At 46.9% G+C, this 144,179-nt stretch overlaps 2 protein-coding genes across 14 annotated transcripts; one reads left to right on the top strand and one right to left on the bottom strand.

Annotated features, from left to right (window-relative positions):
* Positions 1 to 42,943: 42,943 nt before the first annotated feature.
* On the bottom strand, positions 42,944 to 77,295 carry LOC149359700 (uncharacterized). 13 transcript variants are annotated; one of them, XM_089571819.1, is made up of 28 exons: positions 77,056 to 77,295; positions 76,356 to 76,591; positions 74,615 to 74,712; positions 73,316 to 73,468; positions 73,066 to 73,111; positions 72,882 to 72,969; positions 71,668 to 71,819; positions 69,227 to 69,355; positions 67,745 to 67,861; positions 66,621 to 66,675; positions 66,480 to 66,528; positions 65,447 to 65,525; positions 65,188 to 65,303; positions 63,229 to 63,305; positions 62,341 to 62,379; positions 62,214 to 62,261; positions 61,221 to 61,265; positions 58,649 to 58,693; positions 55,663 to 55,719; positions 55,040 to 55,069; positions 53,223 to 53,280; positions 52,065 to 52,126; positions 51,032 to 51,194; positions 50,132 to 50,258; positions 49,215 to 49,271; positions 47,692 to 47,768; positions 45,904 to 46,030; positions 42,944 to 43,135 (listed from the first exon to the last, which is right to left on the bottom strand). In XM_089571819.1, the coding sequence occupies exons 2-28, from the start codon at positions 76,581 to 76,583 to the stop codon at positions 43,094 to 43,096; spliced, it is 2,364 nt and encodes a 787-aa protein (XP_089427945.1). In that variant the 5' UTR covers positions 76,584 to 76,591; positions 77,056 to 77,295; the 3' UTR covers positions 42,944 to 43,093. The 13 variants fall into 13 exon arrangements, 12 of the variants coding, with proteins under 12 accessions (XP_089427945.1, XP_089427946.1, XP_089427947.1 ...); XM_089571820.1 differs by having other exon boundaries at positions 61,221 to 61,262; XM_089571821.1 differs by lacking the exon at positions 55,040 to 55,069.
* Positions 77,296 to 77,576: 281 nt separating this feature from the next.
* LOC149359699 (uncharacterized) lies at positions 77,577 to 136,417 on the top strand. Its single transcript, XM_089569117.1, has 11 exons — positions 77,577 to 77,615; positions 84,761 to 84,849; positions 92,595 to 92,643; positions 96,786 to 96,883; positions 103,100 to 103,180; positions 110,800 to 110,929; positions 118,505 to 118,680; positions 120,556 to 120,681; positions 124,858 to 125,106; positions 129,804 to 130,001; positions 136,298 to 136,417. Exons 2-11 carry the CDS (start codon positions 84,763 to 84,765, stop codon positions 136,406 to 136,408), a joined length of 1,305 nt encoding a protein of 434 aa, XP_089425243.1. The 5' UTR covers positions 77,577 to 77,615; positions 84,761 to 84,762; the 3' UTR covers positions 136,409 to 136,417.
* Positions 136,418 to 144,179: the final 7,762 nt, after the last annotated feature.

Below are 144,179 nucleotides of genomic sequence, written 5' to 3'. Positions count from 1 at the left end.
ATGGCGGGCTCGTATTAAGCAGCCCGGTAACTTGAGACGCGAACCAGTTTGATTGAAGTTTTCCCCCTTTTTACGGAAGTTCTTCCATGCAATAAAGAAAAAAAAAGCTGGGATGGTGGAGTGGTTAGCGTGCTCGTCTCGCACTTCGGAGACCTTGGTTTGATTCCCCGACTCGACCAATTTCCTACTCGGTGTTATTTTTTTATGTGGTCTGATTAGAAATTAGGCTAACTGCTTAACCGATATCATTCGAATGCCATCGATGCAAGGCGAAAGCGTTTGCTGGTGCACTGTTTTTTTTCATATTTTACTTTGTTTCTGTTGCATTTTTATTTTTGTTACGTTTCTTATTATTTTCTTATTTTTTATTTCTTTTATTCTATTTATGAGACCCATGCATTCACTAGATGAGCCTTTATTCATGCTCAAACCCTGAGCCTTCGTGGCGGAGTGGTAGCATCTGCCTTGAAATGCCAAAGGCAATGGTTCGATTCCCAGCCTCGACACAGTTTTCTGTTAACAAAGCAATCACACGAAAACAGCGCAAACTTCACAAAGGACGCAGGAAGGGGAGAAGGGGAACAGAGCAAACTGCTCGGCGCCGCTGCCGCGCGGTGCGCGGCTGGAGCAACGCTGTTCAAGGTCAACGCCGGGAGCTACGCAACGGCTCGAAACCTGGCGCAGTATTGCTTCCGCAATAAAACTTGCACCAATAGAACGAGGGCTGAGGCACCTGCATCGTCGCCGTACTTCCATGCCAACTCAAGGTTTGGCACCTTTCAATTTTCGTTGAGTCTAGGCCTGTAACATGTTTCTGACCACAAAAATATGGCATGTGCAGCAGGTACTGCAATGCCACGCTACATCCAAGTTTTGCACCGAACATTTGCGACGTTCGTGCAGCCCTCCAAATCCGAGCCGACGCGGTGGCCTTGTGGTGCAGCAACCGCCTCGCATTCGGGAGGTGCTGGGTTCGATCCCCAGTGCCGCCGGGTACCCACCGGTTTTTTTAATGGGTACAAGATTCCGCCCGGCCTGGTGCTCGGTTCTGGGGTGAGATGCTTGGGAAAAGGGTCTTCGACCAAAGCGCTGCTTTGGCGGGTCACTGATTCGTTCCGTATCGATGCTGTTGCCGCCTCCACTGTGTCGCTCTTTCAACTCCGTCTTAAGGGGCATAATGTGTTAACGCTGTAGGAACGAATTGCGCACAAAAGACATACACAGGAAAACACGAGTCTTTTGTGCGTAATTCGTTCCTACAACAGTATGCACCAACTCGCCCAACAAGAAGTTCTTCTTAACTACATGTGTTAACGCGGGTGCGTAAAATGCCGATTTCGCCTTGCACTAAAATCTTTTGTTTTAAACTGTACACTGAAGCTCTACCTTTTAAGAGATGGCTCTGAAGAAAAAATATTTGTCTCTTCTATAAATTGTCACCTGTGCGATGCATCGAAAACTATCGACCACTGCTTTATTGACCCCAAAGATGCAATTTGTTTTGGGGCGTTCTAAAATGAACACTCTACTGTTATGGAAATAATGAAGACAATGGGCCGTTCTTCCTATGCATAGCAAAATATTTCTTTAAAGTTTGTCCATCGCTCGCATGCGTCGAGTAGTTAAAGACTGCCATTAAAACCAATGGTTAAAACCAATGCATTAAAAAAATGCAATCCATGACGAGGGAAGATCTGCGGATATATTCATGGTTATAGTGGAATCCTGCGATTCATTTAAAAATTGCGAGGACACTTTGGCAACTAAAGTGTTGAGAGGCGAAAGCCGAGGACACTATGCCGTGACGACTCCGGTGGATGTGACGTCACACCGTTCCCGTGTCTATATCGATACCGAAATTATAGATCTTTCGGGGATCTTAAATGTTAATTACGCTTAATTACACATTTTTCCATCTAATTTCACACAAATCCGACGTTTTTCCGACAATTCTGTGACAATTTTCACTATGCCATTTCGACACTTTTGCCTATAATTAATTAACTAATTAATCTACAGTCATCAAACTTGGCTTCTAGTTTAATTTTTTCCTCCTCTATCTGAAGAATCCATTCGTTTTCTCCTATCTTTTTAGCTCCCGAGTGAACACGTTGCGAAAGGTGTGACACCCTCTGCTAACGTACGACAGACAGAAGATTTAACAACCGTCGCCGTAGCTCAGAGGTAGAGCACCGGACGCGTAATTCGGAGGTCGTGGGTTCGGATCCCACCGGCGGCACGTGGTTGTTTTTTCTTCTGCTTTTCTAATCAATTAGCTTTAAGCGATAACATATTCAGTAATATTCTAAATTGATCAACACCACAAAATAAATACATTAATTTAAAAAAAATCCGCTATGCCCCTTGGTTTCTGTGGCTGTTGGCTTCTTTCATATTTATAACGAGCTCCTCATTCCCCTTCCCTTGTTTGCTTAATTGCTTAGCGAGGGCCTCGGTTCCGGCAGACTTGACGCCATAGGAAGCATAAGAGGGTTCTCACGCAGCTTCCACCCTCTCCGTTCGATGACGTTCTACGTCACACCTGCGGTAACTCAGGACGTTCCACGTCCGCCGCTTATGAACGTGGGTGGCGCTGATGAACACTCTCAAGGTTAGGTTACTTGTAAACATAAATACCCCCGAAAAGCAGAAGATTTAACAACCGTCGCCGTAGCTCAGAGGTAGAGCACCGGACGCGTAATTCGGAGGTCGTGGGTTCGGATCCCACCGGCAGCACGTGGTTGTTTTTTCTTCTGCTTTTCTAATCAATTAGCTTTAAGCGATAATATATTCAGTAATATTCTAAATTGATCAACACCACAAAATAAATACATTAATTAAAAAAAAAATCCCCTATGCCCCTTGGTTTCTGTGGCTGTTGGCTTCTTTCAGACAGACAGTATGAGCCATTTAAAGGCTTTCGCGTTAAAAATTGCGTTCATAAGTAATATACCGGCGAAAAATTCGCTTGTAGAGAATTCTTGAGTATGTCTAAATGGTAAAAAGAGCTACAAAGCTTTGCGGTTGTGATAAAACCTTTCGTTGTCGATCCCTGACGGAAGTTTTAGGAGCCAACTTCATTGCGACAATTTAAACGAGCCGTTAACAATACGCGAAGGGTCACACAAGGAGAGAAAGAGCGTTTTCAGCGACGTGATTACATTCCTTGAATTTATAAATCAGAGCAAATAAAGGCAGTTTTATCACGCTGGTAACTTTGATAGAAGAGCCATCGACCGCCGGAAAAGCAATAAACGTGGAAAATGTCTCAAGGATGTCATCGACCGCTACGAGGGACCCAGCTGCACATATGTTAGAAGGTCATCAGGATAATCTACATCTCTCTCACTCCTCGGCCAACAAACAACATTGTTTATGCACTTCCTTCATGTCAATAGCCTTTGAATGTCACCAAATCTTGCCGCAGATCTTTAATGTATGCTCTGTTTATATAGGCGAAATCATCTAAGGTATACCTGCGTGTACATTCAAACGAAAGTTCGGTACAAAATTAAGTAAAAATTAAGCCCCGACCACTGGACGACTATTATTTAATGTCTATCCACGGAAAACGCTGAACAACCTCCATAGGCGTGTCTTGTTTCGCATTATGACAAAGCTGTTTCAGGCGACAGTAGCTCATTTCAGAGCAAATTCCTCGTCGCTCGGCAATTCTGTTGGTACTGAATCACGCACTACTCTTTTGTTTCGCTTCATATCTGCTAAACACGAAGACAGCGATGGTTCTCCACTATTCCTAAGCCTCTTTAGTTAGTCATGCTTTCTTAAGCGTAACAAGGCGCATATTAATGCGCGTGTCATGCATTAACATGTCATCGAAACGTGTCTGCAAAACGTGCCCGCAGCGGTTGTGACGTCCTCAGAAGAGGTAGCATCAAAAGAGTGTTTGTAATCGAAAGAGGATGCTGCGCAATAAAAATTATGCCGATAGGATGATTAGTTAATTAATTACGGCCAAAATGCGAAATAAGTCGAAATAGCGCTGACGTCGATATTGCCACGTATTATTGTAGTGTCCGTTCGCGCAAGGCCGCAGGAAAGGGCTGTTAACATTTTTGTTCGTGACGCGAGAAGCGACCGGACTAATCTCGATTGATCACAGCCATGAAGAAGTGCATCTACGTTTTTCCAGATTACTGTAGACGATCCTGACCTGTTATCTCGAAGTTTCCTTGCCGGCTTTAAATTGAGCGATGCAGCGAGCGGCGGGCATTCGTAGTTTGATGACTGACAAGCACGTTTGTTGCTTACGCCCCTGCCGTGCTGTTTAGTTCTTTTCTGAGGCACACACTACGTCCCTGAGTTGTAGAACAGAAGCTTGCAATTCGTCATTTCATTGGTGCTGTTCATAGTTCACCTGTGCAGTTACAGTGTGAAGCCCGACAAGGATCAATTTTATCGCCTCTTTTCAATCTCTACATGAATGAATTAGGTTCTGTGGTAAAGAATTGTCACGACAAAATTGCGGAGCGCCGTCAAAGGTTTGAGCGCGAGAGCGGCAGGCCACCAACTTCTACTTCTTCTAATGCGCGCATCACTCCGACTTATACTAATGCATGTATCGCTATTCTGATGAAGTGTTGTTGACATGAAGACATTCAAACTACTCCGATGAACTTTCTAATCTTCAAGCGGATACGACACGACTCTGTGCATGGTTCGAAACAAATATAGCAAAAGTTAATGCTTCAAAAGCCGAGGTTATTTGCTTTCCCACAAAATTTGCCGACTGTCTGTTATGCTTCTAAATCTATCTATATGTCAATATTGAGTCTGTCACCAGTTCCTTACCTAAAATATATTTGCATTCACACTGATTACGATTTGTCCTCGAACACTCACGTGACAATAACTAGCAAAAAGCTTCGAAGTGTTGCATGCCTCCTATACAGAATAAGAACATTCTTACCCTTATCAGTTAGGAAGTTGGTTGCATGTAGCTTGGGTTATAGTGCCCTCAGATACAGAATGTGTTGCTTTGTAACGTTACCATATGGAAAAACAAAACTAATCGTGTAATGTACAACATGGCAAGAACTGTGCCATGTGCTACACAAAGTTTTACTGCTACAAGCGCTTTAAAAAAGGCCGGATTACCTTCGTTTGACAATTTATTTATTGTAACTGTTGCATCTAGAGTAGCGAATTAAAAGTCGCAAATTTAAAACCCATTTCTCTGAGACATACGCCGCGCTATTTTGTCTCGTGGGTGCGTACAAAGTTTCGAAAAGCTGCAAGATACTGTTACATTCCGTCCATATTTAACGAATTCACAGATGAAGTGTCTTCTTGCTGCACTCGCAGAAACCTGCGCTTTGCTGTGAGATCTACAGAAAACGTCTAAGAACTTGTTTTATTTATTTTTTTAATCATATAGTCTCTAAGAAATTGATTTATATTTGTTGATGTGGTATTCTTATGCTATGTCTCAATGCGTATAAGTTGTGCACAAATTTATTGTTCCTTCTGCTGGTCATCGCCAAGCCCGCCTGTGGCTTTTGGCGCGTCTGTAATTCAAAACTGTATCTGCACTGAGAAATTATTATTATTACTTTTATTATTGAACGGTTGATAGCTAAGTAGGTCACAAGGGTCACTGCTGGATGAACACCGAAAGTCTAACTGCAATTTTGTATAGATATGCTTAAACACTGCAAAAAAAAAAAAAAGCCCGAGAAACCAAGCACTGCGACTAGAACACATTTCGGCAAGAAATAGGGTTGTCTCCCTTCTTCGTGCCCAAAAAGCGTTACTTTATTCATAAATTCCAGCAATCTTCAAATAATGCATGCATAACATAGTCTTTGGTAAACTATATATACCTTAGAGGAGTCAGTTCCAGTAAACGTTCTATTTTCGATCCTTTTCGTGAGCCTCCGCAAGCTGTGGCAGATGCTCTCAACAGGCACTTTCTAAGAACATCCCAAACTGCTGTTTCTCCATCCACAAACACTCGGTCCTTAACGCAATCCATACTTGCGTCAGCTTTTCTTTCTAGAATTTCGACGTGCGAACTATAAGGAATTATTTTCAGTTTCCGCCCGAACAAGCCCCCGGTATATATCATGGAATGTCATTACACATCCTCCGAAGCAATTTCAATGCTCTGTCAGATACTATCTTTTGCATAGAGAATGCTTTTTTTTTTTGGAGGGGGAGCAAATTCCTGAACGCTTAAAAACTATGATTTTACCGCTATGCAAATCAAGGAAGAAAGATAAGATCAAAAACTTCCTACCAAATTTTATCTTACCTGTGATTGGTCAGGCCTTAGATAAATTTTTTTTCCACATTGTCTTCGTTTCTTAACAAATTTTCTATCCAGACAGATCGCCACTTTGGCGTTATTTCTGGGTGTGGTACTATTACACTCTTTGAATCGGTTTCGGATGAATTGCTCTCGGCATTCGAGCAGAATCTTTTGACGTGTTGTGACGTTCCGTGCGTGAGCTACCAGGGCCCATACCTTCGGCGGAATTTTCTCTGTGCTCAACCGTGAACAATCAACAAGGCCGACAACCTCGCGACGACCATGGGAAGTGGGATGCTTGGAATGCCCCTCCGAGCCTCAGCGGATTAGTGTAGCAGGAATGTCTAGGGCCATTGTCAGCAGTAACCCCAGCGAAATTCCTTGAGCGGAGGTGACCACTATAGCGGCGAAGGCCGGGGACGCGCCGGAGGTATTGTCCGAGCGACCACAGCAAAGGCGCCGGCGGGAGGGAAAGCCAGCCCAATTAGGCATGCCTGGCCGTACAAGGACAAGAGAAAAAAAGCTGCCGGCGGGAGACAAACGACATTCCAACGAGGGATGTCGGGGATGCCGCAGGGCGCCGCCGTTGAAAGGAGGAAGAAAGAAACATTCCAGTCGGGAAGACAGGAGATCGGGCGTGGCCGGCGGAGCAGATATAGCTGGCGAGTGCGGACGAAAGGCACGGGGAGGGCGAGATCGTTCACGAAAAAGGGCCCTTCAGCGCCGAAGCCGGACGGCGCGCAGCTTCTGCCAGCCACCGACGGATCGCAACTCCGGAGACCATCCATCGCCCCCATGACGGCGTCGCCACGTAAGCTCGGACACCCCAGCCTCTGATGTACCATGTATAATTATTGATTACACCATTTTGTTTAAACTGAGCCATACGGTGTCTTCTTGCCTCTCCGTCCCGTGTGGACCTGCGCATTATGTGGGGTCGTCACACTGGTGTCAGAAGTGGGGTCTAAAAAGCAAATGTCCTCTGAATGCTGCGACATTCATGACTTCAAAATTGTAATGAAAGGGGAATCACGGGACTGATTGTGGGACTTTGACCCCCATTTGAGAGGCTTGAGGCACCGGAGGGCTGGAGCGAAAAAAATGTCTGTAATTGACGGAGCTCCCACTCCACAGCCGTCGCTCGGAGCAAGCATGCTGGCATTAGGAAGCGTCATTCCGACGTTTACGGGGGATAAGACAGGGATTCCAATCGGCGATTTCTTTTCCATGCTAGAAGAGATTGGGAAAATGGGGGGATGGTCCGATGCTCAAATGCTGGGAATGGCGAGGTGTAAGATGGCAGGAGCTGCTCATGATTTTGCTTGGCGAGACGAAAAAGTAAAATCCACAAAATCATTTGCGGAATTTAAGAAGCTCGCGTTCGAGCATTTCGACACTGAACCACGTCATGTGCGGGTACAGAGGTTCCGTGACGCCGGACAGATGGTAGGGGAGGACGTGCGAACGTTTGCGTCGCGGCTTCAGCGCCTAGCGCGCGATACGCTGAGTAGGGAGGACGAAGGAGACCAGCTAAAGAAGAAATACGCGGAGGAACTAGTTAAAGAGGAAATGACCGCTTTGTTTGTGGCTGGTCTGCAAGACCCCGTGCGCCGGTTCGTGCTCTCGCGCAAGCCGAGCAATTTCGACCAAGCCGTGGCGGCCGCATTGGATGAGGAACGAAATGAGGCGCTAACGGCGGCCGCAGCGAGAGTTCGCGTCATAGAGAGAGCGGTGCCCAACCCTGAGGTTGCTCTCTTGACAGAGCGGTTAGATCGCTTAGAGCAGCTGCTATTTCAGCAGGTGGAACGCCAGGTTGAAGCGGGCGCTCAACGGCGCCCATTCGCTGGAAACCGGAGACCGCCACAAAGCTACAGGCGCGGTATGCGAGATTTCGAAGAAATCGCGTGCTTCGCGTGCCAGGGTCGCGGACACATCGCAAGGTTCTGCCCAAACGTGCGCCGTGGGGAGCCACAAAGAGAAGCAGGCGAGACACGCCCTAAGCAAGCCTACAGCGAGGCTCCAGATACAGGGACAAAAAACTAGGTTGTCCTCCCCATCCTGATGAGTGTGGGGAGGGAGCAGTGGGTAATGAGGTGGTGGTGGTTTGTGTGGCCGACGAGGCATGCCCTGTTGTGCGTTGCAAGTTAAATGGTTGTTGCATGGAATTGTTGATAGACACGGGGTCAAAGGTGACCTTGCTTAAGGAAAGCAGCTTTAACACGCTTCGAAGGAAAGGGGATCGCGAGGTGTTGGAAGCGTCTGGTGGTATGGCAACCAAATTTGTAGGCATAACGGGGGATCCTCTTGGCATAAGTGGGCTCTACCGGTTACACTTCACTCTCGGCGGAATTGCATTGGAGCACCCCTGCTACGTATGCCCGGACACGGTGTCTCTGCCAAACGGAGTGTCAGGTATATTAGGGCTGGATTTTTTGAGAAAAGGGAAGGTAGTAGTCTCATTCTCTGAGGAAGAAGTTAATGCGGGGGGCTCAAAAGTTCCGTTTTTGAACAGGAGCAGGGCTGAGATTCGCAGTACCGATATTGACACCCGTCAAACATTGGGATCATTAGAGAAGGTATATTCGCGGGTTGCCGTAAAGCTGGTCGATGAGGCGGTCGTCCTTCCGTGGTCGGAGCACATTTTGTACGCTTATGTGCCTGCAGATGTAGAGAGCGGCGCCGTGGGAGTGCTTGAACCGGTCGACTCTCTTAGTAATGGCCTGAAGGCGGCCGCGTGCCTCGTGACTGTTAATGACGCCCACAGAGTGCCCCTACGGGTGGTTAACTGTAGCCAGCAGCCGCTGAGCCTTCCCAGGAACAAAACATTGGCTTTCTTCACCTCTGCGATAGAGAACCATGAGCCCACCGATACGGTACTCGCAACTGTAGAGCATGCTAGTCCTTCGACTCCTCCAAATGCGTTGTTCGATCTTTCCCACGTAAAATCCAGGGAGAAGGAGGCTCTGGCAGGTTTGCTGAACGACTACTCAGAGGTATTCGCCGCGTCCAACCTGGATTTGGGCTGCTGTGGCGTTATAAAGCACATGATAGAAACCGGCACTTCATCGCCCGTTTACCAACGTGCGTACAGGATTCCTTACTCCCAACGTGAGGAGATGGAGCGGCAGGTGCAGGACCTTATTGATCGCGGCATTGTCGAACACTCAAAGTCACCATGGGGAGCACCGGCACTATTGGTGGAAAAGCCAGATGGCTCGTATCGATTGGTGGTGGACTACCGCAAACTAAATGCCGTAACTCGCATCGATCCATACCCCATTCCCAATATACAGGAGACGCTTTCTCAGCTGGGCTCTGCCAGGTACTTCACGGTAGTGGACATGGCGGCGGGATTCTGGCAGATAGCAATGGATCCGGCAGATGCTGAGAAAACGGCATTCAACACGCCCTCAGGGCACTATGAATGGAAAAGAATGCCGATGGGTCTGGTCAACAGCCCTGCTGTCTGGCAGAGAACCGCTGATGTTATCCTGGCGGGTCTTCTGGGGAAGCTGTGCTTCGTGTATATGGATGACATAATCATATACAGTGACAGTTTTGAGAAACACTTGCGCGATATTGAGCAGGTTTTGGTGCGACTAAGAGGAGCTGGTCTCAAGCTGAAGCCTTCTAAGTGCCAATTCCTCAAAAACGAGGTGAAATACCTCGGGCACGTTGTTTCAGCTGACGGCGTGCGACCGGACCCTGAGAAACTAAGGTGTGTCTCGGATTTTCCATCCCCGACTAGTGTCCGCCAGGTCCGGCAGTTTCTCGGCCTGATCGGTTACTACCGAAGGCACATAGAGGAGTTCGCCAAGCTTGCTAAGCCGCTCACTGCCTTAACAGCCAAAAATGTCGCCTTTCGCTGGTGCAAAAACGAGGAGGATGCTTTTGGGGCCCTGAAGAGGAAGCTAATGAGTGCACCGCTGTTGCGCCACCCGGATTTTAATTTGCCCTTCGTTTTGGCCACAGATGCGTCAAAGTTCGCAGTTGGTGCTGTGTTATCTCAGGTTATCGAGGGCAAAGAACATCCCGTGGCTTTTGCTAGCCGACAGCTGAGCCCCACAGAGCAGAAGTACGGAGCTACAGAAAGGGAGTGCCTCGCCGTTGTCTGGGCAGTAAAGCACTTCAGATGCTACCTTTACGGCCGCCAATTCAAGCTAGTCACAGACTGCCATCCTCTGAAATGGGTGATGAGTGTCAGGGACCCTAGCTCGCGACTCGCTAGATGGAATCTACAGCTGCAGGAATACTGCTTTGAGGTGGAGCACAAGTCAGGAAAGACACATCTGAATGCTGATGCGCTCAGCCGTACAGCTGCCGTGTCAGCTATAGATGAGTTTGTCCCCGTAGTCGACCCCGCCGAATTACGCACAGAGCAGTGCAAAGATCCTGACCTGAAGCGAATAATCGAAAGCTTAGAGGGCGCACCATCTCACCCCGAACAGCTAGGTTATTTCATTGGCAAAGACGGCACCCTGTGTCGGCGCACGAGGCCAACCAGGAAAGGGAGACCAGAGAAAACCGCTTGGGAGAGAGTCGTCATACCTCGGTCGTGGACAGAAAGGGTTCTTCGCGCGTTCCACGATGCGCCGTGCGCCGGTCATTTTGGCGTAGCGAAGACACGCAGGCGCGTCGAGCGTTTGTACTTTTGGAGTGGCATGCGACAGGATGTTAGAGACTACTGTGCGAAGTGTCATTCCTGTCTGGAAAGAAAAAATTACCGACGATTACGTTACTTCCTAATGCGAAATTTGAGCGCAGCAAATAAGCTGTTTCACCTTTTCGATAGATTGAGGCAAAGAAATCGAGCAACACATGTATGCGCTATCACAGAATTTTTATTATTATTTTTCACACGTATTCCTTTAACAAAGACTCCACTAACAGTTCTTGACAGTCATGAAGGAAGCTTTGTGGTCGGAGAAATAGAGTGATATATGTTCGAATTGGTACACCAATGCTTGATTCTCAAAGACGAGATCTATACAAGTGCCTCGCGAGGTTGTCACAGCCGTGGGACGCGTTACGAGCGAGAGGAACGGGATGTTCTCCCGCATAAGTGTTAGGAAATTGCTGTTTGTCTTTATGCCAACATTAAAGTCCCCCACTACTAACATCGGTGTGGATCGATGGACGGTTAATGCGAGTTGCAGGAAGTGCACGACGTCTTTCGTGAGTGCGGTAGGGGCGAAGTAGGCAGCTACTACCAGCAAGCCGTTGGGCAACTTTGCGGCTCACAGTTCGCCAACTTCATGTGACGTGCCAAACATTTCGACTGGTATTGCAGAGAGACCTGTGCGCAAGTAGATAGCGACTCCCGCCGCTTTGTTGTGGTCTCTGCGAGCACCACAGCAGTATAGGAAATCTATGATTTCGAGAGGCTCTTCGGGATCCATCCAGGTTTCAGCAAAGCAAAGTACAGAGGAATGGCGCAGAATGTGATCGTGGTGTACGTCCTTGGCATGTGCGGCAAGGGAGCGTACGTTAAGAATGTGGTTGTGAATGATGAATCAAGTGCTGCCAGCGAATGACGCGTCCATTGGCTGTCTGCGTGTGTTTCTGATGTGTGGTTAACATGTTAAAGTTCGCCTGTAAGAGTGGAACGCGACAGCGTCTTGCAACGCTGCCAGGGAGTCCACAGAACGCCATCGCCAATTCGGCTGTACGCCTTGCTGGACGGTAAATTTATTTTTTGAGGAAAGGAAATGTATCTCTCTCGCATATCTGGGTGGACACCTGCACCTCGCCGTAAGAGAAAGGGGGAAGATGGGAGTGAACGAAGACGCCGTATTAGCTAGACGCGCCTTTGTTCATTCCAAACCATTCAGCTGGCATTACGGAGTGGCTAGCGTGCTCGTATCGCACTCCGGAGATCCTGGTTCGATTCCCCAACTCGACCAATTTCGTTCTCGGTTTTATTGATTTACGCGGTCTAACTAGAAAGGTTAATTAGGCTATTTCATATTTATATTCTTGTATTTCTATCCATCGTGTTCTGTCATTAACCTGTCAATTGTTGGAACTGTCTAGGATGTTCGACACAACGTATATGAAACGAGCAACGTCTTACTGAGTGGGGAAGTGCGTGGTGGTGGAGGGAACGCGGCTTCGTACTTATCTTTTTTTTCAGCAGCGTCTCCTTCCGCGGACGCTGTTGTCGCTGCGGCGCGCGTCTTTCTTTTCTTTTCTTTTCTTCTGATCTCTTCATTCTCCTCTATATTAATTAGGCTAATTGATTAATTAAGCAATTAACTAAACTCAGTCCAACTTAGTTGCAGCATCACTATACGATCCCTTTGATTGGTTGCATGGTTACTAGCCAAAGTACAATTGGCCCCATTTGAAATTCGCGCACTGTGACGTCACGAGCATTTCGACCAATTGAAAAGCGTGAAATTGGGGGCGGAGCTGGTTACGAGGCCGACGCCGACGCCGACGCGAAACCCAGGAACGGACGCCAAAGAGCTGCGCTCTAAAACACCCAAGGGACGCAGGCCAGCACCAATTCAGCCGTTCCCTGAGGTTTCGGCTCATTTCGAGCGGACAGGTATGGATATAATGGGCCCATTGCCCACGACCACTTCTGGAAACAGGTACATTTTAGTATTTGTCAATCACCTTTCAAAATACGCTGAAGCGGTAGCACTCCCAGATCAGAAAGCAGACACGGTTGCAAGAGCATTTGTCGAACAGATCGTGCTCCGACATGGATCTCCGAGGCAACTCTTGACAGATCGGGGAACAAACTTCGTGTCGCAGCTAATGAGGAAAGTTTGCGAGCTGCTTAAGATCACTAAGAAGCAGACAACACCGTACCATCCGGCTTGCAACGGCGCGGTGGAGCGACTGAGCCAAACCGTGGCCGGGTTCCTGTCGCATTTTGTTTCGCGCGACCAGCGGGACTGGGACTTGTGGCTCCCGTATGCAATGTTTGCCTACAATTCCGCAGCACACGAGAGCACGGGCGAATCGCCATTCTTTCTTCTCTACGGCCGAGACCCGGACCAGCCTAGTGAAGTGCCAGAGGGCCCCCGTCGTGTCCCATACGCTTCACTGGACGACTATAAGGTTGAGCTATAATCGCGCTTGCAAGTGGCGAGGGACATCGCAAAGGAGGCCTTAAAGAAAGCGGCGAAGCGCAGGAAGGAGGTGCACGATCGCGGTGCTAGAGACGCGCCGTTTGATGTGGGGGACAGCGTGTATATCGAAAACTGCCAAAGACAGATTGGGTTGGCTCGTAAGTTCCAGACGAAGTGGAGAGGACCGTGCGAGGTTGTCGAGAAGCTTTCTCCGGTAAACTTCAGGGTCCGAGACGTGAACCGCCGCTTGATAAGGATACACGCAAATCGCCTCAAGTCGGCACCGGTTCAGTATTCACGAAATGAGGAGGGGGAAAGCGCAGATTTTGATGGGGACCGAAGTGAAGCGGAGCGCGCAGATTGTTCGCAAGAAACGCCCTCTCCTGCATTTGTTCGGCAAGCGCCAGAGGTTACGGCAGGAATGCCACCGGATTTACTTCATGCATTGCTGGAGGAAGGAGCGCGCGAGGTTGCCGCGCAGATAACGCCAAGAGAGGCTCCTGCCACGAGCCCTCGCGAGTCTCAAAGCAGACAAGGGGTCACAGAATTACTTGGTACGACTCATGAACGCCGATATCCACTTCGAAATCGGAAAGCTAAGTCGGACTAATGGCGTAAACAGAGCGGAGTTGGGGACTGGTTAAGACTGTGTAATGCTGCAGCTCATAACATTGCTATGTGCTTATGTGTTAAAATATCGGAGTTGCTAGTTAAGCCTTTCTGTCATTAAGTAACACTTTTACACAGGATGCAGAACATGCCCGACTTCCTTTTATATATTTTTTTGTCTGTGCCGTGATTGTGCTGGAAGTGGGAGCTCCTTTGTAACTGTGGTAAATTTATTTCGTCCAGTTTGGACTAGCAAGGAGAGGCTTGGGTGCTGAGTTTCATGTTTGTCTGTGAAAGAAGATCAGTGCTGCCCCTGGAGACGCCAGTTATGACAGCTGCGGCATATGGTGCAGTGCAGTGGTGTTGTGTGCAGCGAAAAGTGTTTTGTCGGACGGAATGTGCGAGGCGATTCAGAAAAAGAAGGGGAGCTGCCTGGACTCAAATGTTCGGAGAACATTCTTCTGGAGGGTGAGCGAGTGTGACGTTCCGTGCGTGAGCTACCAGGGCCCATACCTTCGGCGGAATTTTCTCTGTGCTCAACCGTGAACAATCAACAAGGCCGACAACCTCGCGACGACCATGGGAAGTGGGATGCTTGGAATGCCCCTCCGAGCCTCAGCGGATTAGTGTAGCAGGAATGTCTAGGGCCATTGTCAGCAGTAACCCCAGCGAAATTCCTTGAGCGGAGGTGACCACTATAGCGGCGAAGGCCGGGGACGCGCCGGAGGTATTGTCCGAGCGACCACAGCAAAGGCGCCGGCGGGAGGGAAAGCCAGCCCAATTAGGCATGCCTGGCCGTACAAGGACAAGAGAAAAAAAGCTGCCGGCGGGAGACAAACGACATTCCAACGAGGGATGTCGGGGATGCCGCAGGGCGCCGCCGTTGAAAGGAGGAAGAAAGAAACATTCCAGTCGGGAAGACAGGAGATCGGGCGTGGCCGGCGGAGCAGATATAGCTGGCGAGTGCGGACGAAAGGCACGGGGAGGACGAGATCGTTCACGAAAAAGGGGCCTTCAGCGCCGAAGCCGGACGGCGCGCAGCTTCTGCCAGCCACCGACGGATCGCAACTCCGGAGACCATCCATCGCCCCCATGACGGCGTCGCCACGTAAGCTCGGACACCCCAGCCTCTGATGTACCATGTATAATTATTGATTACATCATTTTGTTTAAACTGAGCCATACGGTGTCTTCTTGCCTCTCCGTCCCGTGTGGACCTGCGCATTATGTGGGGTCGTCACAGTGTGCTTTTGACAGCATTCTAGAAAACTACTTGAGCAATCGATTTAAGTCGTCGCTGCCGATGATATAGGGCCGTTTTCAGTTGTAAGCTATCGCTGATCGCTCGTGTGCCACTGCTGTTTAATGGTTTGGTATGGTTTATGGGAGTTTAACGTCCCAAAGCGACTCAGGTTATGAGGGACGTCGTAATGAAGGGCTCTGGAAATTTCGACCACCTGGAGTTCTTTTGTGCACTGACATCGCACAGTGCATGGGCCTCTAGAATTTCGCCTCCATTGAAATTCGAGCGCCGCGGCCGGGATCGAACCCACGTCTTCCGGGTGAGCAGCCGAGCACCATAACCACTGAGCCACCGCGGCGGCCTTGTTGTTTAATATTTTCGTTAAAGACTTCCCTTTGGCAATTCCCAAATGTACAGCGTTCCAGTATGCTGACGACACTGTGTTACTGGCAAACATTTTTCTTACAAAATGGCAGCGGATATGCTGCGAAATGACATATGCAATGCAAAACGTTGAGTAACTAATAACGGAAAAATTGTCAACACCCAAAAACCTTTCTTTGTTTCCGCTGTGCGCTCAAGACTACGGTAATTAATATACGTCTCTAATTACTTAAGTCGGACTGTATTTCTTGTAAATGTGCGCCTATGGTACACGTGCCCCCCCCCCCCCCCCCCCTGTGCGCGAAGTGATCAGGAGCCGTAGCGGGCGCGATAGAACCGGTTGCGAGTGCTATTTTTTGTAATAATTAACTAAAATTTGTTACTTAACTTTTTGTTATTTCTGTTAGATTCTGTTGGCAACAATTAACTGAACTTGTTAACGTTTTAGTTATTGCAGTTATATGTCCGTTGGAAATTGTATAGGATCATCAGTCAATCCGTTATCCGTCGACGTTAGATTTACGAAAATGTAACTGCGCGCAGAACAAAGCGCTCAGAATCTCCGCGCTACGCGCGCGACGGCACCCGTGCAGCAGCTTAGCGCCGCGAAGTCACGCCCCCGTGTTGACGTCACTCACAGTTCAACACGTCACACGCACGCTGCTCTTTATCTTCGGCCCTAACAGCGGCTAGTGGCGTTGTGTTCATCATCTGCTGGAGCCTGCTCGCCCGCCCAAATGTGGCTTTTCACGAGCGCCGAGTGCGACCGCGACCTGCGATCCCGCGAATGCATTTCCCGTTGCGAAATAGTTTTGCTTTGCGATACCACCGAGGTCGCTTTTCAAAAGCTTTTTACGGCTTCTGCGCTCCGGAATTTAAGTATCGATTTCGAAAAACACAGCCAGACATACAGTACGGTCGCAGTCATGAAACATTTCTGTAGGAACGCTCAGGGGCTCGGAGCAAATGCTCAAAATGGTGGCCTTGCATGCGAATACTTACAACTGCTCAGGTCTCCACGAGGTTCACGCGTGCCGAGTTGCCCACGCGCTGGCCCTCAACAAGGTCTTGTACTTTGCACCCTACGCTTCCTTCACTCAGACTCAACTTAACGCTCTCGAGACTGCCCTTGTGGGCCTCTACAAGGCAGCATTCAACCTCCCTATCACTACCTTTACCACTAAGCTCTTTGCCACAGGCCTCTTCCATCCTCTTCGTTCTCTTCTCAGTCTCCATCGTGACTCGCAGCTTGCCCGGCTTTCCCTTACCCGTCAGGGTCAGTGGTTATTGACTCAAGCGGGTATCTCGCCCATTCCAGTCTCCCCGTTTACCACTCCTATTCCCACCCCCGCCCCCAATCTTCGTATCCTTCCCCTCCCGACCAACATGTCCCCCGTCCTGCACGCCGGACGTCGTCATGCGGCCGCACAGCACCATTCCCCTCTCTTTGATACCCAGGGTGTAGCTTACACGGATGCCTCCTTCGTGGCTCCTCGAGGTTCCTGCGGCTACGCCCTGTACCATCCACACCTCCCTGCTCCTGAAACCCACACCAGCGGGCCGTATCTACACCCTCCAGACGCATTGTCCCTCGAGGTCCTAGCCATTGCGCATGCCCTCCAGTCATTTTCCCTCCTTCCCTCTCTCCAAGAGTACACAGTCTATTCGGACTCACAAGCCGCTATACACCACATACAGAAACGCACCCTGACCACTTCTCTCCAACCGGAGGTCGAACGAGCGGTCTCCGCACTGCAGCCTTCCATCGTTTTCCTCCGCTGGGTCCCTGGGCATTCAGGGATTGACGGCAATGAGCTGGCCCATCAGCTCGCCCGCGACACACTTTTCCGGGCACCGTTGATCCCCTGGCCCAAGCCCTCGGAGGACGGTGGGAGACTCACCCTTCGCCGCACCATAAAAGAGGTCTACCTTGAGCACCGCCTCGACAAACGCCTTTACCCTCCCCCTCATCCATCACTCACGGTGCCGGAGTCTCGCCTTCTTCGGCACATTCAGATGAATGCAGTTATCACCCCGTCCCGCCTCTTCCTCTATCGCTATCGATCGGACCCTTCCTGTCCCAACTGCCCCTGTATCTATGCGGACCTGGCCCATTGCCTCTTCTATTGCCCGGCTGCTCAGCAGTCGGGTTCCTTCCCCCCACCCTCTCTATCCATCACCACCTGGCTCGACTGGCTTGGCGCTGAAGGGGAAGAAGAACAGCGGCTTCTGGTCGCCCAGGCGGTCAAATGCTCGGCCTGTAAATTATGGTCGATTAAAAGTCTTTTACTACTACTACTACTTATAACTGCGCGCGATATCTTTCACTGGACGTACAGAGCGCACAGTCGTGTCCTCTGGAATGTTGGCCAGCGCTTTGGTGATTCTGCCCTTGAGATCCCGGAGGCTTTTTGGAGCTGTTTGATACACTTCGTTTTTTACATGCCCCCAAAGAAAAAAGTCCAATGGGGTCAAATCTGCTGGGTTGGGGTCAAATGGGCCCGCCGCGCCCAATCGATTGCGAGGGAAAGTTCACATCAAGGAAAAGCACAGCACGAGAAGACGAATGTGGTGGCGCTCCATCGTGTTGGTATCACACCGCAAGCACAACGCTGAGTGAAAGTTCCGATCGATACGAAGTCCGTGCAACCACATCCTTTAGAATGCAGTCTGCGTGACGCTTGGCTCTCATGTTTCCTTCAACAAAGTATGGCCCAAAGATGCGGCCGCGAAAAATCCCAGACCACACGTTCAGAGAAAACTGCCATTGGTGCCTGTATTCTCGCAGCCAGTGTGGACTGCGATAGTGCGTGTTGTGTAACTCCCGCATCTCTATCGAAGTGTGCCTCGTCGTTCCGAAGTACGTCATTTAGAAAATTTTCATCTCGGTCACACTAGATGAGGCACAAGTTGCAGCAGACCAGCCTCCGCTGGAAGTCGCTGTCCGTGAGTCCCTGATGTAGAGATAGGTGATGCGGGTATAATTGATGCTTAGAAAACACTCTCCAAACTGAAGCGACATTGCTTTGGCATGCATCAACGACTTCTCTCACGCTCGCCTATGGCATCCAGTTAACGCATGCCAGGAGGCCTGTCTGAAAATCTTCGCTTAGGACATGGGGCCGCCTACTTCTTTGAGGATGCACCGCTCCGGTGGTGCGAAAACGGTTGAACGCCATTTTGAACGAAAGAAGTGATGGCACGCGACGACCTGGGTGTCGTGCAGTATACAGACGTGCGGGGTTTCCCTCCGCGTTCAAGTACGCATTCACCATCTCTGCACTCTCAGCCGTCGAAAAATGACCATACGCAGCTGCAGCCGTGTTGAGTGCCGGAAAGAATAAAACAGTTGATGCTAACGCGCCCTAGTAGCACAAAATGTAATGTCGCCAATGCTTTATAATGTTGTGCAACACACTCCAACGTTGCAGCACTATCTGCTAACATTGCATACCATCTGCCATCATTGGAACAACATCGAGAAGCAACGTTGAGGCAAGACAGCCTGGTGAACGTTATTATAATGTTTGAATCATAACAATCAAGCAACATTACCCATATACTTCAAGTATACAGGGTTCCAGAACTTTTCCGACAGTTGCTACGGAAAACATCTTTTTTTTTTCCAATTAGCCGTACTTTGCACTAAACCTCTTTTGTTGCGCCTGCCACAGACTGCATTCACAGCTCCATTAATATGTCGCAAAGCTTTGTTTATTACCTATTCACCACTATCACCCTTGGGACACCCTTCAGGGACGGCTATATAAGCTTGACTCTATGTTATCCGCTCAGAGGTGAGTGTATGAGTTGCATGTTGTACAGCATTGTGGAGCTGAAGTGTCGGTCGCTCTTGTTGGTCCTTGCAAAGCGTTATAATATGTTGTGAAGCTTACCGATTATTGGCAGGCCTGCATGCTTGTGCAGGGTTGCTTAACTTTTCAAGAATGTTACATTAATATTATGAAACACTGTGGCAATGCTACAGCAATGTTGTACATATTGTTGCGAGGAACGGGCTGTGGACTCGATGAAGGCTGGGAAGTGGGTCTTTATTAAAAGAATTTGACCCAAAAGAAAAGAGGGCCCCAGGCCCTTGGAAGGTACAGGCTGGCTCCCCGAGCAGCTGCTCTCTTTCCGCTGCTGGAGGACGACTCTCCTCGTTGTCTCCCGTGCGTTCACTGCTTCTCCCTCGAACGCCGTGCCCACGTGACCCAGCTGGGCGTTCTCGGGAGGAAGCGTTCCTGGGCGCTGACGGTCGCGTTCTCGAACGCCGTGTTCACGTGTTCGCGTCCCTCGGCTTTTACGTTCGCGTTTTCGAACGCCGAACATGAGCCCCGCGTCCGCGACGAGGCCGGCATTCTGCGACGCCGAGTATGGATCGGAACGCTCGCGACACAGTTTCCGGAGCTCGCGGGCCCACAGGCCAGCAGTTTTTTGCAACGCAACAGTATGTGGACACAACATCGCGGAAAATGCTGCAGCGATGTTTTTTACGTATGTTGTCTTGATATGGCCTAAGGAGGACACTAGCCACGTTAATGCAACCTAAAAAGGTAATATTGCTGCCATGTTCCAGCAGCAATCTGTGCTACTAGGGAGGATTTGATATTGCGGGTTCCTTGACTACACATTTCTAACTTTTATTTTTCCGGAAGTCACGGCCGCACGCGCTGGACTTAATGACAAGTCACACTTGGCGGGCGAGAAAGCTGCATGCAGATGGCGGCCACGGCGAGCCATTTTCTGTTTGTGCCGCAGATAAAGCGCGGCGTGCGTGTGACGTGCCCAGCATCAGTGAGTGAGTGACATCAACACGGGGGCATGACTTAGCGGTGCTCACCTGCCGCACGGAGCCCGTCGCGCGCGTCTGCAGAGCGGAGATTTTGCGCGCAATTTTATTTTCGTAAATCTACCGGCAGATATCGGGTTGACTGATGATCATCTACAATTTCCTAATTACAAACATACCTAACTGCAATAACTAAAAAAGTTAAGTAACAAATTTTAGTTAATTATTTCCTTAAATAGCACTTGGAACCCGTTTTATAGCGCCTGATACGGCCTCTGATTACTTCGAGCAAGAAAAACAATTTTACCTCCGAAAGCCTATTTTTTAAAATAGGCTTAATTCTTACTTAAGTATATGCCAACTTCCGCCAATTGTATAAAACTTTTGCCAATGGAAGGACACCCACTGCCTGCTGTGAAAGAAAATATTAGTTTCATGAACTCGCGCACAAAGAATATCAAATAAGAAAACTGATGTTTCCAGCCACAGCGCACAGCAAAAGCGCTTGCAACAGCGATAGTGGTCTAGTAGGTCGTGGACACTATACCCCTTGGTATCGATCGCAAATAAGGGCATAGAAAAAGCTAGTGGTTTCATAGGCGCACTCAAAGGAAAGCTAAATGGTATTAGCGTTCAGGACCATCGACATACTGAGATTATGGACTTTTAGGATAGGATGGGAGAAAGCTGAGAAAAAAGACGATAACCACGTGTATCGAATGTAAATATGCTGAATCTAATTTAGGCAATGCTTAGGAGGCCTATACACCCTTTTTTCGGAGTCGAATCAGTTCTGCACTAATTTACCGTCTTGTGCGGGGCCACTCGTTGTGGGGATAGCGACACGAATGGTTCCGCTTTATCTGGTAATACAGTTTACGGAAATGGAGTCATGCACCTGAAAAAGCGTTCTACTTGGTGAACTTCGCACTTCGTCTAAGACATTCATATTGAAATTATTACATCAGTGTAAGGTACATTTTATTAACAGACTTTGGCATGAGTACCATCATAATCCTAGAAACGAGAGCGTTACTGGGCTAATGCGCGCTGCCCACACCCTGTCTGGAGAAAGTCTATGGAGCATTTGAACCCGCTCCAGCTTGACCTTCAGACTAAATTAACCGGCTAGTATAATGGATCCTTTTCAGATCAAGATACTGATATTTACTTTTGAAAATGTCGCTCGTCTTAAGACGAACAAACATTAATTTCTATTAGAAATCAATGGTCGTATATAATCCATTAAAAGACAACAATAAAGAAATATAACTGAACAATGCTCCCGATACATAAACAATAAAATAACATTAGAAGATTGAAGTTAGGCACGATGAAGTATTTGTCCTTGCTGGCTTTGGCGGTACCTAGAGAGATTACGTGAAATAGAGGACTTATATATTCACATTGAACGTGATTAAAACTCATCTGAGAAGCAAAACACTGCTTATGAGGTATTTTCTGAGATCATGCCAATACGTTAACTGAAATGCGACAACATGCACTCAGTTCGAAGACAAATTCATGAGCGTAGATCATTTTGAAAGACAGTATCCAGTTTGACAACTGAACGAAAGAGGACGCGAATCTTTGTACTCTTTGTTTGTTCGTTCTTCAAAGCTGCCAGTACGTGGCTTTATCGCTTTGTTTGTGATGCAAGACGCGACCAGATTTACCTCGATTGATTTCATCAAGGCGGAACCGAGTCTATTTTGTTCCAGACTATTGTAACTTTTCACGCCTTATCTCGAAAGTTCCCTATCATCTTTACATGAGCCCAACTGAGAGCGGCGGATATTCTTGTCGACGACCGCCGAGCACGCTTGTTGCTTTCGACGCCGCCGAGTCATTCAGTCCACTGTGGGCACAGGTCTGCCCAATAAACAGTTTTCTTTTAGAAGAACTTTTCGCTATCTTCCTCACTGACTTGACTACCGTCAAAGCTACGTGGCATCTGGTGTAGATGCCGACCGAGTCAAAAAAAAAAACACCTTTGGAACCAATTGAATTTCCAAATGGGTCCAATTGGACTGGATGAGTTTCCAACTGGTTCCAATTGGATGGCCCAAATGGACTATCCAATTGAACCAGTTGGGTTTCCAATTGGTGGGCCCAATTAGTCTTACCCATTGCATCCAATTGGACCTCCCAACTGCACCTAATTTTTCCAATGAATGCTTGCATTTTTGACAAACAAGGTAGAACCAATATGGTTAATAAGAGCTGTCAGCAGCTTAACCTACTAAACTGTACTCATCATCTGCATCACCACTGCAGCTGAAATTAAATTAAATAACTGCACTCAGTGGGCAAGCACCACTGGCCCCAGCATGAGAGCCTCACAAATGGGGTATATAAGTTTGAGCATAAGTATGTTCTCTGGATGTACATATTGAGCTAATATATGCTACCAGTGCCTGAATATGCAGTGTTGCTTGTGAGTGATGTATGTGTGCCTGTTGGCTTTGATTTCCATGAAAACATGTTAATTTCAATTTCAATGTTGATTGGCACTAGGCACAGCATCTTCCTGCAGTCCTCATCAATAAGTTTTCCTTTTGCACATTCTAGTATGTTAAGTTGTAGAAATATTTATCCAAGATTCTAAAGCATATTATTCATAAACATTTAGCTACCTCTCTCAATGAACATAACATATTTTGTGAATATTTTCTGGGTGAAATAACTGCCTGGCCTAATGGGTCCAATTGGCTAGTCCAGTTGGGTCCGATTGGTCCGGGGCTAAAAACACAACTGGAACCAATTGGTTCCAATTGGGAAATCCAATTGGAACTAATTGGAATGTCCAATTAGTTTCATTTGGAATGTCCAATTGGTTCCAATGGTTTCTTTTTTACTGGGGGGGACCGTGGACCTGTAACGCTCCTGAAGATGGAAGGTAACGCTGCACACCAGCCACGTGATCCTGGTCTACCCCAGGAAGACACCGAGGAATGGTTGGACCAGTTTGAGCATGAGGCGACTTTCAAAGGTTGGGACGACCAAGAAAAACTACGGTACGTATTTTTCGTTCTGAATGGCCCTGCTAAAACCTTGTACGACAAGCACAAGGCTTACCTGCGAACGTGGAAGGAATTTAGGAAAGCACTCGTGAAAACATTCACAAGCGTTTTCCGCAAAGCAAAGGCCGAATTACTGCTCGAGACGCGCATACTGCTGCCAAGATAGACCGTTCTTGCGCACTTCGAAGAGATGTGCCGTCTGTTCCAACGCTCTGGCCCTCGCATAAGAGAAGATGTGCTTTAGATTCATGTAAGGGTTGTAAGTTCAAACGGTCATAAATAAACAAGACTCTAAAAGTAAGTCCTTCATTGACAAAGGGTGATAACTGCAGGGATGCTGATGACCGACGACGTCACGATTACGGCAACGTGCGACGCGAGGAAGCCACCTTACCGATTTATGGAAGGGATTGATCGGCACCATTCGTGCAAACTTTCAGTCAAAAGGTAAAGCAACAGTATTAAGAAACTTTTGCAGCAACCCAAGAATACCAGCTCCCGAACACTTTTTTTTTTTTCAGGGTTGCAGCAATCACTCGCAACTTGCACATACGGTGTCGCCGCCACGCGGCCGCCTCCAGAACCGCCCGAGAGATGACACTGTCTGAAGGTGTCCAGCTTGGCCTGGCTTCTGCCGCCGAACTTCTGTACAGTTAGTTCTGTCGCCTAGCGCGCACTACAGCGTTTTGAGTTTCGTTTAGCAAGCAGCCACTGCAACATAACATAATAATATCCATGTGCGCGTGTAAAGCACACAATATGGGCAGCAAACATAAAAACAATCGCGTTTTCTGTCTACTGCAGTGCTCGAACTGTGCAATCAAAGCCGACATTAACTTGCATGCGTTTGCACTAGCTTCTGAGATCAAGAATGAATGGTTATAATCATTAATTAAAATCTCAGTGAGCGCAAGTCAGGTACTAATCATGAAAATTTGAAGAGGCGCGATAAACTGGGGACGGAAAAACACACAAACGACATCACTAGCGCTGTAGCTGTTATGTTTTAGAGCGATAGCTCTATTCTCGGGGTACAACTTCCGATTTCGATGTGGATGAGACAATGACCTTCAGTGCCTCACAAGGTCAAATCGAACTTCGTGATGGTATGGCCAAAGCTATGGTATCATATGATCATGTGATCATATGACAATGACCATTGGGCACCTGACCTTGACCTTTGACTTTAAAAATTGATTTGAAACAGTGGGAACCACATCGACAATGACCTTAAATGCCTCACAAGGTCAAACCGAACTTAACTGCGTGGTGGTATAGCGCAAGCTATGGTAGTATGGCCACTTGACCATGTGACTGTGACCATTACGTACCTGACCTTTGGCCTTGACATTTAATTTGAGACAGTGGAGACCATGGTTAACCGAGCTTTCACTCGTATAACTATACGCTCAAGCCATGTTGAACCCCAGCCGTTTTTCTTCATGTTTCTTCATCATCCTTGTTTTTCCGCGCTGCTTTAAATTTGAAACATAATCAAGCCTCGCAATGGAAAGCCTGCAACTAAAAATACGATAGTTCGTAGTGCGAATTTCTGTCTCAATGGTTTAGCACCACTAATTGACTGGCGTAAAACGTGAACCACCCTTGATGGCAACATTTTTCAGCAGCGACCACTTCACTGAACGGTCGCCTCGCGAGGCATAGAAAACATGTTTCCTGCTTGATTCAACGTATGCAATGTTTGCAACAGTAGTCGCCGGACACGCACTATATTCGGAGTGTTTTGTGAAACTGAAGTTTACGCAGAAGTGCACATCTGCAGCCGGTAGTACGATTTGTATCTAATCTCAACATCTGGCTTTGCGAGCTCTGAGGGGAGTTATTTTCTATGCATTTTGCGAGACGGCGAGAAAGAGCGAACAACAAGAAAACTATGTTTAGTGTGTTTTGGTGACCAATAAATGAATTCAGCGACCTTTTCTCTCCTTTCCAGCGAGGTGTCCACGTCAAAGTTAATGTCATTGCTTTTCACTGTGACCTTCTGCTGGCCTACGCGAAAAATTTTTTAATACGGCATTTTATAATAACATCCTGATATTTTAAGTGCCTAAAACACTTTAGGCCTTTAATCCTAATTTTTTTCAGATGTAGCTTAAACGGTATATTCTCCTGAGAGCTGGAGAGTATACAGGGTGATTTTTTTAACCGGTTACAAATTTTTATTCGGAAATTGTGAGATACGACCGTGCGGCCTGTTCAGGTTGACTGTATAGCAAGACGGGCATTATGTGCGTGATAGAGCTCAATAATTAGACGTTTAAGACCGCAGCTGTTCCCTGCCTGGTGCTTGGTTTCTTTAGGGTGAAATGCTAGGGAAATGGGTATTCTGTGCCCACCTTGAGTAGAAGCAAAAAATCTTCTGCCATAGCGCTCTTTGGCTACAGATGCCATTGTGCCATGAAACTTCATCATCCATAATTAGACGTTTAATTACTTAATCAATCTTCTATTTTTTTTTACTTTAGGGGGCAACCGTGCGAAATTTAAGTCCCTAAATACTGAAGGTAAGCACAGTTCTTAAATTTTCTTTGTCAGCAAGTGGTTCGAAATACCGAACGGCAAAATTACGCATTTCAAAGCTCGTTGCTTCCCCGCATTGCCTATTTACAAATTACGTCACTAAATACGCAAACATCTTCATATTCTACATTAGAAATGTGAGCGGCACCATTTTATAAACGTGGAACGCGGAAAAAGCCAACTCAACGAGGCCGCCGCGGTGGCTCAGTGGTTACGGTGCTCGGCTGCTGGCCCGAAAGACGTCGGTTCGATCCCGGCCGCGGCGGCCAAATTACGACGGAGGCGAAATTCTGGAGGCCCGTGTGCTGTGCGGTGTCAGTGCACGTTAAAGAACCCCAGGTGGTCGAAATTTCCGGAGGCCTTCGCTGCAGCGTCCCTCATATATAGCCCGAGTCGCTTTGGGACGTTAGACCCCAATAAACAAAAAAAAAAAAAAACTCAAAGGAATATGATTGGTCACGCGTCCCTGAGAAAAGTGAGCACTGACGTAGAGCGCTACACAAAGCCGACAAGGGCGAAAATATGGGCGAGTTGTTGTGTGTCCGGAAGGGTGAAAAAAAAAAAAAAGTAGACACGACAATGCTGGACTATAACTGGAATAAAGTCAAGTCATTAGCATGGGTCATTCTAGTGTTTTCCTGTCTATTACTTTGTTACTTCGCTAGCCTCACTTATTGAAAACCAGCGTCACTTAATTTGGTGCTGAAGAACATTTTGCACATCAAAGCACATGCCTCTGTATAGCAATTCGTTTTTGAGGAAAGTAAATGGCGCAGTATCTGTCTCAGATCTCGGTGGACACGTGAGTGAATAAACTTTATAGCCGTAATTGCAATTAATTAGGCCTAGTGTGGCGGCGTGGCCCCCAGGTGGGGGACGACTGCTTGGGCCCACGACGTGAGAGCCACTTGAGATTTGTCTGTAGTTGTCAGCAGTCAGGGTGTCGAACCGGAATTTTTTCGGGTTCGGTTCGGGTTCGGGTTCGCGCCTTTCGGGTTCAGTTCCGGGTTCGGCTCCAGAAGGACATTTCGTTCCGGTTCGAACCGGTTCGGACGGTATCGAACCGGTTCAAACGGGTTCAAACGGGTTCAGGACAAAAAAAAATTAGAATGCAGTTGGGTTTCAATCAACCTTGCTATGCTGTTAACTTTTTTCTGGCTCATCGATATACAAAATAAAAAAGGCAGAACACTTTGGTTTTGAGAACGAAAAACTGGGCTAGTTGGTAAGGGTTCATGCTTAAGCAGCACAGGAACAGGACAAAAGGAAGACGATACGAGCACTGACTAACCACTGGTTATTTTATTCTGGGAAAAGTGTATAAAGGCGGAGGACACAGTGACAACCCAAAAAAAGAGAAGAACAAAGATTAAAACCTAAAAATCATACGGCGCATGCACATCATAGTCAAATAATGACATCTTTTTCAATGAAATTCGCCTATCTTCCATAGTAAACGGCACTCCCCTATCACCTGGACCGCACAGAGTTGCCAAAAAAGCCTAACTCTTCTGCCAAACTGATAGATGGTGAAAAAACACTTCCTTCGTAGTCATAAAGGCCTCCACCAGCTCCCAACAATTCGTTCAGGGTGATTAAACACGGCACTTCTCCTTAGTGGAGGAAGCAATGAGCATTTGTTCGAACATCGCAGATGGGTGAATAAAGGAGCGGGGTCGTAAACGCTTTGCATTGCAGAGAGTGCAACGATTCCTCCCCCCCCCCCCCCCCCCCCCCTCAGATACTACAAGTGTCTTGTTTAATCACCCTGATCGAATCTGTCCCGGGTCCCTATGGCTCAGTATCTTCAAAAACGCAGCTAATCGTGGCTTCTCGCTAGTGCAGTGAGAAATTACGACGCAATTGGCTTATTATTATGACCACAACCTCTTTTCTTCAGATAAAAAAGTATGATAAAAAAACAGGCTTGAATGGATTGAGAACGTTTCATCTGTGCACGGACACAAACAGGCAGCATCGTTGCGACGTTGCGCTGCAACGTTCTTGCAAGTGCAACATTGTACAAGGAAGAAGATATACTTGCACTACATAAAACTTTTGTCACTTTTCCTGGGGCGCTATCAAAGGCAGCGTTTGCGCCCTTGATAGAGAGTGGTTAATCTGGTGTGCACCATTTGTCCAACAAAGTCTAAAAGCACTTCCTGCTGGGCTAGTTGGTTCTGGTTCATATTTGAATAGGTTTTAGGCGCAAAAAACAGACGAGACACATAGGAAGGTAACAGGACGAAGGCGCTTCGTCCTGTTACTTTTCCTATGTGGCTCGTCTGTTTTTTGCGCCTAAAACCTATTCAAATTGTCCAACAACTTGTTTCAAGCATTTATTTTGAAAAATACAAACAACGACTTTCTGGCAGCTGTGCTTAATAGGGTACTAAGTGCTCGCCTGTATTTTCTGGATATTTTCTCGTGAAAACTTTGTGCTGATTCATTCGATTTTCTCACTTCTCGATTTTTCTCGGGAAACCTGTACGGCCTCTCCACAAGGCAGATGACAAATGTTGCGATCGGTCATTACTTCCTCTACTCATACATCTGCAGCACCACCTGGACTTTCTTGATACCAGTGTATTAAAGTGAATTCCGCGGATGTACAGTCGAGCCCACTTTAACGGCCGCAGATATAACGAACGCTCGTTTATTACGAGCGGGTGCGGTGCTACCGTCAAAATATGCATATGGGCAATGGAAATTTGTCGCAGATACAACGAACAAGTCTGGCCGCACCACTCGGCTATAGCGAACGAGGAGTCGCGGTAAACTACCCTCAGAGTTGAAGAGGTCGTGCTTCCACTAAGCACGCAGATGTAAGAGCGCCTCTCAACCTTCACGACACCACCCCGGAAAGAACATGTCGACCCAGTAGTGCAATTAAAAGGCGGCACTGCCGTGCGCAGCGCTAACCGGAAACTCCGGCGTCTGGTAGCACTGTAAACGGTAAAGTGAACACGGTAACTATATGCTAACCGTATTGAAACCGTAAGTAACCGCCGGCCAAGCCACCGTCGATGGCCTACGAGGGCAATCATTGCCTACGTGTTCGCCGGCTGGCCACAGCATTCCAAATGGAAGAAGCGCGGTGCGCGCGAGACAGGGGCATCGTCGAAGGCGAAGCTACTGACCACGGCCGTGGATGAACTAACCGCAGGGATTTGAGAATTTTGAAATCCTTGCTGGCTATGCTAGTCACGTGGTATAAATAGCCTACCCAGACGGCTTTGCGCGGCTACCACGTGCAGGCATCGTCATACAGCGGACTGTGCAAATGATGCACTCTGCGCCACAAGCGCAGCGCTACCTTCGTCGCTGCATCAGCCCAGGAACGACAGAAGCAGCTCGAAAACGCACGTGACCAGACGCATGTAGATTTCTGGCAACGCTTCGTTAATCCATAGCTGGCAGATGTTTCCTCGGGTAACTACTTTCCTGCGGACCACAAAATCTCAGAAGCACCTTCTCTGACGGAGACGTTGAACACCAAGTGCGAGCTCTCCCTACTGCCAGAAGTCTCATTTATGTGGCCGACCTGCACCAGTTGCCATGCACACTTCATCCATGATTAGTTATACCCCTTCCCTAAATTCGATAGTTGGCAGCAAGGGCCTCGACGAGGATTAAATGACCGCCCTAAATAGCCTGGAAAGAGCCGCGGCAGGCTCTGATTTGCACAAGTAGGCGCGCGTAACGCAGTTTTATAAGATATAAACGCCACTTTCAGCGGCCTTAGTATGTTTGGCTGTTGTACGAAGATTGGTTTATTAGTTTATTGGGGTTTAACGTCCCAAAGCGACTCAGGCTATGAGGGGCGTCGTAGTGAAGAGCTCCAGAAATTTCGACTACCTGGAGTTCTTTAACGTGCACTGACATCGCACAGTGTACGGGCCTCTAGAATTTTGCCTCCATCGAAATTCGGCCGCCGCGGCCGCGATCTTGTTCCGCGAAGAATCCACTTGCAACTAACATGAGATATAGCGAATGGAACCCGCGTGACCGTCAGGTTCGTTATAAGTGGACTCGACTGCAGTTTCAATCAGCCACAAAAACCTTTTTCACTCTTCAGGCATGGACCTTACGCGTTAGGACGTACCTTCGCGCCAAGGGGACGCTTGTGCCGTGGTCAATGATTTCCTGCCTGTGCGAGCAACGAGAAATCATTGAGCAAAAAAATATTTTTGTCGTGATGCTTTGTTCTTTTGGGACACACTTAAGCAGTTTCTTGAAAAACCCATTGACATCATGCATCTCATTATAACATTTATGTCTGCTATGAAAGAATCCGGAATTCCGTGCGAACTCTTCGTGTTCATAGGACCGTTTAGCGTGTGGAAAGCCCGCATGATGGATGAACACACCGAACCGCCGCTTTCAACGAGGTCACTGTTCAGACAACAGTGTACTTTAACACAGGAGGAATATGCGGCGCAAGTTCAACCTCCTGACTGGTTCCCTTTCTTGACGTGTACAACGTCTGGAATTTTCATTTGCGGGCGGAGAAAGGGAGCTATGGTGGCGTGAGGCCTTATGCCGAGATCGCTAATTTCAATGCGGTCAAGTAAAGCACGAGGAGGGTCAAAGAGGTTCTAATATTCCATGCAACAACCACAAAAAGAAGCCTCGAAAATGGCCGAGTAGCCTAAAGCATCTCTAAACGCAGCTTTTCTGTCGCGCCGCCACTGGAACGAATCCCACTCGGAGTTAGGGGTTAGAGTATGCATACTCTTTTAGTTGTTCTCTTTACTGCGTTAGCAGTATAGCCTCCTTTCCCAAAAATAACCGTGCTCTGTATGTGTGGGCGATGTGTGTGTGTGTGGGTGGGAGGGGGGTGCGTGCGTGCAGCGTCCACCCTTGATACACACTCCGGTGGGTGCGCATCCGGGCACACAATGGTAAAAATAAACCTCCAACTTTCATCCATCTCCCCACCTCCCATCACCCACCTGTACCCGATATAGCCGAGGCGGATCGTTGTGAAGGCTAAACGTGTTCTGTCGCCCAAGCGTCCTTCGAAAAAACGCCAAAAATCATAAGCCTGTCGCGCCAGACACCAAGAACCGGAAGCATGACAGCGAGCAGTAGATATAAGCCGCCCGACAGAGAATTCATGATCGAACAGTCAGAGAACAGCTGATGAAACCGCCCGCTGGCGACTGACATCAATTTTTTTTTATAAGCAGAACGATTTCAGCGAATCGCCAAAACGAAATAATTTCTCGCAGCTATAGTTCATCGCAGTAGCATCTTTCTGGGCGTAATCACTATCACATGCAAGCGAGCGCATGCTTTTCAGCTAATCGGTATTTACTTTTTTTCTGATATCTCCACCGCTGGCAAGACTTTCGTTGCTTATTTCCGTCGTGCGCCAACAAAAATATGCGGATTCTAAAAAAAAAAAAGCTGCACGAACATCCTTCTTTTGGCAATACTAGTAGTAATATCTCGGGTTTAACGTGCCGAGTAGACATTGTGGCCTTTATAGGATAGACGGTGTAGTGGAGGGATCCAGATTAACGGAAACCAGGTGGGGTTTTCAACATGTGGCAGAGCACGCACATTTTGTAATTTCGCGGCCATCAAATGTGGCCCTCGAGGCCAGGATTGAACCCACAACTATGGAATAAGCAGCCGAGCTCCCCACCCATTAAGCCATTAAAGTAAATGTTGCACTACCCACTGTGGTGGCTCAGTGTTTAGGGCGCTCGGCTACTTATTCAGTGTACCCGGGTTTGAACCCGGCCCCGGAGGCCGCGTTTCGATGGAGGCGAAACGCAAAAGGCACCCGTGTGCTGCGCGATGTCAGTGCACGTTAAGGCTCCCCAGCTGTTAGAAATTATTCCGGAGCCCTCCACTACGGCATCTGTTTCTCTCTTTCTTCATTCACTCCCACCTTCCTCCCTCTCCTTACGGCGCCGTTGAGGTGTCCATCGGGAAGTGAGACAGTTACTGCGCCATTTCCTTTCCTCGAAAACCACCATCACAACGTTTTTGGGTGCTCGCGCTAATATTTCATATATTTGTGGTAAATGACGCAAAGAAAGGGAAGGTATTCTCAATCGGTGCTTAAAGGACTATAGACACTCAGTTTTATTGCGTGTTTTCTTCTTTCAAATGGCGTCCCAGATATTAGAATACATGGATCACCGTGTGGTATTCACCTACTGCCGCTAAATAATTTATAAATGAAGGTATTCTCCAATGCTGTTTCAGTTTCATCAACAGAATGATGGCTGATGACATTAGGTCACATGAGGCGAGGAAAAACTAATACAAACGCTGATATGTTGTATTGACTTACTATAGCACTCCAATCAGCCTGATTCAAGATCTAGAATTACAATGAACAGCGTATCAGGAGCTATATTGCCGATTTTGTTGCGCCTCACGTGACCTAAATTCCACTACATGTCATAGCCATCATTCTGTTGATGATACCAGAACAGGGTCAAGAAGAAATTCAAATATAGATTATTTATTATGCGTAGGCGAATACTACGGGGTGCTTTATGTACACCAATGTCTAACGCATCGTTTGAAAGAAGAAAGCACGCAAGCAAAAATTTGGTGTCTATAGTCCTTGTGGGAATCTGGCTTTCCGCCGTCGCCTTTGCGCGGCTAGCCGGCCTCCCGCGTTGTTTCTCCTCTTTCCCTTGCCCCCGCCTCAGGCGGTGGAGAGGCGGCTGGGTGACTAATCACTGTCATTTAGCCACAGCTCCGCCCCGGCTCCCCAAGGGCCTTTGCCATTGGCGCCTTTTGGCGGGAATTCGGGACCCCGCTTTGGGCGGCCGCGCGCCGCGCGACCGTCCGAGCGGGGCCCAGAGAGAGAGAGATCCCTCCGAGACAGCGTAAGGTGCGTACGTTACTGTTTGTCCGTGCCGGCCTTTGCCGTTCGGACCAGTGCTTACTCGAGCTCGCCCGCACGTGTCCTCTGACCTGCAGCGGCTCGAGCCTGTCTGGTCGCCACTCGCGTACCTGCTGGAGGATCCCCTTACAGGGAAAACCAGCCGTGCCCACATCGCAGACCTGAAGGCCTACGCGTCACGGTCTGACGAGCTTGCGCCGGTACCCATTGGTATCAAAGGCAAGCGCAAAGGCACAACTGGTGCTGCGGAACGCAAGCGTACGGAGCACCGGTACAATCTGAGGCGACGGTCACCGGTGTGATTGATGCCGGACGGCGGACTTTTCCGCAACCGAAGGCACGCAGCCTCAGCTAGCTGGCGAGCTTTCTCGTCGGGCCCTACCCAGGCGAAGCACGGTGTGTTATTTTTTTTTTGTTGTTTTTGCAGCATGCTCAGTTCCAGTCTTGTGTGTTTATCAGTTTATTTATTTGTTTTGTTTGAGTCAGTTTCTAGCCACTTTCGTTTCCCGCTTGCTCGTCTGTTTTTGTCTAACGTACCGAGATGTACATAGGCAAACTTCAGCCCGCTCGTGCTTGCTCTTATCTTCTAGAAGGAATAGATTGGATTAGGTGTCGTTTGTACAGCGAGCCTTTTCTCATTTCCGGCCCGACTGTGGGTGGTTGGCTCGTTAAGGAGCCGTGTGTCGCGGTGCGAGTTTTGTGCGGCCCGTATGGAGGGGAAGTTGGCGGGGCGTTTGGGGCGATGGGGGGGGCGGAAAGTGCACCCTTTGACCCTCGCCGCGGTGCCTCTGGACGCTTCTGATGGTGGGGTCGTTGTCGCCGACCAGCGTCCGCGCACGTGGCGGTGTATGCGTGTTTGTGGCTGTGGCTGTGTGCGCGCGTAACCATGAACCAAGGCGACGCCTGTGAGTTGTGCCGTTGTGTCCTTCTGCGTGAGCGCGAGGATGAGAAGGACCCCTCGTTGTGGCCAAGGTTACACATCAGGACGCCGCCGAACGTCCTCGCCCGTTTCAGCCGGCGTGAAGGGGGGTGTACTAACTGTCTTGTGCCCGAACGTGATGTCGTGTCCAAGGGCGCGAGGTCAGTGCTCTGCCGCGGCCCCGTCGTCATCAACGCACCCTACATCAACGGAAAGAAGACCGCCATCAGTCGTCGGCCCTCCCAACCCGTTCAACTTGAAGTCTGCGAGCGGTGAGTCGCCGACCGGCCCATTGGGCCGCGCCACCGAACTTTGGCACGGACTGCCTAACGTGCTGTGGCATGCACCGCGCATTGTACCGTGTATATAATCTGCGTGCTGTTTAGTGTTATTGATGCGTACGCAAGTGTTGTTTTGCCTTGTTTTCCGTTGTTGGTGTGTTTAGTTTTTCTGGCTGGAACTGAAGAGGAGCTAGTTTTTTTTGTGTGTATTCATTTCTTTAGTTTTGGAACTGAAGTGTAGCTAATTTTTTTTGTGTATTGATTTTTCTTTATTTGGCCGCGTGCTTTGCCGATGGGTAGGAGGGCATTTAAGGAGAGGGGGATGTGGGAATCTGGCTTTCCGCCGTCGCCTTTGCGCGGCTAGCCGGCCTCCCGCGTTGTTTCTCCTCTTTCCCTTGCCCCCGCCTCAGGCGGTGGAGAGGCGGCTGGGTGACTAATCACTGTCATTTAGCCACAGCTCCGCCCCGGCTCCCCAAGGGCCTTTGCCATTGGCGCCTTTTGGCGGGAATTCGGGACCCCGCTTTGGGCGGCCGCGCGCCGCGCGACCGTCCGAGCGGGGCCCAGAGAGAGAGAGATCCCTCCGAGACAGCGTAAGGTGCGTACGTTACTGTTTGTCCGTGCCGGCCTTTGCCGTTCGGACCAGTGCTTACTCGAGCTCGCCCGCACGTGTCCTCTGACCTGCAGCGGCTCGAGCCTGTCCAGCGGGGTCCAGCGACCTCTGACAGGCGTACCTTGCGTTGAATGCCCACTCTCTCTCGCAACCGGCCCAACGGTCGACACGAGAGAGAGATCACAGCACTGCCGCGGGGACATTCTCCTGCAGCGGCGTGCTAGCGGTGCGCATTACTCGAGTCGCTTCGTGCGCGCAGCGGAGCCTTGCTCCTCGCGCGCCCCCGGGACGGGGTGACTATTGAGTGTGTGTGTACTGCTGAAGGACGACGTGAATAAACGTCTCCTTTGTGAACTTGGAGGCCTATTTCTTTGCGGCGAATCGCTCTCCTCCCAGCGGAGGTTGAGTGCGCCGCATCGGTGTCCCAGTGGTGTGTGGTGACGGCTGATCGGGGCCCTTGGCTCGCGCGAAGCTCGAACCCGCGGTGGGTGGTGGCCTGTGTCCACTTAGAAACCCACATCCTTTACTGAGTTGGAGCAGTCCTAACAATTTGATTAAAACATTACGCAAATATGTAAAAAGGGAGGAGTAATAACTCAAGATTTCACATAAACCTAACGTGCAAGTCTTTAGAATTGGCGGTGGTACATTACAGAATCGTCAATTAGGCTTCTTCCCATGCACCAGACCTCATATAAGTTTGTTGTCGAATATACTGGGTGCCATTTTCGCACTTTCCAGCGCAGACACCTAAAGGATGATAAATCTACACTCTATAGTAGGATACAACTTAAAAAAACAGCAGTTGCTAACATTGGGCCGCGGTCCGCGGCATCCTGTATTACTCCGCTGGCCAATCGAAAAAGTAAACGAAACCAGTTTTTTAATGTTTGACTATATCAAACACTGCACGTAACAAAATTCTAGTGCTCATAACTTTTTTCTTGTGCTAAGCTTCTTGTTTACGTAACAAGAAACTCTTAAGCAGTGCACTATTTTTTCGTCGTGGAGGAATTCTGTGCGCGGAGGCTGATTGTGGGCGGAGCTTCACTGCAGACTTAAGTTGTATCCGACTATAGATCATCTCGTTTTGTTCGAAAAACAAAAAAATATGCCGGAATGCAAAACAAAGTGGGGCTGAAGAGAGTCCCGAACCGGTTCGGAACGGTTCCTTTGAATCGTTCCGGTTCGGGTTCAGTTCCAAGATGGCGAAAAAAATATGGGTTCGGTTCAGTTCCGGTTCCGGGCAAAAATTCGGGTTCGGTTCCGGTTTGGGGTTCGGGTTCGGTTCCGGTTCGACACCCTGTCAGCAGTCCATTCCATCCCTCTTCCGTGGGAGCTGGCAGTAGAGCATGTGGGGGTTGTTTCGCGCATCCCCATAAGACGTGAGCATGTGTTTCGGGGGGTACCATTGTCACAATTTGGGCAAGAAGGGTCCGATTCGCCGTCTGTGATAAGCGTCAAACGGGAGTGACTGAGAAGTGAATGAGTTTGTAATCGACGCAGCAGGGTGGCTTGTGCGTCGATTTCGGGGGGGGGGGGGGGGGGGGGGGGGGGGTATTCGGCGTTGTTCTCTTTATAAGTTGCTAGTTTCAGCGTAGGTTGGGGGAGTCTCCGTGAGGGCGTCCGGGGAGGAGGGCGCGTCGGCCACCCGGTTCCTAAAACCTCGGGTTAAGTGGTCGACTCCCTAGCAGCTTGGGAACCCAGACTAGGCTGATCGTCGCGGACGGAGGCATGTTTGAGGATGCGTGCCGCGGTAGGGCAAACGGAGTTGTTCGCTCGCCTGAAAGCGCCGCAGCCTTAACACTGCCACACAAGGCGGGCGCGATATTTCTTTTAGAGCGGAAAAAGGTCGAGCTAGAGAACAACGCCTCGATGTATGTTTAAACCATGATCCTGTGGAGATAGTGGATTCTGTCAAAATCCTTGGTGTCATGTTTTCAAAACACTTGACTTGGAATGATCATGTGGATTATATCAGATCCAAAATATCTTCAGCTGTCGGAGTTATGTCGCGCCTTCGCACCATTCTTCCTGTCAAAATTAGGCTGTTGGTGTATAACTCCTTAATTCTATCTCTCTTACAATACTGCATTATCGTTTGGGGTACCACTGGTATCACGAACATGACCAAGTTACATCTTCTCCAAAAAAGAGCTGTGAGATGCATTGCTGGTGTTCCGTATTGTTTCCCTACGAGTGACCTCTTTTTAAAATATGAAATCCTGCCAGTCTTAGCTTTACACGAACACAGACTTTTAACGAGTTTCAAAAGTGCTTCGCGGTGCAATGAAAATTATGTTGGTAATTTGGCAGAACTTGCAAAAAACACCCATATTCCACAAACCAGAAATAAATAAATGTGGCTAGTTCCTCCTCCTAGAGCATATTACTCACAACAATCTATCTCGTATACGCTGCCAGTGCTATTAAATAACTTAAACAAAGAAATGCTTGACCCTTTCCAGCATTCAAATACTGTTATAAAGAAATTTTTTCTGAACAAGTTTGTGTCATGACGCTGCATGTATTTTTGTGTTGGTACTTTTTGCTTTTTTTTTCCAGGTGTGTTATTTCTTTTGTGCTATAATGTATAGCGCAGAATATATTGCTGCTTGTCTGTTGCAATGCCAGCGTGAAAAAAGGGGGCAGAACCTCTGTCAAGCTTCCGAGCTTTTAGCCCTGTCTTCTTCTCTAATATAGAGAAAATAAAAGGTTGATTGATTGATTGATTGATTGATTGATTGATTGATTGATTGATTGATTGATTGATTGATGCAAATTTCTTCGTCCAGTGAAAATCGAGTGAACCAAGATTTTTTTTCTGAAACTCTTCAAATGAAGAAGAGAAACAAGCAAGCTGCGTCAGCAGGAGGGAAGACGGAAAATAAAAGAGAAAAAGCGAGACCTCGAAAAAATGGCGCTTGATTCCGCCGCGAACATGGCGAAAGCCGGAAGGAAAACAAAGCCCTCCATGCAAGCGTAACCTTTCTCTCGTAAGCCCAGGAAAACGAAAAAAACCTATATGCGCGCGCGCGCACGCATGCACGCACGCATCTACAGATACCAAACATCTTGAAGAATGAGAGAATGAAGGAGCATGAAAACTTGAAAAATGTAAAATACTGATGAAAGACAGAACTTCTGCTCTAGTTCAGGAGGGCAAGGTTAATTATCCCAGAGTGCCACACGAATGTTGTTTAATTTCATATGCATTACATTTTGTGCGGCAGTTAAAAAACTTGCTCTCCTTTTTCATATTTTTGATGTAGCTTACAACCCTGAGCGTTAATAATGCTGATCGCTTCACTGCAGTCTCAAGTGGATAAAAATATTGCAACCTTTCCTGCTTTTTCTTTCTTTTAATGATACCTAACTGCCTGCACATGGAGAAATGTATACTGTCAGCAACTACATACAGCTCCCTTGCAGAGCCCTCAAATGGGAAGAGCGAACCCAGGTAGCACATGACAGCAGGCCAAAATTCGAATACAGTTGGCAAAGCATGACCCTAAGTAGGTCCAGAGTTCCCAATGAGTATGAGATATTAGCTGAATCCCTCACCACTGTATCCAATGATGGCCCTGGTTGTTCACTATTTTTCCAGTACTGGCTGCGCCATCACAAAATCCTGACAATCATGGGCCAGGTTAGCCAGAATTTTCCCACTCTTTGGCATTGTCTGTTATGCCATCTTAAAATCATGGCTAACACGGGCCATGTTAGCCAGAGTTCCCCCATTGTTTGCCAGAACTGGCTGTGCCATTCAAGAAAGCTGTCTTTATTGGCCTACCACTGCCATCACTCATAGAGTGTTAAAAGTATACTGGCAAACAGCGGTCAACCTTGTGCCACCTGCTAAAACGACATGGCAACGTTCAATATGGCTACAACAAAGGGCGACAGTTTATATAATTTTTCGAACTCATAAAAAGTGACTTGCAAGTGAGCGGTCGCCGCTTAGTTCGCCGGGGTGCAAAATGAAAAAAATAAAAAAGGCACCACCTTGAAATGCGTGACTTCACTGCTTTCCTTTCACTTTGTTTCGTTTGGGTGATGCCTCAGTAAAAGCTCAGTCTCAAATGGCTCTCTGTGACCTGCATAGCATTTATCACAGATCACGCCGCGCGCTTTCCATGTTCCGGAAGACTTCACTGTGTTTAAGTCTATGCTGAGAGCGGCACTGCAACTTGAGACAGAGCACGCACACATATCGGTCATTCAGAACGCGCTTGGCAGTGGCGTAAGTGTGCAATCATGTGGTCTTTTTTTTTTTCATATTTCGCGGGCTTTTTTAAATGCTTAAAGAAAAGACCACTTCGAAGATACGTTGCTACAAAAAACCGGATCGGTTCTTTCGTAACCCCCTCTACAACTTAAGGGAATGCACATGTCCCTAAAGTGAATATCAACAGTTTTGCATAGTCATCTTAGCTAACTACTAATTAAGCCGAATTTAAAAAGTGCTCTGAGGAGCGCCACACGACGAAAAACAATACGTCGTTGCTTTCACCCAGCTAGGGCGCTGCATAATTTTTTAACATCTGGTTAATTTTAAGTGAAACACTCATTTCCGTAGAATAGAGGGTGTGATTAAGGCATGATTGAGCTCTTATCGCAAACGAACGACAGCGGAGTTGACATTTGCTGTACACTGACTGCTTGAAGTGGCATGGGAAAAGAAAGAAAAGAGGTATAGCTTATATTTAAAAAACAAAGTGCATCTGCATGCCTTCTCAAGCCGTGAAGCTAACATGGCTAACTTTTTTATGGTTACGAATTGTTTTTGTTATTTTACTATGCTCTCCAGTATTGTGGAGTTACGGCTCTTGCATATGTCTTTGCTTATAAACATCGCCTTCATTTAAAAAAAGCATCGGAAGTTGTTGCCAATCGCAACTGCACTCGCTTCTTGCTTTTTCTGTGTGCGAAGCTTTAAGTACGGAATTCCTGCACTCCTGAGTAGCGGGCCGCATCATTTCGAGCTAGCTCAAATACGACTGCAGGCAGGCCACATGACTATGGCTCAGGCCGACCTGTCTACTTTATCATGCATAAAACGTACAGGATTCTTCGCTCTGCCAGCGAATCATTGTATTGATAAATTGTGTTGCTTGGACATGTATTATGCTTTGTTTGCCTCATGTATCATATACGGAACATTCGATGAATACGTATTTTGCATGCTAATTTCAGCTATTGTTCCAAATTTTTGTATTTTCATAGCAACATTTTTCTTGAACCAAAGAGGCTACGGCCACGACCCCTTTTTTTGGCAGAATCGATGACCAAGCTGCAGGCACCGGCGTGTACAGGTAACATATTCTTTGGCAGAGGTTTGACCACCAGGCGACTGTAGAACCGCGCCGTAAGGGAAGAGAGGAAGGTGGGAGTGAGAGAAGAAAGACGTGTTGTACTGGAGGGCAGCGGAATAAATTAGACCACCTGATCTTTATCCTGCACTGACATCGCACAGCACATCGGCGCCTTTTGCGTTTCACCTCCATCGAAACGCGGCCGCCGCGGCCGGGTTCGAACCCGGGTACTGGCTCAGTAGCTGAGCGCCCTAACCACTGAGCCTCCGCGGCAGGTAATCCCAAATCAATATTTACGGACTTCCAGGATGGTGCAAAATGACGAAACATGGAAATGATGTTCCCGCGCTCCTCTCGCACTGACTGTACAGAAATAGCTTCAAGTGAATGAATGTTGCGTGTGCCTTTCATTTAAATCCCATGCTTTCCTTCTTTTGCACTGTACAAAATCAGAGCCAGTTTTTAGTAACGCTGTTTTTATTGTTGCACAAAGTACAAGTTATTACATAAGCAAGTGCCGATGCTTCTTTGACCTCCATGCCAGATGACAGGGGGTATATCTGTTGCTGCAGCATTGCTTGTGCAAACACAGCTGCTGCGATGCGCCTATTCTTTCCATCTTTTTTTTTTTTTGTCTTGGCGTGTATATTGCTCCAGCATTCCCTTGGGAAGATGAGGTTACTGTGACGCACCTACTCTTTTGATCACATCTATTTTTTTCAACTCCCTTCTGTCTGCACGCGCCAGTGATAATGACCAAGTTGGAAACAGTTGGCGATCGAAGCAGGAGGTCCCGTTGTGAAGCTTTCACTTCCAAAATCACTGGAAAGGCCTCAACTTTCGTGTGCGACTGTGGGTTTTCTTCTGCGTGTACAAGCGTATTTGGCTCAGGTGGTCATGACAACACAACATAGTGATTGAGCAAGTAATACTCTCCTCAGGTGTTTCAGGGCCTCTTTAATAAAGCAAGCATTTCATCCTCATTGATTACTAAGATTTCACAATAGGTGTGAAAGTCCACGGCAATAATATCGCAGTGTTGAGGGACAGAACTCTGTAGCTCGTAACATTTGTGACAAAAAAACACCTAACGTGCATAAACAACACCATTTTGCCACTTCCCGCGCCATATGTGAAGCTAAATTGAAGAACAGTCAGTGTCATCAAAGACCTTTTCTTTCATTGTTGCACAAAAAAAAAATCTTCGTAGAATTGCACGCGGCAATCTGAAATTACTGAGTGACTTCGCATGGCAACCCGGGCTTCCGTAGTAGTCACTTTTCCTTCCCACAGGTGCCCGTGGTAAAAGTGCTACCGCTGCAGTGGCGAACAGCCGTCACCATTCGCTTCACTTTCTGATTTTTCAAGTTTCGATTCTGGTCATGCTATATCACAGCAGTGCAACCAAACGTGTCATCCAATGTGCCACGTCGCAACACTGCTGAGGCGAACATGAGGAGGGCACAAGCAGGGAGCGTGCCACCTTGCTGGACATCAAGACGACACCCACACCACCAGAACAAAAGTGAGAGAAAAAGCATAGGCCAATCTCCCATCAAATAAACAGAAACGGACTGCATTTCATCAGCTGCCCTTACAGCAGCTTTGAACGGCACAGATATGCAGTGACCACACTCCCAGAAACCCCCCCACGTGTTAGCGACAGCTTGTCTTGAGGCAGCTTTGCGCAATTTAGCAAAAAAGCCCGTTTGCAGCAGCATGCAGCGTTACTGATAGGGCGCAGGTTTACCACCACTGTGACAGTGCATAAAATTACTGCCACGTAATACGGTATACTGCCTTGCATACGCTGACCTTTTGCAAAAATGACCGTCTGAAATTGATGGGATCTGCCTCCATGCAGAGCTGATCTTCTAGCAGGGCCTGTGGTACATATCGTGGGTATATTACGCGCCTTGTGCCAGTACCCATTGCCGTCACGATGCCTAGAGCTCCATTCGTCGAAAAAAAAATGTACAAATCACTTCCACTAATGATAATTCAAACTGCGCGCCAATCATATGGCTCACTCACACCGGCGGCCGCTTTCCAGGATGAGTGGCATGCTAGCGAGAGCAAAGTTCTGATAACCAGCGAGGGGTGCATTGCACTAGAACCCTAATCTATAGGACTGTTGGCACTTGGCAGTTGCAACTCAATCAGCCAGGCCTCACGCGAGTGGATTGTATGGAAGTCGCACAGTTTTATTGCCCTTGATTGCCACTTGCCTCCAACTGCTTGTCTTAATTACGATTGCATAGTTACACAACTGCTGCTTTGAGCTGTGCGAGCGCTGCCATTCCTTAAGAAGTACGTTGTCAAAGTGCGTAGGAGGAGTTTTTGATTGTGCAAGTCGATAAAGTGATGGTGAGCAAGAGTGCAGACCCAAAGAATACCCCTGAAAGCAGAAGATTTGACAGCCGTCGCCGTAGCTCAGAGGTAGAGCACCGGACGCGTAATTCGGAGATCGTGGGTTCGGATCCCACCGGCGGCATGTGGTTGTTTTTTCTTCTGCTTTTCTAATCAATTAGCTTTAAGTGATAACATATTCAGTAATATTCTAAATTTATCAACACCACAAAATAAATAAATTAAAAAAGAAAAAAATCACCTGTGTCCCTTGGTTTCTGTGGCTGTTGGCTTCTCTCACATTTATAACGAGCCCCTCATTCCCCTTGCTTTGTTTGCTTAATTACGTATCAAAGAGTACACTGCAGGTATACATTCTTCCCAAAAGACAATGATAAGCGTTACACTGCTTACCTGCAGCCTGCACATTACAAAGCACACGGCATGCAAATAGTCCAGCACAGGAGGTAGCTAGACTTCACAGGAAATAAGAATGGTAAAACGCATTTCCTTTCAGTTTTCAGTTGCAGAGCAAGTGCAAAACGATGCATGCAAATGCATGCAGTCGCCTTACAATTCCGTCGCCTTACCCAAGCCAGTTTTCATTTCTCAGTAGGAGGACTAAAGTAGCAGCACTGCACAAGTTGTCCTTGCAGTGAGTTTAATGAGGCATTCGGGTGTCTTGTACAGTGTTTGTGCACAATTTTTTTTGTTTTCTTTCCAGAGCTAGTATCACAGTCTTGGTTGCTTGTCTATACATTACACAGGTGCTCATTGGAAGAAACAGGAGAGCATGACGATCACTTCTTTGTGTGGGCATCACCCATGAGCTTCTCATAATGCTGAAAAAGTTGAAAAAGAATATCACAAGTTGTAGAGTTTCTTATAACAGGTTGCCAAAGGCAAGTGAGGAAGTTTTTAGCGCTTGCCATTTACAGCTGCACATGCTTCTTTATGCCAGCTATAAACACTTACCGTATTTTCCGGTGTATAAGACGCGTTTTTTTTTCAAAAATCTTGCTGGTGCGTCCTATACAAGGGTGCGTCTTATATGCGAATTTTGCGGTTTTTTTTGCGAGTTCAGAAATTACTTAGGTTCATGGTCAAGCTTTTTTCACCGAAAAAATATTACTACCAATAACGCGGTTGTAACATGGTTAATACTTCAATAGGGAGACCACTGTGCGCAACTTTTTTAGGTGAACTTTATCATGAAATGGCGGGGTTGACCACTACCGGGATCTTAAACACACGGCCGTTTCGGAGGCCCCAAGCAAAGGTAATGTGAAATGCCAAAAGATGGGGACAGTCGCGCTTCTCGCCATTGTCAAGACAAGCCAAGAGAAGCCGATGTTTTTTTTTAGTCTCCCTTTGCAAGTACGTAGTGCGAAGAGAATGCTTCAGACGTGTTGCCTTTTCGACAGCGCATCCGAAGATGAAGACTTTGAAGGTTTTATGTAAAAATAAATTGTTATGGACATAAAGAGAGTTCTTTCGCTTTTTTTTCTTTTGTGCTAAAACGTGGGATGGTATGGCGTGCATATTGCCTTTTTCGATCACTTAGCGTTGCTTAAGAACTTCCCACACATACGGTGCATTTTGCGATGGTCGCATAAGCATGTTTGATTAAGCCTCACTAGCCTAACTGGGTAAATTGGGGGGCGTCTTATATACCAATTTTTTCAATGACGGCCTGCATATATGGCGGGTGCGTCTTATACAAGGGCGCGTCTTGTACACCGGAAAATACGGTATAGGCCAACACTACAAGCACATCCTATGCTTACCACAACAGCAAAGTAAAGGAGAAATAGGCATGACACATTAGCACAAATGGATGGCAGTAACTGCACCAGCAAATTATGAATGAGAGCACCATTAATGAGGAATTATCATTCTGAGCCATTGTAACAGCAGTGCACAGGAAAGACATGTTGCTTCCTGTATTGAGACTCGACTGTCAACAGCACTTTAAATGCTGGGAATTTAACGGTAAAGAATTTGCAAGGCCCTTGAGACATTAGCAGCTTTAGCTTTGCCAGAAGAAAATGTGAGGCAAGCAGTCATTTTATAAAATTAATACAACTGTTCCTTTGCAAGTGATGAATAACACTGCTACTGTCCCAGGCAACACAATTTACTATCTTCGCATGGCAAGTAAGCTCCACTGCCTGCTTACTTTTTGCTTAACTGTTTTTGCAGTTGGTCGAAACTAGGAACGTGCAATCAGTATTTCGAATCCAAATCAAATGAGTAGTGCAGCTCTGCAGCCAAATCGAATGTGAAAAATGGTGAAAAAAAGTCAACAGAATATGAATCGAATAGTGAGAGCACCAAATTGAGTACAAATTGAATATTCTTATGAATATTTGCTACCAATGTGCATATTCGTACAACATGAATAATCACACAAAACAGCAAAGTGCTAGCAGAAGTGCTGTGATGCAGTGCTATAAACCATGGACTTATGGCTATAGCTGTGAAAAGACATAACATCGACCTCTACTAGAGGATACACAACATGAACTCAGCATGTTAAATTTTTTAACTATTCACCTTCATCTGATGTGTGCATAAAATATACCTTTTGCAACTCACGACGACAGCGAATAATCTAGAGACACATCTCGGCAGGTGAGACGGACGAGAACTACGTATCTGAAATGGCTTCCGAGACTGGGCGTCGAAGCGGGGTTTGCTGAGACTGACTGAGCCCTGACACGTCACCCAAACTTGAAGGCCATGCATGAGCATTATAAATGGACTGCATCTCGGTGCTCAATCCTCCATCCTGTGCAGACTGATCGAGGCTGTATGGTGAACAAGCCCTACTCTTGAAACAGCCCTCAGTGAAAACTTTGAATTGCTTATGTGAACTTTGTGCCAGCTATTCGAAAAATATTCAGTAACTTCAGAATATATTTGATTTGTTCGACGGATCAAATAGGAGGATATCTGATTTGCTGCTAGAAAATTCTGAATATTCACCCAGCTCTAGTCGAAACTAACAGCAAAGGGTAGGAAAATACGGCACAAATCGAAATCTACTTTCAGTGAGGTCTCTTCAATGTGTTAAACAAGCAAATTTGATATGAATTCCATTTCTCTATACAGAAAAAAAAAAGAAAGTTTTGAAAGTCTAAGTTTGAAGAAAACAACCTCAAGAATGAATATAACAGACTGTAGCTCATGAGACAAGAACATGAAGTTTGGAGCTCGCAAGCCAGAAAAACAAACTGCTATGCAAACTGCTATGGACACAGGCAGGAACAGCTTTAGATAAACAAAAAGAACGTATTAGTATGCCCCTTAATAGAAACCTCTGCACTCAATCACTTCAAGCCTATAAAATTCTCAGCCAAGAAACCTGCACCAGGTGTAAGTTTATGTAGGCTGAAAACATGCCCATACAAAAAAAAGTCTACCCAGCAGACAGTAGAGGGCAGTAAGAGACAAATATGTACATATACTACACAATATTTTAGTTTGCCTATAGACAAGAAAAGTAGCAAATTAGCCACCATTTATCTACTTGCCTTAGCGATTTCCCTTCTTATTTTGCTCACGCAACACGAACTAAGCAGCAATGGTTACTCAATGTCCCTCTAACCTTGAGTATGGCCAGGTCGCAGTTTGTGAGCTGCTTCTGCTTGGCGAATGCCTTGGATTCCGTTTTCCGGGCATTGGCAGTCAGCAGGACCCATGTGTGAGCCACGTACTCAATATCCGCAAACACACTGCATTAAGGAAATAAACTGTTTGAATTTTCACATGGCAAAGCTACACCAAATTGATGAGACGCATCACATTGGAGGGATAGGACTCAGCGTTCACCACTTGGGAATCATTACCACGAACTAAAATGCCAGTACACATGCATATGGCATTTCAGCTTGATTACAATGCAGCTGCCACAGCTCGAATTTATCTTGCGCACTTCCAATCAGCAGCACAATGCCGCAGCCAATGAGCTACTGCAGAGACAGATAAACCACATGCCACAAGAGGACAATATTGTATTTACACAGATATAACGCGAGGGGGAGCTTGCAACATCACAAAATGAAAAAAAAAATTATTGCAATTAAAACTCAATTTCAACCTGTTCTAGTCAAGTGTAGACGAGGGCTCAGAAAAAAGAAATGGACTTGGCAAGCAAAAAGTACAGAAGCAACGGACATGTAGATATTATTTGAGATGTAACAATTCAGAAATACACACAACACCACTAAGTGCAATAAGGCCTCCGATGCGTTAACAAAGGCAGCCTCCTGTTCAGCAGCAGACGCTGTCACAGTCACGCAAACACTGTTTTGTGTTTTGGACTGCCCAGCCCTGTGCCTTGTACCCTTTCTAGGATCAACCAACCCCTTGATCATCTTGTGGTTGTGTGGCACACACGGTGGTACGGGCTGTAGAGAAAGAGGCACCGAAAGGGTTGAGTAGAGTAGGGCAGTACGAAACACGCTGCGTGTAGAGGGGTGCAAGTTGGGTACTCGAACTACAGGAAGCAACATATGGTATATATTACGTGTTACGACATTTTTAGTTTTTTTTTTTTTTTCAGAACATGTTGGCGAAATCTGCGCATAATTTGAGCACCCCCCCCCCCCCCCCCCCCCCCCTTTTTTGAAGCCTTAATTTAGAGAAAAAAAAAAGTGCGCAGATTATGCGAGGAAATATGATGTGCGGAGCTCTTAAGGCTGGCATGCGCCCAATGCAATGTAGCCACGCCTAGCATATAAAAAGAAAAGATGAGATTACGATCATTAGTAAAGATAAGTGTTGCTGCCCTTTACACAGAAATGAAAAGAGGTTTTCCATTTTATTGATATAGGATCTATGTACTTCAAGGGCTGCTACTGCTGTGACCTGGCAAATCGCTAATGCCTCAGGGCAGCTTGTCAAATTTATGTGAAGCCATTAAATGTACTGAGCTTCTCTCGTTTGTAACAAAATGAGGTGGCTTAAGGCATTTCACTGGTGCACTGTCATTTTGGAAGCTGAAATTGGCGATAACGCTCCTCATGCCAATGTCACAAAATGAACTTGCAAGTACTTGCAATGAAATACTTGAACTTCAGCAAGTACTTGAACTTGCAATGAAGTAGACAACAAAAAATGGGTGCCACAGAACAGAAACAGTAAACCTAAGGTAGTGTACGTATGCTGCACGCATGCAAGCTTTACAACAATAAAACTATCGGTATGAAATAGTGACATCCATTGCCTCAGGACATGAGTGACACAATACAAGACTGCTGACAGCTATTAGATTGATTAAAGAATTTCATTCACCAGGAATATTTCAGCTGTTACCAGTTACTTTCACGTAATAACGTAATCACCTTGCATAACTACAAAATTACAACCTAATGAGAAAATAATGAGCCAGTACCTCGAGATCAAAGCCAGCAGAGCCTCGTTTTCTTCAAGCAACCGTATCCTCTGGCTTGTCTGCTTAAGCAGAGAACCCTGCATAACGGGAGAGAACACACACATCCCATCAAATATGCACCCACAAGAAAGCAAAGCAAATATTAAATATGGCCAACCCTTAGGCCTAATGTACGCGGCCTTCACTCCCTAAATTAGGTAAGTGCTAATTCTGAACTTACGGAGCCTCACAAAGGGAAGTGTTGCTGAGAAGAAAAGTGCTACTTTTTTCAAATTTCATATAAATTTAACCAAATAAAATAAAATATATTACATGCAAATCTACTCAAAATTATATATACATTTTTTAATAATTTCAGAGGTTACAAGAGGATGCTTGTTTGCCGGTAAAAGTGTGCACTACTAATATAGAATGGCGCTTCCTTACTAGGCTGCAAGTCAGATGCAGCTATCCCCATGAATCTACACTTCCGCAAAATTTCAAAAGCTATCGTAGGCCTTACTCTGATAACATATTGATGTTTATATACTTGAGGGGTAGCATATAGATACTGTAGCACAGTATATAGTAGCACAGGTAGCTTAGTACTATACAGATACTATGCTCCCTCTTTGAGCATTTTCGTCCTCTTCTCATCGAGCTCTCAAGCAGTAAGGATGACCTGAGGTGGAGCGATACACGGCTGGCACGTTTATTTGCGCCGACTCTATCCACACTCAAAAACTACACTTCGCCATCAGTGAAAATTGTAATAATAGGGTTCAATAACTGAAAGCCTGACTGTCTTCACTGAAATTTTTGTTTCCAAGAGTGTCTTTCTATACTGCCCCATGTTTTCGTCAAAACCATCATCAAGGCTTAGAGAAGTATAAGTGATATGTGATGGAATGATGTGCTTTTGTGGGAACAAAACATGCACAGCTCCCACAACACTGCATGCTGAGTGCGAAACCAGCACTTTGTGTGAAATCATGCCCTTTGCCATGGCAGCAAATACCTCCTCCACAAACAGCTAAACATGGGAGGAGACAAACTAGGGGTTTCAGAGGCCTTGATAGCAACAGTTGGGAAAGGCTCGCAGTTGGGCAAGGCTCAAGAATCGGAGCTCGCGTGTGCTGCCGAATGCAGTGTGGAGCACTGTAGTGGATTTTTATCGAAACAGTGTGCCGAATCCCATTCAGCTTCCCTGGGGCAAGAGTACAATCCCTGTACGTGGTCATTATTATAACGTGATATGACCATTCACCCATGAAATCAGGTGCCAATCTACGTGCATTCATTAAGGTGGACGCCCATTTGAAGCACCTTCAGGTTTATCGGCAGTAATAAGTGGTACCACTTAAAGCTAGAGTGAGGCCAGGATAACCTGAACGACATTAATACACATGAGTGGGGACTTATTTTAAATTTCTTTTCCCTCTCCCATCACAGTATTTGCCTGCAACAACTCAATTTTCACACTTTTTCCCACATATTTCTTCGCCCAAATGTAAATGGGGCCAAAAGATCAGAAGCCCACTCACACCATAACAAGGACCAGTGAAGTCGCCTGTTTCGACATTGAGTACAGATGCCTTTTTCTGGAAAACAAACAAAGAACACGGCAAATTCCCGTATTTCAGAACAACTTCTCGTGGCATCGATATGTATGCCAATGCCTACTGCACTGGAAATACATATAAGTAAACCAGAAAAGCGCTGTTCAAGACAGCAATGAGATTTCAAAACAATGCTAAGTTTTGGGGCAACATTGACAGTGCATCACATGGAAACCTAACCATAACAAGAAAAGCATTTAGTATCATGCTTGAACATTTGCAGATTTCTCAAAACAGGACAAGAGGTGTAAAAAAAATACATTTTGGAACAGAAAACAACAGAAAAAGTTAATTTCTTTAACAAGGAGCCAACAGCCACAGTTTGTTCACTGCTTGAAGCAGACAAGTGGCCATCACTGAAGGCAGTGGGCTAGTTGCTTCAGGACGTGATGCAACTGATCATGTTTGATACTTTTGCAGTAACAGTCACTACACACCATGCAGCAGACCTGAAAGTGCTTGACAGTCTAGTGAGTGCAAGCTCGTTCAATCATTTGCAGAAAGAGCAAATCGAAGAGCATGATGATGAGCTTGTCTATTCACTCTAAAGGTGTGAGCTCACACACAATTTCTACACCAGAAACACGACATCCCTGCCTGCATAAAACTTGACAGCCACGCTCTCCTCATGTGCAGAAATCGTGCGTTTGTAATAAGTGGGCTCGACAGCACTCACATCACCGATAATGCTAAGAATGTTCATAAATAGCAATGTATGCATGTATGTAATGTATGTTCTTTTCCACACTAAATTTTAGTTTAGTTCTCAAAATTTCTATAATCTTAAAACACTACTTGGTAGGACAGTAAAGCAAGTGCAAGGAAAGTGAAAAAGCGCTCACCCTGACTGATGACGGGAGACCAAAGTCCTTTGTACGGTGCTCATCTACATAACCTATCACCGCTGCTGCGTTTAGGCACGAGTTGTCCAGCGCGTCGAACCTTTGGTCTTCGAACCACAAGAAGTCACTGCATCAGAGTATCACACACAGAAGTGTTGATGACACACCCTGTCTGGCTAACCTGGACCTTATGTGTAGCAGGCAGAATGTAAGTAACACACCTTCCCCAAAAAAGGTTGTTTGACCACAAAATAAATCAAAAGTTTACATGTGTACAATGTGCTCACTTAAAAAATAATTTTTTTTTACATATCTATGAGCCACAAAAATCCCGACAAAAATTGCTCCCTTCGATACAAAACTTTATTCCAAACACCACAAGTATGTGCCTGTGCTAAGTGCAGAATTCGAAAACAGCCAGGAGCAAGGCCTGACCCTTCAAATGTTTTGCATCACCTACACGTATTTTAAAGGCAAGACACATACGCACCAAAAGGCTGAAAATGAAGTTTTAGTCAGAAGTCCTCAGTTAATTTAAAAATTTACTGTGATCATGTTAGTCCTCCAAAACACCTGGGTGTCCTAAGACCCCTGCAACTATCACTACAATGGAATTTTATTAATTCAAACTCGCCTAATTTTGCACTTCCAGTTTATTCGAACTAACACCTTGGTCTTGCCAATATCAGATGCAATAGAAAGGCGCCCCTTGATTCGAAATTCATATAACCAAGACAAATTTTTGGTCCCCTTTTGAGTTAGAATTATTGAGAGCTAACTGTACGATACAAACAAGTCAAGGATGGCAACACAATTTTTAAACCCGCAGGAATGTGCAGATATCAAGGGAAATGGTTCAGAAGAGATGGGAGAACAGAAAGCAGTATCTCTGTTACTAACCCAAACTTTCGAGGTGCAAAGAGGGCCAAGACCTTGGCACTGGCAGCCACTTCGTGGGCGCTCAGAGGCCCGCCCACGATGACAATTGGTCGGCCAATGAGCAGCGAGTAAAGAAGGTCTTCCACTTTGATCCGCTTGCTGAGCACCTGCAGGAATATGGCTTCTGCAAAAGACACAACAGTGAGAGTGCACGTCTGACGGAAGTGTTGCCAAGGTGTGATCACGATGTTTAAATCGATAAACGAATAACTTCTCATTACACAGATATTGCAGTGAAATACAATGACAATACAGCAGGAGGAAAGCGCACTGAGTGACAGCTTTTCCTGGTAATGGAGGGAAAGCTACAGGGGCGTAGGGGCAGTAACTGTGTCATTCAGCCAAATAGCGTGGCCACACGACGTGCATTTGACCGCCTTGCACATCTGCTCTCTGTACAGCAGCTTCATTTGCCATTGGTGCAACAAGCGCCATCTACGGAAGTTTCCTATAACAAGATGTTCCCAGCAAATTTGTTGTAATGAAGAAAACTGTATGTTCCTTGACTTTACAATGTTGAAAGTTGGCAGCTGTGTCAGGAATGCGCCTATGCTGAAAATATGTTTTAAGTGAAAACTAACAACTGCAAGGGGGGCCAGGAAGAGAGGGCATGTTTCAGCTGTGTAGCTTTGACTCCACTACCACAAACAGTTGTCGTGAAGTTCAGTGCTGAATGCTCCTTCAAAGAGAAGAGGCAAGAGATCTATAAGGGTAAGCCTAGTAACACTTTTCCACAGAGAGTTTCTCCATGCAAATATGGTGGAGGGACTTTCGCCAGACCACAGCATCAAAAAAATATGAATATGAAACTAATGACACTGTTCAGTGAGTCATGCTAATCATGATTTCAAACAAGGTACCAGTCTTCTTTAAACGAGCTTGGCTGCTAGGCAGTGCAAGTCATGAGGAGTTGCTGGCTGTTGTCCAATAAACACAAGGAATTAAAACAACCAAAGAAGTATAGGCTACATGATATGAAAAAGTGGATACTGACCAGAACCATCATGCACACAGGTCTGTATTGCATCCCACTGTTTCTCCAGAGTTAATCCGTGCCTAAAGGTTGAGAGATAAGAATGAGAGCAATGCAAGGATAAAAAAAGAAGAGATTAAGCAGGAAGCATACCACCACATATCCAAAAACCTTACCAATAACTTCACTGCTACACAGCCAGCAAACAAAACTTACATAATCAATAAATGAAGTAACTGCACCACCATACAAAAACAAAGTCCAGAAATTTTCACTCGTTGAGAGGGGACACTGCTTTGAAATAAAAAAAAGATAAAAAATTATTCTTTTGATTATGGTCGCATCTGCTTGTATACCTCGTTTTTAGCGCTGTTTTCTTGTGATCTGCAGCGGCTGTGCTTTGCAAGGAAATGCTCCAACAATTGCAGTTTTTCTTTGTCACGGTTTTCTGCCTTGATACTCACTCTGTGGAGCAAATTTCTAAGTGACTTTTTTATCTATCTTGACCCTGTTTGCTTTGTTACACTCCCAAGGACCACAGTGCAGGTCAAAGGCATTCTTTGTTTTTCAAATTTGTGAATTTTATGCATCGAATTTTCTTCTCATTTTATATTTGTAAACGGACACTGCATCGCCAAAATTTAAAACCAATATTTGTACTTTGCGAAAAAAAAAAAATCCATGCATGCCTTGACCTGTAGTACGCCAGTAATAATTCAATGAATGGTGAAGAAGCCTTCTGCCACATGTTCTTAACTCTGGCCTTTTCACAAGATTCGGAGGTAAAATATACATTAGAACATTAGAAAACTGTTTTCAGGAAATATAAGAGTGAAATTTTGTCAGAGCAGTCATGAAATTATTTCTAATATGCTAAAAACATTTCATGTACATACATGAAGAAATTAAAAAAAATTGCTGAAAGCCGCATCAACCCTTAATAGTCTAACATAAAGGACTTCAACGTGTCACTGCCACCTATATGTTTAATTGTTCCTCTTTATTTTTTTTTAAGGACCACATTACCTTCAATACATAACATAATGACCAAACTGTGATGTGTTAAAGCTTCATGCACAAGTAATGGGTCCAGGCTGAGAAATTCCCAATTCACAACATAGCAGCAGGCCATATTCAGTACACAGCAAGGCAAATGAGAAACAGCCATGGACAACTGACCTAGAGCAGTCTGCAGGATCGATGCCTTCTTCATCCCTGACCCAGTAGCTTCTTTCTGCTGCAAAATAACAAAGAAATGAAAGAAAACTTCCATTAAAAAAAACACTGCCAAGCACCATGTAAGTATATCATCACCACTGTAATTAGTTAAATTAGGCCCACTGTTGGGCAAGGACACAGTCACAAAGTAGGGGCAATGGCAAACAACCTGCACATATCATCACCATAGTGAGCTGTGTTTGGTCCACTGCAATAAATGCAGCCAATATTTTCTCTGCATCCAAAATGTCACCAGGATAAACGACTGCATATGTGTCCTGCACTTTACATAACCTGCCCAAGTTCATTTCTTCCCCTTAATCCCAGGTAGAATACCAATAACTGGTTATGAGGAAAGGAAGGGTGCAGTAACTGTCTCCACTCTCAGTGGACACCTCAACAATTTCTCCTCACCTACTGCGGTGGCTCAGTGGTTGTGGTACTCAGCTAAGACCTGAAAGATGCAGGTTTGATCCCGGCCATGGCATTCGCATTTCTATTGTGCATATTGCATAGCACACAGGTGTCTTTTGCACTCCGTCCCCACTGACGCACCGCCAGCGCAGCATGGATACTGACTGATCCTCCGCTGCCCTTTTTCTGTCTTTTTGTGTCCATTTTCTGTCAGCCATGACGGACAGTTTGTTGTTTAAAAGACTTTTTTTTTTCCACTTGATATTTGGCAATTCCTGAAAGTGTTTGCTGAAACACCTGGTATGCAGTTTTAAACCTGAGAGCCGAGTAACCCTGTACTACGGGAACCAATTCAACCCAAAATGAAAATTCACAAGCAGTCCCTACCCTAGTACAGTAGAACCCCGCTCTTACGTTCCCGGCTGCTAGGTTTTCGTGAGCCAGTCCCGTCCTAGCTCCCACGGAAACCTATGCAATGAAGACTCGGCTGTTATGTTGAAACTGTGGTAGCTTTCCCGCATGCTATGTCATGAATGTTACTTCGTGATAGTGGTTCACCCTGTGATGGCATTTTTACAGTCAACATTTAGCGCGCACAGAGCAGCGACAGGGCCAAAGCGAAAGATACACTCCGTCAGAGCTTAGCTGCCACCGTGCCGTGTTTGACGGCTTCTGGCGTGCTGAACCGACGCCGACGCTGAGCACAGTTAGCAGCGGCATGAACCTTGTTACAGCTGTTGGCATGGCTGTAGTTGGTGCAACGACTGAAGGTGCAAAAACAGAACTATGCCGCGGCAAACGCCAAGCGGGCAGCACTACAAGAGATGCAATTGCGCAGGTTGGTCCCGAAGCATGTTTCTGTCATCCACAATTTTCCTCGTCACCTGAAGCTTAAAACGCGATTTCCAGGCTCCGACAGAAGAGGACTGAGAACGATTAAAGCAGCCGATGCAAAAACAGTGCGGAAACACACATGCGTGCAGCACTTTTGTACGCGGCAATAACAGGAAGTTGTACCTTAGAGTGATAGGCAACTTTTTTTTAAAGTTCTGAATGCAAAGTGAAAAAGTAAAGTTGATCTAATGGCTTACAAAAAAAAAAAAAAAGTATCGGTGACAAAAACATATGAATGATCATTTCTTTCCCATACAACCGAAAAGATGCACCACAGCTGTCTAACACGACACCTCTTCCTCCTTGTGAGGTAGGAATGCATGGTTCACATTCCAATAACGCAACATTCTAATCATGAAAAACAATATGAAAAACCAAGCAGAAAACAAATACTGTACTTGCTCACAAAAGTGGATATGCCAGACGCTAACACTATCACGAACAAATGTGTGATAATTTTGCCTACTTACACATGCATACTTTTGGCTCCTGCACCTTCTCTAAGGGCAACAGTCGGCAGAAACAAAAGATGAATGAAACAGAAGAGAAAAAGCTTGTTAGCTGCATTTACACACAACAAAACAGGGCAGCAGAACAAAAGAAAAGGATGAGCTACTATACATACTTCTACAGCTTCTGAAATGTCAACACTCTGTCCCACCATTTGTGGCATTTGAATGCAAGGGAAAGCTAGCCCAAGCAAGTTGGCAAGCAAATTCTAAACACTGTTTTACTGCCTCGCAGTTTCATGGCTGGCTAAGTGATGGGCAGAAGCTAGTCAGCTCTCACGTGACTACAGCTTATCCTTTGATTTGCAAGCACTAGGATACCATCAGCATCATTACCGTGATGCTGACAGGAAGGTCACACAGCTGTGGCACATTTCCTGTACCTTGACTTACAGTCTGTTGGCTCTGAAGTGGAAGGTGCATGTCATGATCATCATCATCAGCAGCAGCAGTGCGGCATCTTCATGACAATGACCTTGACATCCTGTAGCTTCCACCTCATGGCCAACAAAATGAAGCCTTGGTGCAGGAAATGTGCCACATCTACGTGAGGCCACTACATTAGTGTTCAAGGAGGCATTTACCAGGCTCTTCGCTGTTTGTGCTGCTCCCACTGTTTCTCCTTTGCCGCATTAGCTGTCCTGAAAAAAGAAAAAGAAAGCAGGCAATGAGGACCTTCCAGACTGTGAAGAACTGTTGTGCATGACGTACACAGTCACCTGCATATTTCCTCAAGACATGCTTTAGGCACACTTCCATTTCCTGCATATACAGCAGTTTTGTTCTTTAGTCAGAGCACCACATACCCACTACTTGGAGTCAGATGGTTCCCAAAACTGCCAATACCTCTCTCCGACAGGCTGGGCAGCTGATAGGCATTATATGAGAAAAGTCATGCATTTTCAGGTTAAATACGGTTTACTGCACTGATATTGTGACAGCATTATTATCTGTCATGATAGCCAATACACCACATAAAGCTGTGGTCATCATCAAAACAAACTCTGCTATACTCTGTTTCATACATCAGATACAACACTGTCAGAGCGCTGTTGTTTACGCTGCCTACACCTGCGATCAAAAAGTATTGTGTTCCTTGTGAAAAGTGAAAAATAAATACTTTGCCTGCAGGCTTATTACATGATACATTTGTCACAAGTTTGATTAAATGTGCTCTTATTACTGATGACATGCTACTGCTTTCTTGTGCCTCGACCACTCAGTCACAAAACAAGTGAGTGGAGTAATATGCCTCCCTTTATTTTTTCATGCGGACTACTTTGTACCTTTCACAGCATTGCGCCTGATGTATAAACAGGGGTATAATATATATTCTTTCAATTTCTACACTGTATGGCGATCTTAAGAGAAAGATTACTCCCACACAGAAATTCTCCTTCCATGCATATGTGGAGTAGGAGACAACCCTGACGAACAGCTACGAAAAGTTGTGGTCACACTGCATTACACGGTTTTGATCATCCACAGATACTTTGGAAGATTGCCCCGCCAGTCTTCTACAACACATAAAAACAACATTACCAACGAAAAGCTCAGTTTGTCTTTAAGAGTGTGAAAGTGAAGCCCAAAAGAAGTAAAAGCACGCATTCACAACCTGCAAGAGCAAGTGCAATAGAAAAAGGGCTGATCTGACACGCGAAGACTTCATCTAACATCTTTTAATGCCAAATCAGTTACTAGCAGAAAAAAGTGCCAACAATTAACTAGCTTTTAAAAGCCAATGCCAGGGAAGTGGCCACAAGGCATGCCACACTAAAGTATTTGGGATAAATTTTAATTCCCTCGACATCTTAGATGCGCATTAAAATGCCAGAAAAAATGTTTTCATATCTTACTTCTATTGGAATGCAGTCATCGCCTTTTGAGAAACAGTTGTACCATGTGACTAATAGCTTTCAAATTCATCAGGAGGCTGCTTAGGCGCAATACAACGACCTTCTACATTACAGGAAGTGTATACTGCCAGGGAAGAGTATAAAAATAGTGGCAGATTCTGGTAAACCTTTCTCTGTGACTACAACAGCAGGGGAAGACCTTGAGGTTTTGGAAAGAACTTATATTTTAAATTGGCAAAGAAAGCCAAGACAAAGCCGACGGTTGCACCGTGCTGCGTTAAAACTTTGCTGCTCTCCAAGTAATCAGCCTACATCCCCTGAAGTTGATATACTAATACGCTTTATGAATACGACTGAGTGGTTGGTTTATTGGGGTTTAACGTCTCAAAGCAACTCAGGCTATGAGAGACGCCACAGTGAAGGGCTCCGGAAATTTCGACCACCTGGGGTTCTTTAACGTGCACTGACATCGCACAGTACACGGGGTCTCTAGAATTTCGCCTTCGTCGAAATTCAGCCGCCGCGGCCGGGATCGAACCCGCGTCTTTCGGGTCAGCAGCCGAGCGCCGTAACCACTGAGCCACCGCAGCGGGGCACAACTGAGTGCAACAAATATCATTGTTTTCATTTTTGCAGGAAGGAACTTCAGATGCCTTAATTTCGTTTCCTTGCAACCTGTCACCATTTTTTGCACGGTTTAATCATGCTTTCTCAACTCTTCTAACATTTTCAGAAAGGAAGGCTACTGTCACTGCCAGTGGTGCTGCTGGCAAATGGGGTTGCTGGTGCCTGTGATAGATATCACTGCTTTTATTTTACTGATAGCATTTAAAACAAAAAAACCTTAAGGGCCATCAACAGTTCTTTCAACAGAATCTAAGCATCCTGGTTAATGTCCCGCTTGTTACTGCTGCTGCCCATTATCTAGGCGGCATAGCAGTTAACATGTCGACAGAGTTGCATAGAGTTACTGAATTAACTTCGTATCATGTCTCTGATGTCAGGGTTTGCAGACGCTGCCTACCAATTTGAAAACGAGACTACCATATGAAAAAATTACGCTTTAAGTTGTTCTGCTGAATTCCTTAGCACCACAGACAGGTATTTTTTTATTTAGACAAGGTGCTTTCAATTGAAGCAAAAAAATACAGTCCATAAAAGTTCAATGTCCCTTTGTCAGCCCTTTACTGTCTTTTTTTTTTTCTTAATCCACAGCCACCCTTTATGTCCTTAATGTCAGTAACACTCAAGTTCTCCCAACTAAAAACAAAACACCACCAGACTTCCTTCACTAAATAAGAGAGCAACATATTAACTTATACTTGGTTAAAAAAAATTAAATAGACCTCAGAATGATGGTGTGTGACTGGCTCTTTCAGTACTTCAGAGATGCTCACAGTACAAGACATGGTTTAGAGATAAGGAAACACTAGCATTGGCTGAAGATAATTAGGAGCTGCATTTGTAAACTGCTAGATTGTGGTGCATGCAATATTTATTATTCATCTGTGTGCCAACTAATTCCACTAATTCTGACCTATTAACCCACAAATTCTGCAACTGGGGCCACCTTAAAATATAAGGTGGCCATTTTGCAACCAATACAAGACAGCAAGTGGAACCAGATTGACATTTTCAACAAATGCAGATAAAGCACTTCATGTCTAACCAAAGGGAAGAAACTGAGGAGATCTCAAGAGTTAGAACTACCTACCTTTCCAACTCGTCCGTGTTTTGGGAGACCTCTGCCCCACTGTCTCTACACGCAAAGCAGCAGCAACAAAGACAGCAAAGGCAGCATGCAGTACATAAATACACATGCAGCTTGCACAGCAAAACAGGCAACCATCAGCAGAACAACACCACTCAAGCATTGCAGCATGCACACTGTGAGCTATGCAGTGTGCTTAGTGGCACAACATTAAAGGTGCAGTAAAGAGGAATCTGAACTCGTCTTTTTGCCGCGGGAAATCAATTTACATGTTCCGAGCATTCTTAGAAACTTCCGACTTATTGCCCTGTGTGGCCGATTTCCCTAATTAAATCGAATTACTGTCCGGTTCCCGCCTTCATTTTTTGAATTCTCCCCGTACAGTGGGCGGAGTCGACCAACATGCAGAGTGCCTTTCAGCCAGCTCCGTGGAGGCTTTGCTTTCGCTTTATTTTGTTTTTTAGGTTTCCGTGAATAAATAGTTTCACTCGCAAATAATATAGCCGCAAAATAAGCCCGCAGAAATAAAAATACGCGCAGACTATTTGCTACTACGGATTACTACGTATTAGTACTTCGCCAATGGCAGAGTGGCAAGCCGCCACGGGACTGGGTGAAAGCACTCCACGCGTTGGTCGACTCCGCCCACCATATGGGGAGAATTTTAAAAAAAGGCGGGAGCCGGACGTTAATTCGATTTAATTAGGGAAATCGGCCACACAGGGCAATAAATCGATGTGTCTAAGAATGCTCGGAACGTGTAGATTGAGTTCCGGCGGCAAAAAGACGAGTTCAGATTTTTCTTCACTGCACCTTTAACTTTTCTTACTCCCTTCTTTTTATTATTTCTTACCGTAACAAAAGACATGCCAGAAGAGGACATGGGAACATGGTTCCTTTTTAGAAATGCCCTTTACTTTTAACAGATCTGAAGTGCCCCTCCCATACCTTTCTTCAGCCTTTTCAAATGCTCCTTGCCAGTCTGTTTTTTCAAAGGATGCATTTTTTATGCCTTAACAGTTTATGCAGGCCTCAAGAAAGCCAGTTAACCTTGTAATTCCCCATGTACCATCTGTCATACAAGGCATAAAAATGTGAATAATTTTCATTCCTGGCCACAGAACCGCACCAATTGCTAACACCGTTGCAGAAACAGTCACTTACAACAAATTTGTCAATGCAAGAAAGGGTCAAAGTGTCAGCTGCAAAAGGCGCGGGAGGCCTGCTGAGAGATACTCATGCAAAAGCTAAGCCTAATGGCAAAACAGCCAAATATACCTGTGGTCGCAATGCTGCATTGGCAAGAGATGGAGCAGTTTTGAATGTTGCACTAGATTTACTGCATGTGTCTGCATATTTTCCCAATGTTTTGTTGTCCTTAGACATTTGAAAGTTGCCAAAATTTCCGAAATTTATCTATCCTCTCATGATCTCTTGCTCATTAAATCTCTCAATGTTTTTGCATTTTTGCAATGAAGGGCCCCTAGTGAGGAAATCCTGGAACTTTTGCACGACATTTTCACTGCCCGTGCATGACTCTTTCAGATGCCTCTTGGCACTTCTAAAAAAACAAAAAAAAATTGCTGCTGGTCTATGCAGGCCTTAAGAAAAGAAATAAATTAATTTTGCTATCAGAAACAGCAACTATTAATATTCTGTATATAAATGCTGGAAACTACAACAACGATATAACTAGGTTTCGTCAAATAAGCCCTCGAGGAATTATGCATTTTAGTTTCTTTTCAAAGATGAGCATGACCGTGGAAACCTAACAACAACTATTACAGGCTATAAATTTCCGTTGTCAAACTATGTGCTGCCAAGCTTACTGTCATGAGAAATATTACCAACTGCGTTTGCTAGCTGATACACACGAACGCATATTAGGTACAAAAGAAAAGTGCTCACTCCTCCTGAAACAAAAATGCATGATGATGCATGGTACTGCTGCCATGATATATGTCATGATTAACAGTAGTTAAACATTTACGTGTCTATTCATTTTTGTCGCCTTTCTGTGTTCAACAAACAAGTAGAAAATATTTTGGGTTTCCTAATCACCATTAACGGGACGTAAACAAATGCGTACGATGTGCATGTGAGCATTTTAGAGCGGTGTCTGCATGTATGTACTATCTTGATGGAAATGCAAACAAAGTGGCGCCTAAGCGCTCCGCTGTTTAAATTTTTTTTGGTGGTGCTTTTACCTGGGTGGTAAGAAAAAGACGTTAGAGTCGTCCTAGAATGCATCACGGACAACTCTAGCATCTTTTCCTTACAAACCGGAGTTAAGGAGTGTTTAAAAGAAATGCGAACAGCAGAGCTGCTAGGCTCCGCTCTGTTCGTATTTCTTTCCATCGTGATAGTACACAACTTTGTATGCAGCACCTCAAAAGGTGAAACAGCTAGATTCAGGAACAACTAGTTATGGTCTTTTTGTTCATTATCACGGTAGGGAAGAGCAAAACATAAATGCAAGAGAAAAAAGGGACGCTATATTCTGGTATCCTGCAACTATTTTAAAGTACTCCAAGAAATGTGAATGTTAAAATTGATAGCAGAGTTTTGTATCTACCTTTGGGGCTGCTTTGCCTGATATGCCAAAACCTCCATGATGCTGCTAGAAAGGAAGCAGCGCAGCAGCAAAGTTAGCATGCTTTCCCACCACCATTTCAAAGCCTAGATTTTACGCCACATTGGTCCACCTGACAACTACAAACTGCCTTGCGTAACACTTACCTCAGTATAAGGAGCAGTAGCATTTGACCACAAGACGGTGCTACAAGCCTACACTGTCTGCAGCACCCGAGTGCCAATGGGAAACATTTTTCCGCTAACTCTCTATTCATGATGTGATGTGGCACAATCGGGCCTGAGTGAATAGTGGTTTCTTGGTTCAAAGTGAATTGGAAAAAAATGCAATTATGACTTTTTAGCTAAATTTTTTTTTGCATAATTTGCTTTTTGCTTTTGTTTTGTTTATGCCTATTCCCTCTCTAATGTACTATGTACTCTGAGGGTAAAATAAATTAATAAAATATCTTTGGATAATTTCAATGCAAATGTTTTGAATGCTTCTGGTGCATAAGAACAGGCTACATGGCCCAATAATTAAAACATTAAAAGAACTATATATTTTTAAAAAGTGCAAAGCCATTACGTACAAAAGGAAACAATGCACTGAAGTTTTAAAACAGAACTCGAAAAATGAAAAAAAAAAGCACCTCAAATGCAAGGAAAATATTTATTTGCTTGGCAATACATAAATAATTACAAATAATAATAAAATGACTAGATAATAGTAAACCTACTAAAAGCTAGCCTTCCAGACACATTACAATATTCACTTCTGATGAGTAACAGAAGATCTCAAATACCAAACAATCAGATCAAATCAAAAACAGAGAATTTTACATTTAGTTCATGCACGCCCAAATGATCTGATCAAAGCCCCACAGACAACCAACCTAGTCCTTCTAATGCCAATGCTAAACTGCAAACATGCATCAACATGAAGTCATCACATTACATTCACTACAGAGTCAGCATCATAGCAACCAAAGCATACCTGAAGTTTTCGTCTTCCCATGGGTCTCCGTGAGAGAGAGGACTTTTTCTGCATATCAAATTATTTGCCGAGAAGTTTGTTCTCTTCGTTCAAATAAAGGAAACCATGAAAACAGTGCACGACTTACCAGACCCACCGATTCTTCTGCTCTCAGCTTCAAACCTGCCTAGGAATAAAATGCCCGTATAAGACCCTGTCAAATACTGTGGACCATGCAGCATTTCATGCAATGTAAGACATGTCCTTTCTTGACAAAGGGGGACACCCTAAAGGGGCATACTCTAAAATCCACACAGGCCTTTTCCTTTCTTTTTTTTTTTTAAGAAGAAAGTTCATGAAATTTACTGCATGGATAGGAACCTCCCCCAAACACCACATCCAAGGTTGTGTTGCCTTAAGCCCCCATGTCTCTTGTGATGCAAGCAGCCATGAACTTGTGATAACATATTACACTCAAATTCGAACAACAGTTTTGTAAACAAGACACTGCATTAAATTTAGAGAGCCACACTGTTCAATGCCTATAATAAAAGGTAAGAAAAGTTCCTCACAGGAAAGGAAGAGGTGACAGAGGAATTCCGGTACCAGACAATGTGATTCATCAAAAAATGTATAGAATGCTTCCAGAGTGCCATCCAATTAATAATATCTTGACTCAATAAAATTCAACTGCTGAAGACAACCACGAACTGTTTATAAGATGTGCTCAGCAGATGGATACAAGAATTCAGACACTTAGTGCCTCAAGTATTGCATGATCTCCGGTGTATGACGTATATGAATTATCAGTTCTCTCATTTTTCCTGTACAGAAGAGGTGGAAGTGGCTCATTACATCATTGAACCAAAATGGTACACTGAGTCTGCTATATGCTGTACTGTATTTTGGCAAAGAGAATGGTATGGCTTCAGCAGTACCGTATAAAAGTTACAGGACCGGGTACAGAGCAGCTGCACTGAAAACTGTTATCTCTGAACAACTTGTAGAAAAGAGACCCACTGTAGTGGACACTTACAACACAGCTCCTCAGGCAGTGGCATGCTTGCTATGGACCGGTGAACGTCTCCATTCTCCTTCCCTCTTTCAAGTGCACTGCGAAGTGAAAGACACATGCATACACGGGCAAGAGCACCCCATACCATAGACAGTTCCACACTTCTTAGGAGCTAGTAACATGTGGTGGCTGTAACTGAAAATCGCCAGCTGCCCGTTTTTTATCTCGAACTGCCATGTCCCGGTGGCTCAGTGGTTAGAATGCTGAACAGCTGAGCCCGAAGATGTGGATTTAATTCAGGGCACAGTGGCGATGTTTCTATGAAGGACAAACACAAGGCGTCCGTCCATGTATTTGCGATGTCAGTGCGCATTAATGAACCCCAGGTGAGTGAAATTAATCTGAAGCCCTCCACTACAGTGTCCCTCGCATCCGATGTGTCGCTTGGGACGTTAAACTCCATAAACTATAACACCCCACGTATCTGGAGCCAATAACATTTCCTAGTGAACAGCTTTACCCAATTCTGACAGTACTTGGGCTATAAGCTGCGCAGCACTTTATTATTATCTCTAGCAGGATGGTCAGCCTTACTGACCCATAATTCAATTCCCTGCCCACTTATCCAAGGCTCCTTTCACCACATGAAGAGCTACATGATCATTTCAACGTCTGATGCCATGACTTTAATGTACCAATTTGTTTAAAAATGGTTAACACTGATGAAACTGGAGTCTTGAGTGATATGTTTTTTGAGTATATATGCAACCAATATGCCAACCAAAGTGATGACAAAAGGAATTTAATGAAATTGACCAAAGTAACTAATGCCAAAGAAGGCAGGAAGACAATGTAACCTCGTAAATGTCAAGTTACAAGTATAACAGCTATGGATAGCTCAGTCAATGGGACACTGTAAGTGATGTTCTATTGTATAATGCTTACTATGCTATGCTGTGTAACAACATGCTATGTCACAATTGCTACATGCTGAGGCCTTTTTAGGAACCTTGCTTAGTGAATTCATAACTTAAGAATACCTTGGAAGATTGCACTAACAAGCTTGCACAAAACTAGCAAGAAAGACTTTCATTAAAAACTTCACTTAAAGGGATTATGCAACGAATTAAAAGTCGCTTGTAAATGTTTTCAGTGCTTAGAAATGATGCTAAGAAGCATTCAGACCAAGTGTGAGTCTTCGGAACTGAGCCAGCAATTTATTATGAATTTTTAAAAACCGTGTTTTTTACAATTCGCGGGCCGCTTGGTGTTTTCGTAGTGACTGATTTTGAAACTGAAATCGGGAAAATAGGCGTCACTAGTCCTGTGACGTCGGCAGCCCACCACAAGCTGTCATTCGCTGGAGCCACGGCAGCCACGTTGTCACGGGGACACTTCCGGAAGGGGTGAAAATCGTCTGCTCTTGCCGCCGCGCGACCCCCTCGGGCAAGCGCAAGCCAGCTAGGCATTGCCTTCGCGCATATGGTTTCAATTTACCTCTGCCACGTCTTTCTGTCGGGAGTTCAGGAGCCACTCGCACTGCCTTTGTCGCAGTGACAAGCAAGGAAACAATCTAGGAAGGCGAAGAGAGACCGGAGAGACGCTGCCAACGCTGCTGCTGGGGTGCTTGGTGCAACAACCAGAAGTCGCAAACGAACGTCAGCGAATCACGTATTCATGGGCGCGGCCCAGTCCCAGAGCTATTTTCTTTATTTTTTTTCTGGTGTCCCGCGTGTACGAGTTGAGGGGGAGAGGAGAAGCGTAATTTTTAATCGTCTATAACTACGTTGCTACTGATGCTAGCTCAAAAATTCTTGCGTGTGGCTGACGAGCGATGGAATACCTATCTCTCGTCTGCTTCACGTAATCTCAATTAATTTATTGCATAGTTCCTTTAAGACTTTGAATAAAATCTTAAACTGAAACTACGCTAGACACACACTGTATGGCACGATTTAAAAAAAATAAGTGCATTCTTACACTTTGTCGAGGTGCAGATGGGAGAAGCAGTCAAGAAATCCACTGTCCACATCCCACACACCACTGGCTGCCTTGTCAAATGGGAGACGCTCAGGATGGGCAAGGCGGTAGTAGATCTGGCAGAGGAGAGGGAGAGAGAACCCCTAACTTCTTAACAGAGTGCCGTGTTTACCACCACTGTGCCTATACAGAACAGATCCGATTGCTTCGCAAATCAAAAACGGTTGCCTCTTCTATATATAAGTACGGCAGCACTTACACACATTGGTTGACTAGACCTTGAGCACTTGTCATGGGATGACACATTGCCATTTGAGACGAGATTAGGAGGCAAGGGCCTGAAATTGGAAGAACACCAAATTTATGAAATGACCAAATTATGAAAAGACGAATGACCAGAACAAAGAGCCTGCTACTCTGTCAAAAAAAAACTACTTTCACCATAAGGTAAGAGATTGACAATGAAACAGGTATGCAGCCACAAAATACAGCAAACTTGCATTGAACCTTAACTCACTACCTGCAGCAGTGGCTCAGTGGTTATGGCACTCGGCTGCTGGCCCGAAAGACGTGGTTTCGATACAGGCCACGGCGGTGGAGTTTCGATGGAGGTGAAATTCTATAGGCCCGTGTACTGTGCGACATCAGTGCACGTTCATTAAGAACTGTGGTCAAAATTTCCGGAGCCCTTCACTACGGCGTCCCCATAGCCCGAGTTGCTTTGGGACGTTAAACGCTCATAAACTACAAACCATCACTTCATGCTGAATTAAAATGAGGGCAAATAAGAGACCACAGGGGCTCAAGCTTTAGGCACTATGTTTTTTGTTTTTCTGACTGAAGAATCGCAAAAAAAAAAAAATATGAAGGTAGTCATCTGTGAATTTAATGTCATCTGCATGAAATGTTAACACTTCCCAACAAGCAACAAATCCCAAACCTTAGTGCAAATCACAGGAAACAAATATAGTAAGTGTACAGCTACTATCATTCCTTTCAGCATGACAAAATAAATCAATATGAACATGGAAAGCTGATCATGTGGACGCACACATGAACAGTGCCTGCATTTACTGACATATTCTTGCAAGCGTCACACAGGATGACCCAGAAAGCTGTAACAACACCGTTAGGGAAACAAAAGTTGTACCGATGGGTCACAGCTAGATGACTTTAGTCACACTGTGCTTTTGTCAAGAGTGTGCTAACACGCAGCAGTGAAAGGAGTCCAAAGGCTGGCAACAAGTAGATTTTTGTGACAAGAAAACAGAAAGGCAAGAACTCTCTCTTACCTCGTGGAGTCTGCTGACCTTAGGCAGGCTCCGTAACGTAATGAAGACACTGCAAGCCAAGTGTTTGCAAGCATCAATTCCCTGTCAAAGCTTACACCAAACTAAGATAAGGATACAAAACATCAGCTGTGGCACACTTACGCGGCTTTTCCTGCTGCAGGCAGATGGCAACACTCTCTGCTCTCCTTCTGAAAAACTAGAAAATGACAGCACACATACAAATATCTGCAAGGCTGTACAAAGCTGTGCAAATGGCAGAGTAGACTAATGAAAAAGCAGCAGACTGAAGAATGAGCAGCTTTGTAAATACAGAAGCAATTGCACGTTCTAGCGAAACTAATTACACTTACTAAGTCCATTTACACGCACTTAAGATATCCTCGTGCAGAATAGATTGAGAGTAACATCACAGAAAATTCAAGTTACAAACAAGAAGTACAGAATGTGACATGAAGAGCACATTCACAGGATCCGGAAGTTAGTAATCCCCATGAGCCTGCACCTTCCAATGCAATAAATGGTGAGATGCTCATGGGATTCACTTCACTGCAATACTATCTGCAGAACTTCACTACGAGTTTATTGCTGTGCAGCTTTGGTATACAGCAGAAAATATTAGACATCTTTATGCATTACCATGGAACTACAAGTTTATTTTGAGCTCTCACTCCAAGGAAGCTTGTTTTTACCTTCAAGCTCATTTGTGTCCACATATAAAGCAAAATACTTTTTAGGTCATTAGGTAGAAATCTGTTAAGGCAGTTTTCAGCAGCAAAGACTACCAAGGGAGCATGTAAAGCAGAGACACATAAAAAAGAAGGTAGAAGAAGTAAAGGAACCACACAATAAAAATATATCCAAACTTATAATTCCTTCCCCTTCCATGATTCAATCTTAAAGACAGGTCAACCATTGCAGCCAAACGCTACACACACTTTCCAACGTTATTTATTCATAGATACAAGTAACATGAACTCTGCATTGCAGATTACTAATAAAGCACAACTACAGCGAACTCTATGTACTGGCCAGGGCGCTGTCATTGCAGCTACCATAGCAATACTTCCAGACGAGAGAACTGATGTGACTGTGTGTGTCACACAGTATTAAGGAAAAGAACTAGCGAGAGCAGAATGCTGTCCCCACAAAAAAAAGTAAGCTATAACAGATGAGATGCAAAACAGAAATCACATGATTAAAACAACTTTGGTAATGTTATAACAAACGTCAGTCCCAAAGCGACAAAATGTCTGAAACATAGTCACCTTGTATGTGACATACAGCCAGTAGATGCAAAGAACGAAGCCTTTCTTCCAGATGTCTCTCAAGGGAACCAGCCCCTGCTCATAGTCCCTTTGAAACGGTATCTTCAGCTCTCTGGGCTAGAGGGGAAGCAAGAAGGTGAAAAAGTGTGCACGAAACAAGATAAGCAATACTTCAAAGCTACACAATGTTTCCATGAAACCTCGGTTACTACTACACCCATGCTGTCAGCAACAAGGTTGGAGATCTGTACACTAGCAACAAAACTGGTCATTAAGGGACATCAAAAAAGATCAAACAAGACCTTAAAGTTTCTTAGAAAGGATACATTGACAGCACGATCCAAAGAAAAGCGCTTCCACTGTCAAGAATACTCATCTCTTAACTGCTTCTGAACAAAAAGTGAGCTGCAGCTTTAATGCCATGGCCCTTGGCTAGCTTTTCTTCTTTCACAGGTCGTAAATTCTTCTGATGTCTTATACAGGGACAGAAATGGTCACTATGAAACATGCCAGTGCCAATAGAGGGGGAAGTAAGGCGCTGTCACAAGGCCCTAACACATAGCAAGGTATTGTTGCACTCGAAGAATTACAAAAAAAAAAAGAGAAAAGTTTGACAGAGTTTAACACAGAGTGAAATGGAATTAAGTAACAAAGAATACTGATATTGCCACAAAAAGAATGCTAGTTTAGAAAAAAATTTCCATACCTTTGAAGTGCTTTTATGTGTGTTCTATACAACAACAAAAGAACTGACTTCTGAGGGCTGCCCAGTGCATGTGTGTATTGAATGTGTGCATACAAAGAGAAAGCTGTGCGCCGAAATTGAAGTTAGCTCTCTGAAGTGGTCACTCTTAACGGTGCACAAAGCTTCCCCTTAATATTACACAGATGTTGACCAGTGGGAACACATCAAAGAACCCCAGTAATACCTTCGCACTTGAGCCGTGAACAGAGACACGTATATCGAGCCGCCACGGCGCAATATCATGGTCACACAACTACATAAGTGTGCACACATTGCTTGATAACGGGTCCTCTCTTATCGTACAAGACACAAACCTACTGTGTCAGCTGCTTCCCTGATAAGCTTTTGATAAGGCTCAGCTGCCATAGTGACCCCACTATCTGTTTTCATGCTAGACAAAGCCATTTCCTTACATTGTGTGCATACCCAAGGCAAAGCGCAAGGCTGCGTTATACAAGGCAAGCAGCATTATGCAATGCCAATACGAACAGGTGGTTTCTTGAATATAAATTAGCTACAGTGACGTTTCTGGTGTTTCACTGCTATAAAAGCCCAATTTAACACCAAGACTTTAAGCCTCTGTGTTGCCAACCGTACCTGCAGTGGCAACCACAGTGAAACCAATCTTTATGAAACCTGCCTGTCAAGGGTGTGAAAGGTCAGGATGTTGAAGGGTCAAAGCCTAGTTGGAACGGGCCACTATATCAGCTAGACAAAGGTCACACAGCCAGGCTGACCTCATGAGTAGCTGTCTTCTGGGTGGCAAACTGGAGGAAACGCTCCAGCTCAGGGCTGAGCCTTGGCAGACTTTGAAGGTGACGGATCAAGTCCTTGGCCTGGTGCTTAATGCTACGAGCGTGGTCAGCCTGTGCAGCAAAGGATCAAAGGACACACATGTTAAGAATCCCATAATGCACAGAACTATGAGTTACTTGTGTCTGCTGTTAATATATTTATATCTGCGTATTTTATTTATGGTGCCCTGTGATCACCTTTTGTTCTTTCCCCCACCATCCCCTGTACTGCACTATCATGGTACAGTGAACTCTCACTTGAGTGAACTTCAAGGGACCGAAGGAAATAGTTCACTTAACTGAAAGTTCACTAAACTGAATATTCACTAGACTAACTTAAGACATGGCATCCATAGTGTCAAAAGTGTGAAATTGAATTTATACGTAACTTATACAAGGTGCATAGCAGTTAAAACGCTGCCTTTCTCACTTTGAAAAAAAATCATTAATCTTCTTCTGTACTTGTACATTTAGAGCACAAGAAGTTACAAAACTTAGAAAGAGTCAATGTTTTTGTAAACTTCTTCTGGCACAGCTTGCTGTTGAGACACAAAGTCTCTGAACTTTCCGATGCACCCTACAACCTCAGCTAGAGTTATATAGGGCTTGAAACTGGCTCTGCAGTTGCCTCCTCTTCATCGCACTCGTCTTCCTCTGGACAAACACTGGAAACAATCTCCAGTTCAGTCTATCCAGCACAGCTAATCAGTGCACTGTCACACAGTGCATAGTCTTCAAACGAAGTACTATTGCTATCGACCTCCAGCTGATGACAGATCTCTGTCATGAGGGCGGGCATCGGTTGCGCCTGCAGTGGAGGGCTCAAAACTTCGTTGAACTGATCGGAAAAATAAGCCTGGGTCCTCTGAGCGAGTTCGTTAAACTGAAATATTCACTATTCCGAAATTCGTTTAAGTGAAACATTTGCACATAGAATCTATAAGAAAACTGCCGGGGCTTTTTAAAAAGTTCGTTATTCTGAAATATTCGATAAACCGGAGTTCGTACAACTGAGAGTTTACTGTAGTTAACAGTAAATGACGATGATGAAGTAAGTTGTCTGCACAAAAAAAATTCTCTCACGCAAACTTACAAAAATTCAGTGAAAGGAGTGCCTACACTGAAGCCCAGTTGGAACATGCACGAAAAAATAATTTAGCAAATTTTGCTAAGAACCAACAAACATATCCGAATAAGTTTTCTCTTCAAGATGTATCTCCACTATGGCTACAAAAAAAGGCTTTCACAGAGAAGTCATGTCCAGTTGCAGCTCAAAAATATCCTGAGGATAAGGTTCAACGTTGTTGTATTCTTGTTCAAGGAATTACAACAAAAAGCAAGCTCTTGGTCACAATAAAGCCACACGGGATCAGCGATAAAGTGCGACCTGAGGCCATCATTCTTCATTTTATTTTTATGAACACCAGCCTGTTTCAACTGAATCCACGCCATCCTGCAACGGGCTGAAACTTCCATAGCACTTTCCAAGTGAATTTGGTTGTGAAAGATGACAATACTTTACACAACAGCTATCCACTGTGTGCAATTCAAACATGCCTCAGTATAGAACTGATCCATATTAGTCTTCTTTCATCACGAGTAATAGTATAACAAAATTTACTTTGCACTTTGCTAGCTTGTACTTTGCTAGCTTAAGATACAGTGCTGCAGCTACACAACTGCAATTAATGTTTAATGCATTGAGTGTCCTGTCTCACAGTGAACAAAACAAAATGGCTATTCTTGAATGCCAACAAAGAGCTAACGTTTTCCGGCTTTTCGAACAATGCAGTGCCGTCACAAGGAGGATACAGATAGACTAAGCACAAGGAACTAGAAAGTGAAGTATCTGTGATGTGAATATGTGCCCTTATGCAAAGAAAACAAAAAGGAAACTCATAAACAGGAAAGGTTACAATCACTGCCAGCAATTCCTAAACACAGAATTGCTGTGGCTCGAAATTGATCACTACATGCATGCTTCACCATACTTTCTGGCTAAGCAGATGGCTATTGCAGCAGGTCTAACGATGCAAGCATTCGGGCACAAAAGAAATGTGTCATCACACCCCAAATTCGCATTGGAACAAAAAGGTGATACTGCGACCCACCAGAAAGCAAGGCAAAAGCAAGCAATGTGCATCTGGCAACGTTAGCATACATAAAATCTTTTTGAGCTGCTGCTGCAACTCCTTTCAAATTTGCCTCAATAAAGGGGACAAGCAAGCATTTATGAGCACACCTGACAGTCAAGAAAATTTTTTGTATTAACTGATTCTCCTCCTTTACTGAGAAATGAAAAAAAAATGTTACTCAAGGCATTTCACGTTCTGTAGCGTAACGCCGTGCTTATAAGTCAGTAAAAAATTGAAGGCTAGACTTGCATCAAAGGGGCAGTTGGCAGCCAGGGAGTCCTCTATCTCCTGCAGCGTACACTCCAGCACATCTTCGTACTTGTTAAGTGACTCATGAAAGCTGGCCTCCGAGATGGCCACCCCATTCAACGTATCCATGCGCTGACCACATCCAATGCTTGCTGTTGATACACAACAGAAGAACAATTTTATTCATTCACAATAAAATTCTCTCAAAGCACAGGTGGAAATAAAGGAGAACACGACAGACTGAAGTAAGCAAGGAGGGAAGAATGCTAATACTTTTGCCCATCGCTAAGGTTTAATGCAGTACCAGTTATGTTACCCTAAAGCATCATACAAGAATGCTGCTTGTTCACAAGTCACACAATAATAAAACACTTATGTTATGACGGAAAGCGTTAGGCAACTGAAATTTGCCAGACCACTTGTTTCCAGCCACTTCTCACAGTCAACACACGTTGTGCGACATGCCCAACCTTCCATCACATAATTAGGGCTTTCCATATAACAATTATGCCTAAATTTTCCCAAACCTGGGACATTTTCTTGACATGCGATACTTCAGACTCACCAGAGGAATCTGAGAAATTCCACTACGTTTACATTAGCCTGAAAAAGGAGACCTACCCACAGATCACGCTCATCCCCTGTTTTAATAAGAATTATTTCCTTTTATTCAGTTACGCTTCCCATCCGACTATGTCAAGTAAGCTGATGTGTTTGCAGAGGCATTGCAGAGGCATTTCTAAGGTGCGTTTTTGCAGTCCGAAAATATGTGAATGGTTCTCACAGCAACAAGGCGTTGTTAACCTAAAAGAAATGGCTGCTATTAACTGCTCAGCGTTAGAGATCTTAATACCAGCCTGCAGGCAGATGACAAGCTGTGAAAATAAACATTTGTTGACATCCAAATAAACAAAGGAGATTTCACTTGTGCGCACACAGTGAAATCAGCACACATGAAGTACACAATGATTAGTCAAAATATAACAAATTTAATCTCTGCACATTGATCATGTGAAAGCTGATGCCCCACTTTTCACTAATGTCGTGTGGCCCTGATGACAGGTGGTGACAACAACAGAGCTTCACAGCAAAGTTAAATAGGGTTGCTCGTGTCTGAGCCGGCATAAGTTATAATTATGCACTATTCACCACAAGTGCAATCGTCAGCTTGAACTACAAGAAAAAAAACAAACACATCAGAAACAATTACATACTTCTCCTAGTGTGCTTGACATCCTTGAGAAGATTCTTGATCCCTTGTACGAAATACTTGATGTTGAACAATTTGAGTGCTAAAGATGCCTGCAGGTCAGCACAGAAAAAGCAGGAATTGAACAAATTCAGTGTGACAACACACGAAAAAAGTGCAAGAACGACATGTCAAGTCCACAGTATTACCTCAATGAGAGCAGACCGAATGTAGGGTGCGTTCTTCACCAGTTTCCTGGAGAAAAGTTCACAGAGACATCACTGAATAATGCGCAGTGGAACTTATTCGCATAGACCAAATACAATAATGTATTTTCTGATGAGTATACAAAGCACAAGAGTGAACATTTTTAAGGTGCAAAATACGGCGAAGCTTCCAACAGCATGGCGTCAATTAGTGCCAGTTTTAAGCAAGAAATAGTCTACAAGTAAGCCATACCCTTTGTCGGATGATGCGTAGGCAATGCACATGGGCCGAACAAAACCCCTTGCCTTCGGATCCAGCATGACTGAGTAGTTGACAAAAATGTGCAGATCATCTCGTATACTTGGCATCAAGATTTGGCTGTCTAGCTTTGGAAATGTTGAAGAGCTGAAATATTGAGACAAGGCATTAGGATGGGATAGCTGTTTTCAAGACATTCTCTAGAGTTTAGGACACAAAGCAATCACCAGAAAACAAACAGTACAAACTGTGCTCTGTCTTAACACTTGCTGTTTCAGAGACACTAGGCAAGAGTAAAAATGAAAACCTCAAATTGTGCCCTCAAGACGCTGTACAGTCAGGGACAAAAGTCTCCGGACCACGTGTTCCTCTAACGAAGCCGATAGCTCTGGTATTAGTCGGCGGCTGGAGGCCACACTTGTGGAGGTAAAATTTAAATTTTTGTTCTTTCATCTCCACAAGTGCGGTATCCAGCCGCTCTCTGATAGTAGAGCTATAAGCTTCGTTTGAGGAACACGTGGTCCGGAGACTTTTGTCCCCGACTGTACATAGTGCTTTCTTTGTAAAACAGTACAGAGCGCACCTGCTGTTTTGTTATGGTGCAAATGAACACAATATCACCAGTGTATTTTGTTCATAGTTTCCATTTTGCTAGTATTTAGAGCCACATTAAAAAGGCGACTCAGGAGTCTTTGACATCCAGGCATTTTAACGAAACTTTTACAGTAGGTTCTAATCAGGGTTCTGATCCTTGGTGCTAAATTTTATAGTCAGGCAGTGTTTTGCTAATGCGCAATTTGATTTAAAAATTTTTCGATTCCGTGGCCTCAATTAGGATCATTTCTACAGGCAAACCTGCATGTGAGGTCACCAGCTGCCCGCTCATTAATATGCACTCTGCGTTTGCTGAAGGAAAAAATTTTCAGCTTGCTTTTGGCGATTAGCTGACAAATAGTGATTAAAGTTGTCTCTTACAGTTGCGAGTTTAGCCATTCAATGGAAACATTACAGGCTTCATAACAGTATCACTGACATCATGTGTTGGTCGAAAGCCAGCTTGTTTCCCAGTTTTTGGTGTTTCATTATCATTTTTCTCATTATTTCGAATAGGAACTAAGAGAGGGAGGTACGAAAAATAAAATATGACTGTCAACTCAAAATGTTCGAAAATCCTCCGGAGTTCTTCTTCAACCATGTCGAGACAAATCAAACAAACAATATGAGAAATTGAGAGGTATAATTTGTAACCTGCAGCGTATCTTTGCTTCTTTTCCTTTCAGGTGAGATACTCACGCTCCTACTTGCTGATAGTCGACGGAGAGTATGCTGATTACTAATGAGTTGATGTCTATGCCTTCCAACCTGTCTCCTATGTTGTGAGGTATGGTGATCTGCAGGGAAAAGAGAGCGGGATGGATGCATCAGACTAAAAAGGTACAAAATTTCCAAAGCGCATATAAAAACTGGAGACAACATTTGCAGTACCTAACATAGCAGTAGGCACACAGCTGTATGTGTACTCATTACTAAGAAAAAAAAATCAATAGTGATAATAAAAAAATAGTAGCGGCCAGATCAGCCAACTGCTTATTTCAAGAACCTATGAGCCACTTGCAGTGGCGCATAAAATGTATGGCATGGAGAGTCATAAGACTCTTGAGTAATTGTTGCGGAAATATCACCACATTTGTCAAACATCTGATAGCAACTATCGCTGTGCATCTTCAAGAAGCAAGACATGCAGCACTGAGATGAAATGAATACTCGGTTGACATGACACTAAAGACTATCAAGTGGTGTTATCTTTCCCATGCACAGCATTGCAGGCAGATGATAAATAGCGTTATCACAGACGAAGTGTATGTTGGGTTATGAATGTCTACTGCTCTCTACCACACTCAATTCAAAGGAGATGACATACTTCCGATATAAGGTAATTAAAACATTGACAGGAATTTTGAACATTGTACAGACTGCCACATATGAACATTAAGTTCCAAAGCTCTCTAGTTGTGCCCCGCGTACGCACCAGAGTAATAAGCCTACGTGCTGACACAGTGAACAAAGAAAAAAAAAATGCTTTGCCAACTTATTCATACGCCATTCTAAAAATAACCGCTTTAGGCCAAACACATCTTTTCATAACACTCCGAGCATTGTTAGTATCCGTCAGAAACAGTTTACAAGCTTTAGCTAATGAACCAGCCTTTCACAGAATCATCGTTGCTCACTGTGCAGAGAAGTATACAGTGAATGCTAAGGGTACTCGATCCTCCCTTGACGATTCTCTATTTTTCTTGGAATAGAGAGGTATGGGAATTTAATTAGGAACAGAAAAGTCGGTCATAGAATACCTGGTCCTATCAATATAAACATGCTTTACACTGAACTTAATCTCTTCACATACTATTGGGAACAACATGCAAATACTGATCTAGGCGTAGAGATGCACTGTGTGGCATGAACACTTGGTTTAAATAGCACACACCAGAGAACGAGAGTCTGACTTTCACAACTTTCACATGTGTAGTATTGAGCCACAGCTTTGCACTTCAGCTGCTACAGGCTCATCCTGGATATTTTTGTACCCGACAGTATACAAAGCCTGCACCAACATTACAGTAGCCGCCATGCTGACTAGCCAGTACTGCCAGAATGCACGCATTTCTAAAATCCATATCTTGAAACTTGTTTTGGCCTGCACTAATTAAGCTATGCGCGGCTCACCTCCTTTAGACCCGTAAAGTCAGGTGCAAGCTATCTATATCAGTGTCAAAAGCTTATGTGATATATTGGTCATGAATGCCCAGTAGAATACTTTGGCCCTATTAGTGTGCAAGCAAATATTCGTCAGCAACAACTTTGTTCTTAATTGCTCATGTTCAATGAAACCGTGAAAGCAGTTTTTTCACGTCAATTTCGTATTAAAGGTAAAACGAAACAAAAGGCATTTCCCATTTCAAGTCGAAATTGTACGGGCATTTACAGCAAAGATAAAAGCCGAAAGCAAACAATAAACCAGGGTGACGCTCACGAGTGGCATCGGTCCATGGACTTCGTTGCACTCGGCGATGAGGATAAAATCGTTGTCCTCGTCGACAAAGGGATTCTCCTCCTGGGAGAACAGCATGCCACTCCAGTCATGTTGAATGGCCTCCTTGCTGACGGGATCGTCGTCAAAGTCGAGGAATACGTCGGCATGCTGCTGCGCCTCCTCGTCTCGATTCACGTAGGCGCGGGCCTCCGAGTAATGCCCCAGCATGCCCAGACCTGAGGTGCAACGAGGCGATGAGGACACCTCGTGCCGCACGTCAGCTGGACACTTCGCGACCTTCGATGAGCTATCTACCGCAACGCGATCAGCCAGACGCTACCAAGTGTCAAACATGTCGGGCGAGATCGGGTCGCGTCCGCACTGTTTACACCCAGCGGACCACCACGAAACAACGACGCTTTGTTTATATATGTCCGCATTTAACGCCTAATCGCAACCACGAAATAGCTCGGACGACACAGCCACAACCATACACTCACTGAAGGCGAGCGCACACACACGCACATACTACCCTCGCTGGTAAACGTTGTGTGCTCGCCGTTTGGGCACCTTCAACCGACACGAGACGACGACGAAGACTGAAAACTATATAGGACCAGCCAATAACACTAATTTACAACCGCGGCTTGAGACCCACTGCAAAATAAACTCCCTGAATATTATGAGAGAAAATTCTCACAGTTTGCGCCAACTCTTCCAATGCCAGATCTGACAACTGTCGCTACGGCGGCGGCACTCCGGTCGCGGCGAAATCCATCCTAAATTGCGCTTCAACCGTTGCAGTCAATGTGCGTTGTCATTTGGTATTTGATAAAAGATACACCTAAAACAGATTTATTTAGTAACTAAACACAAGCGTGGGAAAGTTGGGCGTCTCTTCGAACGCTTGCTAAACAAAAACCACTTCACAAAGCACGTGATTTTTATGGTTGCCAGACTGCGGAATGAAATCGGCTACGTACAGCCCACACAGAAGCGCTATGTTAGAGTGAGCTATGTTTTGCAAGACACTTTGTACAATCTGATGCGTTCAGTTAGTTACCTTTTGGTACAGAACTTAAATCTCAGGTATATTGCCGCATATCATCTAGCTTGTTTTAGAAGCACTAAGCAAGCTCCAGAGCTTGAACAGCATAATATGAAACGCGCGATATTTCACGCGCTCCTGAAGCAAACACGAGAATGAGGATGGCGAGGTATTTTTTTAGCAATTGGTTTGACTCTCCTCTAAATTCCGAGGTATGTATCACAGCTTCTCATTCTTGCTTACTGCCATAGAGAGCGATTAATCGCTCCCTTAGGTTTTTTGTCCCATGCATTGTGAGAGAGGTCCGCTTTAATTGTCTGGGTACCTGGTCGTGTGGCCGCGGGTGCCTATTTTAACGAGGTGGCTGATTTATTGGTAAGGTTGGCGTTCAGTGCCTCTTGCAATATAACCTGTCCCTAACTTCATTCTTATTTCCCATTTCCAGCGGTTGCAACATATCTCAGCCAGCTTCCGCGATCTGTTGATCAATACCTTCGATTTTCGGCACTTATGGATAAACCAAGGCTGTGTGAGGAGTCAATGACGCTTCTGCGATGCAGAATCCCCCACTTAAAAATTTGTATTTATGCAGATTCAGGTTTGCTCCGACAAACTTTTGTGACACATGCGGGGAAGTTTAACCAATAGGCAGGTTTAGCGTAGCCGGACAGCCGTACGGCGGTAACGACGAGCTACCGTGGCAAGGCTTGATAGCCGCATATGCCGTACGCTGTTGTCGCAGTTACCGAGTAATTTGCCGTACGATGGGGCTAAAACTCTCTAATGGAACATTTTTTCCTCTTTTGCCAGTCAGTTGTTCGCACTTCGGAGAATGACATATCTGGAGGTCTCTCTTTCGAGGTTAGGGCTCCCTGCATCACTCCCAGTTCTTCTCTCGTTCGGTGCGAGCGCTAAGGGATGCCTTCACGACTATGCATTATTGCAACTGGAAGGTTACCTAGCTTGTTGACTGTATTCAAAAATCTTCCGTATGCCTAAAAATATGTATAGTTTAGATTCCTGGAACTTTTTATTCTATCTTTCAATTATTAATTTTCATACCAAATCTTGGCCAATCCCTGTGTCGGTATGTGGCATGTTTACTGAGGCCAACAACAGTAACAACAATTTACGGCATGTGGCATGCGTCGCCTAAATATCGAGCATTGTGTGAAGTTGTTTGAAACGTGAGCGGCACGTTATACTCTTGCGCAGTCCTGCCTACTTCTAGGTTTCCTGAAAGAGAAGCATGAGTATCGCACCAACTTCAGTGGTAAGTAGTTCCTTTCAGTGTCTTATATCCTGTCGGTCATGATGGCGCAAGAAGCTTTAAGCTACGGATTCATAATTTGTGGGTTTCTACGTGGACACAGGCCACCAACCACCGCGGGTTCGAGCTTCGCGCGAGCCAAGGGCCCCGATCAGCCGTCACCACACACACACTGGGACGCCGATGCGGTGCACTCAACCTCCGCTGGGAGGAGAGCGATTCGCCGCAAAGAAATAGTCCTCCAATCTCACAAAGGAGACGTTTATTCACGTCGTCCTTCAGCAGTACACACACACTCAATCGTCACCCCGTCCCGGGGGCGCGCGAGGAGCAAGGCTCCGCTGCGCGCACGAAGCGGCTCGAGTAATGCGCGCCGCTAGCACGCCGCTGCAGGAGAATGTCCCCGCGGCAGTGCTGTGATCTCTCCCTCGTGTCGACCGTTGGGCCGGTTGCGAGAGAGAGTGGGCAATCAACGCAAGGTACGCCTGTCGGAGGTCGCTGGACCCCGCTGGACAGGCTCGAGCCACTGCAGGTCAGAGGACACGTGCGGGCGAGCTCGAGTAAGTACTGGTCTGAACGGCAAAGGCCAGCACGGACAAACAGTAGTGTACGCACCTTACGCTGTCTCGGAGGGATCTCTCCCTGGGCCCTGCTCGGACGGTCGCGCGGTGCGCGGCCGCCCCAAGCGGGTCCCGAATTCCCGCCAAAAGGCACCAATGGCAAAGGCCGTTGAGGAGCCGGGGCGGAGCTGTGGCCAAATGACAGTGATTAGTCCCCTAGCCGCCTCTCCACCGCCTGAGGCGGGAGCAAGGGAAAGAGGAGAAACAACGCGGGAAGCCGGCACAGCCGCGCAAAGGCAACGGCGGAAAGCCAGGATTCCCACAAATTACATGCAGCATTCCTAAAGCTAAATGTGCCTTTTGTGCAACAGCTCTTCATGCATCTCAAACAGTTCATATATAACATGAAAATAAGAACGTCGTGCGCATAAATGACGATGACTTATTTCTTTTGTTGTTGCTGTTCTTTCAATTCTGAGATAACGTTTCTCAATTTGAATCTCCTGCTGACACGTACTTTCCGAGGGGAGCCGCCATGGAAGGAAAGCTCAGGAAAGGCCCTCGCTAGAGACTATAAATAGAGCCAAGCAGACGCTATCCGAGCTATGGTGTCCGAGCTGCACGCCAAAAAGCGTGCTGGAAGTCACGCGCTTTCGAAAGGACTACTGGGAGCCTTTGGCCGACGGTACAACCAATAGTAGCATTGGGCGCAGTGGCGTCGTCTGCATGGACTGTCTGCTGCGTATGCGCAAGCACACTGAAGCGGCGGCCAAGGGGGGGGAGCGAGCAGGAGGGAGCGTTCACTTCCGGCTTCAAGAAGTGTGACCTAAAGGCCTCTCCTGAATTCTTTCTTTCCTCCATGTAAGCCGATGTTAGGAAAAAATCTAATGCAGAAATATGTTTGAGAGGTAACATGACTTGTGTGTGGCGCCGAGGAGGAACAGCAGAGGAAAGCAATAAGGCGGGTAGCACTCAACTTAATTGCTGCTGTTCTTGGTAGCTTTGCTACATCTAAATAAAGCGTGCGGAGCTCGAAATGCCGGTGAAAGAAGCACGCATTCTTGAACATGATGATGATGATGATGACGATGATGTTCGCGGCCTGTGCCACGGCCGGATTGGCGGTGCCGCATTCAGTCCGGTCGTGTATATGGGCATAATATGATGGTATCGCGGCCATTCCCTTCGCAACGAGTGGACGTCTGATAGGACAGTGTCCACCCGGTGTACCTGCAGCACCCTTTACTGGCTGCTGGTAGCCACGTGCCCAAGTTCGCACAGGCGAAACGTCTGAAACTGTTTGCGTGCGGCTGCAATCTAGTTCTTTTTCGAGTCTTGGTGCGCTTTCCTGACGGGGCTGGCAGAACGTTCAGAATACAACTATTCTTTTAAAGATTGCTTCATGAAATGTTGGGTGGCATGATATATATGGCATTGTTTTTGATAAAAGTAAAATATATGCACATAGTGCGGTGTTACCCCCAATGCGGGCTGCACTATCCTGAAACACCTTGATCAGCAGGGTCTGAAAGTTGCGCTCAGTAGATTTTGCTGTGGGCAGGCAAATCTTTAGCGTGGCGACCGCCACCCCTTGGAGCCTTCACTACCGGCAGGTGGCTGTTTCAGACAGAGCCACCAGGGGGGTTTGTCAGACCCAGGTTGCAGCAACCTCTCCCGACCAGTCATCAGTTTACAGCCACCTGCCAAAGTGGACAGTTTGCTCACAATCAGGTGGGCATGTTGTGATGACGTCACAAGTGCATGTGACTGCTTCTCTGGGGATTTTTCGCTCGCGCCGATGACGACGCCGGGTTTCACGCTAAATGGGACGCTTTCGCGTTAATAGGCAAGCCTGCTTTGCCAGAAATAGTTTATTATTTTTCTATCCCGTAGTTCATGTTAGCTGGGGTACCCTTTAGAGTGCTTATGACTTAGCTACAGCTGCATACCTTGTGGGTTTCTAAGTGGACACAGGCCACCACCCACCGCGGGTTCGAGCTTCGCGCGAGCCAGGGGCCCCGATCAGCCGTCACCACACACACTGGGACACCGATGCAGTGCACTCAACCTCCGCTGGGAGGAGAGCGATTCGCCGCAAAGAAATAGGCCTCCAAGTTCACAAAGGAGACGTTTATTCACGTCGTCCTTCAGCAGTACACACACACTCAATCGTCACCCCGTCCCAGGGGCGCGCGAGGAGCAAGGCTCCGCTGCGCGCACGAAGCGACTCGAGCAATGTGCGCCGCTAGCACGCCGCTGCAGGAGAATGTCCCCGCGGCAGTGCTGTGATCTCTCTCTCGTGCAAGGGCGTCCGCAGAATTTTTTGCAGGGGGGGGCCCCATTGGTTGTTGGCGCCGGAAGGGGGGAGGGGGGGGGGCATGTTCGTAGCAAAAAGGCACTATTTGCGGTATGAATTTATTTATTTATATATAAATAAAAAATAAGTGAAATACACACATGAAATAAAAATTACAAACAGCAAATTAAAGTGTGGCTAGGAGAGATACATTGCAGTTTATCAACGAAGAAACAATTAAAATTAATAAAAAATCCAAAAATATACTGTCACTTCGTGGAGAAGAGTGCTCAGTATTGCTGCATACGGGTTCTCGACTCACCCGGATTGATGACCAGCACACAGCACAATATGGTCACAAACACGCAACTACAGTCACTCAATCAGTCTTCCTTGAACAGCAACTGTAGACTCCACGGATTTTTCTGGGCGAATTGCGTGATTACACGGGTGATAAATTCATTTCTGTGCTTCATTACACGCTCTCGGTGCACACTCGTCACACACATTGATTGGAAAAACGGTTGAACGCGCACGTTGAAAACAAAAGATGTCTATACATACAACGAAAACTTATTTACAAGATAAATGCACGCTCGCAGCTTGATACACCTCGCTCCATCTTGCTCGCGCATCCGCACAGTCGAGCAACCGCACGCACACTGCTCGCCGCTCGTAGTTTTCTCGTCCACTGTCTTGGTTGTTCTCAGCTTCGTTGACAAACGGCCACTAAAAACACCGAAGCACAGAGGCGCGCACACGTGCAAGGGCTTACTTCCGTGCGACTTCCAAGGGGAAGGGACACTCGCCACTCCGGTAGGAAAATTTGTTTTGTGTGTTTTTATGGGGTTCAGAGCCCCAAAACGACTCAGGTTATGAGGAACGGAGTAGTACAGAGCTCCGGATAATGTCGACCACCTGGGTCTCTTTACCGGGCACTGACCTCGCACAGTACACGGGCGCTGTTGTCATTTGAGGCCCAGCCAGAGGTGACAGGCGAGCCAGGCAGGCGCCATAGGGCTGCGTTGACCAAAGGCGCTGGTTTTCGGAGAAGACGCAAGGGACGCTGGTGTGGGGGCGCCTCTGGAGACTGCGTCGCCGTGAACAAAAGATGCTAATCTCCTTTGCCGAAGATTCTGATAGCGGCGCTTCTACCGCACTGCGCTCTCCCGTGGATCGGAGGCACAGCGAGCGGCGGCGGCGCCAACTGATCGCCCGCTTGCCCATGAGCAGCCCGACAAAGCGGGGGTGGACACGGCTGATTTGTCTTTCCCTCCTGAAGAATTCATCGGTGGCCGGCATAACGAAGGCGAAAACAAGATGCACTGTGCACTGTCTGCCTCCGTGTCGCTATCTGTCTAGAGATCAAAGAAACAGGCACCCATTTCAAGACGGCTTGAAACACATGCTCGCCGGTGCCGCTGTATGTCTGCAACAGGTCGGCCTTCAACAGAGCTAACGATGGCGTGGTTTGAAAACGGCATAAAGACGCGTGCCCGGACGCGGCATTTCGCAGATGTGACCCAAAGCGTGGAAGCGGAGCTGCTTTTACCCTTTTGGCTGAGCCCACCACGGCCCCTGGCGTGCGGCCATCACTCACGGTTCGAGGGAGTGATTTTCCAGGGGGGTGCAGCCGCCCCCCCTTGCCCCCCCCTCCGGACGCCCATGCTCTCGTGTCGACCGTTGGGCCGGTTGCGAGAGAGAGAGTGGGCAATCAACGCAAGGTACGCCTGTCTGAGGTCGCTGGACCCCGCTGGACAGGCTCGAGCCGCTGCAGGTCAGAGGACACGTGCGGGCGAGCTCGAGTAAGCACTGGTCCGAACGGCAAGGCCGGCACGGACAAACAGTAACGTACGCACCTTACGCTGTCTCGGAGGGATCTCTCCCTCTGGGCCCCGCTCGGACGGTCGCGCGGCGCGCGGCCGCCCAAAGCGGGGTCCCGAATTCCCGCCATAAGGCGCCAATGGCAAAGGCCCTTGGGGAGCCGGGGCGGAGCTGTGGCTAAATGACAGTGATTAGTCACCCAGCCGCCTCTCCACCGCCTGAGGCGGGAGCAAGGGAAAGAGGAGAAACAACGCGGGCGGCCGGCACAGCCGCGCAAAGGCGACGGCGCAAAGCCAGGATTCCCACAACCTTGAAGATGAAGAAAACTACGCTCAACAAGGCTCAAGACTGTGAATGATTTTTTTTTCTGCCACAAGTGAGGCTGTTTTGACAGTGACGTATTCGTAATAAGGGTGGTCATTATACAGCTCAGACAAATGATGTCTTTGACTGTTAACGAGTATAAAGTTGTAAGCATTTGGGGGCGTAATACATGAATGAAATGAACCTTAAAACTCTCTTGCATAAGAAGAGTGCCTCACTGCCTTATATTTTCGCGCTTGTGTTTATGGCCTCACTCTGATCAATTTTCATTGATCCTTGATCAACGGTTTTGCACCTAACGGAGCTCCTGTGTTGCGAATTTGTGATTAAAAAAAAGCAAATTACGCTACTTACGCTCTGCTGCGTAATATTCAGAACGATCGCACCAGCCGCACGGTCACGTAGCTGGCGCTGGTCACGTGACCAAAATTTGCTGGCAAACACACCGGAATCCTCCGTATAATGGCTTTCGATGTAAATGTAAAGCCCATACTGCTTGCGTTAGTAAGCTTACGAGTCTCCTTCTCAGTGGAATACGTCAGAAGGCATAGCTTTCCTCGTTCAAAGGTAGCCAGCATAAGCCTTATCATTCTGCTTGTAACGACAGAGGTGACCGATTCCTCTGGAATGATTGTAGCCGCGCCCAACTGATTTTACGATGTTAGAGGACATATCGAGTGTTGTTGATGCCTTATCTCGTACAAGCCTATCCTCTGAAGAGATGTGTGAAATTTTTGTACGCCAAGTTAAGTATGACATCCAACCTAATGTAAATACACGTTTTTCCTCTTCCCATTTACCACTGCAAGTAATGACATGTCTGCTGACATGATGACTATAACGCACGTAGGAGGAACGTTTGTGACCATTTAACAGTACATGTCCAAACAGCCTCTAAATTTACTATATGGTCCTTGGGGAGCTCCAGCAGAGTACATGTAGCTTTTGTAATTCAGAGACTATAATGTTCTGTCTCGTGTCACCGCTAACAACACAAAATATGCGATGGGAACTGAAGTTATAGGGGTGATGTTATTGTTTTTTAACGTGACATTACTTCTTTCAAACACTGAACGCAAGAAGACATGCTTCTGGTGCTTGGAATCCTGATTTTTCTGGCGGCCTGTGCGAAGTCCAAGAAAGACACCGAGCAACTGCCGCTAGGCATTAAGGCGAGTATACCATCGTATATACTGCTGGAGATAACGAAAAGAGCGCTTTCCACGTCCACAAAGTCGTCTGCGCCCTGAACTAGCAACACGCAGAACTTTACATCAAAGCGCGTGCCTGGTGTTTAAGTTTCTGCTGACGGTTTGGTCAAGCTAAAAATGCCCGCATTTTATTTTTTGTTATGCGGATTGTCGCGGGCACTGACTCGAGAACGAATATACGTAAACAGCGCAGTTTCATGTTAAAGATGTCACCAATACTGTCTCTGGTGGCGCACTGAATGGGTTCCAAAAGAAATTAGTGCTATTAAAAATACCAGGAAACCAGCTATACCATGACGAAGAGCGGTAGTGACTTAAAAACGGAAATTGCGCGCTCGGAAGTAAATCTTACCTGAGTAGCACGATTAGGTAAATCTTAACCGATGTTCTATCCGCAAAATTTCTCCGTTTTCAGGGAATTTGTGAAGTGAAATTTACGAAGGTGGCACTTTGGACTGGTTGGTGAGGCACAGCCGCGGGAGAGAAGAAACAGTGAGAGGAACGGGGAATTTGGCGAAAAGGAAATTACGGTATTTCAGGGAATTCTTAGAACTGAAATTATCTGCCTTTCTAAAATGCCTGTGTTCTCAGGCTGCTCCAGGGAAAAAGTGCATGAATTAGGTTTGGCTTGGTTTACTGGGGTTTAACGTCCCACAGCGACTCAGGCTATGAGAGACGCCGTAGTGAAGGGCTCCGGAAATTTCAACCACCTGTGGTTCTTTAGCGTGCACTGACATCGCACAGTACACGGACCTCTGAAATTTCGCCTCCATCGAAATTCGACCGCCGCGGCCGGAATCGAACCCGCGTCTCTAGGGTCAGCAGCCGAGCGCCATGACCACAGAGCCACCGCTGCGGCCTGCCTGTAACTGAGGGAATTTTCGTGTAGGGCATGGACTATCACTGAGAGAAGTCTGTTCGTTTTATGTGGCTTCACCTCACGCTTTTTATCTTTGCGGAGAAGCGCTGCTTGGGCAGCAATGCGTGCTTTGTGCAGGGCGTAGTTGTTACCTTCGTTCCTTCATGGAGGCCCATAACCACTTCGACTTAACATTCGTCTTTAGGATTTGGTTGTAGTAGTCGTGGTTCAATAAAAACCATACACAGCGGAAGGAAAAGGTTTGCGGCAATTGCTATCTAATGGGGCTCTGAAACACCTTCTCAGGGGACCACATCAACACGCTCAATCACTGCATTGTGTTGGCATGAACACTTGAGCCAAATAATACACTTCTACACGCAACCGAGAGCCTACAATCACGCGCGAAAGTTGGGGAGCCCTTTCCGGCCACTTTTTTTTTTCTGTTCGCACCCTCCTCTGTCGCTCGCACCTGGCGTATACCAGCACAGAGATGGCTATTGGTTGGATTCTTTCAGACGTCAGCCGCGGCCAGTAAGCCGCGTAGCTCGGGGGGAGTCGGGAAGCTCGCCCCCGGCGGTGGGGCCGGCGGAGGAGTGCCGACCTTCCAGCGTGCAAAAAGAGACGAAAGAAGGGGGAAAGACGCAGAAGCTGAAATTCAAATTTTGAGTACAGATAACTCAGCTGCTACAAAGCGCATTAAAAAAAAATTCTTGCTGGACAATATTCACGAAGCGGCGTCCTTGAACATCCAAGGCATACTAGAACTTAATTAAAGCCCCTTTCAGAGCCCTTTAAGCACCCCAGCAGCAGCCAGTGGACATACGGATAAGTACAGAGGGGAGCGATAGCGAGAAAGGACAGTCTTTAGAATCTGCCAGGCGCGGTTTGTTATTGCATGTTGATTCAACTGCACGCTGTCTCGGTTTGACCGGGAGCCGCCGCGGTGGCTCAGTGGTTATGGCACTCGGCTGCTGACCCGAAAGACGCAGGTTCGATCCCGGCCGCGGCGGCTAGAATTTCTTTGGAGGAGAAACTCTAGAGGCCCGTGTATTGTGCGATGTCAGTGCACGTTAAAATCCCCAGGTGGTCGAAATTTCCGTAATCCTCCACTACGGCGTCCCTCATAGCCTGAATCACTTTGGGACGTAAAACGCCATAAAATCAAACCTCGGTCTGACCAAAGTACCCTGCTACCGAATTTACTCGCGCATGTCTACCTGTTTTTCTATATCACACTCTCCAAACTCGATCAGTGGTTGACCAATGTGCGAATCACGGTCAGGTCAAGGTGCAAACCCAATTACACTGCAGAAAAGTAAGAGAAATTTGGAGCTTCCACAAAGTGAGGCAGTTATTACCGCCATCACTGCATTATCAGGCACCCGCTCCTTTTCAAGAAAGACGCCGAAAAGCTTGTCAGATAAAGCCGGTACGAAGATAAGCACGGAGCCCCGCCACGCGGTTACCGCAGCGACTGTACAACAAAACTTTTATTCGCTCAGCCGCGCTGCTGAGCGCGTTGTCGTCCCTCTTAAACGTCGGTGACCGTTCTACGGAGCATTTCAGCTGGACGTCGTCTTGTCCGTGCAGGAGTCTAAGAGCGACAGCACGGGATTTCGATGTCGCTGAAAATTGCGTTACCTACTGGGGAAAGCAGCGGGAGCGCCTTTACGGCGATGATCTTCTCCCGGCACCCCCACAGATCCTGATGTGGTGCTCTCTGCCGGCCGCCTTAATTACACTTTAGCTTCCCGGAATTTCCATTGGGCGACCAACACGCTATTGTAACATTTTTCTAGCGTGAGCTACATTGGCCACAGTCTCGCCGTTTCGCGTGCCCCCTCCGTCGACCATACTGCGCATGCGCGAGGAGCGAGTGACGTCACTGCGCACAGCTGACGCGCGCTCGCCGTTGCCGCCGCCGGCGCAGAGCCACGTGACGTCACTGGTCACGCTACATATATCCTGGCATAGCAGAGCTGAGCCACTGCCAACTTTTTTTAGGTTCTCAAAGGTCGAGCTATACGACGCATCGAGCAATTTGCGAGCAAAGACGGTGAATAAATTTAACAGAAGGACGTCTTGACCACTGATAGAGACTGAGATATGCGCTTATACGCCTCAGTTTCTCGGGTCACGACGCATCTGCAGGCCTTCGGGCATCTAATTCTTTTAGTACGAAAGCACCATTGAATGCCGGTGTGTGGTGAAGCCCCTGAAGTTAATCACGTGATGCGGGAAATGACGGGAAATAAACGAGACAATGTTTGGCGATGGCTATGCTCATTAATGGTATGGTCATTAATGACAGTGACAATGATTTGGGTTGAAGAACTTTTGAGGTGAAGGCCTTCAGAGTAAACGTCTTCAGGGTAAATGTCTTTATTGGTTTGGTTTATTGGGGTTTAACGTCCCAAAGCGACTCAGGCTATGAGGGACGCCGTAGTGAAGGGCTCCGGAAATTTCGGCCACCTGGGGTTCTTTAACGTGCACTGACATCGCACAGTACACGGGCCTCTAGAATTTCGCCTTAATCGAAATTCAGCCGCCGCAGCAGGGATCGAACCTGCGTCTTTCAGGTCAGCAGCCGAGCCCCGTAACCACTGAGCCAACGCGGCGGGGCGGCTCGCACAAACGAATCGCCAACTCACGACTGTTTATGAGACACGCATTTCTTGCAAATGTACATTTAAAAACGCGTTCTTTGTCCGGTTTCATTATTATTTTTCCAATGATTCACGTGTGGACTCTCGAACGAAAATTAAATAAAATAAAATAAATAAAGTGACAAAGAACGTTAAGTGATAAGAATATAAAGAAACAAAGTGATAAAATAACATGCGGCCACACGTGTGTCATCGAAAAATAATTATAATAAAACCGGTCAGAGCATGCTAGAAAAACGGGCCTAATAAGCAGTCCTGAGTTCGCGCTTCGTTTGTTTGGTTTATTGGAGTTTAATGTCCCAAAGCGGTTCAGGCTATGAGGGACGCCGTAGTGAAGGGTTCCGGAAATTTCGACCGCCTGGGGTTCTTTAACGCGCACTGACATCGCACAGTATACGGGCCTCTAGAATTTAGCCCCCATCGAAATTCAACCGGCGCGGCCGGAATCGAACCCGCGTCTTTCGGGTCAGCAGCCGAGCACCATAACCACTGAGCCACCGCGGCGGCCTTCGCGATTCGTTTCTGAGAGTCTGTTTTCTATTTTCGTCAATAGTGTCGTATAGTTACGCTAGCACGCATCAGAAATTTGCCGAGGCTATTTTCACCGCAAGGAAGCAAATTGATTCCATGTCCTAAAACAACGCGTCGTTAAAGCTCGAACAAAAAGGTTGCACAAAAATTTGAGAAGAGAAAACAAGAGTACGATTCAGTGCATTTTCTGCAAATAAAAACGCTCGCATGCACGTGAACCTACCTGGCACTCTCGTTGCCCGCCCATGACTGACGAACGGCAGGAACTTCAGCATTGCCAAATCCCACGCTAACGGCTGAAGTAGCGCCTTGTGAAACGGTGTTTCTAGTCCGAACTGTACTAGCCGAAGCGCTCCGACGCCGGGGGTTTGTGAGCAGTCTTGCGATAAGCATCAATGGTCAAATTTAGGATAAGTCGGACTAAGGCGCGGTGGGTCATCGTCTATCGCGCATAGATTGTCCCTTTGTCTATCGCATGCAGTTCACCATCTGCGCCGTATTTTCAGGAAGTCAGCAACTCGATAGCTGCTGAAAATCAGAACGGCCAGGACGACGTTAAATATCAAGTTCCTAATCCGCACCTGATAATGCGCTTTGGCTGGTAAAGAAAATGCTTTCGAATGGACTCAGCACGTCAGTGACACGCACAATGACGCGCTTTTCAGTTCCCAGCAACGTACAGGGTCTGTTCTGAAAGTAGTAGGACTGGTTTTTTCCTGGGCGAACGGGCGGACGAGAGGCGGTCTGCGCGTGCAGGATCGTTGAAGGGGGATATTGGGAATGCTGGGGAAAATCGGCAGTCGGTTGTCGGCCGTTGAAGAGAGCAGGTCACTTGTACTGTGAACCCTTGTCGAAACGTCTCGTCACGCAGAATCATGGAGCGTTTACTGGATCAGCGATACGCGATAAAATTTTGTGTAAATCTTGATAAAATGGGCAAAGAGACTCACGACATGATTAAGGAGGCCTACGGTGACGCTGCCATGGGTAGATCAGGTGTTTTTTGTGTGGAACAAGCGGTTCCGAGAAAGTCAGGAAAGAGTGGAAGACGTCGACCGCTCCGGACGCCCCTCGAACAGCAAGATCAACGAAAATGTGTAGCGAGTGAAACATTTACTGAACTGTGATCGCAGGATGAGTATCAGAATGATTGCTGATGACATGAGCATTCCTCAAACCCAAGTTATTGAGATCGTGACAGAAAACTTAGCCATGAGGAAAGTGTTCGCGAAGTTGGTGCCGGGAGTGTTGTCAGAGGAGCAAAAGGCCAACCGGAAAGAGATCTGCCAGGATCTTCTTCATCATGTGAATGAGGACCCCGATTTTTCGCCCAGCACAAGGCGGCAACGCTACCTCAGGCCCCCTACAGCCCGGACTTGGCTCCGCCAGACTTTTTTCTATTCCTGAGTATAAAATCGACGCTCAAGGGGAAACATCACGGATCGGTAGAGGTGGTTCAACAGGCCGTGTCGAGGGCGCTAAACAGCATTCCGGTCCAAGCGTTCCTGGAGGCGTACGAAAACTGGAAAACTCATTGGCAGCAGCGTGTAGGTGCGGAAGGGTGCTACTTTGAAAAATCCTAATCGTTTCTACTATTCTCTTGAATAAATTTTATGAAATAAAATGAGTCCTACTACTTTCAGAACAGACCCTGTATGCTTGCTCCATCGGAACAGGAAACAAAACGTCCGATCAAACGATAAAATGTATCGAAAAAGAAAAAAGCCAAGTCGGCAGCCCCGTATACACTGGAGGTCGGGGTGTTTTTAATTTGGAAACCGCTTTGTTTTTCCGAAATGGCGAGGAAATAAGCTTCAATGATAAAGATAAAGGAGTAGCAGACAGCACAGCCGGAAGCAGACAGCGACGCGACGGAGAGACGATTCGCAATTACTCACTACCAAGCGATGAGATCATAGTTCACCAAAAAAAAAGTGCTGGAGCGGTATTTATGACTAAACTCAGAAATGAAATGATCGAAATTAAAATAATTTGGCCCTTAAAGAACTATTCCGGCCGTCTCGAAAATAGTCTTTCCTTGCCAGTAACTTGCTTAATACGATCGTCGTTCATGTTGGGGCCACAGTACGTTTTAGCGCGTATTGAGGCCCTGGTTACTTTTCCGAGTGCGAGGGATATGTGTGTGATATCCCTAGAGGTCTTCAATCAATCAATCAATCAATCAATCAATCAATCAATCAATGTAACTTTATTAAACGTCTTTGATAAAATCGCACTAAATACATATTTGGACCGATAGCCGCTGTAGCTGTAGTATCTGGCCTAATGGAAGCATTTACGCGCAGATCACAATAAGTTTACGCTTATGTCAGATTTGTGCTCCCGACATGAAGGAAAAATATTTTTCTATGATTATGAATGGTTTTCGCCTTCTGCTTGAGTGTCCAGCATCTTCACTTGATGTAAGAATTGTACGCCTTACACAACACGATTTTCTAAATTTATATCTACGAATCTCGAAAGGAGAAAAGCTGCAGGCAATATTCAAGGGCTGAATTCGTAACTATATCCCAGGTAGCACCGAACATTAGAATAGCGTTACAAAAATGTTTTGTAAGTTGCAGTAATGTTACATGTTGCATTGTAACTTTACATTAACATTCAAATAACATAACGTTATAAGTTGTATACAAAACGTTACATTCACGTTCTAAACAAGCATTGCTTTAATCATCATGGGAAGTAGCGGGGCCAGTTGGTTCATTTTTCTACTTAAAACAGTGCGCAGGGACAGGACACAGTCGAGAAACACACAGACACAGCAGTGACTGACAACTGAGGAATTTACTGCTTTGCTTGCAATAAATACAGAAAGTATCGTCTAAAAATACAAAGAAAGCCTTGGAATCGTCATTTTGTCACTTCTGTCGTCATTGCTTGTCCAGATAACCCATTTCTTTTTTCGTCAACGTTAGTGATGGTGTGCTTAATGCAATCTTCTAAATTTTATTATAATGTTAGAGTCGCAAATATAAAACAACATTCCAAAAATATTTTTCGAGCACGGATTTCCAGACCTTTTCTCACTGTTCGCAGAGTAAAGATGTTTTCAACTAACAGTACTTTGTAACCACATCTCTTAGATAGTACCCGCCATAGATTGCATGAACAGCCCCATTATTTTGTCACAAAACTTTAGTTATTACCCATTCGCCACTGTCACTCATGGGACATCCCGCAGTAGTGAGTATATAAGCTCGACGGCATGATGCCCGTTCGGAGGTGAGTGAATACGATATTGCATGTTGTGCTGTCGTCTAGTGGAGAAGGTGTCGCTCTTGTTGTTGGTTCTTGCAAAGTGTTGTAAGTTGTGTGCCGTCACCACTGGCAGGCCTGCATGCTTGTGCGGGGCTGCGTCACCATTTTCGAGAATGTTGCATTTATGTTGCTTACATGTTTCATGAATGTTCGGGGAAGGTTATTTTAACATTTATATGTAACATTACAAAAACGTTAGAAAAAAAGGACTTAAGTATATTGAAATAACATTTGAGCTTAACAAAAATGTAACATTATCGCAATGTTTCGGTGCTATCATGTTTTCGTACAATTCTTCAGAAGCTGAAAAATGTTTGTTTTTGTGTGTTCACGAAGCTAATATTAAGCCTCACTTGCGACATTTCCAGGGGCACGGAATCATGGACCTGCACAAAGGAGACATTGCTTTGGTATTGTGTGAGTACCGAGATTAGTGACGAAACGTTACTTTTTTCCCGTGTAATGAACAGTTTTAGGTCCGATGTTCACGGGAATCCCCCAAGGTTGTGGGGTTGAAATGGGGGGATAAACGCGTATTCCCCGTTTAAGCGCGGCTGACTCAGTTCAAAACCGCGCGGACCCCACCCCGTGGTCGCGTACGCTACTGAGCGCACGCCGACCACGGCGGGCCGTGCTCTGCGGGAACAAAGGAACGACACACTGGCTGACACAAACAAGGCATTTATTGCTATAGCAACAATAACGCCAGCTAGCAACAAAATACACTGAGGAATCTAGGATGTCCGACTCACCAGCACGGCTACGAGCGAACGTCCGCCCACGGTAGGGCAAAGGGATAAACTCCGAGGCCCGACGGAACGAGCTGAGGGGAAGACGTTTCCACCACGAGGACGCCCGCGGCCAAGAGCGGAGCTTTGCGCGTGAGCGTCCAACACGCTTCCCGATGCGGAGCAGAAGAGAGCCAGCTATCCCCCGCGCGCGCGCAGCAAAACGCCATCCGTGGCGCTGGTGTCGCTACGACGCGAGCGCCCTCCCCTGTTAGCTAGAGTAACCAAACTAAAGGGAGTGCTTTTCGGGGGCAGCTAACAACAGTGGGGTGCAGTGCGGGAAAGTGAACGCAGGGGACGAAGGCGTCCCCACAAGGTGTAGTAAATTTCTAATAAGGAAGTAATTACTCATTGGCATCCACCTAAGCGCGGCCATACGGCTATATAAAAAAAAGCTATACAGCTTTTACAGAAACTTTGTAAAACAAAAAATTCGTCTTGGTCCGTGGTGTGATCCCGGCACCACCGCTTCACCGGAGCAGTCGGTCTACCAACTGAGCTAACCGGAAGGGTTAGCATGTGGCAGGATGAGAGCGAACTGATCAATAACTCGAAGTCACGTAGGAACGGTGCCATATGCCCTACCATATGCTGGCCGTCCTCGATCACTGAGTTGGTAGAGCTTGCGCTCCGGTGAAGCGATTGTCCCGGGTTCGAATCCCGGACCAGTACGAATAGTGGATGCTGTATTGTTTTCCTCTGTAGTCGTAAGGCTGCACTCGGGTGGATGCCAGTGAGTAATTATTCCCTGATTAATTAACAGTTTTAGAGCGCAAAGAGCACAGGTGCGCATAATTTTGAAACTTTGTTTTTTCACTCGACCTTATTTGCTGCACTGGGCGAGCTGCTTTTGGAGACGTGAACACGAGACGTTCAAAATAGTGCCACTCCGGTCACCTTGAACTTTATAGGATTGGTTTGTGAAATAGTTAACACTTAAATTTCATAAAGAGCCTTTAACAAACGTACAAGCCCTTATCAACAGATCCGGACAGCAGTGTGTTAACGAAATATACAGGGTGTTTCAGCGAAGCCTGTCAGTCATATATAAAAGCAGGTTTTTCGACCTATAAAGATTGTTAATTGTGAGGTTTGACGTCCCGAAGTGACACATGGGCTGAGAAGGTAAACAGTAGTAGAGATATTAATTTAAACAACCTGGGGTTCTTATCGTGCTCTGAAATCGCCCAGCGCACGGGCATTTATTCATCTCGCCTCCATCGAATTACGGCCGCCGCGGCCATGATCGAAAGCGCGACCTTATGATCAACAGCCGAATGCCGAAGACACTGAGCCATAGCGACGGTCACGTATAACGATGGTTGATTGAAAAAAAGCAGGAAGATCGAAGACGAAAGCGAACAAGACGACACCATGAGCGCCGACTTTCAATCGACGATTTATTATGCGCGCATAAGTTTTTTGCGCTCTAAAAGTATGTGTGCGTAATAAATTGATTGTAAATGGATCAATACCGACTCAGCCAACTTTCTGTAAATTGTAAGCGTCAGTTTTCCCGTGAAGGTGGCTTGTGCGGCGTAGTAATACTAGTGGTAGTGAACTTTAGAAAATGGAAGTCGTGTTAACATATATGTAGTCTCATAAAATACGAAGCGGAGAATGCCCCTAAAAGGAGGCCCTCCGGCGAATGGCGTCGACCGGTTAAGACGTCGCTGTTAATCCACTTGAACGTTGGTTAATCACCTTGCACCAGAAAGCCTCCTAAGTGTCACACTGAGGGATGCGAAAAGGTTAAGCGCGACGCCATGACAGTCGGTCGACGCCTTTGGCTGGAGGACCCCCCTTAGAGGCACTTGCCGCTTCCTTTATGAGTTGTATCTGAGTATAGTAAGATCGTCACCAGTAATCTAATAGTGGCCTTTTTAGCTAATGCGTTCAGACGCGTGGTTGTATTCAGAGATTAGCAGCTGACCGTTGGTAATAGCCATATCTATCGTTTGAATTTCGAGATTTGCGCAGCCACACCAGAAGGTCATCTTCTTTCATTACCTCCTTCCTACCTTTGCCCCGGGCGCGGTTGAGGTGTCCACCGAGAAGTGAGACCGTTACTGCGCCATTTTCTTTTCTCAAACAACAATTTTCGTTTTCACGCGTGTGCATTTAGTCTTTCGCGCAACAGCGCCCTTTATTTGTTTAACTTCTCAAAAGTTAAGCCTGAGTGCTTCCATAGCACTTAACAAAGTACTCCTCAAAGGATTCCCCACGGGAACAGAAAGGCGGTCCCAGAGGTGGTGCCACACGAAGTATCCAAAGCGGGCCCACGAAACGTCGTACGTATCGCAAGCAGAGTCCCTATTAGTTTAATGATTTTTTTAAATAAATATTTTAATGAAGGGTCACTTAGTCATGATTCTTTTACTTTTAATAAATCTATAAACAGGTTACGAGTATAGTGTTCTAAAGCACTGTAGCTAGGTGCGCACTGTTAAAGCCACATATTATTGCAGTTGTTGACACCGCCACCGGCACGACCGAAGTGGTCTCGGCTCTCGTCCACTCAGCGGCGGCGCTCGCTCGCGCGTTTAACCAATCGCTGGTAGATGGCGCCACCATACTACAACATAGGTTTTTTTTGTGTTTTTTTTTGTTTTTTGGTCTGGGTGCTCTCTTTAGTGGTGCCCGCCCGTTACAAAGGGTACGGCCTCAAGTATCTATCTATCTATCTATCTAGGTGACTTTAGGAACAATTCGATTCAGTGATGACGGTGACGACGGCTGTAGGAACATACAATGCTTCATGCGTGGAATGCTTAGGACGGGTTCTGTGGAAGCATTTGATTTCAGCTGCGTTGGTTTCAATCATTTCGGTGTAAGTTGCAGCTTAAACAGACGCTCTTAGTGTAGCCATGCAGCGTGGTTATTGGCTGCGACTAATTATTTATTTATTCATTATTTTTTGCGAGAGGACCCGCTAAATGGTGTCGAGTTTTCTTTCCCTTGCATCCTTGAAAATCAGCGAAATTTAGAGTAACTTTGACTCAAAGCATGTTTTGAACAAGCTGAGCCTGGCGACACTCCTTTTCTCTGTAGTATATTCTGTACTATGAGTATCACCCTGTCACGCAAACACTGTATTAGGCACGCCGTAATAGATCGTTTCTAACTAATTTCCACGAATTGGTGTCAGGCACGCATCCAAGAGGAAGCCCGCTATTTTATGGAGGCGAAATGCTAGAGGCCCGTGTGCTGCGCGAGGTCAGTGCACGTTACAGAACCCCAGGTGGTCGAAATTATCCAGAGCCCTCCATTACGGCGTCCTCATAACCTTAGTCGCTTTGGAACGTTAAACTCCATACACCAAAACCAAACCAAATACGTCTGCTCAGAATAATCGGCTGTTATCGCCGTCCCGAAAAAAAAAATGGTTTGAGAGGAAAGGAAATGGCGCAGTATATATCTGTCTCACATATCTCGGTGGACACGTGGACCACGCCACAAGGGAAGGGATAAAGGAGGGAGTGAAAGAAGAAAGGAAGAAAGAGGACACCGGGATAGTTTCGACCACCTGGGATATCTTTAACGTGCACTGTCATCGCACAGCACACAGACGACTTTGCGTTTCGCCTCCATCGAAACGCGGGAACTCCGGCTCAGTAGCCGAGCGCCCTAACCACTGAGCCACCGCGGTGGGTTGACCTGATGAACTAAAAGGCAGTTTTACGCGCACGATACATCAGCGATGTCTGCGTGGTTGAGGTTGCAGTAACACTGTTGCTCAGGGCCTATCGGTTTACATTTGTTCTTGCGCAGACGTGACGGTTACCAACACAGGTCACGACCCCCTGTCCCTGTCACTCGTGAGCCGCTCGTGTTGCCTGCAGGTGGCACCGGGTGACGTCGACTGCGACGTAAGCACCACGTTTACGACCTCGCTTCGTGCTTTTGTGAGCGTTATTGCACTTCATGCACCTCTAATAGCTTCATCACGATGTGGTGGAGCTAAAGCCAGCCTGGAAGTTTGCATGTGTACTGTGTAGCATAAGCTATCGTGTCAGCGTTTCCCTGTTGTCAAGGGGCGGGGCAAGGTATGCGAAGCCGCAGAAGGAGCTCCCTAGGCCTGCACAGGCTGCTACTAACAGCTGAACTTGGCAACGTCTAACGCTAGAACATTATCGAGTGAAGCTGTAGCCTATTTGTATTACCTGAAGAGCTTCTGGGTATTTCAGAAGGTCGCCACAGGGCTTATCGATGTTAGGACCACTCGAGAGACAATCCTACGGGCGTGTTCCATGCGATAGGGGTTTACCTGACTGGAGAATGTTGCACCCGAAAAGTTACTGACTGGAGTGCTAAGATGTAAGATGGCGTGCAGCCGAACGGTGCATCTCGCCGGCACGATAGTCGAGCTCCATTCGTAGGTACTTCGGCGTCATCGTCTTCAGCGGCTGGTGCTGCTCCTGCTGCGTAAGGCCGCTGCTGCTGCTACAAGAACACATAGTGCAGGATTCGTAATGTATAAATAATTTGCGTAAAACAGTGACGAAACTGCCGGCAACAACGAAAGGGTAGCATTCGCCTTGTTAAAGGTCAAGAAGAGGCACAAATTAACCCTTCAAAGCTCGAATTACGAAGCATTCCTATAACCTCCGCATAATTCTAGCTGTCTCCACACTAAAAAGCCAATATAAAGCAATTGCTAGCGCTCGTGAGAGATGGGAAATCGACGTGTCCAGAATTCGCGATAACGGACACTTCGTACTTTTTGCGCAGCTAATCCGATTTGTGTGGAAAGCCAACTCGAAGCCCTTTATTCGCAAATAATGCCCTATACAAACAGTTGCGCTTGCCTGGACAAAAGAATTGATCGTATTTGTGGGAACTGGAATCAATCTGGCCATGGCAGTGCAGCCATTTTCTCCGCATACTGCTTGGAATTGTCCGCTTTCTCCTCGTCTATTTTATGTGTTCTTTTCGACTGTTGTAAGGAACAACCCGAGGTTGTATTTTTATTTCAGTCTACTGCAAGCCAGAGTTGGCCCAAGCAGGAGGGGCATACAACTAAAAAAAATTTCTATAAGAGCATCAGCTACAGCACCGCGAGTCAGTAAACAGGACACAAATCCAGAGTTATTTATTTATTTATTTGGCTTTTGCCACTGTCATCCCCGTCGTTACTGCTGCTACCCACGTTTAGCAACTGATCCCTTTCTAAAACTTACTGGGAGCCTCGGATATCACTGTCGTTTTTGCTCCTGTAGCAGCTTATACAGTATAGAGCCAGGAAGATGACCCTTGAAGCAGAAGCGTGAGCAATGAGAGAGGCAACCCTCAGTCCGCTGACCATAGTGGCGGCCAACGGAGATTTCTTCGTCTGAGTGATTGCTGTGATCCTTTGCGAGGGTTATATCGAGGAGGAAAGACAATAGTGGGATGAGGAAAAAACAGTTTGCTGCGGGAAGAAGGTGGTAAGTGATGGTGGTAAAACTTTATTTAGCAAGAGAATTCGAGGCCCGCAAGTCCCCTGGGTCTCCGTGCGACCCCACTCACGGACTAAACGTTCATGCGGTGTTTGTCCGTGACGTATGCGGCCCGGCTGACGGCGATCTTCTACCTGGCCAGGTCCGCTGACCACAGTGAGGTCTCCCAGTCTTCCCAGGTTCGAAGAGGCAGCTGTCGGGGACGAAAGTCTCCAGGACGCAGGAGCGGCAACTGAAGCTGATACAGCTCCGTTATTAGCCGGTGGCTTCAGACCACACGTGTGGCGCTGAAGGTCAGGCTCGCATACTCTAATACATGGTAGCCAAGGGACAGGTGGTCGTTGGCGGATATAGTACCTATGCATAAAGATTGCTGTTTGCGCGTCCTGGAGACTTTTGTCCCTGATAGTACATTGTCTTGAATATATATATATATATTTTCATGTAAGAAGGCATGTTTTGGTCAGCGATTTGCGGCTTTCACCCTCGCTCCTCTATTGTTTAAGCTTTTGCAGCAGTTGACGAAATATTTTCTGACAATTAAAACATGCGCCATTTAGCTTACAGGATTCGTACCGGCTTGTGGTGCTCATTGTGTCCAGGGAACCGCGGCGATTCTCAAGCGGAATGAGTTTCAATCTATTTTGTATGGCAGGCACAAAGTGGCGCAAAAATACAACGTCGCGTAGTCGCGACAAACCCGAAACAAAAAAAAATATTCAAAAGAAAAGGGACATTCGGAGCATTTGGTTCCTACAAACGGAATCTTCAAGGGGCCGGAGAGAGTAAATTTTTTTGTATCCAACAAATTGCTTTCTGTTCTTCCCGCAACAGTTCTCACAAAAAGAGAGACGAAGAGCCGTTGGGCGCCGGCTGAAAGTTGCATATCGTGCCTTTTCCTTCAAACAGCCTGCTCACAGTGGCGACAGATATTTGGGCCAGAAAGCGCTCCCTTACAAAAATGGGCGTTGAGTTTCTGGTGTCATGTTCATGCATTCCTTGTGACACATTAGAAAGTCACCACGAAGTCAGGTATTCATGTCCTTCGACAGTAAAAACTCAGCAGAGACTCTTTTTCGTTAACAAAGAAGATTTCCTTATGTCATCGGCCATCAGACACTCAAGTGACTTTTCTCGCCGTTAACCCTGATGCAGAAATATACCACAACAGATACAGACGTTATTTCACACGAATTTCTCTCATGCCATTTGCCTTTGTGGTACGCACAAAGACATGCATGAAACAAATGCAGCAAGCACAGGAGGCACTAAGAGGGAAGGGGGTGCATGGGGGGGGGGCTATAATTTACGCTTTTATGACTGTGTCGGCACTCTAGAAAGAGAGAGGTTGTTTACTGGTCAGTGAAGGTTTTTTTGAAAAAAAAAAATGCTTGTCGACAGCTATTGAAACATTACACGGAAAATTCGATTTTTTTTTTGCTCTTTAGTGTCCAGATTAGTGGTCGTTACCTGTGATCATTATTCAATGCGATGAACGTACCGCGCGGTGGCGTTAATACGAGTGATCAAAAAACGTGCTACCAGCAAGGGTGAAAGGAAGACTTTTCTTTTTGTCTGCAAAGTGCAAAATATAGGCTTGAAGACACTGATACAGCAACGAACAACGTAATATCAAAAGCTAGCTCAGTCGCAGGCTACATATAGTGCGTCACGTCGAAAGCGTAAGCGCGGGCTGTTTTCAACTCCGGACAGTGCAGAAAGGAACGCAACAAGAAAAAAAAAAACAAGTGACAAGCATACGATGTACCATGTACAAGATAAAAAAAGAAGACAGCGCAGTCTCTCGATCTTCAGTCACCTCCTCATGTGTGTTTACAACATTCAAACGTTTAGCTGGATTAGAAAGATGTGAGTCGCTAACATACTCGCAGGTTTTGAAGCTAAATAGCGCATTATTCGAGTAATTTGTGCCCCGGAGTGCAGTTTTGCACAACGCTGTGGTCTGTACCAAGGATTAGGAGCGCTAAGACAGTAAAACGGACAGCTGTCGCTCTGAGACTTGTAGTTTCCCAAGCGGTTTGATACGGCCAATGCGCTGTATGTCAAGGCTCAGAATACGTTGGCACTTCCAACAGGCCTGAAAGGTCCTTCTGAACAACGTTGTTGTCCCGTGCGAGCATGTAGATGCTCGCAATGGAAAGAACAAGAAACAACTGTGGTTGCGCATATCATGCCACATAAGCTGGCTAGTTAACGTCTGGTGGCGTGGTGTAGTGGTTAGCGTGCTAAGATAGGGATTCTATGGTCAGCGGTTCGAATCCTCGTGGAGGCCGGCAGTTTTTATTTCACTTTTTTGCTTTTTTTTTTGTTTCTGCGCCACTTTTTTATTTTGGCTCTTATTTTGCATTAGTGATCCCCGTATTTGGATCAGGTATTGCAACGGCAGGTAGGACACAAGAGAGTCAAGAAAAAATCATCAGAAAAGCATACATTAAGAACACACTAGAACCACGGTGGCCAATTTGTTTTAGAAAGCCATTAGGTTTGGTTTGGTTTATTGGGGTTTAACGTCCCAAAGCGACTGAGGCTATGAGAGACGCCGTAGTGAAGGGCTCCGGAAATTTGGACCACCTGGGGTTCTTTAACGTGCACTGACATCGCACAGTACACGGGCCTCTGGAATTTCTCCTCCAAAGAAATTCCAGCCGCCGCGGCCGGGATCGAACCCGCGTCTTTCGGGTCAGCAGCCGAGCACCATAACCGCTGAGCCACCGCGGCGGCTAGAAAGCCATTAGGAATTCATTAGGAAAATCACCAGAAAGTCATGAGAAAGGCATAAGATCTTAATGTCAAAAGTCACTAGACTTTCTAAAGAAAGTCATTAGATTTTTTCTTAAGGGCTGGCTACTGGGAACATGTTGAAATCGAAATTTGCATGCAAGCTTCATGTGAAAATGTGTAACCTGCGTGTAATAGGCATGTCCTCAATCGGCGACTTAAAAGGTTAAGTGCACTACAGGCCTGTGCAGCAGATTTAAATAACGACCGCGAAACATTCGGTAGGCTTATTGAATATCCCATATCGACAATGACGGAAGTAAAAACGTTGTGCAGTGTTTCTCATGGGTGCCCAAAATTAAAAACTGCGAAGTAACTGGCAGACGAACAGGAACCTGCTACCTACAACGCAGTCTCTAGGAGCGACCAGGAGGAAATATTTGTAGAATATTCGGGATGGCGTAGTCTAACAGTCATCAGTGGCCTATACCGTAAACGCAAGAGGCGGACGGGGTACACTGAAGAACCCAAATGCTTACTTCGAAAATGAAATAGACTTCACATTGTGTACCAATACCAGCATCACGGAAGCCATGGATGCGTTAGGTAAGATAAAGCGTGACGACTACAGAATCGTGAGGTTTAAAATTAGCTGATATGTACTGTCAAGCAGAACGAGAAAAGGTAATCAGGAAGAAGCAGGTCATCCAGAGAGTAGGAAAAATACGGAGCAGCGAACGCTCTTGCGTGAAGCGTTTATTCCGCGTTAGCCGAGGAAAACGAGCATACGTAGAGGCAATGAACGCCCATCTGACCGAAATAATCACAGAGTACGAAATAGAAGTAGGAGCTAAAGTAGCCTAACAGGACAGTGGCAAATGTTCGCAGAAAACAAAATATCTTATAACAATCGCCCGAAGATGGTGGCCTTGTGGAAGAGCATTCGCTTCGCATTCGGGAGGTGCTGGGTTCGATCCCCAGTGCCGCCTGGTACCCACCGGTTTTTCTAATGGGTACAAGGTTTCCCCTGGCCTGGTGCTCGGCTCTTCTGGGGTGAAATGCTTGGAAAAAGGTTCTTGACCACTATACAAAATATCTTATAACAAACGCGCGAAGGTGAAAATATTCAGACTAAAACGCGCGCCTGAAGCGACAGTAGCATCTCAATTAAGTGCAACAAGGAGAAGATTGGTGATGAGACTGCAGAAGGTGATGAGATTGTAGAAGTTACGGAGGACACGGTGGCCACGACCGGCGGAGTGCAGGCTTAATTCAGGGTTGTTACTCGCCGTAATAAAAAATTCCCTTATATAGGTATATGAAGGAGCTTCCAAATTCCATCAGTTCACAAAAAAAAAGCGAACAAAATTCGGTTCCTAAAATTCATTGAAACACATGAAGATACATTCCTTTATCGCCAATTTTACTTCTAAAATTTTATGAAGGGAAAATTTCTTGAATAGAACTTCATTGACCTAATCGAAGATAAAAGAGAGAGGTATTTGTTTAGCAGCACACTTGTCTCCTGCCGGTGATGGTGACGGTGACTTTTAGGCGCATATGAAGTAGACAACGCTCTAACGCAAATGACTGCTCTCTGACAATCCTGTACTAAGGAGACTAGTATCGCTCCAACAGTACAAACAATGGCTGTGCCGAACACGAAGCATACCTCCTGCAGTTTCTGAGGGCTAATACAGAACCGGTAGCGGTGTCGTGATGTAAAAGTGTAATATTTTGATGAATCGTATGAAACGTTTAAAACACAGCAACCGCTATGGCGCTACAGGCAGGCAGTGAGAAAAACGGGAACAGGCTGGAAATAACAATTAGCAATAAATCAGCACACCTCATCTCCTCGATAATTTGATGAGCCTCGTAATTTTTTTCTTTCATTCGCTACTGCAGTCCATGCTGCTGATTGGCGGTGACATGGGGGACATCTACCCGGGAGACAGCCAAAACCTTACGGCTTTCTACCCAAATATGGTGAGACAGTGGGCGAGATGTGTGCTCCAGTCGCAGAAATCGGCGTGCAACGCGTTTCTTGTCGCAGCACATGCTGATAAAATATTGCAGCATTAAATGCGCTTGTTCACACTGGGTGTTGCGCCGTGAGGTGGTTTCCCAACTGTCCACTGGAGCGCGTACTCCAGCAGGTTCTATACGCGTTCTCGCAGTGGCTTCACTCGTGGTCGTTTCATGCCCTCTGCGAAAATAGCTCAACGTTCTCTCAACGACGATGTCGCTGCAAATATGCATACACGAAACGAGTGAGCAACTGTACGTGCGGACGTGCTAAACCGGGCCTTTTCAGGCCTGCGGAAAAAAACTGGTGAACTTTGCGAAGAGTCTTGTCAAAGCCTCTTTATATTGCGCCTCGCATCATCTTAGACATTTTTGTTGCCGTGTGATCTTGAAGCAGTTCTTCGATTAGTGCGACAGCATTAGAAGCGTCATGGGGACAACAGCCTCGTCGGTCGTATAATTCGCCAATTGGCTGGAGGGAAACGACGTCACCAAACCGAAACATTCCTATTGGCTGGAGGGAAGTGACATCGGCAGACGGGAAATTATTATTGGCTGGAGGGATGGGGCGTCATCAGACTGGAGAATTCCGTTTAGTTGGAGGGAAGTGACGTCAACAGGCAGGAAATGACGTCACTCTCGGTAAACGCGTTGCCAACACAATGGAATGAGGTATCTTAGGGATTCTTTTTGCTAACCCCACTACTTAATTCATCCCTTCTTACACGAAATTTCCCAAATTAGCTCACGTATGACATAGAGCAGGCGCCGAGCGGTGTAGTTAGGTTCGTGTTATGTTGCTGGCGTTCTAGAGGGATCAGACATCTATGGCGACCATACTTTTCAACTGTCTATAACGAGTCCAGCCAGGGCTAAAATAAGAATGCCTCAGCACAGTTCGGGAACTCCTCCAGAAACACGCTAGGTTCGTATTACATCTTCTGAAAAGCTATGTACACTACGTTCAAGACACTTGTACGTTAGAGATGCCTTTGTTGAAGGACAAAAGCTTTTCTGCTGCAGGAGTTGTCCCTGTCCAGTCGTTCTGCAAACCCGGTATCCTGACTTGCAGTTGCTATAGGTATCGTAAAGTGGTACGAAGGTGAGGAGTTCGATTTTAAAAATACGTCTACTTTTCTTTCGCAATAGCGGTTGATGCATGTATATAGGAAGAAAGGCACATGAGTGGTCCTTGCTATCCGAGCTGCATGACAGAAAAGTATGCCGGAAGTCACGTGCTTTCGCAAGGACTATTGGAAGTCTAGCCACTGATCTCCACTAGGGGAGCTGGATGCCGCATCGGGCGCCCGAAAGTGAAGCCACCGGAAGTAAGCGGCCTTGTCCCGGAAGTCAGCCTTTGGCAGTGCATGAAATCGGACCTCAGCACGGTTTTTCAGTTCCAGTTTTGTTTTCCCACTTGGCATTTCGTCTTTGCGTCGTTCTCGTCTTTTTACATGACAATGCCTACCTGTTGCGCCGTCAACTGAGCGAGGAAACCAGCGAAGTCTTCGGGAAAGACGTTTCAAAAATAAGGGCCCATTGCATTGCAATGGGACGACACTAAGCAGACGACAGGACGTCGCTACACGCAGCAAGTATGGAGCCTCGTCTACTCGGCTCGGTGTCGTCTCGTTTGCCTAACTTCGCCAACTCTGCTCTTTACTGCGATGCTTGTTCCCACGCTCAAGCCCAAGTTATGCTATCAATGGGGGATAAATATAAGAAAGAATAGGTTGAAACATTCACCAGGCAGCTTACTTTGCAGCGACCATTTTACCGAATTATGTTTAGACCTAACCGGAGCGAGGGCTAGGCAACTATCTTGTGAGGTGTCGACGGTGTTCGGTTGGATCACATTAGCGCCTCCAGAAGGTATGGTAATGCTTTTTCGACGGAGCGTGTCATGTACTGTTTCGTATTGCTGCAAGTTAAGCTTGAATGGGCTTGTATTCGTGGTGCTTGGTGCAGTTGACTTCTAACAGCGCTTCTCACGCGCACTGCAGCATTCGTCTTTCTTGTCAGTCGTTCCTCTCGCGCTGTGCCTTTTCTTTGCTGCACGAAAATTCGGTTTTAAGATGACCTAGCCTCATCGTCATTCCACTACTTCTCCTTTAAGCTTGGAAGACAAGAACCAGGCAAGAATATAGTGTTTAATGCACGTACCCCTTTGCCGAGGCAGGGTGAGACCTGCATGCCTGTTTTCTTCGGTTTCTCTGAAATTACAGGGTTCTGTCCACAATACTCACATTTCTCGCGTTCAGCTTGCTTGTTCCTTTCATATAACAGCAGACATTACACGAGAACAACGCAAAAAACTGAGAACGAAAGGGCGAAAGACGCGACTTTTTGCATTGAAATACACAGCAGACACCCGACTTCCGGGACAAGCGGTCCGACTTCCGGTGGCTTCACTCGCGCTCGTCTCGGAAAGCGGGAATGCGGCATCCAGCCAACTAGTGGAGATCAGTGAGTCTAGCCGATGGCGCAGCCAACAGTGACGTTGGGCGCAATGGCGTCGTCTGCATCAGAAGTTCTCGGCGGCCCAGCGTGACGTGAGATCGTCTGCTGCGCATGCGCAAGCGCTGTGAGACGGCGGCCAGCTAACGAGGGGAGCCTCATGTCCGGCTTCAAAAATGTTACGTAACGGCCTCTCCTATATTCTTTCCTCCCCCATGGGATGATACGAGAACGTCGCGTTAGTTTCGCTTTCGTTGGGGCATTTAATTTCAAACTAAACATTGCGTGTGTGTGTGTGGCTGTCGCCATTTGTTAAAAATCTTGCTGCACCAGCATGATTAGAGTCTCCAAGAAACGAAACGCTCAGCGCTTGAGCGTAGAGACACCCCACCAATTACGAAAACCGGAAATGGCGTATCGACGACAACAGTCTCTGCTCAACAGTGTCTCTGAGAAAACAGAACGACAGATGCGTAAGGCTCCTGCTCGCCATTCAAGAGACGTTTCGCACGACTTATACGTTTCCTGTGTACGTATATCTCATCCGCTCAGTGGCGACCGGCGTACGCCGGGCGACCGACCAAATTGCCTGCGGTTCAAATTGCTCACGGCGCACAAACTGCGCGCCTCGAACGTTTCATTCTTCAATTACCGGGTGGCGCAGCGAACTGCTGCCGCGTGGTGTGTGTATACACACGAGGGTGCGGCCCGGCATTAAGACGGCGGGGTGGTGGCGACCACCGGAGCAGAATCAGGTAGTCAGGCGGCTGCGGGGCGCGAGGCGCAGAGCGGCAGAACGGTGCGCAATAAATTACGCCAGCTTTTAGCGGTGCAGTAGTCGCGCAAGTGTGCTGTTGGCTGCGAGTCCGTGTTGATTCTTCGCTCGTGAGTGGGCATCTGTAAACTGCGTCCCACTAATTGCGTGCAGTGCTATGAAACCTGGAGCTGCGAGCGAAAAAGGAAAATTTCTGTTGTGGTTCTTCGTGGAATGATGGCACGCTGAGGCAGTTAGTTCTATAAGAATGCGCATTCTTCGTTGTCATGTGAACAAAGCCGCAGAGTATGAAAACTCTAATTTACTTAGAATGTAACTCTGAGTCAAGGACGTTGCTGTGGATACAATGCATAGCGTTAAGAGGCAACAAAACGAATCTATGCAGTGCCGCGTGGACCCGTTTGCGACTGGACTTCAAGGTCATGACTTTACGCGTTGAGCTATGCAATGCACCGAACTGAGAGGTTAAAGTTTGCTTTGCCACCAAGATGAGCGAAACGCTCTCCAAGCTCGGTTTTCAGCAACGAAAGCGATATGTTCGGCGTAGAACAGTGGCGGATTCTTTGTTTCAGAGTTGGGTGTATGTGCCTACAACGTATGCGCTTATTGATACATATGACTGCGCTGCACGGCGTCCTGGCGCCGAAGTACTTCGACTTTTCGAGGCATCGTGGAACATTATTTTTTCTTTCGTACCGAGGGGACTACCTTTGCTCGAAACAACTCTGGGCATTATTTTGTACGTATAAAAACAACCTCGACATGGTCTATTTTGAAATGGTGCAATATTCTGGACAGTCCCGTTTCACTACTGCATGTTCGCGTCAACACCGATGGGTATAAGTGCTTGCAATATGCCGTTCATACGCAGCATGTTGAAGTGTTATGTCAAATTGCGTTTTCCTTTCTTCAGAGCAACCCCAGCTATGGAGCCAGTGATCCTCACAAAGAAAGTAATCAAAAAAATTCGCAGGGGCACCTAATTGCATTATGTGTTGGCAATACGAGAGCAATAGAAGCTGCTGATTACTTTGCAACGATTTTTGTGTCGTTATTTAATGCTTGTGCTTGCGGACGCCTACATGTCTTTGTGCATACAACTAGACATCTATTCAGGTCATCTAGTTGGTACTAGATGCGCGAATGTTTCTAGACGTGGCGACACGGACACAGTGGAGGTACAGCTAAACCTATAGTTGTCGCTTCCGGTATGGCGACGTCATTTCTGCTCCCGGGAATTATATGACTGATGACACAGTTTTTCCCGACGAAGCTTCTAATGCCATCGCATCGAAAATTGTGGTAATGCATAATTCTGAAATTCTGCGGTAGATGGCGTGCGCGGACGACACCGACAACCGTGAGTTAACGGACATTTACCCCTATGATAATGAATAAGGCGGGAGGTCGTCGTTTTAGGGATAGGGGTGTAGGGTAGGCGTGCGTCACAGCAACCGTGCATCACGCATGATCGCAAGTTTGGATTGGGCTGGCTGTTGGGTATTTATGGGGCATAAATTAATGGTACTCCCCAAATTGACTTAACGTTTAGCCCTTTGCGGTATGCTTGGTGTCTACGTTTGTGCATGCGTCTTTTAAAAAATTTTTCGAAGCGTCTAGCGCTGTTCTCACGAAGTCGGTGATGCCGGCTACATCTGACCTTCCCGCTGAGGAATATTTCATGTCTAGAAAAACGAATCGTTCTTCCAGACCGAGAAATAGAGATGGACGTCGCGAAGTTCTACGGCGCGTCTAGGAACTGAGTGCTGTCTAGTGCTCTGTCTTCTTTCTCTTCTGAAGCGGTGGAATGTTCGATGGAATCGCGGGTGGCAATGAAATTAATTGAAATAAATTCAATGCAATCGCCACTTGCCCACCGTGGCACTGCGCATCAGCTTATTGGTCGTGAGATAGACAGCCTCTAGAATAACTATCTGCACAAAAATGAACTCTACGGGAGTTCGGGACGAGCAACTTGGATCTCACAAGCTCCACTGGTGGCTGTGTTTTAAACAGCCACCTGCTGGTGCTGTGGCGCATCGCTTAACCACTGCACCAGGAGTGGTATGAGGACTTCCAGGGATTGATGAATGCATGAAGGAGAAGGAGTACTTGCGCGAGAGGGGTCTCTAATGTTATTGTACTTTTAAGGGTGGGTTAAGCGCTGTCCAGGGCGTAAAAGAGCCTTTTGTAAACGTACTGGAAGATATGTATAACGGCTGCATAGCCACCATAGTCCAACATAAAGACAGCATTAAAGTTCCAGTAAGTAAGGGTGTCAGGAAGGGATACACGATCTCTCCAATGTTATTCACCGCGTGTTCACAGGATGTATTGAGAGACCTGGATTGCGAACATTTGGGGATTAGAGTTAATAGAGGATACCTTGGTAATCTGCGATTCGCTGATTACATTTCCTTGCTAAGTCACTCAGGGGATTAATTGCAAAGCGTGATCAATGACTCAGACAGGCAAAGCAGTACGGTGGGGCTAAAAATTAAAAACAAAAGGAGCGTTCAGCAGTCTCGGAAGGGAGCAGCACCTTACGATTAGTAGCGAGGTGGTGGAAGCGGTAAGGAAATACGTCTACTTAGGGCAGGTAGTGACCGCTGATCCAGACCAAGACAGACAGTGAAATGACTAGAAGAATAAGAATGGAGTGGAGGGAATTTTGCATGTACTGTCGGATTATGAGTGGCAGTTTGCAAACGTCCCTCGAGAGAAAAGTATGTAACAGCTGTATCTTCCCGGTACTCGCTAATGGGGCACAAACGTGGAGGCTAACAAAGAGAGTTCAACTTAAATTGAGGACAACGCAGCGAGCTATGGAAAGGAAAATGATAGGTGTAACGTTAAGTGACAGGAAGAGGGCAGAGTGGGTCAGAGATCAAACTCGTGTTAAGGACATCCTAGTCGAAGTCAAGAGGAAGAAATGGGATTGGGCAGGGCACGTAATGCGGAGGCAAGATAACCAGTGGTCCTTAAAAGTAACTGAGTGGATTCCAATAGAAGGCAAGTGTAGCAAGGGACGGCAGAAAGTTAGGTGGGTGGACGAGATTAGGAAGCTTACGGGGATAGGGTGGCCGCAACTGGCAAAGGACAGGGTTAATCGGAGAGACATGAGTGAGGCCCCTGTCCTGCAGTGGGCGTAATCAGGCTGATGATGATGACGATGATGGAGCTTCGTTCAAGTTTTTTGCTGGTGGGCCACATGGCCACATCAGTACCCAGAGGTGCACCCACTGGAGGTGCTTCCGAAGGGTGGAGGCTTCACACACCGCACTGACCGCGGCTTTTTCGCCGGAAAACGACTGTACTGCGAACGCTGTAAAAAAAAAAAAAAGGAGTATAAAGGACGTTTACACTCATGTTTCTGCGGAATTTTTCGTGCAAATGAGATTCCTTTCAAAATGCAGCAGTGGTGCTTGCGAGGGATCCAATGGAGCTGACGTGCGCGCAAAGCGCAACTAGCGTTGCACTGCCAGTCCATTGCGCAGTGATAACCGTCGGGCCGCCTTGCACCTTGGCCTCGCTACTTCACTGAACGGGATGCAGCAGCACCCGTGGGTGTCCTTGAAATTAAACGAGCTCCGTCACGTCCACATTTACGTCTCGATTGGTGCGAAGACCACCCGGCCTCCGATTGCCGGTTGCGCCGGCGCTACCGCCTTGCGGCGGGCATCTGTTTTAACGCGCGGCTGTCTTCGAAAACTACTAGGGCGGGTGCTGACTGTCGACAATTACGCGCTCTGTGTATTTGAACTCTGACATCCGTTCCAGTTATACGTACTCCACTGTCCCTGTCTTCTTTGCTGTTTTTGTTCCTTTTTTTTTATTTCTTGTGCGCATTTGTACGATAGGTACGTACGTAGGTGTATTGCGGTCGAAATCCTAACGCTCGCAGTTGGGATATGACCACTTAGGTTGGTGATTGCTCTAGCGTCTCGCAATTAGCAGGTCGTTCGGGTTCTAGCCGTCGCCATCTGGTCCGAACATTCGCAGCGATATGTGGGAACCTGAAAGAAATATCGAACAGAGCGAGTCCTCTTGATAACAGTCTAGTTCTCAAATGTTTGTTTTGTGGGATTACTCTGTGGCCTCGGTCCCTTCGACTGCGAGCCGCAGAATCGTGTGGAGGTGTGTTTTCTGGCAATGAGAATTTAGAGTGAAGTGAGAACTGAGCCGTGGTGAAGGGACGCGGGGATTTTCCGAGACGTCTCCTCACATCTGGCTTCGACCGCCTGAGGCGCTTCCAAGATGGCGCCGCGTATTTGACAAAGCGTTTTGTTCCGAAGCCGTAATTCGAGCTGCCCTCAAACAGGCAGTGGTGCTTTGTTTCTTCTTTCAGTACCTCATCGACAGAGTGGGTTATTGCGAGCTCGAGATTGCGGTGCCCGACGGCGAGAAGCTTCTCCACACGGTCTCCTTCAACACAACAGTGCCGAGGGCGGGATCCAATGTTCCTCCTTTCCTGCGCGGTACGTTCTGAGCTCTTGGCTGCACCACGCTACACGCACTGGCTGCTTTTCGGCATTTTAACGTGACATTTTAACGTGGCAGCGTTCAAGTTCCCATTCAGTGCAAAACCCGGCATAGTACGTCCGGGTGGCGTCGGCGTGTCGAGAAACCCACGTCACGTATGACGTCACGCGTGTATGTCTGTGTGGCGATCTTCATTCGCGCGCTGCTCGCAACCGGAGCGGCGAAGGCGGCGGAGTCCGTCTCCGCCGTCGGCTACGTGAGCCGATCGGTTTCACTCTCCCCCGCGTGAGAAAAGGGAGGGCAGCGGGAAATCGGAGACAATAAACCGCTGAAAGGAACCATTAAGGCTATAGCGTCGTAGCCTTAAAGGCGGAGCTTAAGTGTTCCCTCCAATTTTTTTTAGAGCGCAGCTCTTTGGCGTCCGTTCCTGGGTTTCGCGTCGGCGTCGGCGTCGGCGTCGGCGTCGGCCTCGTAACCAGCTCCGCCCCCAATGTCACGCTTTTCAATTGGTCGAAATGCTCGTGACGTCACTGCGCGAATTTCAAATGGGGCCAATTGTACTTTGGCTAGTAACCATGCAACCAATCAAAGGGATCGTATAGTGATGCTGCAACTAAGTTGGACTGAGTTTAGTTAATTGCTTAATCAATCAATTAGCCTAATTAATATAGAGGAGAATGAAGAGGTCAGAAGAAAAGAAAAGAAAGACGCGCGCCGCAGCGACAACAGCGTCCGCGGAAGGAGACGCTGCAGAAAAAAACAGATAAGTACGAAGCCGCGTTCCCTCCACCACCACGCACTTCCCCACTCAGTAAGACGTTGCTCGTTTCATATACGTTGTGTCGAACATCCTAGACAGTTCCAACAATTGACAGGTTAATGACAGAACACGATGGATAGAAATACAATAACATAAATATGAAATAGCCTAATTAACCTTTCTAGTTAGACCGCATAAATCAATAAAACCGAGAACGAAATTGGTCGAGTTGGGGAATCGAACCAGGGTCTCCGGAGTGCGATACGAGCACGCTAGCCACTCCGTAATGCCAGTTGAATGGTTTGGAATGAACAAAGGCGCGTCTAGCTAATACGGCGTCTGCGTTCACTCCCATCTTCCCCCTTTCCCTTACGGCGAGGTGCAGGTGTCCACCCAGATATGCGAGAGAGATACATTTCCTTTCCTCAAAAAATAAATTTACCGTCCAGCAAGGCGTACAGCCGAATTGGCGATGGCGTTCTGTGGACTCCCTGGCAGCGTTGCAAGACGCTGTCGCGTTCCACTCTTACAGGCGAAGCTTAACATGTTAACCACACATCAGTAATACACGCAGACAGCCAATGGACGCGTCATTCGCTGGCAGCACTTGATTCATCATTCACAACCACATTCGTGACAGAATGCTGTACTAAGGCTTTCGCCTTGCACCACTTTAGTCGCCAAAGTGACTCCTAATTATTGTTTGTGTCGGCATCGGCGGCGTTGTTTGGCACGTCACATAAAGTTGGCGAACTGTGCGCCGCAAAGTTGCCCAACGGATTGCTGGTAGTAGCTGCCTACTTCGCCCCTACCGCACTCACGAAAGACGTCGTGCACTTCCTGCAACTCGCATTAACCGTCCATCGATCTACACCGATGTTAGTAGTGGGGGACTTTAATGTTGACATAAACACAAACAGCAATTTCCTAACACTTATGCGGGAGAACATCCCGTTCCTCTCGCTCGTAACGCGTCCCACGGCTGTGACAACCTCGCGAGGCACTTGTATAGATCTCGTCTTTGAGAATCAAGCATTGGTGTACCAAGTCGAACATATATCAGTCTATTTCTCCGACCACAAAGCTTCCTTCATGACTGTCAAGAACTGTTAGTGGAGTCTTTGTTAAAGGAATACGTGTGAAAAATAAAAAAAAAATTCTGTGATAGCGCATACATACATGTGTTGCTCGATTTCTTTGCCTCAATCTATCGAAAAGGTGAAACAGCTTATTTGCTGCGCTCAAATTTCGCATTAGGAAGTAACGTAATCGTCGGTACTTTTTTTAAGCATGCAATGCTTTTAGCCCCCGTTGTCGGCAGTGTGGTGACGTCACGCCGAGACCGAGAGCCATCATCCGGGCACTGAAATCCACTCATCCGGGCACTGAAATCCACTCATCCGGGCACTGAATTCCAGTCATCCGGGCTCTGAAATCTACTCATCCGGGCACTGAAATCCACTCATCCGGGCACTGAATTCCAGTCATCCGGGCTCTGAAACGAGAACATCCGGGCACCGTACGAGACTTAGAGAGATTTAACGAGACTCTCTAAGCCCTCCTACGCGACCGGCATGCAAGCGCCGGTTGGTCTCCAAAGGAGTCACAAAAAATAACTGCTGCCAGTGCCTTTTCACTGTTTATCAAATATCAGTCGCTGTGTGTTTGATAATGCACGGAATTATAATTTCCCATTTCCAATAACATGCAAAAAGCACATAAATGCCACGATACACTATGTTGTCATACGTGATCTCTTAGGGGCTTCGCGCATCGAAGCAAAGCCGCGCAGGCGCACAGGGGCCCGGGGGAGAAGCGCTGCGTTCAAAGGGCAAGGCATCGCGCCGAACGGGTGGTGGCGTTCCTCCCTTCCATTAGGTGTGGTTCGGGTGTCCACCGAGATGGCAGAGAATTACTGCGCCATTTCCTTTCCTCAAAAAACCTTGCGTTCAAATGGCAACGCATCGCGCTGAACGGGTGGTGGCGTTCCTCCCTTCCATTAGGTGTGGTTCGGGTGTCCACCGAGATGACATTAGGCCGTAAACATTTCATGTTTACTCTACTCTCGGTTACGGGAGAGGCAGAGATTTTTTTTTCTACTACACGAGTTTGCCCATGCAAACAACCAATAACAATATAAATGTATTGAAAATAGACAGAGCGTAAACGACAACAACAAAATGAAATTGGCAGAGCCTTTGTTAACTACTAAATACGCTCTATGTGCTCAACATTTATTGGCTCTCCTGAAGGTGCACCTACACCGGAAACTAGAACGAGCACCATTGCGACATTTTTATGCGCTTGTTTCAGACGCCGCCATTGTTCATCTCGTTAGTATGCTGCTATGTTCCGTCATAGAGAATCCCAGATGTAACCTGTCACCTTTCGCTGTTCTTCTTCCTAGAGGTAAGGAAAATAGCGCATGACATTGCAATATAAACGCGTTGTGACCAGAACCCCTCGAAGCTCCCCCAAACTCAGTGGTCCAGAGTACACTCTAAACACAAATACCCCTATATGAGAGTAAATATGAAGTAAGCTCTCCCCTAATGCAGTCCATTTTATAAAAGAGAGTGCGCTAGAGGGCAGCCTGCTCCCTTTATACTCCTTTCAGTTTAGAGTGTCGGTACAGCAGCGCTAGGCGTACCTTTGCATCTTCAAGCACGCTACAGCGATGCTCGAGGGAAGAGAGCAAAGCTCAAGATCAAAGAGTGCTTGTTTGTTTGGCTGTTTGGATGGGCTTGGCCAGGGCATGTAGTGCGAAGGCAAGATAACCGCTGGTCCTTAAAGGGCCACTGACCAGGGTCCGGACATTTTTGAAAAACAAGCCCACTGCATAGATGAGGCATCGAAGATAACCTCTGCAAAATACTAGAGCCATGCGCGCCCCGAAAAGCTGCGAAAATTCAAATCAAAGCCCGTTCGTTCTTTCCTTCCTTCAAAAACGGGCCCGGCCCACTACTCTGCACCCCGCTGACGTCAAGGGGGGATACTTTCGCTAAAGGCACTCCATTGGTGCATCGTTCTGACTGACGGGAGAAGGTTGGGCGTAGCCTTGGCGTCGCGTCGTCTGCACAAGGCTTTCCGCAGCGCCTTCTGTTCTGGCTCATGCCTACAAACCCACATGAAGGAACAAAAAAAAAAAACTGCGGAGGGAGCGTGCGGCGACAGCCTTGAACCCTAGCCATAAAAAGTAAAAAAATAGTAAAACTGAGGGAGTTGGTTCGCCCCCCCCCCCTCCCCCCCCCGCCGTGATCACGTCACGAGACGCTCTGCGTGCGCGCTCCCTTCTCAGTTTCTTTTCTTCTATGCGAGCCCCCCAAAACAAGGTTTTAATTAGTAGTGCAGCAGAGCCTTTCCCTCGCTCGCCCACTTCACCGCTCCGCACACACACCGCTTATCTTTCGTGCATCTTGCGTACGCCTTGACTCCAATGAATGACATATGCTTTGGAGCGGAGAAAAGACACAAACACACATAACACAAACACGCATGGAGAAAAGCAAACGGGCGGTTGCCGGGTCCGCGCTTCGCCGTGTGTTTCGAACACAACCGACTTCCGCCCCTCCGCTCGTGAAACGGTGGGGAGGCCTAAAAGAAAATGAAAAGGTGGCTCGTTAACTGGGAATGACAAACAGATGTATGAAAGGATGCGCTCGCTAACAAGTCTAGGTGGTCGAGCCGATCGCGCCTCTCGATCGCTCAGTGTGCGGAGAAAATGCAAAAACCAAGAAAAGAATTCTATTGAAGGCGGGGCCATGACGTCGCCCTGTGACGCACTCCACAGACACCACGCCTCCGGCTTACACCGGAGAAGGAAGCGGTGATTTTGCCTTGCCGAGCCTACTCGACGAGGAGCGGGAGAGAAGAATTTCGAGGAGGGAATGGAAGGAGAGGAGGCTCGCTCAAAGAGAGGTAGAGAGTGTCTGCTGAGCTGGGGTGGTCAGTTGCCCTTTAAAGGGCCACGGACCACCCCAGCTCAGCAGACACTCTCTACCTCTCTTTCAGCGAGCCTCCTCTCCTTCCACTCCCTCCTCGAAATTTTTCTCTCCCGCTCCTCGTCGAGTAGGCCCGGCAAGGCAAAATCACCCCTTCCTTCTCCGGTGTAAGCCGGAGGCGTGGTGTCTGTGGAGTGCGTCACAGGGCGACGTCATGGCCCCGCCTTCAATAGAATTCTTTTCTTGGTTTTTGCATTTTCTCCGCACACTGAACGATCGAGAGGCGCGATCGGCTCGACCACCTAGACTTGTTAGCGAGCGCATCCTTTCATACATCTGTTTGTCATTCCCAGTTAACGAGCCACCTTTTCATTTTCTTTTAGGCCTCCCCACCGTTTCACGAGCGGAGGGGCGGAAGTCGGTTGTGTTCGAAACACACGGCGAAGCGCGGACCCGGCAACCGCCCGTTTGCTTTTCTCCATGCGTGTTTGTGTTCTGTGTGTTTGTGTCTTTTCTCCGCTCCAAAGCATATGTCATTCATTGGAGTCAAGGCGTACGCAAGATGCACGAAAGATAAGCGGTATGTGTGCGGAGCGGTAAAGTGGGCGAGCGAGGGAAAGGCTCTGCTGCACTACTAATTAAAACCTTGTTTTGGGGGGCTCGCATAGAAGAAAAGAAACTGAGAAGGGAGCGCGCACGCAGAGCGTCTCGTGACGGGATCACGGCGGGGGGGGGGGGGGGGAGGGGGAGGGGGGGGGCGAGCCAACTCCCTCAGTTTTACTGTTTTCTTACTTTTTATGGCTAGGGTTCAAGGCTGTCGCCGCACGCTCCCTCCGCAGTTTTTTTTTTGTTCCTTCATGCGGGTTTGTAGGCATGAGCCAGAACAGAAGGCGCTGCGGAAAGCGTTGTGCAGACGACGCGACGCCAAGGCTACGCCCAACCTTCTCCCGTCAGTCAGAACGATGCACCAATGGAGTGCCTTTAGCGAAAGTAGCCCCCCCTGACGTCAGCGGGGTGCAGAGTAGTGGGCCGGGCCCGTTTTTGAAGGAAGGAAAGAACGAACGGGCTTTGATTTGAATTTTCGCAGCTTTTCGGGGCGCGCATGGCTCTAGTATTTTGCAGAGGTTATCTTCGATGCCTCATCTATGCAGTGGGCTTGTTTTTCAAAAATGTCCGGACCCTGGTCAGTGGCCCTTTAAGGGTAACGGGGTGGATCCCAAGAGAAGGCAAGCGTAGCAGGGGGCGGCAGAAAGTGGGCGGATTAGATTAAGAAGTTTGCGGGGATGCGGTGGCGGCAGAAGCTGGCAAAGGACAGGGGTACTTGGGGAGACATGGAAGAGGCCTTTGCCCTGCAGTGGGCGCAGTCAGGCTGATGATGATGATGATGAACTCGCGAAAAAAAACTTGGAGGACGCCTAATCTTCGCCTTTAAGAGTACAACGCGATAGCGTTATCGGGCCGCCGCCGCTTATCCGCTTATCGTCAGCCGCTATCGCCAGCCGCGCGGGGGGGGGGGGGGGGGGGGGGGGGGTAGGTGTGGTTACTCGCGTCTGTGGGGCAAGGCCTCCGTGGCAGATGCTTCTGTGATTTGTCACCACTAACGACGGGCAGCCAAGGACATCCGCAGCAGCTTTAAGGCTCATTCACACTTGCGAGTCGCAAAGGGCGTGCGACTCGCAGTCGCTTGCGACCAAGCAGCAGCTCGACAGCACCGTTGTTCACACTTGCAAGCGCGACCAGCGGGTCGCCTTCTCGTTAGATTCTCGTTTGAAGCGAAAACTCTCGGGAATGACGTTGTTCGCGCGCTTTCGAGAGTTTCGTCTGCTGTGGCCGCGCCTCCTGTACTCGCGCTCGATAGTCTAAACTGCTATTCGCAATGTAATACAACTACCCGAGCGAAGATTAGGTTGTCGTGACGGTTTTGATGTGCACCGAGGTCGTACAAGCGTCACGATGACAGAGGCGAGCTTCTCTGTAGGGCCGGCCTACCAGCCTGCAGTATGCCGGCCGCCGCGGCGTCACAAAAATGCGCCAATATTGCTTGTTCGCGTTCATACCAAGCCCTTGGGTACAGGAATGTAAGAAATGAATCATTTTTGAAGATCGCTGGCCAGTACCGAGTTGCTGGTAGAAGGGATAACAGCGACAAAAGCAAATTTCTTCCCAGAGCCGCTTTGCTGCTGCTGCTCCATGCGGCTCGACTGTTGTCTGCTAGCTCCGCTGCTGAAGGCGTCGCGGAAGTCGAGCATGTCTTGATATCATTATTATACAAGGTCCACAATAAAGTGGTGACGAAAGCAGCATCTTAATTACTAGCGCTGGCCAGGATCCGAAGCGCCCTCAGTTGCGACATCGATATGAAACCGGCTAGGCTTAGCGACGACTACGGCAGCCCTCTGGGAGCAGCGCAGGTCGTCGCCCGGCGCGCCCGCGAGCGGTGTCGTTGCCGGAAGCTTGGCTCGCTCGCTGATTGGTTCAGAGGTTTGCGACTCGCAGTCGCGAGGCTGAAAAATCGAGCACCGAGCGACTGGCCCGCGACTGTCGCTTTTCGACCAGGGCGACCGTTTGCGACTGTCGCTTTTCGACCAAAACAGTCGCGCGACCTCTGCGACTCGCAAGTGTGAACGGGCCTTTAGACTGTGTCGACGCCGGCGACGACGACGATGGATTTTGCGCCTTACGAGTTCCTTAACGCTCTCGCGTTAATAAGTAGTTTACAGTATTCAGTCCAAGCCTGCCGTGGTCTGAAGTGGGCTATGTTCATTACCTGCGTTTTCCACTAGACTGCGTTTTCCACTAGACTTTGGTATACACCCCTGAGGCATTTGTTGAATATCTCGCTGATCTTATACTTCGCGGTGGCGTGCCAGAGTTCTCCAGCCCGGGCGAGCTGAAGACGTGCCGCAGCCCCGACTTGGACCCGGCGCGGTCGTGTCAGCCGGTGCTGTGCGACATCAAGTACAACGGCGTGAGGAGCTTCTTCAACGAGACAAGCCAGCGCTGCGAACCCACGGCCAGCTGCTGGGACAACGAGGGCGACGAAATGGTAACGACGCAGCAGCTTTGCTGACCGCCTCGCAACTGCAGCCGCTAACGGCGCATCATTAGCCAAGTTTTCCTTCCCCTACATTGGAATCCAATTTTGTCGCTGTAATTAAGACAACACTGCTTATCTATTCAGTGCGCCGGATGCCTTGCAGATCGAAGTGATGGTCAAATGTTTAGGGGAATCCCCTAAGGTGGAGCAGATTTGTAATAAAGGAGTAATTACTCACTGACATCCACCCAAGCGCAGCCATACGGATACGAAGGAAAGCTATACAGCTTTCACATAAAATTCGCAGTTAAAGAAAAATTCGTCCTGATCCGGGGTTCGAACCCGGGACCACCGCTTTACCGGAGCAGTCGCTCAACCATCTGAGTTAACTGGGACGTCAAGCTTTCGCTTGTGGCCGTATGGCGGCGCTTGGGTGGATGTCAATGAGTAATTACTCTCTTAATACAAATCTACTCCACTTTGGGGGATTACCGTAACCATTTGACCAACACTGTTCCCACTTCGAGTTATTGATGAATTCGCTCTCGCTCTACCACATGCTAGCCGTCGCGGTTAGCTCAGTACAGCGACAGCTCCGGTGAAGCGGTAGTCCCGGGTTCGAATCCCGGACCAGGACGAATTTTTTTTTTTAACTGCGAAGTTTCCGAGAAAGCTTTGTTTTGTAGCCGTTTGGCTGCGCTTGGTAGATGTCAACGAGTAATTACTCCCTTATTGCAGATCGAAGTGAACGTCTTCTAAATGTTTAGGTGCCCATACTGTAAACCGAAAGTAGTGAAATGAAAGTAAGCCGGCCGCTAACGCACACACTTTTATATGAAGGAGTGCAATTGAGGACGGCTTGCTCCGTTTTATCTTCCAAACAGGCATATTTATGTTTAGAGTGCATAACCCCCCAACGAATTCCCCATGGAGCTTCACGTGCGAGGCGTCTGTAGTGCACCACACTTAATTAACCCTACTCAGCCTTTCTTACTGCCAGAAGGCCCTCTTCTCCCACTAGCACAAGTCATTTCTATCGTCTTAATGTCAGTTATGATATCATCCACGTTATTCGAATCGGAAGGTTTCTTTACATCAAATAAAATCAAGTTGATTTCGCTGTATTCAAACAAGTTACTGTAGTTACATATAGGATGAAGCTTGGTAGTCTGCGAATGTGTATTGATATCTCGACGCAAGTTACACCTACCATTTCCCTTCTATCACTAGACGACTTTTTTTTTTTGTCTTATTCACGTGTTCTTAATTAACCTCTTTTTGTTAGAAAGTTCCTGCTAATTGCGCTGGGCTGGCTGGGCTGGCTGGCTCAAGAAAAATCTCCTTTTTACCTTTTCTCTCAGCCATCGCCAGACATGTTCCACAGTCTCACTAACGCTGAGATGGTGGAAATCTTGGGAGCCCTATCGTACACGAAAAACCTGTACTAACCAAAGGAAAAATGTCTGCGCAACAGACCACTGCAAGTGCATGGGTATACAACTACGGGAATTTGTCATGCAGAAATGGCTAAACAATGCCTTGTCCGGCCATACCTGCAGCGCGGCTGCCATGAAGGTTTGTATAATGCCAGGCCAAAGAAGAGTGTCGTCTCAGTACCCGTGGGACTGGCAAAGGTTGAGTATTCTTCGCACCGTATCAGTCTAGAGATTTTCTTATAGATGCGCGAATTTTAGTACCATACTAGCGCTTTCATGATATGAAGTACATCTGGTAAATGCACGGGAAACTGGCATGTTACGCGGATTCTTCTTGGCCGCGGTTTCGTCTACAAGTGGTATCGTGATAAGTGAACTGTACTCAGCAAGGCTATTTACTGACTTAATAAAATCTGTGTGGAAACACCCCCCCCCCCCCTTCCTGCAGGTGTACCTGGCCGGGAGCAACGCCTGTCGTCGCGTGGGTGAAGTTCTGTCGGACGAGGAGCTGGAATTCTTCGACAGCTTCCAGGAACGGAAGGCACCGATTCGATCCGTTCACGGGTATCCCATCGTAAGAAGCCGTTCACCTATATTATTTTGGGGGAGGTTGTTCAAATCATATTCCTTAACGTGCATATTCCCACGAACAAAAATTTCGCGAACGTGTGCTCAACATTTCGTTCTCTATGACCTCTCTTCATTCTCTGTGCTGCAGGTCCCTGTGCGTTCAGAAGCACGCAATAACGCAGTATGACGCATATTTATTTAAATACATAAGTGGCTGACCATATGTTTAAATTAAAAATTAAAGGGGCACTTTGGCTCTCTAAAGTGCTGCAAGGCGAAAGCCTTTCCTGGCGCACTGTTTGGCATTCACTGCGAGACTGTTTGTGCTGTACTAATGCTTTATTTGACTACACACTTTGACTACACATTACAACTACACACTTTGACTGCCGACTTTGACTGCTTCTTTAGCGCGAGTCTCTCTCTGCTTCGATGAGTTCGGTTGTATCCATGGCTATGTTGTCAGTAATGAGGTATGTAATGTGGTCACCTACGGACGCCTTATACGCCACCTGTCGGAGCGGTCGACAATCATTTTATTAGTTGTCGTCTGCTCCAAAAGGGGGCGTCAGGCATCCGTGGGTGACCTCATTACTGCGAATCCGCGCATTCTGACGTCATAGCCATTTCGACCAACTGAAAAGTGAGACACCTCTGCTGACAGCCTTCTGCTGACAACCTTCTGTAGACAAGCTTCTGTCGACAACGATGAGCCATTAAAGGCTTTCGCCTTAAAGTTAGTCTTATGTTGGAGGGCGAGAAACATGTCAGCTACTGGCTGCTGGCAGCAGGGTGCTGGTATAGACAAAGCAACCAAATATGAATGCTGCTCAGAGCGTCCCCATTGCTACAGAACTCTTGGAAAGGTGACTGCGTCGGAGTGTAGTGGGTGCTCTCTGATTTTCAATAGCACTTCGGCTAGGAAACCAACGCGCTTTTTTAAAACGCCGTAACAAACAGACGTTTTAAGATGAATCCCATCAGACTCTCTCAGCTTTCCTCAACACTACCGATGTGCATTGAAATGTACGTGAGGTCTGACGAGAATACACATTTTGCGCTGGTGGCAACGACTGCTAATGACGCGCTAGCGCGATATGTTCCAACTTCTATCTGCATTGAGTGGATTTAGAAAACTGCCTGTACTCAAAATTGTTTCATAATTGGCCTCTGCTGTGGCTGCCACGGGTCTCCTCATTTCATTCACACAATCTTTCTTTTAGTTTTCGCCAATTTTTTAAAGTCGCTCTTTTACTTCTTACGCAGTATGTATGTATGAACTGTCGAACCTGGATAGATCGAACTCGAAGGGGATCGAAGAATAGTTCGATATATTGAATTCAATGTATTAATTTTAAAGATGTCAGTAGATAAGCGTGTCTGTAAACTAGACACAAGAATGCCTTACACTCTCCCTAGTGACGCACTTTTTGCAGCGGCGTTGCCACCTGCCTGCGTATTAACATCGCAGTTATCGCTAAGCGTTGCTGGGTCTCACCTGCTTGGCGTTGAAGCCGCAGCAGGTAGTTATTTGGAACTAGCTACTGCCTAATTTAGGATGTCTAGTCCATGATGTAAAAAATAGCGCACAGGGAACACACGGGACGGAGAGTAAACGACGCAGACAAGCGCTAACTCGCAACTGAGGTTTATTGCTGACGCGCGCAATATAAGGTAGTCACTTTAAAAAACATAAAACAAAAACAACCACAAACAGTCCCTCCTGGAAATACCAAGTCAGAGGAAAAAATTGAAATTGAAGCATCAGGCGCCACTCATCGCTGTGGAAGATCAGTTAAAAAAACTGTTATCAAAAAAGGAATTCAATGCAACGCTGAGGCTAAAAAATCGATTTCACAGTCTGCCAAGTTAACAGAGGGCTCACTGATACACGGATTCCGACATTTCCTAATATGGTATGCCTCCATTATCTCGCGTACACGCTGATCTCGATGTCTGAAAACTATGACGGTACTAGAAAAAATCGGTTTACAAGTTTTCCCCTTCTGCACTTCTTTTTTGCCACATTCCCGGCAATGCTCAGGAAGATTGCCATAATGATCTTTTAGGGAGTTACGGTGTTCACCAAGCCTAACGTTGAGGCATCGCCCCGTTTGTCCTACATAGACGGCTCCGCAGGACAACGGTAGTTTGTACACTACACCCAAGCTGCAGGGAACAAACGGGGCGCGGTGCCTAACGGTGCATCCGCGCTTTTTTCCTTTATCTCCAACACCTTCTTGCCTGTTCCGTATCTGAGAGCATAAACTGCTCAGCTTGCTTGGCCCGGAAAAAACCACCTGGACGCCGTAGCGGCTCCCTACCTTCTTTATCCCATGTGCCATTCTATGCACGTAGGGCACCACGCCGACTTTTTGCCGCTCCCTTCCAACGTCTTGGGATTTTTGTGCCCTTTTAATCCAGCGCACTAGTTTGCCGCACGTCATCGAGATGACATGCATGGGATACCCTGATTCCTTGAGCCTGTTCACCTGTGCAGAGACGCTCTTTTGGAAGGAGTGAATGCACGATTTGGTGATGGCTGCCTTAATGCATTCATCGTGCATTCACTCCTTCCAAAAGAGCGTCTCTGCACAGGTGAACAGGCTCAAGGAATCAGGGTATCCCATGCATGTCATCTCGATGACGTGCGGCAAACTAGTGCGCTGGATTAAAAGGGCACAAAAATCCCAAGACGTTGGAAGGGAGCGGCAAAAAGTCGGCGTGGTGCCCTACGTGCATAGAATGGCACATGGGTTAAAGAAGGTAGGGAGCCGCTACGGCGTCCAGGTGGTTTTTTACGGGCCAAGCAAGCTGAGCAGTTTATGCTCTCAGATACGGAACAGGCAAGAAGGTGTTGGAGATAAAGGAAAAAAGCGCGGATGCACCGTTAGGCACCGCGCCCCGTTTGTTCCCTGCAGCTTGGGTGTAGTGTACAAACTACCGTTGTCCTGCGGAGCCGTCTATGTAGGACAAACGGGGCGATGCCTCAACGTTAGGCTTGGTGAACACCGTAACTCCCTAAAAGATCATTATGGCAATCTTCCTGAACACCGGGAATTCCGAGCATTGCCGGGAATGTGGCAAAAAAGAAGTGCAGAAGGGGAAAACTTGTAAACCGATTTTTTCTAGTACCGTCATAGTTTTCAGACATCGAGATCAGCGTGTACGCGAGATAATGGAGGCATACCATATTAGGAAATGTCGGAATCCGTGTATCAGTGAGCCCTCTGTTAACTTGGCAGACTGTGAAATCGATTTTTTAGCCTCAGCGTTGCATTGAATTCCTTTTTTGATAACGGTTTTTTTAACTGATCTTCCACAGCGATGAGTGGCGCCTGATGCTTCAATTTCAATTTTTTCCTCTGACTTGGTCTTTCCAGGAGGGACTGTTTGTGGTTGTTTTTGTTTTATGTTTTTTAAAGTGACTACCTTATATTGCGCGCGTCAGCAATAAACCTCAGTTGCGAGTTAGCGCTTGTCTGCGTCGTTTACTCTCCGTCCCGTGTGTTCCCTGTGCGCTATTTTTTACATCATGAACGTTATCCAACTTGCCCAACTTTCCGCTTTGCTGGATGTCTAGTCCTGCTACCAGTACACTATCAATGGAATAGTCGGGCGTTAAAATTAGGGTACTATTGGTTTTGCAACAGCCCGCCACGCGACGGCCGCCGCTAAGCCTTGGTTGGTTAGGTTGGCTTAACTGCATATCATCGGTGTGGCTTGGAAAATTTATAGAATGAATCGAAGGCCACTCTCAAGGACACCTCACCTTCACCTCCTAACATGGTTTCACAACACCATCGCTGCTAGCAGGTGCCCAAGGCCGCGTAGCCGACCCATCTCCGCGCGCGAAAAGTGATCGAAGACCGCCATTAAGAGAAGCGTCAACAGCAAATGCGCGGCGCGCAGTTCGGTATATCGAACGATATATCGAACGACATATCGAATGATATATCGAACGATGTATCGAACGATATACTGAACGATATATCGAACTCCGGCGAAACTTGAGTTCTGTCTCACTGCGCCCCTTTCCTGTACTTTCACACAAAATTTTCAAGAGGATAACCTCTGCGTTTGATATAGCCAACAATTCGAAATATCCGGGTTCGATATATTCGGGCTCGACGGTAGCGCACTCGTACGCGCGCAGTTCTAACCTCTGGTGAAACCACAGACGGTGAACTGCCACAAGGGGCGCCCCGACCCCGCGGGCGGCTGGTGCCTGTGCGATCCGGGCTGGGAGAGCGACCCGCTGGACCACGACGGGTTCAACCCGGACCTCATGGTGTACCACATGTGCACAGTCTTCAGCGGGGTGACCACGGCTACCGCGACCAACTCCTCTGGACGGGTCCACCACCGCCACCGACACACCAAAAAGTCTTTCCTCGCCAACATCCCCAAGAAACGCCGGCGTGGGGAGGTGAAATTCCACCACCGCCTTTCGTTTCGAAGTATACTCTATTCACTCACCGCGTGCTAAAGAAACCGTGGATTCACTTCCCAGCGTTAGCTGTGCACTGCCCACCGCCGGGCGCCCATCGGCAAAAAAGCAGCTCCCACCTACGAGCCCAGCACCTTCTGCATATGAACGAATGCTCTAACATTTACATAGGCCTCCACTGCGGTGGACTAGTGAATACAGTGTTAGCTGTCTTAGATCTTTCCTCAGCTTTGTGCTGCTGGCGTCGGCGTCCACAAACCAGGCACCTGGCAGCCTAGGGTAAAACTGCTCATTTGAAGTCGCCTTAAAGGGAAGTTGAAGTGATTTTTTGACAATTCGAGGTTTTTCAAGCACTCCGATGTATGAAGCTTCTAGGTAAAGCATCCCAAGTAGTTTTGCGCTAGCGTTTAAAATGGTGACTAATCGCCTGTTAAAACCGCGAATATATTCAGGCTTCTCCTCACTGCATTAAAGAAATGCGAGGAAACTCGCAATGATGTCAGTACTGCCGAAATTTTACATGTACGCTGCCTTCGGCCACATGCTGCCGTGTGTCGTGCGATGCCGCCAAACAGTGCTTCGTGGGCTTGATCTTCGGTGGCGCTAGTTTTCTCCCTTGAAGCAACCGTTCCTTCGCTGGAAATGAAATGTCGCCGTACGTGACGTCAGCACTGAAACCTCTGCCCATCGCGGTGCACTGCAGAGAAGCCTGAACGTCGATTTGGCTTTATTCGGCGATAACTTCATCATTACAGATGCTAGCACAAAAATACTTCGCGTGCTTTACCTGCAAGCTTCAGAAGTAAATTCCACCACTTTAAACTCGTCGAATTATAAATTCTCTTCAGTTTCCCTTTAAGAGTGCAACGCGACATCATTAGAAGCAAAGTTGCGTCTACATGTTTATGTGTTTGTGTCAGTTCTTTCACCATATTCAGGATGAAGTCATTGTCATCGTACCTTTATTTGATCATGCGTTGAGTCCGCCGAGAATACAGGGTCTGTTCTGAAAGTAGTAGGACTGGTCAAGGGCGTCCGCAGAATTTTTTGCAGGGGGGGGGGCCCATTGGTTGTTGGCGCCGGAGGGGGGGGGGGGGGGGGTATATTCGTAGCAAAAAGGCACTATTTGCGGAGTAAATTTATTTATTTATATATAAATAAAAAATAAGTAAAATACGCACATGAAAGAAAAATTACAAACAGCAAATTAAAGCGCGGCTAAGAGAGATACATTAAAGTTTATCAACGAAAAAACAATTAAAATTAATAAAAAATACAAAAAGATACTATCACTTCGTGGAGAAGAGTGCTCAGTCTTGCTGCATACGGGTTCTCGACTCACCCGGATTGATGACCAGCACACAGCACAATATGTTCACAAACACGCAACTACAGTCACTCAGTCAGTCTTCCTTGAACAGCAACTGTAGGCGCCTCGGATTTTTCTGGGCGAATTGTGTAATTACACGGGTGATAAATTCATTTCTGTGCTTCACTACACGCTCTCGGTGCATACTCATCATACACATTGAATGGAAAAACGGTTGAACGCGTACGTTGAAAAAAAAAGACAACTATATATACAACAAAAACTTCTTTACAAGATAAATGCACGCTCGCCGCTTCATACACCTCGCTCCATCTTGCTCGCGCATCCGCACAGTCGAGCAACCGCACACACACTGCTCGCCGCTCGTCGTTTTCTCGTCCGCTGTCTTGGTTGTTCTGACCTTCGTTGACAACCGGCCACTAAAAACACCGAAGCACAAACACAGAGGCGCGCACACGTGCAAGGGCTTACTTGCCGCAATATCCCCGAATGCGCACTTTGGGGGGTGAAAGGAACGCCGCGCGACTTCCGAGGGGAAGGAACACTCGCCACTCCGGTCGGAAAATTTGTTGTTGTGTTTTTATGGGGTTCAAAGCCCCAAAACGCATCAGGCTATGAGGGACGGAGTAGTACAGAGTTCCGGATAATGTCGACCACCTGGGTCTGGGTCTCTTTACCGTGCACTGACACGCACAGTACATGGGCGCTGTTGTGATTTGAGACCCAGCCAGAGGTTACAGGCGAGCCAGGCAGGCGCCATCGGTCTGCGTTGACCAAAGGCGCTGGTTTTCGGAGAAGACGCAAGAAACGCTGGTGTGGGGGCGCCTCTGGAGACTGCGTCGCCGTGAACAAAAGCAGCTAATCCCCTTTGCCGAAGATTCTGAAAGCGGCGCTTCTACCGAACTGCGCTCTCCCGTGGATCGGAGGAGACAGCGAGCGGCGGCTGCGGCGCCAACCCACCGCCCGCTTGACCCTGAGCAGCCCGACAAAGCGGGGGTGGATACGGCTGATTTGTCCTTCCCTCCTGAAGAATTCATCGGTGGCCGGCGTACGAACGTATCCTGATTATAGCGAGCGACGAAGGCGAAAACAAGATGCTCTGTGCACTGTCTGCCTCCGTGCCGCTATCTCTCTAGAGATCAAAGAAACAGACACCGATCGTAAGAAGGCTCAAACACATGCTCGCCGGTGCTGCTGTATGTCTGCAACAGGTCGCCTTTTAGTAGAGCTAACGATGGCGTGGTTTGAAAACGGCGGAACGACGCCCGCCCGGACGCGGCATTTCGCAGATGTGACCCAAAGCGTGGAAGCGGGGCTGCTTTTACCCTTTTGGCTGAGCGCACCACCGACCCTGGCGTGCGGCCATCACTCACGGTTCGAGTGAGTGATTTTCCAGGGGGTGCAGCCGCCCCCCCTTGCCCCCCCCCCTCCGGACGCCCATGGGACTGGTTTTTTCCTGGGCGAACGGGCGGACGAGAGGTGGTCTTCGCGTGCGGGATCGTTGAAGGGGGATATTGGGAATGCTGGGGAAAATCGGCAGTAGGCTCTCGGCAGTTGAAGAGAGGAGGTCGCTTGTACTGTGAACCCCTGTCGAAACGTCTCGTCACGCAGAATCGTCGAGCGTTTACTGGATCAGCGATACGCGATCAAATTTTGAGTAAACCTTGCTAAAACGGGCAAAGAGACTCACAACATGATTAAGGAGGCCTACGGTGACGCTTCCATGGGTGGATCAGGTGTTTTTTGAGTGGCACAAGCTTTTCCGAGAAGGTAAGGAAAGAGTGGAGGAAGACGACCGCTCCAGACGCCCTTCGACCAGCAAGACCAACGAAAATGTGTTGCGAGTGAAACATTTACTTAACAGTGATCGTAGAATGAGTATCAGAATGATTGCTGATGACTTGAGCATTCCTCAAACCCAAGTTTTTGAGATCTTGACAGAAAACTTATCCATGAGGAAAGCATGCGCGAAGTTGGTGCCGGGAATGTTGTCAGAGGAGGAAAAGGCCAACCGGTAGGATCTTCTTCATCATCTGAATGAGGACCCCGATTTTTTTGTCCAGCACAAGGCGGCAACGCTGTCTCAGCCCCCCTACAGCCTGGACTTGGCCCCGCCAGACTTTTTTCTATTCCCGAGAATAAAATCAACGCTCGAGGGGAAACATCACGGAGCGGTAGAGGTGGTTCAACAGGCCGTGACGAGGGAGCTAAATAGCATTTCGGTCCAGGCGTTCCTGGAGGCGTACAAAAACTGTAAAACTCATTGGCAGCTGCGTGTAGGTGCGGAAGGGTGCTACCTTGAAAAATTGTAATCGTTTGTACTATTCTCCTGATTAAATTTTGTTTAAAAAAATGAGTCCTACTACTGTCAGAACAGACCATGCATGTTACAACCTACTGGTCTGGCCCATTCACAACGACTACTCATAATGCTTGAGTCGTTTTAGGAGCCTGACTCTTTTCTCTTGCAATCTATCATCGAAAACATGGTCCCATAGAATGATGATGATACTTTTTATGGCTCCAGGGCAGTTTTGGCCAAAGAGTGCCATGACACAAGGCGTTTTCGTTGCACAAGGGGGGGTCAGAGACCCATCTCCCCAAGCATTTAACCCTGAATAAGCCGACCACCAGGCCAGGGGAAAGCTTGTACCCACTGTATCACCGGTGGGTACCCGGCGGCACTGGGCATCGAACCCCGCACCTCCCTCATGCGAGGCGGAAGCTCAAATCACTAGACCACCACTGCGGTGCAGGTAACACAGAATTGTATGCGGGCCGTTTCTCAGCATCACCAGAATGCGGCAGTATACAAGGTTGCTTGGAATAAAGGCAGTCCACCAATCTCTCTACGTCTATGAGCAGCAAATTTCATATTACCGCTTGAACAAGTATAGCACAGTTAGAGCAAACACGTTAGCCGTAACCGCCAAGTCGTTCTTGCGCCGCCGCCGCGGTTACTCAGTGGTTATGGTGCTTGGATGCTGACCCCAAAGACGCGGGTTCGATGCCAGCCGTGGCGGTCGAATTTCGATGAGGCGAAATTCAAGAGGCCTGTGTACTGTGCGATGTCAGTGTACGCTTAGTTCATCGAAATTTCCGGAGCCCTTCACAACGGCGTCCTTAATAGCCTGAGCAACTTTGGGACATTAAACCCCCATAAATCATAAAAATCATAAACCAGAAACCGTTCTTGTGCCATGAAATCGTCATAATAACCATCACCACCGTCAATTCACTAACATGCATTTCTTTGAAGCCCTGCATGGTGGATAGGAAAGTAATATTGCTCTCCATTCACTTACATCGGCGCTTGGTTCGACAGAGGATGATGTCGCCTTTGCAGCTGGAGCGTGGAGCGAAGCTGATGGCGTCAGGGAAAGGCCAGGGAAGGGCACGACCGTGGCACTTCTTAGCCGGCGGCGCAGGGACCGTCCCAAACGCGGACGGCGACAGAGCCAGCGACTCGAACCCGAGCGAGGACGACTTGCCGTGGTACGGCGCTTACGTCAGCGACACCCAGATGAGGACCATAGTTCTCCCTGTATCCTTTTATTTTGTTGTCTTTCTATACCGCTTCGTGCGATTTGTGTGTCTTGGGTGCGACGTTGTCTCGTCGGGAATGCTCTCGTAGTCAAACGAATCGAGTAAAAGCCCGCATAGCGCTAGAAGGGTTATTTGTATAGAATGGGAGTTTTAGATTCTTTATGATGCTGCTTAACAACCCCACTCGGTTACGTGGGATAGAGGGCAAGAGGCTCGGTGCCTCGGATCAGGGCAACTAACAGTAGTTCACCGCTGAAGACGACTTTCATGATACTTAATTTTGTACTTAGTCGTCCCGCGAAAAGGGAAGGCATTATCTTGTTGCTATCCCAGCTGAACCACATTTGTTGTCCTCTGTGATGCGCATAATTTCTAAGAATAATGTGCACTCTGCTTCTTATTGGCATTGCCATGAATTCGGCATAAATGCTTTTAGTTCCTTCAGCTGCCACCATGTGGCGTGTGGCCTTGAACGTTCAAAAACGACGCGTTCACTTCATCCGTCAGATAAGACAGAAAGAGAATGGTTTTATGGTTTTAATGGGTTTAACGCCTTAGAGCGACTCAGGCTATGAGAGACGCCGTAGTGGATGGCTCCAGGTAGTTTAGACCATCTGGGGTTCTATAACGTGCACGGACATCGCACAATATACGGGCCTCTAACATGTCGCCTCCATGGAAGTGTGACCGCTACGCCCGGGATCGAACCCAAGTCTTCCGGGTCAGCGGCCGAGCACGTTAACCACTGAGATATTGTGGCGGCTCAAAACGAATGACAATGACTGAGTGGCTGCAGAACAGAACTTGATAGGGCAGCAAGTGCTGACTACTGTAATGCAAGTAAGTACTTACTGCCTCAAGTTTTAATGGCATTCGTGTGGTGCAAACGCCAAAATTTATTCGCATTAGCCTCGTTGTCATTCGCAACTTACTGAGTTCGCCACAACTCATTCGCCCAAGAAATCCATACTCTCGTCCCCTTTGATCCAAAGCAGAAAAGCATGCAGCTTTTTTGCACACAACTTTCTGTCAAATGGGAAATGGTTTATTCATAATTTTCAGCCAGATGAGGCACCTCTACGTCATTTTTGATGCGAATGGCACCAGTTTTACCGGAACTTTTGGGAGATACTCTCTGCTTGGGCGCTGATACACGAGTTTATGGTTACTTTTTCGACTTGCCCGCCAAGAACAGCGGCATTTTTTGCAAAATAATGTTTATATTGCATTTGTACAACATCTCAAACATTATCTGCTCATTAGCACTGTTTATAATCAGGTAAAATTTTCTACTGGCTTGCAGGCCTTATATGTTATGGTGATACGAATGACATGAAATATGGACGAGTAGCACTTATTCCGAAAATAATGGCATTAACATACTTAAGGCATTAAGTTTTTCTGTAATTTCTTTTGCACGTGTTGCACCGGTATAAGAAGTTCTCGAGAAAGCAAGGCGGCACGTACTAGCTTCTTGACCGCACAGCAGAGCTCAGTGCAAAGGGGGAGTCAGTCGTTCGCATTTATGAACCACTCAGTCCAGGAGTTTAGGATGGGCAGGTACAGGGTCTGTTCTGAAAGTACTAAGACTGGTTTTTTCCTGGGCGAACGGGTGGACGAGAGGCGGTCTGCGCGTGCAGGATCGTTGAAGGGGGATATTGGGAATGCTGGGGAAAATCGGCAGTCGGCTCTCGGCCTTTGAAGAGAGGAGGTCGCTTGTTCTGTGAACCCCTGTCGAAGCGTCTCGTCACGCAGAATCATAGAGCGTTTACTGGACGAGTAATACGCGATCAAATTTTGTGTAAACTTGGTAAAACGGGCAAAGAGACTCACGAAATTATTAAGGAGGCCTACGGTGACGCTGCCATGGGTAGATCAGGTGTTTTTCGAGTGCCACAAGCTGTTCCGAGAAGGTCAGGAAAGAGTGGAAGACGACGACCGCTCCGGACGCCCATCAACCAGCAAGACCAACGAAAATGTGTAGCGAGTGAAACATTTACTGAAGAGTGATTGTAGGATGAGTATTAGAATGACTGCTGATGTCTTGAGCATTCCTAAAACCGAAGTTTTTGAGATTGTGACAGAAAACTTAGCCATGAGGAAAGTGTGCGCGAAGTTGGCGCCGGGAGTGTTGTCAGAGGGACAAAAGGCCAACCGGGAAGTGATCTGCCAGGATCTTCATCATGTGAATGAGGACCCTGGTTTTTTGCCCAGCACAAGGCGGCAACGCTGCCTCAGGCCCCCTACAGCCCCGACTTGGCCCCGCAAGACTTTTTTCTATTCTCGAGAATAAAATCTACGCGCAGGGGGAAACATCACGGATCGGTAGAGGCGGTTCAACAGGCCGTGACGAGGAAGCTAAACACCATTCTGGTCCAGACGTTCCTGGAGGAGTACGATAACTGGAAAACTCATTGGCAGCAGCGTGTAGGTGCGGAAGGGTGCTACTTTGAAAAATTCTAATCGTTTGTTCTATTCTGTTGAATAAATTTTATTTAAAAAAATGAGTCCTACTACTTTCAGAACAGACCATGTATATAAATTTTGGGGTGGTGGTCCAGGAGCTCGTAGAACAAGAAAAATCACTGCGTAACCGATGTACGCGAAACGCGAAAAAGGATGTCAAACTAGAAGCGCGCAGCCTACATGCGCCCCAGAGTTGACTTCACTGCAACACCTAACAAAGCCGCCAGTTTTTTTTTTTTTTTTCTTTTTCAGTGCTATAGAATTACACGCGCACGGGGCTAAAAGGAGTCGTCTGTCGAAAAATTCGCCCTAGAAGTAAGTTACGTCATCAGACCGAAAGTGATATCACTCTCAGTAAAGGCTTTAAGGCGAGGACAAAATTCACAGCTGAATTCACGCCAAAGAATGTCTAGCTTTTCGCACTATTTTGCTATCTATAAAGACAGAAAACAAAGTAAACAAATCACGTCGTCGATATGTCAGATGCGTTCTGTGCTTCGAAACACCAACGGGTATGCCCTTACTCCTACTGCGCCAGCGCTTCGATAAGCACGGTTTTGGGCGCGTCATCGTCATCACCATCATCAGCCTGACTCCGCCCACTGCAGGGCAAATGCCTCTCCCATGTCTCTCCAATTAACCCTGCCCTTTGCCAGTTGCGGCCACCGCTAGGTGGGCGGATGAGATTAAAAAGTTAGGCGGGTGCATACTATGATATACGATGTCGAACAGTGGGTGTACGAGACGGTATAGGAATTAGGATGTAGACAACCTCTCCTAGTCCGGTACTCACGCTAACCACATCTTGCTTCATAAAGGTTTTTACTCGCATCCTATAATATGCAGGCTTAACCTGCCGTCTTTTTCACTGACTGCATGGGTGTCTCGGCATGGTGAGCTTTGCGCAAACAGCCTGACCGACAGACTACGCTGTGAAATCGTCTCCACTGGTTAACCACAAAATTGAAGCGAGAGCTTTAAAGTTCACGCTCGGCGGAAAACCCAGCGTCGGAGTGGATGGAAAATCCTGATTGATGGAAAGGGTAGTGACGTAGAAAAGTAGTTTCGCTGAGAAGAAAAAAGGGGACCAAGTGCAAGCGAAGTTGAACCGCTGTCCTTTGGGTCGTGGTCCTGGCACACTACCTCTGCACCTCTGGCTTTTTTTTTCCTTATTGCCTATACACCGCTGGGAAACGCTCGTTCAGTGGTATAATTGGAGGTCTTGTGCGAGCACCTGACACCGCAAAATAGGCGAATTACATTATCGGAAGACTTAGTTAAATAGGTGCGCTAATTAGAGTCACCAATTAATAAGCGCAACGATCTGTAATAAAGCAACATATGCGAAAGAATGCGCCGGAGGACCCCCAAACGACCGCAGGGACCTTTTAACTCATCATACTCTTAAGGCGAACTTAAGCGTTCCCCAAGTTTTTTGCTGATGCCTGGCTACCCGACTTTGCATCCGACCAGGAAGTGCGGCATAAGGATCACCGTCAACATACAATCACCATCAACTACTACTACTCGCCACATTAGCACTACCACAGAGAAGCACGCGTCTGAAAAAAGTATAGACAACAGGATGAGCCGCGGTCGTTCGTTCCATTGCTCACTGGCGGCAACCACCGTGTCGCAATCTGTCCGCGCCCAACACCCCATTTGCACCCCCTGCCCCCCCCCCCCCCCTCCCCCCTCACCTCTCGGCTGCGCGGAACTGCCGATGGCCTTACCGGCGCGGCCGAAGGCGAACGCGAGCGCGCGGGAATGCATAATTTAGCCTCTTTTCCAACGGTCCCCGTGGGCGTAGCGCCGTAATTGAAAACGATTACGTGAGTCATGCGGACGGCGCGGAGGAGGGCAAGCCGCCAGAAGGGGTCAGCCTTCCTTTTCATTCTCTCATATTCGTTCGTTCTGCGCTGCTTTCCTTTTGTTTCGTTCTCGCCACGGGTCCCTGGACAGCCCGATCCACACCCGAAATCTCTCTCTACGACTCCTCGCCGCTGTCTCGCCTTGCGTATATATACGCATGTGCTCAGTCTGTTCCACTCAGTCCTTCTCCCTTCTCACCCCGCTTTCTCTCTTTCTCTTTCTTTCTCACTCCCTCAATCTCCATACTCTCCCTCTTACATACTCCGCGTAGTTGCCACGGCCGATGCCTAGTGTGTTGTATGAGTGTTGGCTTTTTTTTTTGCCCTTTGTTTCATTCCCAAACGCTCTAGTTCCAAAATCTTGGCGATTATTAAGCACGACGGTTGCTGTGTACCCAACCCCCATTTCACCCCTCTCCCTGCCTATCCCTTGCCCTCACTTTCTCTACTCTCATCGTTTCGAGGGCGGCGGTCCGCCAAACGTTCCGCGCCAATATTTGTCCGTTCGCAGCGGAGTTGGTAACTACCTCTGCTTTCCCTCTCGCTTTCTTTTGCGACTCTTCTTTTGCGTTCTCCAAATTTCCTGTTATCTCTTTTCCGTTTACGGCCTCTTTCTGTTTTTCTACGCCACTCTTTTGCCGGCTTTCGGAAAAATGGGCTCAGTGAAGCGTAGCTGCAGCGTACCTTGCTGCCCTCTTTCCCCCTTTTTCCTCTTTCCCTTTTTTCCCTCCCCCGCATTGCGTCCCCCGCTCTTTTACCCGAGCCTGAGGTGAATGCGGGGAAACGGGCGGATAAAAGTGGGGAACGGCGCTTTGGCGCCAGGGTTAACGAACCTGCGATTTCACGCGGTTCGTTATGGGGCCGGTCGAGATTTGACATATGGTTCCCGGAAATGATCGGGAAGAGCAGCTGCTGACGTTGGAACTCCTCTCCTGCCCTTCCCCACCCTCACTGGGAAATGGGGAGATGAACGGCGCCATTCTGTCTCTGATGAGGAAAGGCATGTAATTAAGGGCTGGACTTATCGTCGTATATACTCAATGTCACCTTCGCGTCTTCGCAGGTGCCTTATTTCGTATAATGACTGTCGCGTGCACTCTCCATCAACTGTCTTCTTAGTAGAGTGCGTATTGTATAAGCAGCATGGACTGCTTTAAATGTGTCGCGCGAAGCGGAGCAGCTAAATCGTTGCGAAAGGTGCTCCGTTCAGTTATTTTCCTTGTACCGCTGACTGCGGTCATCGCTAAAATGCGCCGATGTGCATTAGCGTCGACACATTTTGCACAGTGCTTAAATAGAAATAACGTATTTGTATTTGAGAACTGTAAAGAGACTGTCGGATAAGAAACTGCAATGTGAATGTGATGTTTGTTTTTTTTTAGACAGGTGTGTCTACAAGGAAATGGAGTTGTCGGAGCAAAATATCAAGTTTGAGTTTTCGCGCCCTCTGCATCGCGCGAATCTATAGCCGGTATACCACGTATGCGACCAGGTTTTTGTTGCGAAAGCTACACTACGCGAGTCGCCGAGTCATTTCGCGGAGCGTATACGAAAAGCCATACTGCGCATGCGCGAGGAACAGTGACGTCACACGGCGCACAGCTGGCGCGCCGCCGCCGTCGCTGCGTCGGTGACTCACTGGCTCAGAGGTGCCGTCGCCGCGCTCGCCAGTTGCGCATGCGCAGTAGCGGCGCATAGCTAGCGCGCCGGGGCCGCCGCCGCTGCCGCGCGCTCTCCATCGCCTCTCTCTCTCTCCTCGTTGCGTTCGCAATCCTCCAGGTTTAACCAGAGCTAAACCACTGCCAATTTTTTGCTATGTTATTTACGTTGCCTTCTACGAGTATCCGGTAGTATTCAGGATAACAGAGCTATTCTACAATTGTGAGCTGTAATATCGTAAACATTTTTCAAAGAGTGCTGCAAATTTTTCCTTAACTAAATGACGTGTGACCCACAGGTGCTGATTGCGACAGTGACACTGCTCTCGTGCCTCGTCGTCACCCTCTGCGTCATCGTGACTATAGAGTGTCAGAAGGTCAACGTCGCGTCAACGGGAACGTCGCTGTGATGACTGTAGGACGCGATACCGTTGCAGTTTCTCCTCAGTTCACTGTGTTGAGAGTGACATCAATTGACTCCAGGCGGCGAGCTAGCAGTTTAAACAACTGATTTATTTGCGCATTTTCATACACATAAAACGTGCTTGGCTGTGTAGCGCATATTAAAAATTAGTAACGAGTTCACTCATAATCATTGAAATCTTGCACGCACCTTAACGTAAGCTTTATAAAGAAAGGGTAAATTTAGCTTTCACGAGGAAGACTTCCCAAATTTTCCTACCCCGTTTATGCATATTTCTCGCATTGTGTTTATCTCTGACTTGTAAGCACCTCGGAAGCTGATAACAGGTATGGACGCACCCTGGGCGTAATTGTATTATATACCACATTTTGATAGAGAGGTTTAAAGAAGGCGTATTTTTGGTAATTCGACACAGATAAGACACTGTTCGCAGTTTTCCTTTCTGGACTATAGAAGCAAGACAACGCAGTGCTCCACCGTGATGGCAGTTTCTTCCCTCTTTATGTATGGGAAGGGCCACAAAGATCTTATGATCAGCATTAAGAGTTAAACCCCATGCGCATTACGTGGAATTAATCTTTGTGATGAAACTTTCGACCGATTCCTGATTGTCTTACTGTGGTGCACAATTCATTTCGCCATGACTAGCATCACCGGACATCGTTCTGGCTTCTCTGGAATGTATCCTCGTACGTGATGACATTACTGCCGCTGAAGGCGGATTTGTCGGCCGCCTTACCATGCTTATTGTCAGAATAAAAAATAACATATACGTGCATGAATAAATTCGCAGTCGCGTCTTTAGTAAGTATAGCATGATGTTTCACAATTCAGATGTGGTTATCAATAAAATGAGACGAACACAGTGTGGCTTCAGTATTTTTAATGCTCATGCGTGGCGTCCACAGAATGTGTGTGCAGAAAGTGCGTACAGCGAGTGTTAACAGAAGGTGGGAACACATACTCGAGCTTACCGGAGCTACTCGGTAACTCTATTATTCGGTAGTAACACGGGTAAGCTCGGAGCGCCGCGCAAGATCAATCCTGTGGGTCGAAGCTCAGGCAAGTTCGGACGAGCGTTGTGCCATCTGCGCGAGAGGTTGCTCGGGAAGAGGCAACATGGGTCGCGAAATCCCTACCAGTGGCTTCGATAGAAACAGCCACCTGCCAGTGTAGTGGGTGCATCGCTTAACCGCTGCGCCACTGCTCAGGTAGTGGTACGAGGACACGCCGCCATATATGAATGTTAAGTAGAGAATGGCGAATTCTGGACATATAGCTCCGAATGGTGCGCGTTTTGGTGACCAACGCGATCTAATACCCCTGTCACACGGGCACTGTAAAGGTACTTTCAACTAAAGCTCCATTACTCCAAGGGAGAACGCGCGCTGCCACACGGACGCGCCTAAGGACACCTATAGTTCAAAGGAACTTCGAATCAAGGCAGCTCGAGTTTGTCCTTTGAGGCTGCAAGGGAGTACTCTCTCTCCCAGTAAGTTAACAGTAAAAATAAATGGGGATAAGAAACGAACCATATTCTTTTCTTAAATTTGCTTCGTAAAATTATTGGTCTTTTAAAATATAAGGTTATTTGTTTTGTGGCGGTTTCACCACGCCATACTCTCGTCCCGGATATACAAGTGCCACGGTAACAATGACGCCATGTCGGACATGTTTTTTGTGGTTTTCAGCAAGTCCGTACAGTGGCGGACAGCAGCCAGTGATACATCTTGACGTAGATCGCCGAACACAAGGCACAGAGAAGAACGTGAACAGAATCGCAAGGATCGCAAAGCCATAGAAAACGGAGGAAAAGAAGCAAAGGGAAGAGCCGAAGAACCAAGCCGAGCCAGTTCAGCTCAGTGTGGCCAGCGCTGTGATGTTATGCTCTGTGCTTGGCAGATCATGCCATTATTGCAGTTGAAATTGCGTTGATTGAGCACAATATTGATATAAAACAAGTTTTTTTGATGAAAATACGTTACACTGCTATATTCTCATGTGCACTGAAGTCTGCAATTGTAATCCAGTTTTTCACCGATGAGGGCGCTAAAATAGTTTTCCAAAGGTCGTTCCGCGACCGTGTAGCACGGGCGAACTCCCTTGAAGTAGTGCTCCTTTGGTAGCGTAATGGAGCTTTAGTTCAAAGTACCTTTACAGTGCCCGTGTGACAGGGGTAGAAGTTACACACGCGCACAAATGCACCAACTGAAACTGCAGTAGTGCAGAACGCTTCAGTATTTTTACATCAGTGGTGAAGCGTGTATGCGCAGAAAGAATATGGGTTATTGCTTGATGCTCGAAGCAAGTAACACGCCGACAAAGGTCAATCTTGGCGTGCTTAAAAGGGCAAATTGCCAGACATATAGCCATCGCATAAACATACCTACTCCTGGTTGGTCTTTAGCAACGCCAGAAATAGGTATGGTTTTGGGTTTTCTCTCTGTAACCCGTTAGGCAGAGGCAACAGGGTCTGCAGTTGATTGCGAGGCAGAGGGACGCCATAGTGAAGGGCTCCGGTTAGCAGGCTTGAGGTGATTGCGAAGTCTAAGCGCTCGACCTTTACAACAGACGGATATCAACGACTTCCTTATAAGTGCGACGATGAAAGACCGCTGAAATTCCGCGTATTGAGAAGAATAATTAAAGCAACAGATTGTTGAAGCCTTCTGAAATTAAAAAAAAAATAGAAATTTCGCCTAAATTTTATAAACGTGTGAATGCAGAAATGCATGAACGATAACGACGACGATGAAGGCAGAGTATTCTCTGTGTGTAGGCGCCGCAGATGGAAGTTGATGAAGACGATGATGTGCAAAGCAGAGCACGAGAGTGTGTTGCTGTTTAACAGGAGGCATTAAGCCTGAGGACATCATCATCATCATCATCAACAGGAGGCGTGGGCGGACGCGGCGATAGCATAGTAGAAACAACAAATTCACAATCGCGGTCCACCACGCGCGTTTTCCAGACCATTTTATCAGATTGATTGTTCATATAACGGAATTATATGCCCAGACTAAATTTAAACCAGGGTGGCAATCACTTCTAGTGCTCTGCTCTTCACTGCCTTTTTTCTAGCGCATCGTTGCTTAGGTGTGTCCTGTTATGATGCAGCAATGATGTGTCCTGTGTTGTATCTTTTGTTTAGGTGTGTCGTATTATGCATTGTGTTGATTTACGATTGTTTTCTTCATGGTTTGGACATAGTTCATGTACATAGAACATTGTTTAAGTGTAATAAATATCATGTTAAAAAAAAAACGGCGATAGCCTAGTGCTCGTGTCGACTGGCCAGCGAAGCTGATCTGTTCTCGCCGCCGTGGGTTCGAATCCTAGTCGCGGAAATATTTGTTCGATTTATTTTGATTTATTAATTTCACCTTGCACAAAACCACACACATCGCAAGATACTTGGCACAAACCCACAAACATCGCAAGATATTGCTAGGGGTATAAACATCGGAATAATGCTTTGCACTTAAAGAAAAATCGATTTTGCCCAGAAACTTCACTCTAAACAAATGAAAACCAAAGCTGCAACGGCTGAGGTCTTGCAAACATTTCAGTACGCAGTTGATAGAATCAGTTTCAAAGTTTATTCCCCATCTAACAACACAGATGGAGGAATGGCAGAAAAAAGCTGCCTTTGGGCAGCTTGACGAGTCTACAATCCTAATTATTGACAGGGAAGCAACACAAAAGTTTATACAATTTTAAAAACAAGCACATCAAGGAGATACCAAAGAATACACGAAGCAGCATATGTATACATAAGGAAACTTAAACCACGTTATTCAAAAACAAATTATGAAGTTCTCGACGTGAACAGGAAAACAAACAAAAATTAATGTAGATATTCTTATTTAGAAGAGATGGAAGAGTGTATTGAAGGCATTCTTTACGAAGATTTAGTCGGACTGTCGGCACTGTCCATTCATGGTGCTCGGCTGCTGACCCGAAAGACGCGGGTTCGATCCCAGCCGCGGCGGTTGAATTTCTTTGGAGGAGAAATTCGAGGCCCGTGTACTGTGCGATGTCAGTGCACGTTAAAGAACCCCAGGTGGTCGAAACTTCCGGAGCCCTCCACTACAGCGTCTCTCATAGTCTTAGTCGCTTTGGGACGTAAAACCCTAATAAACCAAACCAAACCAATCTTCGCCATGTCTTGCAAATATTCATGGGCACTAAGAAGTTTTGTAATGTAGGGCAAAACACTTTCTCGAGGGATTGCTGTCGACGAGTTATTTTCTCGCTGCACGCCAGTTACAACTTTCATGCCTTACTTTTTAATTTCAATTCTGCATCGCTCCCACGCCACAATGTGTGCTTTCCCACACACAACGATAGCCAGCCGTAGCCCAGCGTGACTCGACCGGTGAGCCTAAGGAAGGGGGGGGGGGGGGGGGGGGGGGGAGGGGGGGGGGGGACTCGCGCTGGGCATGCCTCGTGGGCACGCACCGCATCATGACAGCGAGTCCGAATGCGACCGCGGCTCCGCATGGGAAGAGCGTGGCTCTCCGGTCCATTAGGCCAAGGGAGGAGGACCGGCGGCTGTCCGCACGGTCACGCGAGCTGACCGCGGCCCGTGGCTAATGAATTGACTCAGCGACGGCCAACGCGCATAGAGCGCGCGGGCTACCTTTCGCCGTCTCATCCAGTTTCCCCGCGTGTGCGGTATGTGAATTGTTTTCTTTCTCGTTCGGCAAAGCTGGTCTGTTACGTTACGGAACGGCGAGAGGCGATGATGCATCTGCTCAGCGGGCACAGACACAAAGTATATGTGGAGAGCGAGGCTTGTATGCATGGACGCCAGCGTGTACAGCGTGACCTATCACTGTGTGAACAGAGCCTTATTTTGTTTTGGCGCTAGGCCTGCTGTGGACAGAATAGCATAGCCATTCTGATATGTTCTTTTTCTCTTTACTTAGCAAAAACAATGAAGGTCTGGCAGCGAGCCAGACCTATATATATATATATATATATATATATATAAGAGAGAAGCCAACAGCCACAGAAACCAAGGAGCACAGGGGATATTTTCATTTTTTTTTTTTTTTTTTTTTGTGGTGTTGATCAAGTAAGAATATTACTGAATATGTTGTCGCTTAAAGCTAATTGATTAGAAAAGCAGAAGAAAAAAGAACCACTTGGCTGTCAAACCTTCTGCTTTCGGGGGTATTTATGTTTACAAATAACCTAACCTTGAGAGTGTTTATCAGCGCCACCCCCGTTCGTAAGCGGCGGACGTGGAACGTCCTGAGTTACCGCTGGTGTGACGTAGAACGCCATCGAACGGCGAGGGTGGAAGCTGTGTGAGAACCCTCTTATGCTTCCTATGGCGTCAAGGCTGCCAGAACCGAGACCCTCGCTAAGCAATTAAGCAAACAAGGGAAGGGAAATGAGGGGCTCGTTATAAATATGAGAGAAGCCAACAGCCACAGAAACCAAGGAGCACAGGGGATATTTTCATTTTTTTTGTGGTGTTGATCAAGTAAGAATATTACTGAATATGTTGTCGCTTAAAGCTAATTGATTAGAAAAGCAGAAGAAAAAAGAATAACGAGCCCCTCATTTCCCTTCCCTTGTTTATATATATATATATATATATATATATATATATATATATCTGTCGTGTCCGGTCGCTGTGTTGAATGCAGCGAAAGACGCACACGGTACTTTTAGACTTCGTTTATTTAAAGCCGATGAGGGTGCGACCAGCGTCGACCGAGGCAGGAGCCGAACTGGCCGCCCGAAGAAAGGAGGGAGCTGAGAAGCGTCCACGGGAGGGAGTGGCTTCCCAGAACAGGAGGAGGGTGCGGGGGCGCACCGTGGGGGGGCACCAGCAGAGAGGGATTCGCCGGAACACCGAGCCGGTACACCAGACAAGCAACCAGGTGCGCAAGCCTTCTGTTGTTGTAAAATCGGTCAAAAAGGCACAACGCTGCTGGCGGTGTGACGACCAACACAACCCCCAGGGATGTCGATTCCAGTCAGCCACGTGTAATTTTTGCCACAAGCGAGGGCATATCGAAAGACGCACACGGTACTTTTAGACTTCGTTTATTTAAAGCCGTTGAGGGTGCGACCAGCGTCGACCGAGGCAGGAGCCGAACTGGCCGCCCGAAGAAAGGAGGGAGCTGAGAAGCGTCCACGGGAGGGAGTGGCTTCCCAGAACAGGAGGAGGGTGCGGGGGCGCACCGTGGGGGGGGCATCCGGCGACAGCGTGCGACGAGGGGCAAGCGGTCGTTAGGAGGGGATGCGAGTGGTCGTTAGGAGGAGGATTGAGTGGTCGTTAGGAGGAGGATGCGAACTGTCGTTAGGAGGGGAATGCGGGGGCGCACACACACAAAAGCAATAAGGGGACACAACAATATCGACAAGGGAAGAAGTATGAGGGGCTCGTTATACATATGAGAGAAGCCAAAAGCCACAAAAACCAGGGACCACAGAGGATTTTTTATATATATTTATTTATTTTGTGGTGTTGATCAATGGAGAAAATTACTGATATATGTTACCGCTTTGTATAAAAAATCCCCTTTGTTCCTTGTTTTCTGTGGCTGTTGGCTTTTCTCATATATATATATATATGAGAAAAGCCAACAGCCACAGAAAACAAGGAACAAAGGGGATTTTTTATACAAAGCGGTAACATGTAAGCGGTAAAATCTGCGTTCGATATATATATATATATATATATATATATATATATATATATATATATATATATCGATCGCAGATGACGTGCCACGTCACAACAGCGGTAATACAGGACATACTACGTCTGCCGCTATGGACGAGGGTGGCGCTGGTGAAAACTCTTAAAGGTGCACTGAAGAGGAATCTGAACTTGTCTTTTTGCCGCGGGAACTCGATCTACACGTTCCGAGCTTTCTTAGAAACTGCGATTTACTGCCCTGTGTGGCCGATTTCCCCAATTAAATCGTATTAACGTCCGGCTCCCGCCTTTTTTCTTTGAATTCTGCCTCGTACGGTGGGCGGAGTCGACCAACGCGTGGAGCGCCTTTCACCCAGTCCCGTGGAGGCTTTGCTTTCGCTTTATTTTGTTTTTTAGGTTTCCATGAATAAATAGTTTCATTCGCAGATAATATATTCGCAAAATAAGCCCGAAGAAATAAAAATACGCGCGGACTATTTGCTACTACGGACTACTACGTATTACTCCGCCGATGGCAGAGCGGCAAGCCGCCACGGGACTGGTGAAAGGCGCTCCACGCATTGGTCGACTCCGCCCACCGTACGAGGCAGAATTCAAAGAAAAAAGGCGGGAGCCGGACGTTAATACGATTTAATTGGGGAAATCGGCCACACAGGGCAGTAAATCGCAGTTTCTAAGAAAGCTCGGAACGTGTAGATCGAGTTCTCGCGGCAAAAAGACAAGTTCAGATTCCTCTTCAGTGCACCTTTAAGGTTAGGTGACACGTAAATACCCCCGAAAGCAGCAGATTGGACAGCCGTCTCCGTAGCTGAGCTGGTAGAGCACCGGACGCCAAATTTGGAGTTTCATGGGTGACACACACACACACACACACACACACACACACACACACACACACACACACACACACACACACACACACACACACACACACACACACACACACACACACACACACACACACACACACACACACACACACACACACACACACACACACACACATTCCATTGCCGTGGAGTTTCTGATAAATTCATTGTACGTAGCGCGTGGTGCCTTGGCCAAAACACGTTTT

This window comes from Amblyomma mixtum, chromosome 2 (assembly GCF_055824585.1).
Source record: "Amblyomma mixtum isolate Tamu chromosome 2, ASM5582458v1, whole genome shotgun sequence".
In the NCBI taxonomy this organism is placed as follows: domain Eukaryota; kingdom Metazoa; phylum Arthropoda; class Arachnida; order Ixodida; family Ixodidae; genus Amblyomma; species Amblyomma mixtum.
Note: the sequence above shows the minus strand (reverse complement) of the source record. Positions and strands in the feature narration are given on the sequence as shown.

Bases quoted from the DNA above. Each gene is read 5' to 3' on its own strand.
- LOC149359700 (XM_089571819.1), bottom strand. From the start codon at position 76,583: ATGCTGGGGCATTACTCGGAGGCCCGCGCCTACGTGAATCGAGACGAG. The intron at 67,862-69,226 runs GTCAGCCTGGCT...CTTCCCCTCTAG, and splicing joins AGAAGACAGCTACTCATGAG to CCCAGAGAGCTGAAGATACC. The intron at 51,195-52,064 runs GTCAGTATCCAC...TGTCTTTTGCAG, and splicing joins CTGTGTGCATGATGGTTCTG to AAGCCATATTCCTGCAGGTG.
- LOC149359699 (XM_089569117.1), top strand. From the start codon at position 84,763: ATGCTTCTGGTGCTTGGAATCCTGATTTTTCTGGCGGCCTGTGCGAAG. The intron at 96,884-103,099 runs GTAAGCACCACG...TCGCTACTGCAG, and splicing joins CGGGTGACGTCGACTGCGAC to TCCATGCTGCTGATTGGCGG. The intron at 103,181-110,799 runs GTGAGACAGTGG...TTCTTCTTTCAG, and splicing joins CGGCTTTCTACCCAAATATG to TACCTCATCGACAGAGTGGG.